This window comes from Halichoeres trimaculatus, unplaced genomic scaffold (genome assembly GCF_033239565.1).
Source record: "Halichoeres trimaculatus isolate MK-OKI-2021-1 unplaced genomic scaffold, fHalTri1.1 fHalTri1_scaffold_17, whole genome shotgun sequence".
NCBI lineage: Eukaryota > Metazoa > Chordata > Actinopteri > Labriformes > Labridae > Halichoeres > Halichoeres trimaculatus.
Window position 1 is genome coordinate 19933191 of NW_027437195.1, and position 129359 is coordinate 20062549.

General features: G+C 40.7%; 1 protein-coding gene across 1 annotated transcript; it reads right to left on the reverse strand.

Moving 5' to 3' along the window:
* Nucleotides 1–1609: 1609 nt before the first annotated feature.
* On the reverse strand, nucleotides 1610–60751 carry cdin1 (CDAN1 interacting nuclease 1). Its single transcript, XM_074692055.1, has 12 exons — nucleotides 60533–60751; nucleotides 60118–60251; nucleotides 50388–50433; nucleotides 49397–49461; nucleotides 48515–48575; nucleotides 45076–45148; nucleotides 35882–35961; nucleotides 35531–35580; nucleotides 34121–34188; nucleotides 32666–32731; nucleotides 32307–32412; nucleotides 1610–2522 (listed from the first exon to the last, which is right to left on the reverse strand). Exons 2-12 carry the CDS (start codon nucleotides 60216–60218, stop codon nucleotides 2366–2368), a joined length of 873 nt encoding a protein of 290 aa, XP_074548156.1. The 5' UTR covers nucleotides 60219–60251; nucleotides 60533–60751; the 3' UTR covers nucleotides 1610–2365.
* Between the last annotated feature and the right edge of the window lie 68608 nt (nucleotides 60752–129359).

Genomic DNA, 129359 nt, shown 5'->3' on the forward strand with positions numbered 1-129359 from the left:
TTGTGCCCCATTGTTGTGACAAGAACAATGAATCTAAAAGAGGTGGGAGACAAGGGCAAGGAAAACACAAAATAAAGATGTCTGGCTCTCAAAAAATCATTGACGGAAGTTTTTTCTTGCACTCACATCATGGAAATAATATCAGCTGACGCCGACGTCTGCAGCCGCCTTTGAAGTGGATTTTAAAAAAAGCTCTATTTAGTTTGCATTGTGTGCAGAACTTAATTTATAGGAGTTGACCCTGGCTCCTCTTTTGTGCGACAGCCATCTTGGAAAACAATGGCAGGAAGGCTTGAAAACTTGGGAGGAACTGAATCTGCTGTTTTCCATTTTTTTTTCTGTTCGTATTCAACAGAGTAAAATAGCTCTGTTTTTGTGCGCAACAGAAGCCATAAACTGATGCCTAAGCATTCCATGGCCAGGCAATAGGGCTGAGTTTAACTGGACACATGGGGACAGTTGTTTTGTACCACATGGAGTGAAGGAGGGGGGGTGAAGAGAGGAAGCCAGGGCCGCCTGGCGACCTCGCAGTGACCCATTGGCCTCCTCATGGAGGGATCAAGGCTTAGATGGGAGCCGGCTGAGGGTTAGAGGTTTAAGGGTAACAAATCATGCAACACTTGAGTGGTATTTAACCCCCACATACCATATCTCTCTAACTGTGTGAGCTGTGCAGAACAAACATAGAAACAAACAGAACTGGAGCAGGAAAAACAAATTCTCTGCTCCAACACAAAAGAAGTCCCAGAAACCAACGCACGTGTGTGAAATGAAATCGGTCGAAAAAGTGACTGCAGGTTCTTCACACTTTCACTTTTCCTCCTCTTATAAGTTTTTGTGCGCCGTAAAGAGGAGGACACGACAGGGACCCCCTATAGGCAGAGCATATCTACCTCTAAAAGCATCACTCAACTTTATGTTCTCTTCTGGTTCCCTCCTCGCTGGGCTGTGTTTCTTCCATTGGTGTCTGCTCATAAAAAGAACTCGAGCTGTAAAGATGTGCAACAGACGACCGCTGGATTGTCACACACACCTTATCGTGGACATCAGGTGTTTGTTTTTTTTTAGAAACCTGTGAGCACTCACATTGCTTAGCTTGGAGCTCACTGTGGAGACATTTAAAAGTGTTGAAAATGATGATGACCCAGTGCATATTTCATATTCCAGATCTTAGTATCCAGAATATTGCCAGGATCTGTATCATACTTTAACATCTGCCAGAAATGATGGTGACCTTGTCTTGTATTGTTTTGCAAAGCAATCCGACCATTTATGGAGGAGTTATATACACATTTGGTGAAAATAGCCCTATCTCACAATGATTAAGAATCCTTAAAAAAAGTCCTGGAATCAGACGGTGATCCGGATCACCTCCAAAATTTAACCACTTCTTCCTTATCCCATTTTGAACATTTCCTGAATATTTCATGAAGATCCATTTGTTACTTTTTGAGTTATGTTGTTCACAGACAAACAGACAAACTCTCCCCAAAATACAACCTCCTTGGCAAAGGTAATAAACTCTATTTCCTGCTTTTTAAATACAAAATAATCAGCCAATTAGTCAAATAAATACACAGAAAATGTTCTTGAAACCAACTTTGGCATGAAATAAACATGCTTGGTTGTGTAATTCCATTTAATTCCATTAAGATAATGACACAAAGAAGAAAACAGAAAGAAAACAGAAAGTGTTGATTCTGAGTAAATTTAGCTTCACACTCTCAGTTTATAACTTGGAGAGAAAAAGGTCAGAGAGAGGGAGAGCAGCTCTAATCTGAAACGATCCTGTTTCCTCTCCCGCAGAGCCAGTGAGAGGGCACTGAGTGACGCAGGTGAGAGCCAGCCGTCCACTCAGCCCTGCGGACCGCACCTCTCTTATCTGCCGACGGAGCGGAGGAGGAAGGAGTGACAAAGGCCAGGGCTTTGGCTGTGATAAGGATGGCCCGAATGTCCTGCTTTGGCCCGGCTCTCACCCTGGCTGTGAGGGGGCCATCCAGGGGCCAGGAGCTGACCACAACCAGGAAAGCCTGCAGGGGTGTTTTTTTTTTTTTTTTTGCACACAGGTATGAATCTGACCCTGTGCTGTCAGATGTACAGAACACTGGTGTGTGTTAGCGTGTGGTAGCTTTGAGGCAGTAAAAGGAGCGAGAGGGAGGAAGACCAGACAGAGACACAGGGTCAGGTGGAGTTCAGGGCAAATTTTTGCCAGGAGTCTCACTCTGCAGGAAAGCCAAATTGCTTCCGGATCTCGGTATCCACCCTTGTTCTTACCCTTCCCTGCCTCCTTGCCTTCCTCTCTCCTTCCTGTCATGCTTTTTCCTTTTTTTAAAGTTCTTTTAAATCTTCTCTCACTCCTTTGTCTTTACTCCTGCTCCTGTGGCACAGAGTCCTGCGGGGCTGCATGACACAAGGTGACAATATCTGTGGGGAAGCAGTCTTTGAGCAGGATGCCTCTGTCTCTCTGGCAGTCCAGCTCCTCTATGAAACCGTACCAGTAGATCACAAGGCCAGGACCAAATCTGCAAAACAAAAGACACAAAGTGGGGTTTACATAAGAACATCTTCACTGTCATACCGGGCAGCTATGAATGAGTTATGTTGTTGCTTGTTAAATTCATATCTGCACGGTGCCTACAGCTGTTGTCTTTGGATTTGGAAGGGATAACAAAAAGCAGGAATAAGTAAGTAAAGAGAGAGAAATATGGGACAGTAGTGTGATTGATCTTTGAGAGATAAGGTCGCTGAGGTATTTTCCTTTGATCACCGTCCAGGAAACATGTAAAGAATCAAAGACAAAAAAAGCCGCCGGGAAGATTAAGATCTGTCTGACAGGGTGATACACACTCGATCACATTACAATGGCAGTGAAATAACAATAATCTGTGAAATAACAAAGCTCTAAACTAAACCAAGGCCCCGGCATCCTGTCATTGGAAGCCTTTGGCACGTCACACGCAGAGTTCAACACGAAGTCTGAGACTAAACACACCGCATCTGGTGGATAACGTTAGCCAATCCTGCGGAGTCCAGCTGTTTCTGTAACTTTGAAAGCCAAAGAAACTTTGCCTCAGTTGGCAGACACTTCAGCTCCTAAAATCTATAAATAATAGAGCGCAAAGAGTGTCTGTTATCCAGTTTAGGCTATTTAAAATATTTTTTCCTGGGTCTTTCTTTTTGTTCTCTCCTTTGGCTCATCTCCCTGCTTTTGTGTTTTATAGACACTGTAGCTACTGTACACCTCAAGGTCTGCTGAAAGGTGCAGAAACAATTAAAAAGCATAGTTCTTCACAGGGGATATGTTAGTCTTTTTTTCTCTACTTTTGCTCACAAAGGCAATAAATCATCTTTCCAGCTATTTATTATGCCCCAAAGAGCCACCGGTGGCCCCTCTCTGCCTCATATAGATCATACCTATTCTTTGAACATTAGCTGCCATGCATAAAGACATGTCACAGTTGAACTCTGAACGAAGAGCACCAAAGCTCCCACATTCAGAGGGGTTTGACGGCGCTCAGCTCCCAGACACTCTATATCCTCGGACAGTTAACAACGTTGTGGGGGCCTCTGGGGACCACAGGCAGGAAGCTGAGCAAAGAGCCGCAGGAAGCTACAGAAATTCAGTGCCAAGGTAATGTACATAAAACCTCAAACGTGTGATCAATCATTACATATTAAAATACAAACACACAGAGGTGTTCTTTAATTATGATGATGGGAATCTTTAGTCTTCTTTACGAGCATAATTTACAAGTTTATATCCAGATTGATGACCTTACAAGTTTGACAAGGTATCTCAACCTCATAAATTATGAAGCGCAAGAATCAGTTGTCGTGACATTGCCGGCTAAATGTGTCGACTGTGCTGTGTTGACTAGGCCTTGAGGCGGTGCATGTTCTGCATTGAGAACCTGTATGGAGACAGACACATGCACAGAATAATTTGACTCTACACGCACACACTCCCTTCGAGAGGCCCTCGCAGCAGTACATGCTTCTGCGCCCCATCCACGCATTCTGCGTTTTACAGTGTGTGATTTACGGTGCTGTATCTGTGAGCAAACAGGCCAAAGCTAACAGCCCTGGAGAAAGCCCACAGATGCACGCTGAAAGTTCACCGCAAAGTCACACACACGGCTCAGTCTTCTTTTCTTGCTCGAGCCCCCACGGTCTGCAGCGGTCCAGCTCTGCACACGACCGCCAACTCTTAATATGGAAATGTTATGGAAACAAAACCTAAACATTTACATTAGATGACTTTGGAAAAGGGGTTATGCTCTTCTTTTTATTCAGCCGCAGAGCTGTATGTATTTCCCGTGAGGCGGATTGAGCCACATGAAAAACTGAAAAAAAAACCAGGAGACTCGTCTGCTCAGAGTGCAGAGAGGCAACCTTCTGAAAAAGGTTAAAACTGTACATCAACAGATAAGGCGGTGGTGCACGATACATCATGTCTCGGGTCTGTCAAGGGACGCCGAGCACAAATTGAAACAAGCAAAATTATAAACACAGGGGGGCCGTGTCACCAAGGCCTTTCCATACAGTAAAGAAAATAAATGGACTTTGAATCCTACTCAGAATTAATACAAGTCAATAGTACGGGGACCTTGAGGTAAAAATCTGAGACTTGGAAGAATAACACTGAAGGGGGAGTGAGCGGTCAGGAGGCAGAGACTGAGCCTGATGGCTACAGTATGAGACTCAAAAGAAAAAGTAAAAACACACAGCGTATAACCCTTTCTTCCCCACAGCACAGTCCCTCTGAAGTTGGAGTTTTAGGAAGTGAGAGGAAGTTCGTTTCAAATTTGTGGGTGAATTTATTATGGTTTATTATACGGGCTGGTGCATCTTAAGCTGGCGTGTGTGCCTATTACACACATCACCTCGCCTAGTCAGAGTCAGCCATCTTCCAATAAACACCTAACAACGTAACGAGTCGGTGAAATTGTTTGTGAAATGTAGCTAATTTCAGCACGGCGGCCACTTGACGAGCCGGGGCGTGGATTGCGGCTGCCAGCCACGCTTTGGTTAGTGTTAATGAGCGGTTGGTGGTTGCGTTTTCAAGCAGGTGCCAAGCAGCTTGCAACGGCAGCTTAATGAGAGCAAGGCACTCAGAGAAACACACACACACAAAAAAAAGCTTGAATAGAGGAGAGGGTTTGTTATTAGTGTCTGCCCGCACACACATGCACACACAGATAGAGTCATGTGACTGAAGCATCCTAAATGTACAGCTCTACAAATACATAGCTGCAAAAAGAAATAAGAATACAACCATTCAGCTCTTCTGTTTCTTATTTTTGCTTTTCTCATCTGTTGAGAAGCCCGAGGTGCAGAAGGTCAGACAGCCCGCCCCACCACCACCACTCATACACAAAAGAAGTCAGCATTTTACCTTTGTACCCAACACACATGTCAAGGCTAATTTAATCTGCCACATTTGGTGAGAAAAAGCTTTAGGAAAAACTGGAGGCTGAGCACCTCTGCCAAAACACATTACACTACATGATGAATTATCAATAAAATCAAGACGAATTTACGCCCCGCTTTAAAACACCGTCACTTCATTTTACATAGCCACGCTGGCCCGTTTTAAACAAACGCTGCAGCAATGATTTAGACAGCGTAAGTCTCTACCTGAGGGTGAACTCTGTGTCTCTGAGGTCCCCCTACAAAGACCTCTTTGTTTCCAGCATCCATACATCAGGTCACAAGGTAGGAACACTAAAGCGCTGCCAACATTTAGCTTAAGTCCGTCTTTTCTCTGCTCCCTGAAATACAGGTATGGAACCTGCTCAAGTTTTTTTTTTAAAGGAAAGTATCCAGAGTGATGGGGGTGAGGGGTGGAGAGGAATAAAAGTTTCTGTGTTGGACGGAGAAAGTATGCAGACAGAGAAAGATGGGGAAAATGTTGTTTTCATAGTCAGTCCATGCTGATTTAGCACATTTTTTTCAATAAAACCTGCTATGCATTTTGTAATGTCTGAGATCTGAAATCTTTAGAGCATATAGAGCTAAGTATTCTGAGTAAGCTCACCAAAAAGTGCCCTGATTTTTTTTTTTTTGTAAAGAAGTGCACATGACAGAAAAATCTCAAAGTACCCTAATCTTTCTGAAGTGTTTTGTGCATTGAGGGGATTGTCCACTTAATAACAAAACTTACAAATGTCACATATGTGCTGATCTGCTCAAGTTAGCTCTTCAGAGAGAATGTGGTTATTTTATTGTAGCAACAAAAGAGTTTTTTCGGATTTTAGTTGACACACCTCAGTACAATGGCACCTAGATGAATAGTCAACAGATGTAAACAAAAAAGGCCAACTAAATCAAACTCAGTAGCTGATGCCAGGACGGAGACCACAGTCAGCTTATAAATCAATGTAGTATGACTGATCATGTCTTCAGCTCTTTAATTTTCCAAATGCTCTGTCTTTTCTTTCTTTTTTGCTTCTTAAAAAATCAAAAATATGTCACTGTCAAGGACACTTTTTAGGGGGGTCAGGTAGAGTACCGCACTGTTATCTGTCATCTCCTTTGACTTGATTAGTGCTGAATTTGAAGCCATCCACTGGGGTAAAAGGCTTGGTAGTGGTCAACTGAGTTGTCTTCTCCTCCATCTATTATATGGAGTACGTCAGATGGTGGCCAACAAAAGAACTATTACTACCCCCTACTATAAACCAACTAGAAATACAGTATAACATACGTTATAGTCTTCCAATTACCTCCGCCAAGGACGTTACGTTTTTGGGAGAGTTTGTCTGTCTGTGAACAACATAACTCAAAAAGTAACAAACGGATCTCGATGGAATTTTCAGAAAATGTTCAAAATGAGATAAGGAATGAGTATTCAAATTTTGGAGGTGATCTGGGTCACTGTCTGGATCCAGGATTTTTTTGAAGGATTCTTTATCATTGTGAGATAGGGCTGTTTTCACCATATGTGTATATAACTCCACCATAAATGGTCGGATTGCTTTGCAAAACAATACAAGACAAGATCACCATAATTTCTGACAGATGTAAAAGTACGATCCAGATCCTGGTAATATTCTGGATACTAAGATCCAGTTTATGAAATATGTACTGGGTCATCATCATTTTCAACACTGTCAGGTAACAAATTATCGTACAAACCTACAACTAACACCAAGTTGTAGCAGACAGTCTGCTGAAAGGGAGTATAACATTAAGGTAGGACTCAAGTGTTGGTGACAATCACAGTATGCTTAGCAGAGGTCTGCGCTCTCTGAGTGGTTTTCCTAGTTTTCAAAGTGATATCAACATTTTATTTTAATAAAGACCAGTCATTATATGGCCCTAGTTCCAAAATATTCTGGTAATGGAGAGCCATTCGATATAATTTAATGCAATGTCAGCCAATCAAATATGATTACATTTGATAACAAAGAAGTGATTTTGAGGGTGCAAATGAAGTGTTATGGTTGTTTAAATTTGTGGAACGTTTCAATGAGCTGATAAAACTGCAAAGACAAGGATTGGTTGAATTTTCTTTGAACTAATTTTTGTAACCTGGTAACTTTCTGGAGGGACTGAAGTAACAGTTGTAAATAAAGATTTATCCTTTTTTTGATGGTTGTGTTGAGTTTATATATTTGGTATTTAAAAGATGGTTGGGCAATGATCTAATGACTGCATGTTGAGTGATACAGTCCTTCTTCTGGTGTCAATACTTCTAGTTTGTGTATTTTGATTCAATAGCAGTCATAACCGTCCTGGTGGAGAAGATGTCTGAATAACACACCTCATACACAAAGAGTATTTCAAGGCTTTAAGGGGTGCCTATCAACATGGAGGTAAATATATTGTGCAAACTACCGTGAAGCTGAATAGAAAAGTTAACCTCTCACAAGTAATCAACAAAAATAGAGCTAAGAAAAGAAGAGCTTCTTCTTTTATTTTGTGGGCCAGTTAAAGTTTGATACTGCATAGGAATGCGAAATTCAAATACAAAGTAGATGCAGCATCATTGTTAGGGTGGTATAGAGGGCAATAAAAATCAAACAACAACTTCCATCTAGTGTAATCCTCAACATTTTTATGTTTTCTGTCACTAACAAGAATGTGACGAGGATGTGGTTCATCTTTGTCCCTGTTGGAGGTACAGAGAATGTTTTATGTGTAGGTATGTCTGTGTATTGTAGAGAGGGGTTTAACATGGAGGTGTGGAGGTGTAATGTGTGAGTATGAAGGGTGTGGGAGGTCAGGTCAAGGCGGTGTGCTGGGAGTCGCATGTTGCACTAGAAGCTAATTTGCGCTCACTGATGCGAGATAACAGATAGCAGAACAGGGACTAAAGGATCCCACTGCTTTATCTGGTAACCACAGCAACCATGGTAACCTTAGTGGCAGGACAAGCCCTCTGCTCCATGACCCACCGGAAAAACACACACAGACACACACAGCACCTGAAATTTAAGCCTGAGGAGAGAGAGGCTGTGCAGTTAATCACAATTTCATCATTCTTAGAATATGAATGCTGATAAATTTAAAGCAACAAAGCAGATTTTTTTCCCTCTGAAATTGTAGCTTTCAGATGGAGGCCCATGGCCAGTCTTTCACACTGTTTTGATTAAAACGGATGAAATTCTGTTTTCAAATAAAACAGCATTTTGCATTTATGTCTAATGTCATCTTCATATCACAAAGACTGCAAAGAAATGTTTCTTAAAAATACCTTTTTTTCCCAAATGTTCATTTTATCAATCACGTAAAAATATTTGGGAAGTCAGTCATTTTAATGTATTGTTATGTAGTTAAAGTTCATAAATGACAAATGGAATTGAACGAATAGGTATTGTTATCACTTTTATATTTATATTTAAATTTCTTTGCTGCTAATGCTAACATTACAATTATTTCTATCCCTTTTTCATGTAATACAACTAAATGTAGTCCAGAAGGACTCAGTTTTTAAAGTTTTTTGACTATGGACGGTAAAATATATAGATGGTTCGTCTGCTGCTATTTTTGTGCAATATTCCATGTCAATATTTATGTCAATAATATTTTTGTTTTTCAATTCATATTGTATTCATTGCCTGACAACACTCAGGAAGCCATGCAATGACATTTCATTCCAAATGTACACCTGTGTAATTTGTGCAATGACAATAAGTCTAAGTAGTCTCTATGACATCACCCATTGGTTTGTGATACAGTGTTTTAAAGCATATTGACAGCAGCAGCTATACTGGAAACTCTAAACTTAATCTAGCTTTGTGTGCATTTGGATGAGGTAAAGGTTTTGGCTTGAAGCTTCTTAGTGGACACAGATAGTCCGTAAATAGAATTTGATTGAGTGGTCGATTGGTCTCCAACATTCTGTGTACTTAGTGAGTAAACACAAACTTTTATCAATATACATGTCCATAGTGATTATTGACCTTATGGAACACAGCAAAAAATGTAGGAAAAAAAAACATTGTAACAACTAAAAGTAAGATTTGAACAAAAGCAGATTTAACCCCTTTTTAATTTTATCAAACCACCACTCTATCTGATCTCATTCCTCCTCACCTCCCACACCTCAACCAACTTCTCACATTAGTCTTATCACTTTACACACTGACACACACAGAGTATCTGAGATACTCCATACCCATCAACTGACTGATAACTTGGCCAACACCTGATTAGGTGAATGAGCCCATGAGCAAATAAACATCTGCTGTAGTCCAATTTTAAAAGCAAAATGTAGAAGATACCAGTGATGCTGGGGGAGAGGAGGGAAATACTGAATCACAACGCCATTTGGTTCTGGTTTGGATGTTTTTGTTCAATATCATGCTTCTCAAACATCTTCCAGACAAAAACAAAAAAGTTAAGTTCCTTAACTAAGCATGTCACACAGCGCATTAGCACCATGTTTCTGAGGGACAAGCGTACGTTCTGTGTGCCGGTCCCCTCTCTTAAATCTATGGCGTCACAGTCTAACACGCTGTGACACAGGATGGTCTGTTTTGGATGTAGAGCTAAAGCAAACAAGGTGTGGTCCGACTTTGTCTGGTTCCTGTTAAGGAGTTGGTTTCAACAGTACTGAGAACCCTGTATGTGACACCACAATACATGATGACAGCTCTATGATGAGAGCCGACGCTAAAGTTGGGTTGGAGTTACCCACACTTAGCATCACTTCTGAATAAGGCCTTTCTAATATAAAGGTAATTACACTCTTTCTCAGTCTGTGTTATTCTCTGGCTGTGTGAGGGTTAACATTCAGACGGTCAGAGCTCACCTGATCTCCTCTCAGATATCGACTCCCCTTCCTCTGTAATGACCCTCTACATCATGAAAATGGCCTGATCTCTTCAGTTATGACACACTGAGTGGGTATTCATTAACACTCCATGCGGATATTATTAAATTCTATTATGGCAATGGCTGCAAATGGTGTCTCCTGGTGCTGTGAAAGTACTGTACTGAAATCATGAGTAGGCAATAATCCTATCAGAGACTCTAGATGTGCGTAAATACATTTTAAATACATGCACTCCTCAGGATTGAGGTAACCTTAGGAACGTGTGATGCATGACTAAAAATATGATTAAAATGTCTGTTTAAAGAAGAAGCATCAGTCTGCAAAACCAAAGATTGACCAAAGCGCTAATTTGGAGACATGTCCAGGGAGTCCCTGTGGCCTTTGATGAGATCTGCTTGGAGACAGGAAGCTCCCTACAGTGGCTGGCGAGCCGGCTGGGGGCTGGGAGTCTGAGCAGATCGAGAAGACCACAGCGTCAAGGGGGTACATGCTCCTTTAACCTGTTATTGTGAACTCCCAGCAGCCCCAGCCGATAATTGCCACCCGTCTCAGGGGAGACACAGTCAAAGGCAGGCAGAGGGACAGCCATTTTGTGTCCTCCATGACTCGTCTCACGTCGCCCTGGTCCTAGTACTACCCTTAACTCCGGCGGCTAATGTGTTTTCAATTTAGGATGAACCCCCTCTCTTACAGGCGAGGCCCTAATCAACAACAGTTTGTACTGTAACCCTATCTGGCCCTGTGAGGGCAGCGTCAGCCTGACCGGGCGCCTGCAAACCTGGTGTGTCCAGCAGAGGAACCGAGGTATGTGTATACGTACGCATGATATCATGTTTATATGTGAGGTCATGGGATGTGAGCTTGTTATTGGACTGTTTGTCTTCATTATCTTGTTTATGGGATTGAACAAAACATGTGAATAAAATTACACATGGTGAGTTAAATACACATCTGGTTCAACCTTAAGTTGCAAAAGGTTGGCAAATTTAAAGTAATTAGCAGATGAACAAATATTTTAAATCCATCTTCTACAGTAAAATGTGCAACTTTAGGAACAACAAACTTTAATGATGCAAAAGAAGAATGGAAATAATCTGTTTGCTTAATGTTTTATTACAAGTTTTATTACAAGTTTTGTTGATGATTTTTGATTAGTCCCTCAGTATTTCTATTTTGCAAAGGGACTTGCATTTCCTTTTTCAAAAAGCCAAAGATCCACTTGATAAGTTTCTCCATCAACCTAATTCTTAAATCCTGCTTCAGTGAAGCTTGAATCAAAAGTAAGCCTTGGAAAGGCAGGTGTGAATGTTTGTTGTCTCGGCCCTCCTGGCCTCTGCATCCACAAACAGAACCCTGCCCCAAAATTAGAGTGTGGCCTCTAATGTCTCCCTGGGAGAAAAAGAGGCCTGGCTTTCGTCCAAGTCAGCACCTTTGGAAGTGCAGTCGTGTTACCACCACTAAATCAACATGTCAGCGCCTGGCCCAGTGAACTTCTTCACCCAGACTCCACCGCTTACAGCAACCCCACACCTAATGAATTGGTGTGAATGCCCATCTGTCTGCTACAATGAAAAGGAGAAAGAAGATACAGAGAGAAGGAAAGAAAATTCCTTTTTTTGAGCTGATGCATAAAACATTTGCAGCTGGACGATTTGAATATGATCACAAGATGCAAAATTCATTAGGTCTGTTACATGAGCAGAGAACTGCTGTGAGAAAAACAGCCAAAGCCAGGTTGAGGTGTTCTCAACATCAACCTTGGCCTCGCAGTCCAAAATGGAACTGTCCCACTTTTTAGGGGCTGAGTTTTGAGACGGACTTGGGAAAAAGGCCACAGAAAGCCGTGTGCTTACTCGGCAGTCTGTTTACATTCCTGAGGGTAATTTTAGCCCTTTTTTGGAGGGGGGGCTGGCAGACCCGGGGGGGCCAACAAGTCGTTGGAGCTTGTCAGTGGTGGAGAGGCCAGCCGGCACAGTGGCGGCACCTGGACATGTGGGTGGTACATAAAAACACTCACAGGCATGGACCTCCAACATGCAAATCCCTGGAACTGTTAACTGAATTCCTGATAATCAATTATTCCCCAGCTTTGGTTGGGGAGATAATAAAAAAGTCAATGAGCATCTTCAAATCATATGAGTAGCTACTTCATCCGAGACTGAACAGAGGCTCAAGGAAGCCCAGAACCACAGCAGAGCGGGTGTAGTCTCGCTAACAGGCCCACCACTGAGAGGCATTAGCTTTGGACAACACAGGATATCCCCAGTGTTTTCACTGATGATCTGGAGTGCAAATCTAATTTCATTGTAGTTTTTAAAAATTTGCAAAGCAAACAAAACAATAATACTCACCCAGGAATTGCCAAAGGGCTCCTGTGCGCGTGTTGGGATTTGTCTTTTTATTACTCCCAGCCTAGAGTGTCCCTTCAAAGGGCAAGAAAGCAAAATGGCCATGTGTGTTTAGCTCTGTGTGTGTGTGTGTAAGAGAGAAGGGGAGAGAAGGATAGAGGATGAAGAAGGGAGGGAGAAAGAGAGACTCCAAGCTTATCGAAACTAATTAGGCGAGGGATCAGGATGGAAGTTAAATACTTGGCTACATGTAATGAAAGAAGCAGAGTGGGGGACATCTAGGGGTCAGGCCCACACCAAACAGTGGTCCTCAGGCAATCTGGTATTGATTTTCACTCGTTTGGGGATGAAGGTGGACGAGGGGGAGGGAGGGAGAGTGAAGGGGAGAGGCAGTAGTGCAAACTCTAAGGGTCTTGTGAGTTGTCAACTTGACAGTTTAACCCCTTTTGGAGGAGAACAAACAAACAGAGGGATCTCCTGGGTTGACAGCGTTGATCTGTCACAGTGATGACAATGCAAAGCCCCACACAATGCCCACACGGGAGAGGAGAGTGGGGAGGAAGAGGAGGGAGGCTGATACAGATATGCAGAGGCACATTCCTTAAGCCTAAGGAGATAGGAGTGGGCTCTGTTTAAGATCTGGTAAGCCTGATCTATGAATACCTGGGACCTTAAAATAAAAAGGAAATCTGTCATTCGACTAAATCTCTAGACTGGAGTTGTTCTGATACCAATGCTATAATCAAAATCACAATTTATCCAATACTGATTCCCCTATCAATACCAGAGCAGTCCAATACAGATATATCAATTACAAAATTCTAGTATCCATACCTGAGTTGTTCCACTACTGCTGTTGAAGGATCATTCTGACTTCAATATTGAAATCAATACCAGTGTTGTTCTGACACCTACACTGATATCAGTGTCAGAGTTTTTTTTGGTACCAAAAGTGATATAAATACCAGAGTTGTTCTGACACCAATTTCAGAGTCCATTCCAAAGATGATCAGACATCATCACTGGTATCAATACCATATATCAATATCAGGGTTTTCTGGACACCAAAATCTGAATCAGTACAAGGGGTTGTCCAAACGTCAAAATCGGTATAAATGTCAGTGTTGTTTGGGCTGCAATGTTGATATCAATTCTAGAAATGTTCTGGCATAAATATCTTGTTACCTCCGCCAAGGAGGTTATGTTTTTTGTTCATCTGTTTGTCTGTGAACAAATAACTCATAAAATAACAAATGGATCTTGATGAAATTTTCAGGAAACGTTCAAAATAGGATAAGGAAGAAGTGATTTAATTTTGGAGGTGATCCGGATCACCGTCTGGATCCAGGGTTTTTTTGAAGGATTCTCTATCATAGTGAGATAGGGCTGTTTTCACCATATGTGTATATAACCCCCCCATAAATGGTTGGATTGTTTTGTAAAACAACACAAGACAAGGTCACAATAATTTCTGACAGATGTAAAAGTACGATCCAGACCCTGGAAATATTCTGGATACCAAGATCCAGAATATGAAATATGTACTGGGTCATCATCATTTTCAACACTGTCAGGTAACAAATTATCGTACAAACCTGCAACTAACACCAAATTGTAGCAGACAGTCTGCTGAAAGGGAGTATAACATTAAAGTAGGACTAAAGTGTTGCGTGACAATTCCAATACACTTGGCAGAGGTCTGCGCTCTCTGAGTGCTTTTCTAGTTCTTTTTACATCAATACTGGTATCTTTTCCAGGGCTGATCTCACACTAATACCTGTATCAGTACCAGGGTTGTACAGCAGGCGTTTTGGTATCAAAAACCAGTGTTGTTAAGACACCAACACCAGTACAGATACCAAGGTTAATGTGACATCTGTATTGGTATCAAGGTTGTCTTGACACCCATGTGGGTACAAATTCCAGAGGTGTTGTGATAGTGTCAACCAGTTTCAGACCTTACTGTACAAAATGGATCTTTGAGTGGGACTTAGTCTGACATTCAATGAATTATTAAGGCTCTGTAGCTTAAATATAGATTATCATGCAACAATGACAAACATCAGTGCGAACAGAAATTGAAATGTTTGACATAAGTTTTGCTTGCCTTTGATGATGCAGTATGGTTGTCTCTCTACACAGACACACAGATGTCAGCACTCCCCTCTTGTCACTCAATCTGTGAAGGTCCACCCCCCTGAGCACCTACCCTTTCATGTCCTTAAACACTTGAAGACCCCCTTTTCACTTTTCCCCTCAGACTGCCTCATCGCTTTGTCACATTGCCAAAGGGGACTCCATTAGCCTGGCCATGCACAGAGCCCTCCAGCTCTCACTTCAACTTCACACTTACACATAGACACACATGGAGGGAGGGAGGCTGATCCCGCTAAGGCTGTCCACATCAAATTAAAGTGGTCCCTATTGTCCCTATTATGGCCTGGGAATGCTCCATCATGACGGATGCTACGGGGTCCCTCACTTGTCAGGAGTTGTCAGACAGATCAGGAGTCTGGATACACACAGCTGACAGGTAATCTTAATGTCTTCAATTAGCCCAATTAGGCCTGTCATAAACAATTCGATAAGTGCTCGACCAACACAAACAGATAAACGCACGCACAGGCACGCACAGACGCACACACAGACGCACACCGTCACGCACACACTCTTACAGTGAGGTCTGCGGGGTATTAATGAGAAGGGTAATGGGTATATCAGCGGATGGTTGACTTGTCTTTTGTTTCAAGCAGGGGTGTGTGTCCCCACCCCTTGCTCTCAGCTGTGCACTGCTGGCTGCTACCTGGTCACTTCAAATTGCACTATCTCCTTTCATTAGTGCATCGCAGGCTGAGAATCTGAAAGGCCGTGACAAAATTCATTTGTGACGAGTGGGAGCAGATTGCCTGAAGCAGGTGCTATAAGGGAGATAAAACAAAAAGCAGCACCTCTGAGAAGCTCTTGGTGTGTATGTATGTGTGTCTTTTCTATCTCTGTGTGTGTGTGTGTGTGCAGTCATGGCTTTTTTCCCTGCTCTTCACATTCTGTTCTTTTCCCTGCTATGGTAAATGGATAATGACACAAAAGTGCTTCAGAAAAAATAAAAAGAAAGACAGAAGGAGACCTGAGAGGACTTGGCCCAGCGCACACTCTGAGCATTTACAAAGCCCTGGTGAAATCTAAATATTGTTTCAAGCATGACTAAACAGGCCAACACCTTTCTGTGCCTAGGATGTGTGCAAGCTAACAATGTTTGATTTGGTCTCTCCTTCATAATATCTTACCGCAAAGCACAGGTGACACCAACGCTACATTCTCTGCTTTTGTCCTCTAACTGTTCTTTAAAATCAGTTGTTTGCATCTATTATCAACTTTCTTTTTCCTACGGTATGTAGGGCACGTTTCTGCTTGGAGCACAAGCTAATGGGTAAAGCAGAGATTGCACAGTTTGCAAACACACCACACACCACAAGACTTAAGCAAGTTAGCATCCGTATTTGAAGTAGAACTTCACCTGAATGCTGCCTTTATCTTTGGCACAGAGGCTCATAAAATCCCTGTATTAAGCAATAATGCAGACACAGTAAATGTAGGGGATTATACACTCGTCTTGGCATTTAGTGCAAGAAAAATTAAATTAGAACAATTTTGTCCAAACAAAAGAAATGTGCTGAGTGGCAAAATCCTCAAGTTTATTTTTGTACAAGGAATCCCCAAATTTGGGAAAAACTGTGTGATATCAGCCTGATCTGTGATGGACATCTCACTCTCCCTCTGATCTTCACCTCAAGTGACGGCTGGAATGCCATCTGAGGAAGAGAAAAAAATGGAAAGACTAGAAAGAAAGAGAAAAGCCGTCACCGGGAAGTTGTAATAGGAAATTGCTTTTGGCAACTATTTGTTCAAGCACCAGATTTTTTTCATCTTTATGCCAACCCAGCGAGCCCCCATTGGAAAACAGGGCAGGTCCCCCTAATGAGTAATCTATTTCAAAGCAGTCGTGTCTGGGCATGACAGTTTACTGAGAGGCTTGAAGAACTGGTAATTACCAGTGTTACGGGGCAATTAATGCATATTACACTGCGGCACTCATGGCGGTGACTGTCAGCTCCCCAATAAAAATGAGCACTCTTCAGCTAAAGGGTGACATTAATTGGGCCCTTAATGACTATGCAGAGGAACCAAGCCAAATAGGAACAAAACAGGGGACTCGCTCCGACTCCAGCAGAGGGCTGGAAATTGGACTAAAAATGAGATTAATTGCTGTTTGGAAAAAAAAGAAGGGAAAAAAACGTGGTGAGGGGAAGGGGGAGAAAGAGGTTAGAATTATAGGGTGCAGAGAGCAAGGGCTGCACATAGAAATGACAATTCAATTAATTATTTCATACTGTATTTTCTATACCTTAAAGAGTGTAGACAGGTCTCAGGGCCACTTTGAGGCTTCATATGTGGCTTGTTGCATAAATAGCAACTCATACACGCTCCCTCTCACACATCTTCACGCTGCATATGCTAATATAACAGATAAATCTAAAGTCTCCATTTAAGTGCAAAGAAGCTTTTCACCATAACGCAAAGGAGGTATATATTAAGCTGTGATGTAAGTAAAGGAGATCAGGTAATTAGGTCTCCATAATGTGCTACAGAGGAAAATCATCATAAGATGCTGTTATTGAGAGTTTCTGGGTTACACACTTTCCCATGAAGCCTAGGGCCTTGAATGTGTCTTATCACTTTAAGAGGCCCATAAAAAAAATTATGTGAAGCTTAAAAGTAAATCTGCCAAACTGCAGGCCTTCCACCCCCAGAAATGTTTGTATACAGGGAGATCAAGGTTGTTGTGAAGATATGAAGTAATTCTGCTTAATGTTGCTAAAGCTAGGCACAAATACCGAACACCACCTGAATATGCAAGCCCCAAATCATAAAAGTATCAGCATGCAAAACATGCCGTCATTTGCATACATTTTTGATTTAGGATTTCCTTCCTATTTAAATATGCAGTTAGAAATAGTCCAGCACTGCCTCTTGCGCTGTCACGCTGCACACTCACACTGTCATTGGGCCTGATAGAACTCTTCCGCTTCAAAGGGAGCTTTGCAATGGAGAGGAGAATGAGCAAATATTTGAATTGCAAAAACACATCATCTTGCGAGGGGGAGAAAATTCGAGACAACTTTTTAGAGTTAAAGACACCCCCTCCCCAACCCCCGTTGAGCCCTCTGCACACAGCACAAAAAAAGTCAACATATTCATAGCAGTAAGCAGGCTCCCCGCTAATTTACCATATCCAAATTTGTGTAATGGGATATGACACATTTTAGAGGGGATTGCGGGAAGAAACTTTAATTTGAAGAGAGAACCATAAAATGTTTAAGCTGCCCCTGTATTTAACTGGAATCCAGCGCACAAATCCAGGTTCTCAGACAACCTGACATGGGTTTGATTACGGACTGAAGTGTAATTAGCTACTTAAGTTATCCTCTGGTAGGCTAGAATGAGCAGCACCACCACTGGAGCAAGCTTTTTCAGCATAACTAAAGAGGCCTTTATATTCTGGAGGAATACCTTTCCCCCCTCAGGATGCAGCGCAGCCAGTTTACAGTCATTTACATGCAATCAATCAGGGAGAATCTCTGACAGCCTCCAACTTCTGCAGGAGTTAGTGAAAAATAAGTGCAATAAATAACCTTCATGACAGATCAATAATATGACTCATAGCATATTTGAAAGTAGGAGCTCCCTCATTTGATGCCAGGATAAATAGAATCCTCAAGCCAAATGTCTAGCCACCAAGGCCATGAACAACATTAAGAGTAATAAATACCCATCTTCAGACATTTGAAAAAATACCACCGCACAAGGGGAAAACTGTGTTTATGATTGTAAATTTATTTACCGCAGGCTGAGAAAGTACCTTGAATTTTAAATGGGGAAAATGTGAGCGCCTCAGACATACTGAACGTTGAGGATATGTGGGGAATTACTGTGATCTGCAAAATAAACAGAGGAAAGACGGGCAATCAGCTACTGGTGGAAAAACAAAAATCAAGGCTTAATTATTCATCGGCATGTCAGAGCTTAAAACATAAGACAAATAGTTTGTGGATTTTGTACTATAATTAGAGGATCAAATGAGGCCTTCTTTTAAATCATTCTTCATAAGAGCAAACCTGTAATAATTGCTTTAAAATGCTCAATACTTGTCATCTCAAAGCACACCGTAAACATCATGAAGCCAGAGTGCTTTAGCGCACCATCCAAGCCTCTTGTGGCCTCTCCTCCATGTGACTCGCCTACGCGTAGACAACTTGGAGACAAGTCGGAGCTGAAATCAAACCTCAGTGATGGATGGCTTTACTGCACAATGACCTCTGTCACTGGGTTCTTGCCCTAAATCAATGCGTGCGATAAGGGGCCCTGCGCCAGCGCTTACCTTGGTATGTTCACCAGCAGACCTTATCTGTGGCAGGAGGAAGTGTGAGTAATAACTAAAGACAAGCCACGACAAAACCACTAACCCCACCTTGTCAAACATAATTTACAATGTATATCCCTCAACCCCCCCATCGCTGCTTTTAAAAAAAGTAATTATGAGAACCAAAGACACTCAGGGACTTTGTGTTTGGAAGATTAACCTGCTGCAGGACTGTGGGAGACTTTTTCACATGGGATTCATATTTTAACAAGGAAATATAAACCCCAGTACGAGACATGAACACATTCGTTCACAAAATCATGAATAGGAACTAAAATTTCACTGCAGAAGAAGCAAATCCTGGGTGATCCAGTATCAGGGATAAAAAAGGAGGTTAAAGTTGAGAGGAAGTAAAGAGCAAAGACTTTCTGAGAACTCTCAGACCTATCAGTAGTTTTTCATTCAAGTGTGTGCTTTTGTGTATTGCACAAGAGACACTAAAGAGTGGAGCTCGAGAGAGCAAGCATGCTTCCAGGCAGTCGCATCAGCCTGAAGAGAGAGACCAAACATGACATCAAACGTTGCAATTAGCTGACCCCTTTCTCCCAGAGTCACAGTTTGCCTTTAAAACCCTGATTAAAATATGTTTGCTTTCTCATTCGAAATGACATTTGACAAGGTTAGTAATATTTCAACTAACTGCGAAAACATTCTTGTGGCCGTAATCCTTTTTTTTTTTCCACCACTTTGCAGGGGCGCAGGTAACCTCGGAGCGAGTTTCCCATGAACTCAGCGCTACAATTTGAAAACAAAACGGCCGAGAGGGAAAAAAAAGGGAGAGTAGTTCAAAGTTTCACTTGAGCGTGTTTAGTTTCACTCAGGCAGCTGAAGCTCAAAGTTTAAGAATCGTTATTCAGAGAATTTATCCAGTTTCTGATTCAAACCACAAGCGATATTTAAAACAGAGGCAGTAGTCTTTTCTCAAACCGCAGCCTGGATCCTTCGCAGGGACTCTGGGGGGCTGAGGACTGTCAGCAGCTCTGCGGATAGAGTTCCTCAAAGTGTTAAACCCCCTCATCACCAAATTAGAGAAGGTGTAGTGTGCAGTCAACTGACCGCCTCAATGGAAAGTATCAAAGAAAGTAAAAGAGGAAGTATTTTTAATAGTGCATGACATTAGAAACGTGTCGTTATCTTGTTTTTAAGTGAACTGGAGTCAAAAGTTTTGACTCAAAACTTTTTTTTTACTTGAGCTGAGCCCAAGTTTTACATAAAAAGGCCTCAAAGAGTCAACAATCTTGAATAAACAAAATCCAAAGGGTGTCTGGGATTCTCTTTGTCAGTGTGCATTCCTGACAAAATAAGCTGCGGATCAGCAATGAACAAGGGGGGGAGATCAGAACTGGTCAGGCCAAAACTCTGTCTTAAAGTTAACAGTTTTCACATCTATTCCCGTCGCAGGAGAAGAGAACGCGACGTGTCGGGCCGGACAGCGAGCCGGCTCAGGCTCAGTCGCAGCTGTGCTCAAATTGAAGTGGCACTTTCTATCAGAGGCCTTTCGCCAGACAGCTCTATCCTGCCCTTTCACTTGTAACACACAAGACACCCATTAGAAAAAATAAGAGTGGTCATTCAAAAACACACAGCCGTCATTGAAGAGACAGACTCCGGGTTTAACATGGGAGGGGAAGATGCATGGTGCGAATGTGCCAGCTGATAGAGATATCACTCAAAATGAAGAGGAGATTTATCTGACGTCGACGTGGCCCATGTTCAAAGGGGGCAGCTCAGAGCACCAAACTCTGTGCAGAGTTTATATTTCACTTGTTCGGAAATGTACGCCGCTGTTATCTCGCATCAATCCAAGGGAAAGGAGCGGGTATCGTGTGTTTCAACTTCCCGCCTGTGATGAAACGAAACATCCACAGCAGACAGAGTGGAATTTGGATCATAGCATTACCCCGCTAACTCTGTGAGAGCTGTCAAAAAGCTGGTTCATGGCACTCATTTAAAAAACATAATAGAGCAAAAAAAAAACATATTAGCATTATTAGCACAAAGGGAGTGGGGAGAATGTATTAGCCGTCACATTGAGTGCACATTTATTCTAAGAAGTTTTAATAGGGTTCACTGACCAAATGTGTTTTTTTTCTTAATCATTTACAGACCTGACAGAGCCAGAGCAGACAAATCTGTTGACCTGATAGATCCTCGTACATTAACCTCCAGAATTGATGAGCAAAATCAGAAGGTCACCGCTTGGACACAGAGCTCCTCATGTGTCTTTGATTACACACTCCTGCTAAGGGATAGGCAGGCCGAGATGTTTAAGCTATCAGGCAATCAGACCGCCGCGAGACGTGAAACTCAAACCAGAGGGAGAGAGGGCGGCCTGGGAACAAAGATGGGGTCCTGACGAGGCTCTTTAACAAATGCCAGGACCGGTGAGGAGAGACTCAAATGTGTTTGTATCCTTCTGTGTTTCTGAAAATGGTGGAATGAAGAGAATTAATAGTGAAATAGAACGCAAAGTTCACAGGAGCAAATGCATCTTCATCTGGTGTTTAACCTGGGTTAATTCTGGAACATCAATCAAAGTGAGCCGCATGAAGTGCAATCAGATACAGGTCTTACATAGGGAAACAAACAATTCAAACCATATATACATCTTAATTGGGAAGATGAATGAGGTCAACTGTTGAAAGGGAAACTCTCCATTCTGAGTAGAAAGTAAAGTAAAGTAGAACGGGTAAAAATGAAGAACAGTGTGGCTGCTTTTGACGTCATTTATTAAATACAGAAGCTAATCGGTGTTTGTGTTACCATGGGCTTCAACTGATCTGTTAAATGAAGTTTTTGTTATGCTTGAATTTAACTTCCAATTGCTGCAAACTTTTTTGTGCTCATAATGTTTTGATTTTCTTTCATTATTAACCCTTTAGGAAGGGGCAGATGCTATAAGATTTTTCTATCTGCTACTTTTCATTCATTTCAGATTTTTTCCTTTATATTTATATTGCAGTAATATATCTTTTTTATTTAACAACTAGGGATGTCCCGATCACGTTGATTTGCTCCCAATCCGATTTTTTTATTTTGAGTATCTGCCGATCCCAATATTTCCTGATCTGATCTTTCCACAATGCATTAGGAAAAAAGAAAAGGAAAAAAAGTTGTCCTTTGAGCTTTTTCAATTTTATTTAAATGAAGGTATTCTTCTATACAACATGGATATAGACTTTTTTTCTTCACTTAGTGCAGCATTGGATCAACAAAATAAAAATATAGCTTCTCAGTGGTGCACCACAAGATAACCTTGTATGTGTGTGACAACAAGGTTGCAATTTCTTGTTTGCAATTTCATTGTACTTGTTATAATGACAAATAAAGTTCTATTCTAAAATAAATAATGATGTGCTATTATACACATTTTAATTAAAAACAAGAACTAAAGCCCCAGGCTTTTTCCGATTCCCCTTCCCTGAACGTTAAACAATTACGTGATCAGCCCCGATTCTTATCAAGTGATCGGATCAGGACATCCCTAATAACAACATGAATAAAAATAAAAATCAACTATAACTTTATGACCTATCATACCAAATCTGTCTAGACAAAGACACTTTTACACACTGCAAGTATAAAACTTAACCATAAAATTTTGCTACCCATCAATACAACCCTTATATCCCAAACATAAATGAAATGTATAGACTTATGTCCAGACTAACTAAATAAATTGCTGAAAAGTACAACCCCCCCATAAAATAGAGAATTTAACACATATTTTTTTCCTAAATACAGAAATTTCGTCATTGAATTCAGGGTATTCAACGTTGGAAGTGATGCAAACACCTGCGGGCTGTATTATAATGTTTTTGTTGTTTACACTTTTATACTGGATTATTGCAAACACATTAGAGGAAGGAAGCAGTGCTCTTGAACATGCTGAAAACTCCTTATGAAAGTGTAACCCCCCAGCTTTTATATGCAAAAAGAATCTGATTTTAAATCTACCACCAATTCAAAGTGAGTATGTTAATGCAGTGCCAGTGCTACACTGGGCTCTAAAGGGTCAAAAATCTTTTGGTCTTTCAATTACACAAAAATTCAGTCCCATAAATGTATGTACAGTGAGTCTTTTGTTTTAGTTTTTACAACTTAATACATAAAATTACTTTGTCAGGAATTACGAGAAAAGAAAAAGCTGTTATTGCGCAAAGACAAGGAACATGAAGGTAAAGTCATAGAGAAAGGAGAGGAAATAACCACGGCCGGTAAAACAACAACAACAACAAGGTTATGTGAGGGACAGTGGGCCTATAAAAAGAAGCCTACTGTCTAGATTATCTATAAGGAACCACTTATCACAAGCGGCCAGCCCCACACAGTGACTGATGGGCCTCCACAGACCATGAGTACCAGCACATTATCTGGTGCACACAGAGCTGCTCTTTAAACACAAAGGCAGAAATATGAAGCATTGTTTCCTCGGCTGTCATTCGGTACAAAATATTCTATTTATTCTCTTTCTGAAATGGAAGTAGCGTGTACGGTTTTTGTGCACAATCGTACGCAAGACAATGCTGACCGACGAGTAAATCAAAGCCAGGATCAATTAGTCTAAATTTGTAGCGTATAAAGAGGCACTGAAGTAGTATCTTCTTAAAGTAAAAGAACATCTCAGAAAATAAAGCCACGAGGAAATGAGTAATTTTATCCTCTATAAAAGTGCATGTAATGAAATGGTATGTCTAGCACAATTATATGTGTTCCTCATCTTTTCATACAAGACCCTCATTCTGATGCAGGTCCTCAGGACAAAATTCTGTAGCTGCATTGGTTGGTATGTGCGGATTCAAAAAAGCAAAGAATATATTCAATTCTTTTTGCTTCAGTGCTCTCCTGAGGCCCTGGAAACAGGACTAAAGGAATCATTGATGACTCCTGGCCTCCTTCATCCCCCTGCTTACAAAGAGGTTAAGACGCAGCTAAGCCTTTTAGCTGGTCAGTGTTCAAGCAGCTGTGGAGGTGCATGAAAAAAAATACTTATGACGGCCTTAAGAATCAAAGGTCCTTGAAAGCATTATGTTTTGTGCTGCTTCTGCTTAAACTGTAGTGTTTATGTTTGATTTAGCAAAATAAAAGAACACAACTTAAGTATGATGATGGACATATAATCGTTTCCCTTCTCTGTAACTTTCTGTAAGATATCCAGAATCAAAATTCTAAGTGATGCAAAGTTATTACCTCCTTCTTTTTCCAAGACCTTTTTGTGTTTAATTTGAAAGGATACAACAGCCAGTTCTGGTTGCAAGAAAGACTTTGAATGTCTCTTTAGGGTTACATAGCAATTACAAGTCTCCATAAAGATTGGATTTAACAAAGAGCTGCTTCAATCTGTGCCCCCTTTTCCCAGTGCTTTTGACAGATGTTGCTAGCTTCTTCCTGGAATCAAACCCAAAAGGTCACAGTGGAGGAAAAAAAAAAACAGCAGAGGAGGAAAAAAAGGCAGCACGACCAAGAAAATGGGGTAAATGAGGAAAAAATGTGCTTCCATGTAAGTCTGACAACATACATCGTGAAAGCTGACAAAAAATGTACGTTAATCTTTTAAAAAGTTCCATGGTGAAACAGGAATTCATTGAGACGACATGCTCGCACCTCGTTTGACTGGAGGCTCTCCTCTCCATCTCACAGTGTCACATGCAAACAGAAAGACAGGAGGAGGGATACGCATCGCTGGGGTGCCGCTTTTTTGTCCCGCTCCTCGTTTATGCGCACAGCGGCTGTGTCAAAGCGGCTCTCACACTCAATGGTAAATGACAAATTTGGATAATGCCCACATACAACCCTACAAAAATAAATAGGAGACATGGAGGCTTAACCGGAGCTAAATCCTGAGGCTGCTGAAGACCTGAGAGTGCGGATTACACCCCAGACGCCTTAAACAATGCACCCAAATGTGCATCCTTAAAAGCATGAAAATCCTTGAAGCATCGAAGACGACTTGTCATTTGCCATTAATATTCCAAGTTGCTCGTGCTTTGGGGGCCTGCATTGCACTCCTGTGTGCTGATGTGCCCTAAAACAAACACTTGCAAAGCCCTGAAGGCACCACTATTGTGGATAGCTGTTTTTTCTAGCTATGGAACATTCTGCAAGAGGATGTCATAACAAAGGAAACAATAAAAGAGGCCACGTTCCTGCACTGCATGGGGTATCCATGACTATAAATAGGAGGAAGGCGATGTCAGAGGCGCTTATGCTTTAGCAGGAAAGCTGTTTTTTCCCCTTTTAAGAAATAAACAGAGGAAATTCAGGTGATTTATTATTTTCCTAACAGATTAAGTTCTTAAAACTCTACACCTGTACAACACTGCAAACCAGAAGCCACTCACTCAACAAGTAAGCAAGTAGCTATTCACATATTGGGTCACTAGAACAATGCAGATACTCTTTTTTTGGTCCCCCTATTTTGTTGTGCACATCTCTGACAGGAAGCTGGGTAAAGTCTGGCAGGGCACAGGTCTTTGAGGTGTCACACTGTCACCCCAGAAGCGTTGGTACCTGTCCTCAGGGATGGCCCTGTAATGTCCAGCCTCATTGGATCATCAGCAGCCACGACCTGTGGGCGCCCTCTCTCAGGTGACATCCCCTATCTGCTCTGGCTCCATGACGGCCCTGCTGCTGCTGCTGCAGCTCATATTACCCAACGGGACACTCAGTGCACTGCACACACAAGCATTTCTTAAACGCCTGTCCTCTTATTTAACCAGTGCAAAGACAACCTATATGCACATCTAAGGAGCTGGATGTAGCACTGAACTTCTTCTAGATAAAGGTATAAGTGGCTAAATCAAGGCCGTCCACAATCTACCATGTCACTATGCCACACTAATTAAGGATTCCTGTCGTCTCCGCTGTGGAAAGTTCAACAAAAATGATGGACATGTCCATTAAAAAGTACAGCAATGTGCAATATCTTGAATTAGGAAATTAATTTCATGTCATAAATGGATTGACGGCTCTGAAAATATAACAGAATTAGAATGCGATTTCAGCTGTAAACTCCACAGCATATTGTTTCAGACATAATTGGAAAAAGTTCACCAAGGCCTCAAGATGTCAGGACTACAGCTGTGTCAACTCAAATAAAACCTCACATAAATCTGATTTTTGGATGTCTTAGTGTAAGCCAACATGTCAGTGAGCTGATAAGTGATCATGTTGGAGGAAGAGTTTGTTCAGTCTGAGAATTATGACTTTCTTATATTTTTTTATGAATTACAACAAAGGACTCGCACTAATCTTGTTAGTGCAAAATTAATTGAAATAAAGCACAATCAGCACTTTTATGTCATGAGAAAATTCTGTTTCTTTCATGTTTACTTGATGAAAACAAAAGACATGTATGCAAGGGGTCAAGCCAAATGATGTATAATAGCAAACCCAAAAGTCTTAACCCCCATTTCATACGAGGGAGAAATGAGGCATACTGTCCTATTATATTGCCATAAATCATTTTTCGTGGACGGCTGACAGCTTTTTATCAGATCTAACCTTTTCAAGCCTCCATTAAGAGAGCTAACATTTTCAACTCTGACACATTTCGCAGTTTACGAATCTCACAGCTGATTTGCTTCGGGAGGGGGCACGCTGGGATCCATGTTCATTTCCACATAGGCTGTGAATTGTGTTGAGTTGTGCTGGACTGGGGGAGGGAAACCAGGGGACGGGGGTCATTTTCAATTTTAATCTGCTCTATTGTATGACAAAGCAGGTCTGAAGCTTGAAATCTGTGTTTTCAGTCAGTATGTTCTGTTTATGCTATGTATTCATGCATGGGAGGAAATAATAAGCCACACAGATACTTCATAATTTACCAACGATGTGTGAATCATGTTGGAGAGGGAATGCAGAGTTTAGACTGGACAAAAACACAACCAAAAAGCAGTTCATCAAGTTTTTTTTTTTTTTTCAAGCCAGTGTTTCCCAAAGTTGGGCTCTATAATGCCTTAAACTCAAAAACTATTTACAAAAACATATTTTATCCATTATTGTAAAAACCTTACCAAAAATAGGGGGATGTATAACAACAAAAACAGAAAATATCTGATCTATTTTCCAGATTATTTTGTTGCTACAAGATCCACAAGATGACTTAGCCTGGATAACAATGGTATCAGTGGCAGCAGATGAAGTTAGCAAAAACCAAGAGACAACATCACCGTTTAGAAAAATGAGGCCTTTGCAGAAGTGCTAAAAGTTGTTGTTCATTGAGAATCCGCATTAGGCCGGCTGCAAAAAATTAGAAACAAAAAACACATATCAAAGTAGCCGTGTCCGCAAATGTATCGGGACCAGATGGGTGACATTGCGGAGACTATGTCCATATATTATATGGTCTATGGGAAAAACAGTAATACGACCCCATAGGTTGTCTAATTTTCTACCAATCTGCTAAATTAAATATATTTTGTGTACTGTTTTGTTCATTTTATCTGTTTTTTTGATAGGCCTTTCATCATTTTTCCCACAGCAGGGGGTCACTTGTCTCTGGCACCGCTTTCTCTGGGGGTAGTGGCTGAAAAGTTTGGTAAGCCCTTTTTTTTTTTATCAATTTAAGTTTCATTATTCTGATCTGTAAGGGCATCTCATAAGACAACAAGGATGTACCATTACACGAAAAATCCTTCGTCCATCAACCAAGTACCAACCATTCTCTGTCTTTTGCACTCCACTATAAGTACAGCCCATCGACTGTATATAGAGTGGACAGCGTGGTTTGCCATATACCACTGTACTGTTTTAAAGCCAAAATTCCCCCATCACAGGCCCAGCCATTGGCAGCAGTCGTGCAGCCAGAGTCTGCGCAGTAGAGACTGTGAGGGATTCTGGGAGAATCTGAATGGAGCAGGGTGACAAAAATAATATATTTTTTTTCTTTCAAGAGTCTTATCACTTCTTGACTCTACCCTCGACATATTTCACAATCCCCGAAAAAAATACACAAGAACAGCAGCTGTCAATCATCGTTAAACATGACGTAAGATCTTGTTTTTAACCTTGTATAACTAATGAAAATGAAACTTGGTATCTTCAAATCACCACAACAATTGGACGAGAGAAACATTTCTACGAAGTGTATTAATTTTTTAAAGTTCAACCACAGCCCATCTGGAATGACTGGAGGGCCAGATTTTTTGACCTATACAGCAGCCAGTCACCAGGGGGAGCAGTTTTCGTGATGACCTCACTTCGAGCCGAGCGAGATGACTTCCATTTTTTGTACAGTCCATGGTACAGCCTATACAAAAGACTTCAAATGTTGACAATCTAAAGTCAACCTTAGTACTAATGGCAAAATCTGCCATAAGTTGTAGCTAACCACTGTATGGTCATTAAACAGCTGTAGAGTGGTTCAACTCTCTCAAATAAAAAAGAAGAACTTTAGTGGCTTCTCAGGGAGTTATAGGAAGAACTTTGCCAACCATAATTGATTTAAGCACACCATAATCAAGGAGGGGCAGTTAAGGTGGCACCACACGAGGATCCATATTTCATTACATGCTGTGTTTAATCTTACCCACTTCTCCTAAAACACACAAGAGGCTCATTATGTGTTTAATATTCACCAGCAGGTGAATAATTTTTATGCAACTCTGATAGTTGGGCGAGATGGATAACTCAATTATGTGAACATCCGTCAGAGCAGAGGGCTCGCTGCCTCTGGAACGCCACCAGCTAAGATTGATGGCTGGAAGACACCAATAGCTGCTGCTTCACCATCTCATCCGGGCACTGGGCCTGAACACGCCGTTTGATTCTGCACAAGACCGTTTTTCTCCCCATTTTTTTCCTCCCTTCTCTCTTTTTTTCTTGGGAGCGTCGTAGGTGAAGCGTCATTACCCCTCACTCCACTGAAGAGGGGTTCATTATGGGGTTAGTGTGTTGGCAAGACTATTGTTTGGATGATAAATGCAGTTGGTGAGGGCTTTGGAGAGAAAATTAGTTATGTTTTTTCTTGCCGTCTACAAAAAACATGTCCCCATAGCTCACTCTGAAATGCCTGAGGGCAAACCGAGAACAATTAACACAAGCAATGGGTGAAGCAGCTCAGTTAAAGCAAAGAGGGAATTCATGAAAAATAAGCAAATCAGTGGAAATGTCAATCAGGGCGATGAAGTAATTACAACCACTGCTGTGAGATTCCAAGGGCGGTCAGAGAGAAACCCAAAGGTTTGGACTCGAGCGCCGAAATGTGAGTTTGAGGAATGAAGGAATGGACAAACATCCTGAAAATCAGCGCTTTAGGGCTCGACTCAGGACTCGACTCCACCTAATGAGAAGTGAAAGCTGAGTGATGTCACCCCATCAGTCTGTTGTCCCCCCGTTCTCTGTTAGTTTATGTTTTTGTGACTATAAAGTGCTGACCCCAGAATCACTCTCTTCATTTAACAGTTACACACAATCACGCTTGTACGCTCATACCTCAGATGCTTCAAAGAAAGGTGAGGTGCATTCTCAAATGTCAGCAGTAAATGTCAATTAAAAATTACAGTGTGCTGGAAAAGGTAGCATCTGAAGGGACTGACATTTTGTCTTTTTTTTTTGACACTACAATATTTATCTGACCGGGCTGCTGGCTGACATGACGGGATCTGCTTTGTCAGTTCCTTAATACACTCGGACAAGGCCGCCCTTAGTGAATATCAATGAAAGACGGCCGTGGGGAGATATGTAAAGCTCAATCTAACCCCCTCTGTCCACTCAGCCTGTTAGTATTCTGATATTCTGACCTACTGTAAACTAATGCCACGAGTACCAAAGAGGAAGACTAATGCTGCTTCCTTCAATCCAAATGAAGAAAGAGCATTGACTAACAGAGTGAAATATTTATGGAGACATCTGATCTTCATGTCCTGCTGCCTGTGGTGAAAGAGAAATGAGCTCTTTCGAAATTATTTCAACTCTGACTGACTGAGACAGCAATCATTTAAGTGCTTCCTCATTAAACATAGTCTAGGAATGTTCTGGAGCTTTAGCAAAGCTTTTTATTGTCTCTAAGAACATTAAATGAGGCCTTTCAAAAATGGTAACCATCAAAGATCGGCCTTTTATACTGAATGACAGCACTTTCTTCTAGAGGCAGGCCCTTTCCAAATAAAACTGTTACTCTGAGAAAATAAAACACACCATTGATTACGACCCTGACCTCATCTCCTGCATTTTAACAGCTCAATGATATTGAAAGAGTCATTTTCCTTGGAAATCAAATGATTGTTCTGCCAGCAGTTTCTGAGTGAAATCAGGAGGTCAGTCGTCTATTAGCAGAGGTAACACTAACTGAATGTGAAACCATTATATTTTGTCATTTAGTGAAAAACAATCTGTCTCTTTTTATTATTCTGAACTTTGCAGAAGTCATTGCCCAAAATACAAACTCATTTGACATGAAACTCAGAGTTGGAGGTTGGAGAAATAAGAAATAATGGAAATTAGTTTTTAAGTTATGACCTTAAAATCGTGATGAAAATAAATATTGTTAGCACAAACAAAATAATACACACAAAAAAAATTATTTCTGTAAAGCAGAAACTACATCCTGATCTGGTACCATACATGCACCCAGATGACAAAAATCAAGGAGGCAAAGAGGGGGGTCTGGCAGTGCCTGGGGGTCTGAAACCTCCTGGCGCTCCGGCATCATGTCACAACACGTCAGCTGGCCGTCACGGCTGAAGAGGGCCGAGGCCAGAGCGAGGCGGAGGTGGAGGAGGCAGTGTGGGCGACTGTTCAAATTGGTGGCTGGAAACTCTTGCCAAGGGAAGCAGGGATGTAAAGACCATGTGTGAGAGACCCCCTGCTTGTCTGTCTGTGTGAGCTGCAGCTCAAAAGTGGCCATGCCAAGTGACGGCAGTTTGAGTTAAGCTTATAGAGAGTGTATGGGCAGAATCCCCACCAACATTTCTGCTTTTAATACAGAAAGACTTCTGTGTCTATTGGAAGATCCATGTGACACTTTCAGTCTTCAGGCTTAGAGGTTGTTTTTTGTGCTATCAGACAGATAAAAACTAACAGTGGTAAGCTAACTAACACATAGACCAGGTCAGAACAGATTCATTCAATCTGGCATGACTGGCATGAAACTCTGAGTTGGAGGTGGTAAGAATAAGAAATAATGTAAATTAGTTTTAAGTTATGGCCTTAAAATCAGAATCAAAACAAAAGTATTGTTAAGCACAAACAAAATAGTATTTTATTTTTCAAAATATTGTTCTTAAATGTGTGCGTTTTAAACTTTATCACTCTTCTGGGACAAATGGTAGCTTAGAAGTTTTAGTGTGAATGTGAATTGCGCATTTATGAAATAGAAAAGGACCACAACTGTATCACAATCACCTGGTATACCCAAGGGGCAACATCAGGTTAGTAAAAATGAATGTTATGCAGAAGTTGCTGTTCATTGAGAATCCGCTTGAGGCTGACTGCAGAAAGACCAAAAGTCACGTACACACCCAGTCATGAAAATGGACTTTTACGGCATTAAAAAAGCATATTTACAGTCTGGTTCGAAAAACAGCTTTGGCCTGAAGCGCTGATTCTACTATCGGCATCCACTGTATGGTGAGTGAATTTTTTTTGTGACTCAGCAGTTTAGAAGTTTAGAAGCGGGCGCCCTGTAGCTGCTTGAAGAAAAACTCACAACGAGCGTCACATTGGCTGCGGTCTGGGGATTGGCGTCATTTCACGGTTTCAGAAACAGATGGGTGACGTCGCGGAGGCTATGTCCATGTTTAATACAGTTTACGGGTACAACAAATAAAATTCTTAAACTAATCATGACAAACTCTCATTCTTTTCCTATTATTTCTAGAATTTCAACTCACACCTCAGTTCTTTGAAGGGGTCAGACCAGGAGGCCTCATATTGGTTCTCATGCTAATCACCCAATCTTATCTGTCTTTCCAAAACAATATTAACTAGTAATGTACAGAAAATATTAACGCTCACAGGCAGATATTAGAGAATGGCAGGAGCGGATGTGGAAGTATTGTGATGTGTGGGTATAGTGAACTGTGGCACAGAGGAAGTAGTTGGACAAAGATATGATGAGATTTTGTAACTGATTAAATGCTGATAAATTGTGGTTTGTGGTCAAAAAGGAGAAGTTAACTATGTGCAAAGTTATTACAGGCTGATATTCAGGCTATGTAAACAAGAAAAAAGCGACAGTTAGGGAAGCAAAACTCACCTGTTCCAGTAGCTCCAGAACTGTTCGTTGAGATAAGTGCGGTGACTGTGGTCATCTCCAAATGACGCCTTGCTCTCGATCCAGTGTACAATGTGTCCTTCTACAGCTGTTTCAGGGAGCACACATCCACACATCCAACACACACATCCACACAGAAAAATCAGTGACAAAAAGGCCACGCTAGCACGATCCAGAAGGGACAAGTGACATTTTCTTTTTTTTTTCTCTGTCAGTCATTGTGAAAATCAAAGACGATCTGGCATTAAAATGACAAGGTTCTGACAACTGGACAATCGTGGCTTAAGTTGAAAGCCAGTCATTTCAGGGGAAATATTGACATTTGCAGTGTAAATACTAACCTATAGGAACCTCCAGGATGATATCAGGTGTTTTGTCATAGCCCATGGCTCTCAGCTGGTTTTCATCTACAGGAGACAAAGTGCAGAATTTTAACACCTGACTTTTGCTTTGCTGTTAGTTTTGCTCTCCCCTGAAGTTCTGCTACAGCGCGTAACCCAACAACCTTCACTAGTGACAGAGCTCTGAGTGTTAGCAAAGCAGAAATAACAGTCGAGGACAGTAAGCTCAGTAAAACTATTAACTCTGCCTGCCACGTATTCGCTGTCGTAGCACAAAACCTGTGAGAGCCCAGTTACAGAGCCGCTCTCCAGTTTGGCAGAGCTTTGTAAAATATACAGCAAAGGGACAAGGTTGGCATTATGGACTGTGTGAGCCTGACCCCTGCCTGCGCAGGCTGCAGCCATTGTCCTTGACTTCTGGTGCGCTTCGGCCATTATCCCTCCAACACCTGATTTCTCCATTAAATCTCAGGCTGACCAGGTCATTCAGTTCCAAGGGCCTGCCTCTTTGTCTCCAGCCAAGCTCAACTAATGGGGCATGGAAGGGAATTGAGGAGAGATGGAGGGTGGTGGTGTCAGTGCTGGAGAGGAGGACGCATCAGCCAAGGGGGGAGATGGAGAGCTGAGGGAGGTCAGTGAGGCTGCCAGAGGCCTGGAACAGAGGGGCATCGTGGGTGTGGTAATGTGCGCCTGAACAGGAGCCTCTATTCATACCTACTGGACTGTTGACATTGTCATGTGGCTCTTTTTTACATCACCTTTGATTAAAATTAATGGGCCATTGCCGCTGTTGGCTAGCTTATTTCCAATCCATTTATCAGATGGGGTGAGACGGCCTCTGTGGCTCTCATGTCGCCTGAACTCTGACAGCTTTAGAACAGCCCTCTGTACGGCACGGAGGAAAGGTCAGCACTCCAGGTCCAAATAAATGATATGGTCTTAATGGCAGAGGGAATGACTTTTATCCTTCATCACTCACCTAACCTAGGGGATGATGATGAGCTGGGGGTTGAGGGTTTGAAAATTTCTGTTTTACAATTTTTCACCTGGGCACTCTACCTTGATTTGATATTGTTAGAAGAAAACAATGTTGTTGGCAAGCAGAAGTTATATATCGTAACAGTTTTATCACTGCTTAAAAAATGAAAACAGTAGTTGCATACACAGATATATTACTGATACCAACATAATACTAGAGATCATTTCATTAGAAAATTAAGTAATTCATTCACATAAAGGTTTTTTTTTATTTTTATTTTTTTTACCTTAAATACCATATGAATCGTGCATTAACTTTCAAGGATATTTGAAAGCTGCTCCTATTTTTAGCAAATCAATACATGTTAACATCCACGGCTTCCGTCACATCCAAGTCTTTCTTTACAGAGCTTACATAAAAGCCACACAGTCGTGATCAGTCGGACTGAATAAATGCAAGGTCATGAGATGGCTTACCAAGAAATGAAAGGTTCCTCTCCTGCAGTTTATCACGAAGCAGCACCTCATGCTCTTGGCCAATAGCGCTGAGAATATAGTTAAGGTTTCCAACATACAGCAAGATATCATACATGTAGTGAAACTCCTTCTTTTTTAATGATAGAACAAGAAAAAAAAAACTTTACTGGTAAAACATGTTGTCATGAATGTGAAAAATTTTCAGTAGAAGCAGACAAGATGATGTAAGCTCAAATGTACACGTGTAACCTAATCTCGCCATTGCAATCTACTTTCCAGATTGTTCTGCCGTCTCACAGTGCAAAGTGAAAGCACTTTCTCGTTTTAGCAGAGTACAATCAGATTTTCCAGGTCAACTTTAATCTGCTTTTACAACAAATCTTGAAAGTGCATTACCTAAATGAAGAACATGAAACAAATGCCAACTTGGAGAAAATGCACAGAGCGTCTGGTCCTGCTGTTTCAGTCATTACCTTGAAAATCAAAGAAGTTGAATACTTTTAGAATAAATGCTTCTTTTTCTAAAATCTCTCCTCTACAAAACTCATCCTCCAAAAACAGATTGCAATTAATTCATAGGGGTGGTTATTATGAACTCTGACTATGAAACTGACTTCAAGTTGACTCAAACAAGAGGATGGTCAAAGAAAGTGAAGAGGAGGGGCTGTGAAGGAGGACAGGGTTGAGCGGTTGGAAACAGAAGGGCCCTGCCCCACTACGTGCATGACAGCTCAGACAAATACAATAAGATGCAGATGAACACATGTAGGCTCATTCAAATAAGTCCCCTCCCATAGGAAAGAGGAGGTCTGCTGCCCAGCTGTTTGACCCTTAAACAGGTCTTAACTTTTGTTTGCGGAAAAGCCCCTCCTTAACAAGTGAGGTAGAGAAAATAAGTGAAATAAATGAGCACGTGGAGTTAAACCAAATCCTGAGCTAATTTAATAAAATCATTGTGCAATTTAAATCAAAACTTCAGATTAGATTGGCATGCTAAGAGCTCTCCATGGTGCTGAACTGCATATTATTTATCACAGTTTTAAAAACCTCATTTTTAATAATAAATCTTTGATTAAGATTTTTTAACAGGCATAAAAATGACAAAGTGTAGAAAAAAGGACAGTTCAACCATAATAAGGCTTATGAGTGATTATTTTCTTCTGTCATAGAACATTTGGTATGATCTGCTGTTTGCACATCAAGATGCATTCAGATCAACCCACCCTCTCCCCCTCCTCTTCCCTCCATCACCTTCCAGCCCCCTTGTATTCGTGATGTTGGATATTCCAGGCAGGATGAAACACTTCCTCTGTGAAGCAGAACTTTTATGTCAGGTGAAGCCAGACACATCTCATCCCCTTCAATAGCTCCTCGTCAATTTCAGGCTTAAAATTTTATGGGATAGGATACTGTTTGATGCAGTCTACCAGCGGTCCATAACAGCAGTCATTTATTGTGCACTGAAAAGAGGGGGAAGAAATATTATGGCGTGTGGAAAAAGGGTGGGTTGGTGGGTGGGAAGGAAGCCCATACGAGGAGAGGAGCGAGGGAAACACAAGAGATGCTGGCAGATTGGCAGGCATGACCGCTTGGCTCTCACGTGACTTTATGACGGTGGTACAAAAACACTTAAAACTTATTCTACTGAGGAAGGAGATTTCTGACATGAAAAAGGGGTAATGGGATTTAAAACTGAAGAGCTACTCTTTGACATCACGCAACTAAATTATTTCTGTTTAGATTTAAAGCAGGAATACTTACCTGGTAGATGTTTTGAGCCAAAATTTGATCTGGAATTAGCGCTGGCTCCTTTAGCATGCTGTTGAGGACTGGTTTAGAGGCTGAGAATAAGACAAACAAATGCATAATCAATTAAATACTGGGATGCAAATCATATTAGACTTCTTTGTCTTATGATAAGTGTGATTACAAATCATGATCACTGCATCAAATTGAGAGCAAAAGATGAAAACAGACAAAAGACAAAGATGACAAGGCATGGTAATTCACCACACCTCTGTTAGTGCAGTATTTCCACATGAATCCATTAGACGGCCATTTGGTGTCTACACAGATTTTCTATAGATAAATGTTTCAGTCCACAGCACAGGAACCCCATGCAGTTTATCTATGTTATGAACGCAGACTATTCTGCATCTCTCATCCCCATTCTGGCTCTACCAACATTATAAATCAGGTAAAAGGAAAAGCCGGCCGGGATTGATTCGCCGCTACTGCAACAGCAACAGCAACAAAATTCCTTAAATCATTTCTTAAAAAGATTTGGATTCAATGGATTGTATCATTGTGTGACGAAATGGTCGAGGCACGCCATTTTAGTGATACATGGCGCTGACAAACTCGCAGCATTGCAGGCAGTACAAAGGAATGTTTCTATTCACATTTCAGGCATGGATGGTGAATGGAGCAACAGAGACACACGGGCTCATCTGGAACAAGTATGACTTAAAATTAACACATCTTAGTTTGAAATGTATCAGGATGATAGTCTTAAAACCCTAAAACAATTAATTAAACAAGACTTGTGTGTATTAAGAAAATACGAGCTCATTAAGCGTTTGCTAAATGTATTTCCTCAACAGAACAGCTCCAGAACATTTTCGTCTTCTCCTTCTCTCTGCACCTTTACAGTTCCTCCTGAGGAATTACTCCTTGACAAAACTATCACAGAGAGGACTAACAGCGCTGTGATCCCTCATCTACCTTATGATGAAATAAAGAGGGAGGAGGGCGGAGAAGAACAAAGCCCATTCAGCACTCCCTCTCCTTTGCTCTCCTCCTTTTCTCCCTCTTTTGTCTCCATCTTTCTTTCCCCTCCATCCTCTCTGTTCCACTCTCTCCCAGCCACAGTGCACTCCCCCAGCTCTCAGCCCTCGCCATAACCTCACACTCCGTGTTAGAGCTGCAAGGCACGGGGCTGTGCTTTATTTCTTTGCTCATTTTTCTCAGAGATTGGTACCTTCACACACACGCAGATCCATACCGTGCTCCTGTGCAGAGCAGTGCGGGTGGCGGTGGTGAAGAAAGAGGGTTATATTTTCCCCTTGAGTTAGGACACCTCATGACAAATGATAATGGATAATCAATAAAGCGGGAAATATGAGGCAGCAAACTTTATGAAGCCCGGAGACATATTACTCCCCAACAACACTGGTTTCCCTTAACAAAGTCACTACTCGACTGTGCCTAATAATCTGAAGGAAAATCAAAGGACCCGCAACCACATCAGCAATATTGGCAACTTATTCCACTTTAATGGCATTTTGATTGATTTTTTTCCCTCTTCCTAATGGTCGTTTTATAGATTTGACGCTGCTTCTGCAAAACAGTAGTGTGTTATAAACCTCCCTGAAGGCAAACAGCAGCCATTAAAGCTCTTGTCTTACTAGCACTCATAATTGGAGGTTGACCACCACCACATTTTGGTCTCTCACATAACACACGCACACACACATTCAGGACTCTTTCTCCTTGTCTCCCCAGACCTTTGATGTGTTTTTTTTTTTTTTGGGTGGATGGCCATAATAAGTGATAGGATCCCTTTCTGCTGCTTCTTTTTGAGCGATGGGGTTAAAAATAGCCATAAAGAGGTGACCTTGGCGCTGACATTGTGGAATTTCAGCCAAGCATTGACCTGATGAAAATGGAAGGCCGGGCTGCTAATAAATCAGGATGCTTTTAAAATGAGTTTACCCTAATGCTCATTCATCACAGGCTGTAATGCCATTTGCAGGCCCGGGATTCGCCGCTGTGCACAAACACAGCAGTAAATAACAACAGGGCCCTTGCATCCCTCGCATGGTTGCAGCCTCCAACATCAGCATACATTTATTAAAGACGCCCCCGCCTTGCACGGCAGCACTCCTCTGTGACACCCTGAGCTCCTCTCTGCAACACACACACACACACCATGCTTTAAAAAAACACACACTGGAGAGCACACACGGGCGCACACATAAAACACATACAGGGAAAATAAAAAGCATAATCTGAGGAACACCAGACACAGGGAACAAAGCCCTGCAGCGCGACTTTGCACCTTGTAAACATTCGCCAAATTTACTGTAATTGTCGCATGTTGGTATAAATTCTGACTAAGGCGCTGTATCACACCGTCAAACATCAGAACAGAAAGAACAGAGAGGAGAAGAAAAGATGTGAAATGCGACGCCTCCGTTGGGGTTCGCTAAAGAAAACAAGCAGTGTAAACAAATCACAAGCCTGTTTCTGAATGCAACCCCAAAAGAAGATAAACCAGACACAGCGAGGTAACAGCAACATAACCTTGGCTTTAGTTCTTATTGCTTACTTCTGTCATTTTGCAACCACTCTTCCTTCCACTAGGGTGAAAAAGTCATTATCTCACACTGAAAAAAATGTTGAGAAACCTCATTAGATAGCAGCATTTGTTGAGGGAGGACCGTAATAAACAATAACGGATGACGATTGTTATTGCGCCTGACACTGATGAGCTCCTCTGCAAGTTTGTTTATTAATTAAAAAACCCCACTTCTTTCCCACGTCGGGGGGGGCGCTTACCCATTTCCTCTGTATGCCTACAACACCCCCCTTGCATCCCACACTCCCCATGCACAAGCCATTGAGCTGTGGAGGGGCACTCGTTCATCAAACTTCATGGAGCAAGGGAGAGACAGGTCCTGATAATGTGCACCGCTAAAGCTGATTTTCCATGATGAATCTCGGAGCATATAAATTGGCTAATATCTGAAAACATTTACAGATACTAGAGGAATTGACTACTTGTGGGACATGATGGATGAGGCTCCGCCACGCTGGCCGACAGCTCTGCAAATCTCTGCGGCTGCCTAAAGCCCTCATTTGATTTTCCAATTTACTCCTTTTAAATTTATCCTCCTGTATTGAAAAAAAAACAGAAGATGGGAAAGGGAGAGAGAATAGGAGAGTAAAGGGAGAGGAGAGGAGAGGAGAGGAGAGGAGAGGAGAGGAGAGGAGGGGAATAAATGTGTTTTTTTTTTAAGTATCTGTGGTGGTGTGTAGGTGCTGGTTGATGATATGAGGTGGTATCTTCCGTGCAGGAGGAGCCCAGTCCCTGAAGAGGTTACTGGGGCAGAACTGATCTGCTTCCACCTGATTCTCCCTGATAGCAGTGAGATGAGACTCCACAATTCTGTGTGTGCGTGTGTGTGTGTGTGTGTAGCAGTAGTAATAGTAGATCTGGGGAGGCTCTGCCATGGAGAGAAGCTTCCCAGGTCAGACCATTAGACTGTGGCAGAGGCTGACTGGAGCTCTTCTGCTGAAAAGGAGTAATTAGTATACTTGTCAAGTGAAGTGCTGCTTACCTCCTTTTGCACCCACTCTTTGCATGCATACACACAGAGAGAAAAAAACACTCCTTTCTTGCTAATGAAGCACCCTTACTCTCATTATTTGAAAAAAGGCTGCTTCAGTGGAGAGGTGAAGGAGCAGAGGAGAGGAGAGGAGCACTTGAAGACAAGAGAGGAGGAACTATAACAATGACAGTAGAAGTTGAGCTTTTACTGGATAGACCAGTAAAACAATATTCAGTTATCAACACGTTTGATCTGCAAAACACTGAAGCTATTATGAATTCTGTCAAGGAACCCAAGGATCATAGTCGACGCTAACATTCTCACAGTGTTAACATCAAACGTGGGACATTTATAACCTCGCGTACAGGGCTTCTGTAAAGGAATGTGACAATAAATCTTAAAGGCGGTCGAATCACATAGTTACAAAACATGGAGCGGCAATCTAATCTGGAGCTGGGCCTTGGGAAAATGGAAAAGGTCAAATAGCTAGCAAAATTGCCTCCTCAAAAAAGTATGTCTAAATCTAGAGGCACATCAAGCCCTGTCAAAAGAGGGATAGAGTAAAAAAGATGAAGAGATAGTAGCAGGAGGGGAAAGAGACAGAGCTGGAGCTCCCCCAGTGTGCCTGTTGTGACGACTGAGAGGTAGTATTTACCCAGACAGAGACAGAGGGACAATACAGCTGTGCAATGGATTGTTGTGTCGCTTACAAAACTCTTAAGTGATCTATATTACATTTTTTAATTAAGACCAATTTTGAATATATTTTCAGTCGAAGTAATGATATTTGCTCAATGTTTCTGTTTGAGGAACTTATTATCTATTGAAATTAATCTGCATGGGTACTCAGAAAAAATGCTTAAGATTTGCTTGTTTCAGCAATTTTAGTCATTATATTGAAGTCAGACCACATGCTGTTTAGTCCAGTTTCGTTTTACCTTTTAAGTCATACAATAAAAGTCCTGTATCATAAATATAGTGTATAAAAATGGCATGATGCCCCTCAGAAGTAGAGCACAGCATTTAAAGTTCCCCCTGATGACAGGTGTCATCACAGTACCCAATCAAGTCAAATATTTTGTTTTTCCCACAAACACAGTCACTGACTTCACAAATAGCTCTTCTTGAGCTGGTTTATGAACACATATTATTTCTTTTCAGAGAATTTTGGTTGGATTTTTTTATTTTTTTTTTAGCTTCCCAATACTAAAAAGAGGGCTTATGATGTTGTGATTGTCAGGTGTATTGTTTCTGCTGTATTCTCAACCAGATAGGCAGAGAAGAGGAGGAACATTGAGAGATAACATAACAAACACCAACAAAAGACTCTTTGGACTTTCCAAAACCAAGAGTAGGATGTGATGTCAATCCCTCTACTACAACTGACAATGAGATGTCACTTATGAGCATCCCTTGGTGCCACAAGCACAATATGAAATAAGATAAGATGTAATTTCTTGTCCTAAAGGGATTGAATTTTATGAGGCAATATTGCAAAAGAAATGCACTAAAAATACTTGAAAGTTAAAAAAAATCCCATAAATATGCCCAATGATGTTAATCCTAAAATACAGTATGAAAGACTAAGGCTACATAGAAAAACAAGTGAAACCAGGGTAGCATACCTAGAATAATCCATCAGGGATGATGGTAGCTGGTTGTTTATTTAACTGTGTAACTGATGTAAGTTGGAAGGACAGCTTAGATCTGTTGCTCCTGTCTCCCAGAAGGTAACACTTTAGGGTACAACAGATGTTAGGGGTGTTTTGTTATTAATGTTAAAGTCTGACCACTAACCCTTCAGAAATGGAGTGGGATGAGTATTTCAAGCAAAAATACTATTCAGTAGTCTTTTCTAACCATAAACTATAATCTAATAAGATCTAGTCCCTCATGTAAAACCAAGAAGAAAGATATTAATTTAATTACTCTGCAAAGTTGTCAAAGTCAAGTTATGTATTAATAAGATCAACATATATATTGTAGTTTTACTTCTGGAAGTTTGCTCTAGACCTAGCGGCAACCTCTGGTCTAAATATACGTGACAATGCGGGAGTGCTAAAATCTGCTGTTTCTCAAGTGTGAGCTTGATCCTATCTCCCTAGGTATTGGAAGTCACTTACACATCAAGCCAGAAACAAGCTGTTTTCACAGCAGAAATTAACCTATTTACAGCCTGGTTCAAAACATGTCTCTTGTCTAAATTGCTAATTTCACTATCGGCACAGGGGATAATTTTTTTCTAACTCTGCAGTTTGGAGGATGTTAAGATCGTGCGTTAGCCCAATTGGAGGCACAGATCAGCTCATGTGACTGGCGGGCGCCCTGTCGCTGTTAGTGCGGAAACTCGAAGTCCGCATCGCCTACAAAATGATCTGCATTTGCTTTAAAAATGCTTTTCAGAAACAGACAGGTGGCATTAGGGAGGCTGTGTACATTAACTACACACTCCATGCTCTTAACCTAATTTCTTGTTTATGCCTTTGTCGTATATTTTTACTGGCATACGCGTTTTCCTCTTATTGATATTTGGAATGGTTTTATGTAAACAATCTGAACAAAGTTTTAACAGTACTGTTTAAATAGCTGTGTAATATGTTAGCACCTGTTATAGGGGTATTCGCTCTTTAAATGCGTTGCCCATATTTATTAATAGGTATTTCTGGGATTCCAATGTGATAACATAGAAGACAGTTCCATCAGAGTGTTATTATTTTCCCTTTTTGAGTAAAAGAAAAAGACATCCTAAAAGATCTTTCTGTAATGATGACTATAAAACTTTTGCTGTCTTATTTGGGTTTCATTATAGTTATGTAAAAGTGCCAGAAAAACTAATTTGCCAGCTTTGATACATGAGACCATCATCAACAACTCTGAAAGGAGCTCTGGTAAACATTAAAGCTGTCTCATCTGGTTAAGATTGCTCTAATTTCCCTTCAAACATATAATGTGTAGCTTTTATGACCTGAAAATAGCAGGTATTAACAGTTCAAAAGAGCACAAGTGACCTTTCCTCCCTTGACTGCCCGGTCTATTTTCATGAGACCAGAAGCATTATGGATGTTGATATCATATTCAATACGTGATAAAACTGCTTTGAATGTATTGATTTATTTACAAGCGCCACCAGATAGTCTTTCATTCTGCCTGACTGAGGCTCTCTCCAATACTTCTACAGCAATGAGAGTGGAGGGGGCCTGCTCGTTGTGTCATCATGCTGAGGTGTGTTAGTGGTGGTGTGTTGCTTGTAGGAAGGAAGGAGAGAAGGAGGGTTGAGGGAGTGAGGGGAAGGGAAGGAGGGAGGGGGAGAGAACAAGCGAGCAAAACAAAACAAGGAAGGGACAGAAAACAATTTAAAACTGTGTATTGATCCAGCACTAGTGATTGTACATATATTCCACAGTCCCAAAGGCCCCATTCCTGTGTCTCTTAAATGCAAAGGGAAGGAGAAGGGGAATAAAAAAACGATGGTGCGAGGCAAAGGCAAGCCACTCACCCAGTTGGGGGTAATGTCCCTTATATAGAAGTCTATTGATCTTTGCAGCTCGCCTGCCTGCCCTCCCTCTAGGGTCCGACAAAACACACAAATACACACACATGCACAGGAGAGCGTGGTGTGGTTGCTGGAGGGGAGCTTGACGGATATGCCTGACAATAGCACTGAACCAACCTGTTAGCTAATTGCCAGCAAAGACAATTATCCTTGCATTGTTTCATAATGGCAGCACATTACTGGAGTCTAATATACACAGAGGGAGATTGGAGGGTTTGACCGTGCAGTCCATGTGGGCAGCAATTCATTTTGAAAAGGCCGGGCAGGTCGCGAGGAGCCTGCAGAGGAGCTCTGTCAAAACAGAAGTGACCCTCAAAACAACTGACTCTACAGATGGCAATACTGGGAAAGTACAATAAAATGACAGAGCCAAAGTCATATAGAAGGTTATGGTAGGGATGCACTTATATGAAAATTATGTTGGATACCGATATCCAATATTAATATTGCTGTTATGGCCAATAACTGATATTACCAAAATTTATATTGGTTCTTAATAAAATCTGAGATTATGTGTCAAGGTAGTTCAGAGAGAAAGAGTGGCGCGATCATGAGAAAAGGCTACCATGGAGAGGATCAAAGGATGGAGCGCCCGAGATGACCATGATCAAAAAAGTATATTTTTTCTTTTTTTTGGATCAAAATTAGGAAAAGACACATAAAAAAGGAGATTCCACTCTTTGTAGGTAGTTTTGGTGTTTACATAGTCATAGAAAACAATATTATTTGGGTCTTGAAAGATCGTTCAAGATGCTCTGAAAATGGCTGGCATATTATTCGATATTCGCAACCTGATATTTATCTGCCCACTTTTACACATGGGCTGACGCCGATATGTTAAAAAAAATACCAACATCAGCCAACAACGATATTGATACCGATATATTGTGAATCCCTAGGTTATAGATTAAACAGTACCTAATATTACAATCACAGGATCTAAAACAATCACAGGAAACACTACAATCAAAAACCTTGTGCAACATTTCCTGCTAGAATGCTAACACTAAACTCTTCTTGTATGGCTGTTTTTAATCTTAAGAAACTGTTTTACAACCATGAAGTTCTATCTCTTTTCAATCTATTTGTAAAAATAATAAAGCACTGTATGGAGATGGAGAGATGCAGGGTGCTATTATCAGATATGGGGGTGCCTCTCCTGGATGAATGCCCTGTTCTACAAGCTGCTCAGACGACTATTTTGACAGCCACTGGATAACGGTGAGGTCCAAAGCAATCACATCTCTGACTTTGACAAATGGCTGTGCAGTGGTGAAGTTGAAAATAACACACATCCACTTTAATCTCTTTCTTGATTAAATTGGAGGCACGTCTTTTTGACACCATGCGATTCACTCTCAAAGCAGTGACTACTGCACCGCTGCACATGCATGTGCACACAAAATCCTCGGGGTAGACCTATGGAAATGATGTAGAATGTGGTGTGCAAGTGATATTGAGCTTGCTCGAAAAATAAAACAAATGATATGTGTCAGATGATCTGACTGCAAACAATGCAAAATGGTCACAAAGCTAAAATTCAGAATAATTCAAGGACGGCTTTTCAAACACTCTCTGGGCAATCTCTGACATTCACATTTTGGGTTTTCTCCCACAGTGTGTCTATCAGTGTTCCACAGGAATGGTTTGCTTTTCCTGCCACTCTTCCCCTCAGCTCAATTCCCCCAATAGGTATGCAATAAAAGAAAGAGATGAAGGAAGAAAAGAGAGGTATGGTGTAAATGGATGCACTTGGGAATGAAGAAGGGCGAGGGAAGAAATCAGGCTTGTTATAAATAACACTCATGAGGTGAGCTAGCATTGATCCACGCTGCGGTTGAGAGGTAGGTGGTCCTCTCGGTGCTTAATTGCCAGTCATGTGCCCTGGGATGCGGCTACTTCTAAATGTGGTCTGTCTCTCATTAGGCTCGGACAGGCTGAAAATACAGCAGCTAGGACTGGAATTGGGAGTCAAAGCAAATGGAATTCAAAAGACAAAGTGCTACGATTAAGACTGATGGGGTGGATGATAGAAAGGACTGAGGGGTAAATGGAAAAGTGGTACTCACGCATTTCGCCCTCAAGGTCTTGGAGGAACCTGTCAAGGATGATGCGAGCCATCAGTGCTGGAGAAAGATCCACCTTTACAGAGATTAAACAAGAGAAAGGATTTGCATTAACAGACTGAAAGTTAACTTCAATCTAAACTTACAGCTGAACTGGGATTCATCTCTGCAGAACCATCAAACTAAATCCTACATTTACAGTTGAATGTGTGAACATATAGCAGGGAGACTCATATTTAAGGAACTAAAATTACCCAGCCATTCTCCTTTTGGCTGATGTCACACAGGTAATAATGGTTGTAATGGCTCTAAATGATATTATTACTTATTCCAAACCTTGACCTAACTTTTGACAATCCCTAAGCAAATTGCTCTTTGAAAGCCTTGCTTTGCAATAACCTTTCCCACAGGTACAAGAGATCGCTTATTATGCAGCCGAAATCCCCGACTGAATTGCCTTCACCTCTGTCAAACGGACAACTGTAGTCTCTCATCTGGTGTGAACAAAAAAAAAATCAGCACATTCTGCGGCCTGGCTCTGAGACAATGGAGAGCTTTAATCATAGGATGATCACCGAGGAAAAACTGTGTGAAACAACAGGACACACTGGAGGGACTGTGGGAATGCAGTCCTTAATAAGAAGCATGGAACCTGTGGCTGCAGCAGTCTTTGAACAGAGAGATGTCTCCGAAGGTGTGAGAGGGTTCTGGTTTGAATGCAGGAAGAAGCCCTGATAGGTAAAGAAAAGGGACGACTGGTTGCCAAGGTGCTTACAGACCAAATTCTTGGACAAGAAATGCCTTCCTGTGCATCAAAATATCATATTGTCGCTGTCAGGTTGTATTGTGTTTGACCCTTATTTTAAAAACAAAACAAAACCCTATCATCGAAATTAATTCCTTCCTTACTAGATCTCCTGACTTTTCCACATGAAGGGAATGAAAACATAGCTTGTAGAATTGCTAGCCCACTCCTTATGAAACACATCATTTGTACAGAAATACTAATTTCTCTTGTTAGCATAATTGGGGAGCAAAAGTTTGCCTTTAGCCTTTAGTGAGGATAGTGTTTCATCTTTCTCTGCTGCTTCCTGCTAACCCTGAGAGCAAAGAGCGTCTTCTTACTCGGTATCAGTATTTGTTCACATCTCCATAATATCGCTCTAAGACGACAGCTTGTTTTAAAGGACAAACATGCCTATAGTAATTAAAAGGCTGTGCTCAAAGTGTGTATCTTCATTAGGACCACTGGTGGTATTTCACAGTTAGCATTTTTAGCTTGCAGCTACAGTTGCTTGCTTTCCTCTTCCACACCCTCCAGATTTTCCCTCCCTTTTATCTCTCCTTTCCTTTCAGTCCTTTCCTCTTTGCGCTTACCATCCTGCTCTACATCCACTCCTCTGGATAACAAGCAAGCATCAGATTCCTGGTAACCTGCATCAGCGCTGACACATGAAAAATGGCAACATTACCAACGCTGGCCCAGCCTGAATAAGAACCACCTGATTAGTTCAGGTACTTGCATCTCCTTAATTTTCATATTAATCATGACTCCATCTCCGCTCTTAAGTCAGCATTTCCCAAGTTAAGCTAAGAGCCACAGACGCTTGAAAACAATTATTGTTCAGAATACGCTGGTGTTAGCTACAAGGCTTAAAGGTTTTACATACAGATCAGGATACCACATCTTGCATAAAACGCCACATAAAGCATTAAATAAAAAGTAAAACAACGTCGAGATTAGAGCCCTCATTCATGAAACACTTCTGGGGGCAAAAAAAAAGTCCATGAATACTTTTCATCATTGTTAATCTTTTCCCTCTGTTGGAGATATAGTGTCTCATAAAGAGATGAGACTACATCAATTAGCGCACTGGGAGACCACGAGTGCTTGGTTTAAATGTTAAGTAGCATATTAAAATGACAGTTAAATGGTTCATAGACAGTTATCTCTGAGCTGGGTTTAATCCTTTGAAAGGGGGAAAAAAAATCATGTGTCAATTAAATGGAGAATGAATAATGGCAGTTAGCTTTGAGGTGCCACAGATGCATGTGACCTACTCTGATTTCAGATTAAGAAACCCTCAAATCTGGTGGCCTGGATTAAAGTAAGGGGTAAAATTCAAATGTGCATTTAAATGATTCAAAAGGTTAGACAGCAGATTCTTTCAACGGGTGAAGAAGAAACCCCAAAATCCAAATAATTCAAACTAAAGGAGAAGGAATAAAACATCCATCTTCACAAAATATGCAGAAATGTTGTAAGAAATACTGTAAAACTCCAATTAATTTTCAATTAAATACACACAACTAGTCTTATTAGCTGCTAGTGATGTATTTCAGCAAGCAAAAATAATGATTGATCTATCTAATCTGGTTTCAAATCTAATGCCAACTAAAAATTAACATGTAAATCATAGCACAGGAACCACATTGGGCTCTATAGGGTTAGCCAACAATGTGCAATATGTAAGAAATACTGGAGCCAGTTTTTACTAGTTTAAAATAGTAAACCTAGACATGCACTGATCGATCAGTTGGCCGATCGATCAGTGCCGATTTACTTAATTTTTCGGTGATCAGCTCATCCTTACTTATGAAACTGATCTTATATACCTCCAGGAAGGTCTGACAGCCAGCCATTGTTGCTTATTGCTCTGAGACCTAAATATCAGGACACTTTATTGGTTGTTTAAATAAAAACATAAAGTTTTTTTTGTTTTGCATGTATTGTGCAATGATTTTAAATAAAACAAGATTGGAACATTAAAGGTATGTGCTGTCACTTATCCAAATCCAAATCCAAATCCACTTTATTTATATAGCACATTTTAAAAACAGACCAACGTCTCCAAAGTGCTGTACAAAAGCAAAAACCATAAAATAAATAAAACATTACAAAAAAATAAATAAAAACATGAATTAAAATGATAAATAAGATAAAATAAATTAAAATACACAGGGGCTTATAAAAAAATAAAAATCGGTATCGGCCCAAATCCGTACCGGCAGGCCAGGCTTTTTAAAGATCAGTGATGGATGATCAGCCAGAAAATTGTGATCATTGCACCCCTAGTTAAAACCTGTTCATAGAAAATCCTATCAGATAACAGCACTGGGAAGTTCAAATCCTGCACTGGCCTCCTAAAGTCAACGAGTGATGAACAAACACTGGCCCTGCCCTCACCTGTCCGCAGTTTGCCACCACCCTGCTTGAAGTGCAATTTGGAAAATGACATAATAAAACACAAAAAGTATTTTCACATCTGCTTAATTGAGGCGAGAGCTAATTACATTCAATAATTGATAATGGAGGAGACCATTTTACCAATTTTGATAATGACTAACAGACAAGAGAGAAAATCTTGAAAAAAAAAGAACACCAGTTGAAGAGTTTTTACCACAAGTATAAAAGAGTAAAAAAAAAAAGGGTGATCATTACCTCTATGGCTAGCTCCAGCAGGACAGGAGCAGTGGGATGTGCCTTGGCCTTACTCAGATACCTTCATCACAACAAAGAACAACAGCAGCAGTTAAGAAAAAAACACGACCCACAAAGGCAGACAGAAGGGTAGAGGGGACTAGACCAGGCCAGCCAAGACATGCTAATGTCCCTGATGACTTTGCCCTCCCTCAGTGGCATATGGCAAGCTTGGTGTGGTTAGAGCAGCACTGCTTGAAGGGCTTCAAATTTCCTTAAAGCCAGACAAGCACATGATAGTTAGTCAACCCTGCCGCCCAAAAAGCCTTTTTCCCTCGCCAGCTAAAACTGCAGCTCCCCACAGATCTCTCCAGATCATCTCTGAGGTTTGTCGTTGTAATTGGATTAGAAGTGCATTATCCAGCCTTGTTTTCCTCCTGAACAATGGCCTAATAAGTTAGATCAAGGCTAATTGCAATATGCAAAGAGGCTTTCCCCCCTTTGCCTGTTTTTCTTTTTTAATTCATACTTTTTATTGAATTACAGATAATCATCCCATCATAAGCCTGTGAAAGGCAAATGTCCAATACCTGTTTTTTTTTGTATTTCATTTTTCTGTGTTAGATTTGACATGGAGAACAGAGCTTTAGCTTGGCAGGTGCAAGCGGAGGTCTGGAATGAATCCTGAGGGTGGTGATTTGTTCTGAGAAGATTATATCTGCCATGGTGGCCCACCTACTCTCTGACGGAAGAAGAGACTTGAGCAAAAGGGAGAACAGGGAGAGACAAAGAGAGCACACAAGAGTGGGAGACAGCGTAAAAACAAATAAGAAGCAACAGAGAGAGATGAAAGGAAGATATACAGAGTGTATAGGACAGAGGAGTAATAAAGTGATACAGCACCTCTGGTAGTGGCTTTCAATAACATCTGGTGCATGGTGTCTGGAGATTGTTCTTTTGGTCCTTTTCTGTTTCAAAGACAGCACAAACGTCATCATTATAATCAGGAATACAAATTAAGCGGAGTCATTTTAATAAAAAAAACAATTTGCCCCAGATTCCAGCTGTGGGTGCAGTTTCTTTTCCCCCGTTTCTATCAAAGAGCAAAAGGATTCTTGCTTTGTAGTAATTCAATTTTAATAAGTTTGCTCAGGGTCAAAGTGTGCCAAGGCAACCTTGTTCAAACCCCCCACTCCCCTCACTCAAACCATGTATCCATTTCCCCTTCTTCGATCAAACAATGACCCTATTCCTCATTCCACTTCCCCGACATTTCCGTGTAATCCAATTGCCATCTTTCCCGAAAAGGAGGATAGGCGATAAAAAAGGAAGCATTGGTTAAAAACAACTTATTTAAAAACTACTACACAGAAAAAAATGTAATTCCACCGAGACAGGCAGTGTGACTGACACCTGTCAGGGGGATGATAAATGACTCCATTTTCTGCCTGTGCTGCCTTCTGCCACTGGCGGCAGCGGCCATTTATCATCATCCGCTGTCAGCCGTGGAAAGCAGCAGTGACAGTGCGAGTCAGCAAACATTTAGCACATGCAGCCGCACTACACGGGGAAATTATTATTGTCAGAATAATAATGGTTTAGCATAATTTATTACAGGTCCACCAAATAAGCAGGGGCTAGATGTTATTAGACAGATGGATGGGAAGGCTTGGCAGACATCCACTGAGGCTCAGGCAGGCAAGGACCCTCAACGTGAACGTGAGGAGGAGGAGGGGTGGAATAAACGGGGGGTGGAGGTGGTGGTAGTGGTGGTGGTGGGGGGGCATCCTCCAAACCAATCAGAGAGCTGGCAGTTCAATTACAAAGAAATAAAGGGACATTCATCATTCAATTAGGCACCTGTCAGGGCTCACAAAGGAAGAAAACTTCTAACCTGGTACTCCAGGGAGAAGATGCTCAGAAGAGTGGACTGCGAGTGACTGGAACAAATAAAAGAAGGACAAAGTTAATTACCAGAGTGCATTGCACAGAGACAAAGGGAGAGGGGGAGCTTCAAAGCTGGGGCCAGCTGCCCTGTAATCTAAAAGAACATGAAAACAAGTGTGGCAAAGTTGTTCCAGATGAACACCTCTGACAAAGGATTCCTTCCAGGATGGCGTGGGGGTGGAAGGAAAGGGGAGGATGTGTGTGGTATGAGAGATGGGAAATTTATAGCCTGATATTTTTTTCAATCATTAATGCATACATATCATTCTCTTCTATCCTTTTTCTTCTAAGGAAGACTGAAGAAAGTTGTTTTACCTTTACTGAAGTGTGGCATAATGACTTTTAGTAAAACATTCAACCATAGAACAAAACTAAACAAACATAAAATGGAGAGAAAGAGTGAAAATCAATTCAAATAATTAATATGACTTACGACAAAGCACTGAAACCACTCCCTGGTTTGGTTTATCTGGAAACAAAGGCTGACCGCTGTGTGTGCGTGTTTGTTTGTGTGAGATATGAACACGGATGGGAGAAACTTCTCCTGCCTCACTGTCAGTGCTGGCATATGGGCCGTCCTGGAGCTCTCCCACTGCAACTGATGGGCTTTGAAAATGGAAACTTTCACTGTAGGAAGCTCGGACTCCCAGGAGTCAGCGGATTCCATGGGCTGCCATAAGTTACATTCATCTCCAGCTCCATTCAATGTCAAACACCTGGCAGAGAGGCAAACCTGGAAAACAGGCAGCTCCAAGGGGGGCTCCCAGGCCCCCTTTCGATACCCCTCCCCAACCCCCACAGCATCCTTGGAGTTGATATTTAGAGCAATGACAGATTTTATTCTAATTGGATCATACATACCTCCACCCTGCGTATCAAGGAAAGAAACCACATATGCAACACAACCTTGCACCAGTGGAGATCCCAATAGAAAGTGCTCTGTGCCGTCTCTGGTGGTTTTATTTCTTTTCATACTGCTTTCACTGCATTTGATTTGTAGATTTAATGGGCTACTCTTCACTAGTCACCTGAGATTGGTATGTAAATACTGAAATATCACGTCCACACAGGCCCTGGACATAAATCACATCAAACCATGAAATAACCATGTGACATGTAAACAAAACCAAAGGAATCTCAAACATTGATTTGTGTCTGGAGTGTGTGTGACCATATTTTAATGAAAAGAATTTAACCACTGGAGCGGTTTCCACTTTATGACGACTTACCCCACCAAAGACGTCATCTTGGGTTCTTCAGATGCCACTTAAAAACAGTTTAACTGCACTGTCCATGTGAGGGGGGGGGGGGTTCATTTCTCAACTTTTTAAAACCTCTTAGGATTGACTCATCACACAGAAGAGTCTGCTTCACCACAACGTTACAAGAGTGAAGGAGCAAATGTTCGAGAAGAAGAGTGGAGAAGTCTGAAAAAACACTGCCACCTCAGCATTAATTTACAACGATGCTCGGGGATAAAGGGGCCACTGCAATTAAGTGGGCCATTAAATGGTCAACTGTCAACATGTGGACACTTAAGGGAGAGGAAAAAAAATTCCTCCTCACTTCAACCTTGCACCTGAACATTTCAACATTACAGCCTTATTGTTGGCATGGGACCATCATGGTCGTCCTGTAGGAACAGACATCTGTTAGGTTTTAAATGGATTACTCTCTATAATGAGCATGATTACTGCTTAATTGCTTAATCTATACCCTGTTAACTTTAAAGGGACATAAACTGCTCTTAATAACTGAGAAAACATATCGGTTTCAAAAACATTAAAAGCTTTTATTTTTCTTTTCTACCTCCATTTTTTTCAGCACATCAACTCTGGACAACACACAAAGAAATATAAAAACTAATGTGGAGCAGGTAAAAAATGAGAGGCGATACCTGGATTGAAACCAAGACTTGTCCACGTTTTATAGAGTATGTCAAGTTTTACACTGCACTCATATTGTATAATGCCTTTTCTCCATTTAACAGACATTAATAGTAAGTTATAGCAGGGTTTACATTAATGTATATCCAGCCTGTGCTCTCCTGGGCACTGTATGCTCACTTTATGCTAATATATGGAGCCAAGTGCAGTCTTACAATGGAGATCACATCTGCCTCCTGCACAGTAGCAATACATTTTTACTGCGATACACGGGGCCTGTGCATCATAACGGAAACGTCTGAGGAGAAGAAGTTATTAAACGGATAAATACACAGGAAAATATTCTGCAGCGATTCAAACAAAAAAATCTGTCTGTCTCAGATTTGCTCTCATTTATGTTTTTGTTTTTTAAACTGTTATTAGAATTGAGAATCAACCCCCACACACACATTAAAGAAAGCCATGTATTCAACTAAGTTCAATAATTAATGTCCCTTAAGTTAATTTTATTTAAAAATATGAGAGAGATCTCAAGTACTTGTTTTCCATCAGATCAAGATTAATTTCCTGAATTTATTTGAGCTAGCTCCGAACACATCCGAACACTTTCAAAAGACTCTCTGATGTAGAGCATCCATACATTGACCTTTATAGGAGAAGAAAAAATAAAAATCCCTCCATCTTGGATATAATTTAGAAACATGGGGAAACAGAAGGTTGGGAGACAGAAGAGTGGTTAGGGAATCATTCACTCTCAACCTAATTACCCTTCCTTACAACACAAGACAGAGCATTAATATGCACTGGCACCCAAAATAGTAAAGCAGCAGATTAAATTAAAAACAATTAGGGACTTTCACTTTGTCATCGAGCTGGTATGCCTGTCTGGTCAGAGCTTTAGGCTCTATTAAGTCAGGCTATCCACTGGTTATGAATCTGACAAATCCACGTTTGGGTGTTGAATTGCCTTATCTTCTTGTGCATTCAGAGTGTATCAGCGTCTTTGGCTTAACCGCAGCGAAAAAGCAGAGAAAATCCCATCAAGCTAATTAATAGGAGATGGGGGGGAATTCAAGCTATCAATTATATTCAGAATCTTCCTATTTACAAATAATTAATTATAAACAATAGCTGTAATTTAGGTAATGAAAGCCACCTGGCTAATGGCATTGGTATCATATGCTGCGACAGTATTTAGCATTTGGTGGATCTGCATGCAGAGCGTGTTGCATGGTGCGACTCTTCAGGGCATGGATCTGGCTGATTGAGGCACAGTGCATATTCTAACAAATGGATACGGAGCTATTTTGAAATGAGAATGACATGAATAAAATGATTCGCTGCTGTAAAGTGTCTGGACGTATTTTCATAGCTTTTGCTCTTTTGTTGTGATGATTCAAAATGTTCATCTTAGCTACAATGGGATGAAGCATTTTGATCTTATCTAAAATGCTTTCATTACAGCTAGAGGATAATTGCTGACAATAACATATTGAGCTTCTACTTTCCTATGGATCAATATTTTATAAAGTGAAAAACAGCTGAATGAACGCCCTGGATATGCAAATGTGGCTAATTACACATGCTGATAGGCAAAATGCTAACATCTGTTTCTCAGCTAAGCCTACCGTCATCAGCAGCAAAACAAATGTGTGCAAAAAAAATACTTTATGCGTTAATGTATAAATGTGATATATTTTGACAAGAGAATAGAAACAAACACAAATCTCAGTGTGGCACGCAGCTTCGAACAAATACTTGCACAACGTGTTTGTGGAGTGAATTAGCGCTACTTGTGTTTCCTTATCTCCTTTCTTCTCTCTTAACCTTCTTATTATGAGTATCACTGCAGAATTGTTTTTGATTTTATTTATTTTTATTTTTGCGTAATAACAGAGGCAATCTGTTGGTCTTACGTTTTTTTCCCCCATAACTGAAGAAAGTCTCACCAAAAGCCTGACTTCAAGCCTGCAGGGGATCGTGGACAAGAAATGGCTTTAGCAGAAGCACAACGGGGCATCTCACTGCCTACTGTTGTCCTAATAGACACAAAATATGACCCCTGCGCAGTTCCCTTCACTTTATTACAATCTTTTACATTTCTGTCCGCTGAGGTGCCCTGAGATGTCAGAACTGTTATATAACCATGGCCTAAAGAGCAGGAGAGCTCTCACCCGTCACCCCCTTAATTGTGATTCCTCCTGAAAGCTTCGAGTCTTCATGACTCTGTGTGTGACAAAACATGTTAGAACCATTACACTGCATTGCCATTGTTATAGTGTAATTATTGTCTTGCTGCTTCCACAAACTCTCTGGGAAATTGAAAATGAGGTCCGTGCTATCTGTCAAGTGGCAAGCGTCCACTGGTCTGGCAAAGAAACACATTACGCTGACCAATTGCCTACTCTCCCCTTGAGCCTGGCTGCGGAACTTGTACCATTCTGGGCAATTTGTTACATTCTTCTTCTGCAATTGATCCCAGTATGCAGAGAGATCCTGGGGCAAAGGACTCAACGCTGCCCTGCTGAACTGTGGTGCTCTTTGCTTTTCCTCTGTGTGTGGAAGGACAATACTGATGCATCCACTGAGCATTTGTGTTACTCTGGCTCAAATTTCTCAAAATATGCAGTTTTACCATTAAAGAAAGTGTCCCCACCGTTTACTACACTTCACTTTAGCAACAGGCTGCTTACCTCAGTGTTTTTAGCCCAATGAGTCGAAAAGCTTTACAATCTATCGAGTGGGATTGGACAACATCCCTAAGATATGAAGAGGAAGTAGTCATCCCCGTGCTTCCTAATCAAGTAATTGATTGCATCTATTATTCATGAACTCCTTACCCTGACATGAAGTTGTAAAGTCAGCACAGCTTCTCTTCTTTCTCCATCTCCCCCTCTCTGCTTACACTTCATTCATCCCTTCACCCTTCCAGTGCTCATCTAACCACATAAAGCCATGGAATTAGTTTGCCAGCCTCGCAGCCTTGAAGAGCTGTACCCCAAAGCCCCAACTGCCAGTTCCTGTTTTGTTCAATACGGGGGCAGCCAGAAGTGCAAGGCAGTGCACCGGGGCTGCCCCCACAGGCTCTGTGCTAGATCAGTCTGCGGGTAATGTCATTGCCACTTCTAGGATACAAACTAAAGCAGTGAAATTCTACCTTTAAGAGCTACTATAGAGCAAAAAAAGTTGATTCCACAGAGATAATTCACTGTGGTGAAACATTGAAGGTAGGGTAACATTGTTTGGGAATCCTATCACAGCAAAATTTACAGCAGCAGTCAGCACAAATGGTTGACTGATATGATTTGCGTTTACAGTAAGTATAAAAATCTTTCTGGCAAAATTTGAATGTTAACCTGTTGTAAAAAAAACTAGACTACTTAATTACTGAATTTTAAAGATGAACTTGATAAGGTTAAAACAAAAACCTGTCCCTAAAATTAAATAAGAAGCTGTTATTGAACCCCCTGGAGTACACACCACGGCTTGGTCACAAGGAAAGATGATGGTATGAAATCGAAACTTAAATAAGAGTATGCATGGGTCACGCTCTGGAACGCTGTTGACTCTGGAGAGACCATAGATCGCCCTGGCTCCAATGTTGAAACTGTAGTATTGAGATTTGAAACACATCACAGAATCCACAAGGCTCTGTGTTCTGAATCAAAGTTGTGACTTTTTGGACAAACTTCCAAAATCAAAAACTATTGACAATTGTGTATTTCATCCGAGGGCTCAGTTGTTGATGGAACATTTGATGATGAGGAGTGGAAACAGACGTAGAGGGGAGGACACACCTGCAGCAGAGCCAAAGTTACACTTTTATTTAGTATATTGTATCTTAACATCTTCCAAACCCCCAATAATCAGCCAGCTGATATTCAGTCAACCCCTAGTAAGTTTGTCTGTCAATCACATCACATCAAATAAAAATGCATCTTTATCCTTTGATATTCTAATACAACTTTGTTAAATTATAAATCTAAATGGAAATTTTTAGGTGGCTAAGGTGAAACGTTAACCATAAAGATGGTTATCGTAGATTGTAATAAAACTTGGTAGATGTTTCCATATCCTGAAGTTTACACCAAAATGCTCTAAATTTTCTGTTAAAAGTGCTTAAGAAATCTTAATTATACTTTCTCTCATACTGTATAATAGTATGAGAGATAAGTATCTAAAACTCTGTCGTTAGTAACAGAATGATAGAGAAAAGTTTTTAATGTTACTGAAAAAATCTCTTAAGTTTTCCAGTAATCCCATGACAAACCATTCTTTTCATAAGGCAAATTTTCTCAATTTCCTGTTTGTTGTTTTGCATTTGAAATGACAAAAAAAAATCATCAGTCATTTGAAAAGCCCATAACGACAAATATCTATTTTTTTCTATGACTCAAACAAATTCAACTGACTGTCATTACAGAAAAAGGACTAGAAAAAAAATCAAGAATTTTCCTATTTTTATTTTTAAAAAGACTTAAATCAAATTTTTATCCTCCAAATATGGAATGTTTATCTCATTGTTAACAACCAACTAAATAATTTTTAAGCTCCACTATTGAGTTAACAAAAGGGATTTCTAGTTTAATGCATCTTGCCTGTTACCAAAGCCTTAGTTTTAACTGGCTTGTAAAAAAAACAGATGAACAATACACTCACAATAAATAATCAATGACTGAGTCCCTAAGCTTCATTCTGAGCCGAGATATTACCATCAAAAACGAAGTGTCTGCAGCCAAGAAATCAGCATATCAATGGCACATGCCACAACAACCCTGTCCCTCGCTTTTCCTCCAAAGATCATGCCAGATAAACCCCAAATAACAGAGAAATTAACAAATGCTTGACATTTGCTCAACATCCATTATTCTGACACTTCTTCAGAATTTCAAAGGGCTGAACGCATGCTTAATCAACATTCATATTCCCAGAGCGAGCCCCGGCACCATATTGCAGCCCGCCTCAGTGCTGATGAAAACGGCACATTAGGGCCCGATTCGAAAAACGTTCAGGGTCCCTCACCAGGGAGCTCAGTGCAAGTGTGTGTGTGTATGTGTGAATGTGTGTGAGTGTGTGTCTAGAGGGGAGGGATGCTTCACACTTTACTTTTTAAGCATTTTCAAAACAGAGGCATCTCCCCCTTTCTGAACACCCTCCCACTCTCAGGGCAGTGAAAGGCATATGAGTGAGTGAGCTGAATGGCATTTTAAAGAGGGAGGGGGTAATCATTACATCCAAATTCATTCATAATACAGCACAGAAGGACACAGAGGACTCTCACTTTCCCTCCCACTTTTTCCTCGCTCCTCTTACACAGACTCTCTCTGGGGACAAAGGGTGGAAGGACTGGGGTCCCCTCCAGACCCAGGGGAAGCCAGGCAAGGCCTCAGAGAGCAGCCCATCATTTCCAATTCTAATACATGGCAAGAGAAGGACGTGATGGGACTGATGTCACATTTCCCCCCAGCAGCGGCCTGCGATGAGCCCTCTCAACCCCCCTCTCCTCGCCGCGGTCCAGATACAAGGTAGGACAGCACGGCTGGCTAAGAGGAGGGCAAGGAAGAGAGGGCAAGAATGGGGGTTGATATTTGCATGTCCCTCCATTGTGAGTGGGGGTAAAAAGTGACAGCACCGTGTCCAATTCTTTTCCCCCCAGAGCAGCTCGGGCCCGGCGAGAGAGGGCCAGGCTGACAGATGACTCCCAACATCTGTGTTATGCAGCCGTTACAGATGAGGGACTCCACATCGCAATCGCTCTCTTTCTGTCTGTCTATGGGACACTCCCCCTCTCCTCCCACTACTCATACTACAACAGAGAGACTGACAGACCCTCCATGGAAATTACCTTGAAATGGCCTATAACAATCTTTTTGTTCAAAGTTTAAATTTTCCTCCCTTTAGGTCCATAATTAAAGCCATGATTTTAAATGAGATCTGAACCAAATGAAGCATTTAGAGTTCTCGGAAGATGGCTTTGCCTACGCTTTATTAATCTATAAAAAATATTAAAATGTTGATTTACAAAAGAAGAGGACTGTGAAATCTGTGATAGTTTTTTTTTTATTTAAACATATGTTGTGGCACAGAAGACTTCATATAAAAAATCAATGTGACTTTAATTTTTTTTTCACATATATTGCACAAGACTATAAATGTAGTCAGCAAAATTTTGCACGACAGCTCTAATAAGTTAAATAGATTACAATTCAACACTTCACTGGCTATAAATAAGAGATTAAAACATTACAGTTCAACACTTATTGCAACAAAATGCGTGCATGCATTTCCTGAAATATTTCGACACGTCAATCTGATGGATGCATCTCTTCAAAAGTTATAACAATCAGAAAACACTGTCAAATTAACTATTAATGTATGACAGACATGTCCTCTTCAAGAAAATACTTCTTATTTTCTCATAAACAACACAAAAATTAGCTAACTCTACTTTCTTTATTGGAGAAATCCCTTGTGTGATTTCAAATCCAGATACCTGTCTTTTCTATCTGTCTCACTATCATAACACAGCCAGTCTTTTGCCCACCCCCTCAGTGAAAGCTTGTCCACAACAAACCCCCAGTCCCCCCCACCCCAGCCTGCCAGCCCCAGCCTGGCCAATATTTACGCAGTGGCAGGGCTCCCACACAGTCCAAGGGGACAGGAGGGGTGTGGAGCGGGGAGGGGGTGGCTGACTGCCGTGCCTGAGCGCATGCTAAGAGATGATGGATGGCCTAGTCGATATGTTATGTCTTAAGAGCCTGATTTCCTGCCAGTCCAATCACTAACCCTCCAGAGCCCAGCTCAGCTGATTGGACAACCAGAATAATTTCGCAGGCTGTGAAAACACTGCTGCCGTGCCTGTCTGTCAGGCCCAGTGACGAGACTCTGGGATTTTAAAGAGCAAGGGCCTCCCCAAGATTGGTTATGGTGAACGAAATAATAACAATAACCAGCAAGACTAAACAAAAGAGCCAGCACCTCTGGGAGAGGCAGATCAGGCAGAATTATTGGAATGAAAAACCCCAAATGTTTTCCTTTAATTATTACACCCTCAAGTACAACTTTTAGAAAAACTGGCAGTCTGACTGTTTGTTAAAGATGGTTTAGAGTTTCTTTTCCTTTGGAAGGAAACTCAGAATAAACACAAGAAGGACCTCCTAGTGTTGGTACCTAAACATACAGGATATTGGATGAACTTCATACGCATGACATAGTCTGTATAATGCTGACAGTGAGAACAAAGGCTCAAGCTCAAGCTTCGCTATGTTCCCTTTGGGGACCTGATACCTTCTCCTAGATTGGTGATTAGGGCACAATGGGAGTAGGAAGCTCCAAATACATACGACTTTGTAAGTGACCTCGTCGGGATCAGCCATGGTGTCCTGGTGGCCTTGGGGGATTACACATGTTACGTTCAATAAAGTGAGGGCCCTCAGTGTCAAGGAGAAAGGCAAACACAACCATTAACCTCTCTCTTCGATTTCTGGATGTTCAGGCGATGCATGGCAAAACATTGGCTAATGCTTTGCATGGTGGAAGCCTTTACAGGACCCATGTAGAATGAATGAGTGAATGAAAAACAGGTTTACTACATTCAATATTGTAAGATTTAACAAGTACCAATGGGACAAATGATGATGCTAAAGGGGGACAGAATTCTAAATTTATCAAAACACGCTCTTGTGCTTGTGCACTTTAAATTAACACATTTCTTTTTGTGCAATGCAAAAGAGATTAAAGATGCAAAAGACAATTGAAGTCCGGCGTGTGTATGTATGTGTAGGCTCTTACTTTGGGAATCTTTCTTTCAGCATCTTCATACACTGGCGGGTGGGTCTGAGTTGCTCTGTCCACTTTACTACTTCTTTATATTCAGCTCGGGATAGCCTCATTTTCCTTTTTTAAAGTTGCAGTTTCTGTCAACACTCCAAAGAGAAAGAGAAAGGCAGCATTATAAATACTGCAAACGGTTACAGTTGGTGTCGTATTATGGAAAGACAAACAGCGTGAGCGAACGAACAGCTGTGTAAAACAGCTGTATCTGTATTGCTAACCAGAAAGTAAATTGCTAACGCTTCACACAATGCGCAAATCACAGATTGAAACGCTTTGGCCTCGATTCAATATCTTGACGAATGATAACTTAATGCTACGAACTGTTTAGTACGACTTTGGAACAATAATATCACATCAAAGGGTTGTTTACCAGTGATTCCGGGTGCCTGTGCTGAGTTCCCGTTAGCTGCTTCCCGCTAGGAAGTTGAAGTACTGGCTTATGTGAGAGCAGCGTGTTGATTGGTCGATCCATCCACAGCTCTGAGTATACAAAAATATGATTGGTCCCGTCACTCCACGAGGGCGGTGCGAGGCTGAGGCATGCTTGTATTGCCTGTTCTGCCTCTCTTCAGAGAGGGTTGTCGTCGAATGAAGGCGGTAGAAAGCCAAGTACTCGGCATGCAACGTCTAGAAAAGCTCTCATAACACAGAGAGACAGTCCCACAGTCTTACAAAACAAAGAAAGAGATGAATTTGGAGAAAACTGTACGGGCGGTGAGCGACGTAAGTCACAGATGAAGTTAAAGTGACAGAGAAAAATATAAGGCACAGGGAGGGAAGGGGGAGAGAGGTGGGGAGAAACGCTTTCACAGGTATGAGTAAGGAGCCAAACGTCAAAACAACCAGATTTCTTCAAATGTTTCTATTTTTGACAACAGTATTTCTGTTAGCATCTATTTCATACGAACTAACTGTGGAGACATGCATTTGCATTGTAAAGTCTGTTCGGAGAAATTATACCCCCCTTAAAATGAGCCCTTATTTCGCTTTAATTTCGGTGAACTAGGGGTTTATTCGTTGTTTCAGCCTATGGTTGACAATTTCACCTTAGTTAAAGACAGAGTCCAGGTAATTTAGATTTTTTTTTCAATAATTAATTTGAAAAGACTGCTATTTAGGAGTGTATTCCAGTTGCACGAGTCCTTTTGCATTAGTATTAGTATTTTTAAATTCCCCCATATGATACCCCCACCAACACCACCACCACCTTTTATAGTATAGAATAACGTTGAAGCTGATATTTCAAATTTCTCATTAAGTGCTGTCATAACTCTCTTTTTCAGAAAGCCATGAGTCTAAAACTGTACTGCAGTGCATAATCTAAATAGACTTTATCTCTCTACCTTTTGCTGTGCTTGAATCAGGGGCGCAGACAGGAATTCCACGCCCCTGGGAGAACCATGGTCAAGGCTTTTCTTAGTTATTTCCCACAACCTACAGGAATTTTGAAGGGCCATCCTGAGCTGCGGGCCCCCAGAATCATCAACACCTCTCACCTCAGCAGTAAAGGTAGTGCTTTGAAAGCCTCCGGCAGAATTATGTAAATTAGGCAAAGACGATGATGTACTGCTGAGCACTGTAGTCAAAAAAAGACTTGAAAGATTTGTAAAACACACAAGAATGATGTTGAGCAAAAAGTATTAATGTTTGCTTTGACTACTGATCTCGTGTGTGCTTGCTTAAACAGCTTATATTCAGTATAAACAGTGATCAAACAGGTTTTATATGACTTAATAGGTATTTAAATTACAATATTAAATAGCTGATTAATTTTTTTTAACTTAATTACCATTTGAACCAGATGATTTCTCCTGTCCAGTGATGATTGAAGGAAACATGAAGATAGGACTAAAATCTTTAAGACCTAATTTGTCAAATCCATCCCTTGAGATCAATATAATTTTACAATGGTATTGTTGTGTAATTAGTCTCTGAACAGTGCTAAACCCCAACCCTAATAGATTTTTTCTTTAACCTTCTCTCTTTACAGACGAGGGAAGTGAAGTCACAAAGACATTTTATGGTGAGTTATACATTTTTCTGCTCTTTCTTTTCTATTTCTAACTAAAACGCAAACATCCTAACCTATAATTGGTGTCACTGCCTGCAAGCCTATGACAGAATAATTCTGCAGTCTATTCTTTTGACAAACACACTGCTTGTGTCCTCTGTTGTGGATGAACAATGCACTTCTGAACAGACAGGCTCTATCTGACCTGTGGTGCATCAGAAAATAGAGCTCATTGTTGTTGGGCAGTGTAGTATGATGTCTGAGATGAGCTGAGGTCTCGGGCTGTGTGTGTGTGCTCACCGCCACAGTCCCTAGCTCTGAAAGGGCTCGGTGCTCTGTGGTGGCTACAAAAGGGAGCTGTGTAGTGGGATTGGTATGGTCAAGATAAGATCGGGGCCTCTGAGGAAGTCTGGTCTGATTGCTACAAAGGGCTGAGGTCAGGGGCAGGAGGAGCAGTTTACTCATCGAGGTATCAGAGGATCAGGAGGGGTTTTGGCAGGGAGCTGCGTGTGTAATAGGTATAAAAGGATCAGTGTAATGTGATGGTATAAAATGATAAAAATCAGAGGAGGGGTTGGAAGGCGGTGTACTGTAATAGCCCCAAAATTGAAAGGATTAGCGATTTTATAACGTGTGTAGGTGGCTCATGTGTTTGTGTGCATCTTTGAGCGCTGGAGTAAAGAGGTTGAGGGGATGCAGGGAGAACGATGAGTGCTTTAGAGGCTACGTGTAAACAGGGCAGTGGTACACACAGTGCTGTTAACCAGCTGTGAAGCCTGCTCACAGTGGGGGATAAATTTACAAAGGATGTCTCCCTCTGATATCCATGAGATGCTGCACTGATCCTTGCTCCACTGCTCTCAGCACACCATTGTAGTGCTAAGCACCGTTCCACTAATGGCACTTATACACCTTAATGCCTGGAAAACATTTACATTTTGCTTGCAGCAGACGGAAAGTGGCTGTTTGTGCAGGAAAAAAAAAACTTTTTATCGACAGCATCTTTGGACAATGAATCTTAGATTTGTGAGGTTGTGTAATTTCCTCTACTCATTGCACAGTTTAGGAAATTGCAAGTCCTCCCATGTCTCTCACATTAGTCCCCCCTTACCATATCCAGTGATATTACTCACCGTACAGAGAGAGCATTTTGTTACACTAGACTGTCAGCATTACTGTCATAATGTTTCTTTTTTTCCCATTTCTAAAGCCAGTGACTTCACTCCTCTGCACCACAGAATTGCTCTCCAATCTTCTGGGAGTCTGGGATCTCTGCTCTAAAATTCACAGTTTAAACATGAGGCAAGCCATAACCAGGAAATGCCTGTAGTATTAGCAAGGTATCGGATTCATGCGTTCCCCCCTGAACAGCATGACTGCCCCTGAAAATCCCACATCCATATTTTACATCACGGCAGACAAGGCACATGTGTTTCGGCACAGCTTTCAAAGCTGTTTCTTCCATTTATTTTATTATCCTTTAATGAATTTAATTAGAGGACATGTAATTAAATGCAATTGTGCTCACCCCTCTAAACATACACACCCATGCTCATGAACACATTTGGCTGTGGATTGTCCAAAACAGCATGTGCGATGTGAACAAATGTACAGGATTAATAGGGGATTGATAATATTTTGGGATTGTATTTCACTCTAAACGGCTGCACGCGGAAACAAAGGCTGCAGCCCAGGCTCATTAATCATAGTCAACGGGCTGCCCGGGTGCAATTTGCATGTCCGAGGTTGCTGCACATGCTGCCGTTCGGACTGGGTTGCTGGATCTGCCTCGATTTGGCCGGGCTGTTAACGCTGTGTCAATCAAGGATAACCTAATAAGAGTATGACAGAGGAAGAGGAGAAAAAAATATCCTCATTACCAGACAATCCTTCCCCTCCCTCCTTTATCCCCCTGTCTGTGCAACTTCTTATTTTAGTTAAGACTAATTACAGACAGGCACAGTTAAAAATGAATCTTTCCAGCTACATTTATTATTGAAAGTGCTTTTTTTTCAAGAAGACTAAATATTTTAATTGTAAATATATCCTTTTCTTAAATAGTTATCCTTTTTTAGATGTATTTACATAATACTAATATAGGAAAAAAATGATTTTTACGATACATCAAAAATCATTCTAGCCTTCCAGCCTCTGAGACAGTTTAGGAAAATTATCACTTTTATCTATAAAGGAAACTTTTCTAGTTGCTCTGCATTTTTGTCAGTCTCTATTCGTAGCCTCACTTAGCCATTTTAACTACAGATAATTGGGTTGAGGCGTGATGCAGTGAAGTTCAAAATGTAGCGCTATTTCACAAAGCTGTAATCTCACCACTGGCTCCATACACTGAATTCTAATTATCTCATCATGAACTTAAAAAAAAAAAAGAAAAGAGGCAGCATTTTTAATGGCTTTTTAACTCCATAAGAGGCATGTGAGATGCATGTGCAGCTTTTTGTGTGTCTGTCTCACACACACACACACACACACACACACATAGACGCAGACACCCAACAACGCCACACACAGACATGTGAATGCGCCTTGTGTCTGGTCTGGCCTCTCTACCTAGCTGTGCTGCCGAGGCTCACGCTGTGCACTCCCTCCCCTCATCCCCTAATATCCTGGAGGCATTTTTCTCATTATCAAATATTGTTTGATGTCTTTGTTTCTTGATGATTAACCATGGTCACCAAACACTGGTCTGGATTGTTTAAAATTTAATTTTGGGGCTCTGAAGTACCTGCAGAGGGGCTGACTGGTGGGGACACGCGTATTTTATGTATGCTATTTTTCACGCTGAAATGCAAGAGGACACACACTGAAAAACACAATAAATCCTGGAGGAGAATCATTAGTGGAATACTAGTGCTTTTTATGACCATTGTTATTCAACGCTGTATTGAGATGCAGTAAATTATTCTGTTTATTACGGCTCTATGGATTCACTCCCATTTTCAGAATAATTATGTTGTTTCTTATTCAACACAGATAAACCTTCTCCCTATATACATTTCTATGTGTTTTAATAGAAATGTACTGCTAGAAAAATACACTGTGAATATTTTTTTTTCATTTACAGCAATTTTATCCTGCTCCTTTTATACATTTTGCAATATCTCTGACCGTGTATATATTTTTGTGGTAATTTCAACATCATAAGATAAACCTCTTGCTTAAGGAATCCAAGATTTATGACTGAATCGACACTGTAAGCAAACAAATAGGGAAACAACACTCTCCCCTAATGTCAGCATGTCAAAACTATATTGAATACTTGAAATATCTGTGTATCTGAGGCTGAATAGCAGCCATTGTATCGGTCTAATGATATTATCCTCTGAAATTTGGAGAGAAAGAAAAATGGCAGAAATGAGCAGCACTATTGTCTGCCCCGTTTTTATTTAAACAAATTGCACGAGCAGAGAGACAGAGAGTGAGGGGAAGAACGCCAGAGAGGAAGACAGACAGAGAGAGGGAGAGTGCTCTGTAAATGAAAGGTTATGCGTCGTCCCATGTGTTTGTATTGTCAATAACTGAAGAAGGCTGTCAAGAAAGTGGGGAGATAAAGGTCAATAACTCAGGCAAATGTGTTTGTATTTGTACACTCCTGCTGATAGCACAGCAAACGTCAGGGCCCGTGTGTGTCTGACACCCCACAACAATAACACAAACAGTGGGGCTACAGAGCTGGAATAGTCATTATTATTGTTGGTGCTGAAAATGAGAGGGAACCTCGGCACATGGCTGTGACAGGCGGCAAAGTGTCACTCAAACGTCACTCTGTAATGAAACACACCAGAGATCAGAAAAAGGCGATGAGAAAGAGTAAACACAAAGAGATAATGCTGCTGGATGATTTGGATATTTGCCTTATTTTACATGTCTCTAAATAAAGAGGATCATTTTCATGTTGATTTGGAAACACTTAAAACAAAGTAAATATTAGTTTAAGTTCTCTTTTAAAAATAAGATTAAAATGCAATTATAATTTAAAAATTTGACTCAAATCTGGCATTAAAATTTTGATTTTCTGCGTAAATTAAAATATGAAATTATAAAGTTTTTCGTCCTCATTTAAATTAACAATTTTATATTTGCTGCTGTAAGGGAAAAAAAACAAATAAACAAAATAAATTGACTTTTTCCCCACACAGGGTTAAGCTGTAACCTGTGTGATTTATATTTCATGATTCCTATACTGCTTGCGTTCAAGTGTTATTTTATTCTGCAGCCATTTAGTGCATCTCTCCGTGGCCTGGAGTGTAATAAACGTGCAATTAACGGACTTAACTAATTCATGAGGAACATTGTGAAACTAACGAAGGGCATAACTACTGTACAGACGCCGCTGTCATTGCTGGATATTGTTATTGTTCTGTTTTTAATTGCTGTAAGAGCAGGAGGAGGAGAAGGAGGAGGAGGAGGCATGTTTTGAATATACGTCCTCGGTTTCCATAGCAGAATAAAAAAAAAAGAAAGGGAAGAAACATCGACTCCCTCCTGACACTTAAAAGTAACGTCAGAGGTACGTGGAGGTGTTAACTTCTCTGGTTTAACCAGTTACCAAACAAATGACCTGTTTTAACGTACATCACAAAGAGAACATATAGAAGAAGTATGCCTGAGGTGAGAGTGTGAAATCTTTGGCCCATTTTATGTTGATATGTGCTCAAAGTAAAGCTTCCTGTATATTTGTGTCTCATTAACACGTAGGCTTCTTTTTTTATACAACATATCATTTCTGCTGCTTTGGAATCAGCATAAAATAGTGTTTTTCTCTCCTTTGGAGAATGCATTTATTAAAGCTATAAATCACTGCTACTAAATAAAGAAAGAGCTTTTAAAAAATCAGGTTTTTGCTTCCAGTAATTGAGGTGAGAATCCATGAAGCGTGTCTTCTTTTGAATCACCACCACACAAGCTGATAAAAATGTGCAAACATTGTCCTATTGTTGTGAGCACAAGCAGCAAAATGTACTTTTAGTGTAAGTATATAAAGTCCATAGGGGGACTCTTTTCCTCTCCCCCCTGTCGGTTTGTTTGTTGCTTGTGCAGCGTCGCACGGGTTTGCATTACATATGATTATGGAAATGCAGAGCTGTTCCTGTGCATTATGGGCCATCGCATTGTCGAGATCCTTTCTAAAGCAGTCAAGTAGCTATTTCTGAATTCTTTTATTATCTGAGAGTGCAACAAAGAAAGTCTTTTGTTCACTGTTTTGCCGCACACACACTCAATTGCATTCACAAACACACACACACACACACACACACACACACACACACACACACACACACACACACAGTCCCATACACATACACGCGCACAGCTCAGCCTGCTGTCCATGACTTACTACTGTCCCCTAGTGGCGCTCTCCTCCGCAGCTTTTCTCTACTCTCCATTTCCATCAACTTTCCCCTCTCCCATTCACCTGACTCCCCCCTGTCTCCCCCCTTGTCTTTGCCCTCCGCCCCCCCTCTGTGTGCCCTCCTCTCTGCCTTATCATGCTCAAACATTTAAAGGCCTGATTTGTCGTATTGTATGACAGAGAGCTCCAATTATGCATTGCTGTGTCCACAGTGGCTTTGGCTTCAATGGAGGGCTCAAACAGTGTCAACAAAAACAGGAACCCTGATGTTTTGTGCCTATTGTGAGGCCAAAGCTCGTGTCAATAAGGTATTGTTGGGTCGAAGTGCCACACCGAAACTGGAGTAAGAATGTTATCAGACCTGTGGAAAAAGGGTGTGTGTGTGTGTAATGGTTCTAAAACTCAAGTATGATTGTTGAACAAGCCGACAGAAATGCACTCAGGGAACAGATTTGGAGCACTTCTTCACATTAGAAAACTTTTTTTTTTTTACTTACTTTTTAAATCTCAGTCTATAATTAATCCTTGTTTGTCTTTTTAGGTGTATTTTTAGAAAAGTCAAAGGATTATTCTTTTATCCGCACCAGCACTGAGAGAAGCCTCTGCTCCCTCAGCTAATAGTATGCATTATTATATTTTCGTCTGTCCAGCCCTGATCACTGTTATCACAGCCCTAATTGCTGTGATAACCTCGAACAGTGCAAATAAACAATAGGGTAAAAGGGTCAGTCCCCCTCCTGGCGGTTGCACGGACACACACAGTCAAGTCAGTCATGTCAAATGACCAATTACGCAGGTTATAGAAGATGGCACCTCCGTCTCCCGTGCCCTGTCCCTCCTGGGATCGCTCCACAATGAGAGGGCTATCACTCAAACCCAAACCACATTCATTCATTAGCCTGTTAAGACAGGCATCAATTATTCATTACGAAGGTGGCCAGTGGATTATATCTGTCAGCACATGGCTTATTGTATCAAAGGTTGATTATGGCCTTGTTGATTTAAGATGCACTGTAGTCTAAATGGTGTAATCAACTATTTTGCATAAAACAAGTTTAAATTTAAAGTTTTCTTCCCTGTCCAGCTAATTTTTCTTATTTTCACATTAATCACTGAAACTTCTGCATTAACTTTTCCTAAACTTCTGCATCGATCTGATTTTCAACATTGTTTTGCCATTACCCAGCTCCATCCAGACTCCTCACCCAACGTGATGTCTTCTTCTTGATTTATGAGAAATTCATGCTCACCATCTTGCCTTTATATTCCTGTCCATCTCTAACAATCTTGCGCTCACCTCCTTTCTGTCTCTCTTTTTTTTTCATGGCATCATCCTGAAAAATTCACACTCACTCCACTCTGTAAAATCTTTTTATTAGAATGTTAAAAAGTCCTGTGGGGATTTTTCTTTTGGAGAAACTCTCTGAGAGAGGAACTAGTAAAATAGAGTTGCCTTACTGCCTTGGCTGGGACTACAAGTGTGGATATAGATATACAGACCTTTGTTTCCTGTGTGTAATTTCCCATGAACAGCAGACATAAACATAAGGAAAGGATCAGTAATTATTTATCAACTGTTTTCTTTTTTCACCTACATCAATGAAATAAATACATGAATGAATAAATAAAAACAACCCAAAAAAACAGCTGATTATGAAAAATGTATACTTTTAGTCATTCCATGATTGTTATACATAGTCTTATTTTTGCGCAGTCCTTGATTAATGCATGCATGCCCTCATTTTTGCAATTATATGCAAAAAAGAAGCTTGTCTATGAAACAGGTACAAAGTAACATAAGCAATATCCACAGTAAAAACAAAACTCTTGCACCCAGAAATCTAACTTCCTGATTCATTTTTTTTGGATTGCATTGTATATGAATGATTGAGTTTATTCCTTGTTTGTCTTTTTTGTTCTCTGTCTGTAAAACTTTTTCTAGATATAAAAAAATGTTTTATTGTTATATTAAAAAAACAGAATTAGGTTTACACCTACCAAAACACAGAAGTAGAAATTATATGTAAGACAAAGGTCATTGAACAAGTAAAATGCTGCTGTCAAAAGTTTCAATAGAGAGCTGTGTATTTGTGCAGAAAGTTGCCAGATGATGGACAGTGGACAGACATAACCAGGGCTCAATGTGTGTTAATTAATTCATAATTCCAACATCACTTGAATCTTAAGTAGGGATGCACCGATTGGATACTGGTATCGGGTTTTGGCCCTGACCCAGCCCATTAAAGCTGGGTCGGGTATCGGTGGGAAAGGATCGATTCAAACTTTACACTAAGGCTAAACTATGATTTAGTCTACAAGGTATAAAATTTACAATTGAATAGTCGTTTCTGTAAGTTCTAAAGCTTTGTTTTAACCAAACTGCTGTTTATCATGTAAACACTTATAGTCCTAATAAACATCAACCTCAGTAATTCCATATCTACCCATTTTATATCTTTTACTCAAAACATTACCTGTCTTATCTCACAGTAGAGCATGCAGCTTATTATTTAACACTTGTATCGGATCGGTATCGGTCGATACCCAAAGCCCAGGTATCTGTATCTGTATCGGGACTGGGGCTCAACAATTAATTGATTTTAAACAGATATCGCAATGTCATAGAATGCAATTTTTAAATTGCAAAGGCAGCAATTAGAAAAAAAAGTTTCATGTACACAGAGCTGGAGGGAATATAGAAACTTGTACTTATTCTCCCTTTAAACCAGCAAAAGTCAAAATGTTGTTTTTTTTTCTGGCAAAAAAAAAAAACTCCTGTGGGCTACAAAGATCCATCCAGTAGATCATAGAGCCATACCCCTTGGTCACTTTTTTCTGTATGGTTTGTTACTCTTGCTGACAACTGAAGGTAAGTAAAATTTCACTGTGTCCCTTTTTCTTTTTCTTTTAAGAAATGCAAAAAATACTTGTTTAAATGCTAACAGTATCTTTTGTTGGTTAGTCGTACTATAAAATGACTTAAAAGTCGTGTTAAGTGAACAATTCAGAAGATAAATGCCCCCCCAAAAACCGCTTGCTATGTCGCAATCGCAGTATTGGTTTTAAAAAAATTGCAATTACATTATTTTCCAAAATGGTTCAAACCTAATCGAGACCAGAAAAGTTGGATTGGTGCATCTCTGATCTTAAGTGACTCTGAGGCTGCAATATTAGGCTGCAATATCTGCACATTCACAGACCTTTCTCCTCCTTTTTGACCTACAGGATACCTCTCTTTAGGGGGAAAAAAAGAGATTTAAAAGTTGTTTGAGCAAACAGGTTGTGAGTGAGGGAGTGTTTTAGCAAACAACAAGGGAGTGTGTAAGAGATTAGCATCCTGTTAAAACACCTAGCGTCACACTTAACGGCAAATCTGAGCTCAGACTTCAGAAAAGTTGTTCAGATCAACAGATTACAATCAGGAGAGCAAATACAGCAGTGAAAATTGTACTTCCTGTTTTTTTAAGTAACACGTGAGAAATTATGTTTGTATTTTTAACTGCAAGCTGATTCTACTTTTTTTTGCACACACAATAAAAACTTAATGTACGTGTTTCCCTTCCTTTAACTTTTCCTCCTTTCACCAACCACAGCAAGTGTTAGAACAATATTCAAGTGTCATGTTGTCGCACAATGTCACCACTTCATAGGTTAAAGAAATTCATCAAAAGGAAAAAGAAAAAATCAGGGGTGTGTCGATGTTTGCAGAGTCGTAGTGAAGGATAAACATTGTGATGAGGTGAAAGAGCGCAGACCTCGGACTTTGAGACACAGCAGACACTTTCACATGATGCAATGACAGCTCTGTGGGACGGTGGGAAAATTAGTTCTCGCTCAGTGTAAAGAAACTATTCATAACTGTTTTTTTGAGATGGTGCATTAACAATTTTTCATATGGATCAAAGTGGCCATCTGGTTAAATTCATAGAGGCTATACCTTATTCCTGCACCTCCTTTAGTGCTCTCTAAGGGTTTGTTTAATTTTCTGTCTCCCCGTTTTTCCCCTCAGGTTTGTGCAGCACTTGCAGACTGAGTCTCTCTCAAGAATGTGTCTAATTTAGTGGCTAAGAGGCAGATTTATACCTGTGCTAGTTATGGAGAAGGTTGCTCCCCGGAGAAGCCCAATGACTGTTTACGGGCAGGCCGACAATGCCTTAGCAGATGATGAAGCACCTGCCAGACTTCCCCCATGTCTGCTTCATCCTTTTCTTTTCTGTCTGTCTGCTCGCTCCCTTTCTTCCTCCTCTCCTCCTCAGCTTCACTCCTTCCTGTCTCCCGCCCTTTTTCTTGCTTTGTTTCTTGCCTCAGCCAAGCCGCATCTCCCTCAGTTTCCATGGAGTTGTGCATTTCTTTTTTTTTTTAAAACAACCATTCCTGCTGCTCTCCCCAGAGTCAACCCATCTACTTACGCCGTCAAGCTCTGAGAATAAGAGTTTTAAGCCCCCCTTGTGCACACACACACACACCCACACACACACACACACACACACACACATTCCAATGGACAAAACCGTGGTCCGGCTTTGTTTACGACAAGGAAAGGCAATATCGAGATTATTTCAGAGTGGTGTCATCACGTGAAATGTATCGCTGTCAGGAGTGTGTTTTATATGTCAGGGCCCTTGGCTGAAGCCATTTTGGGAACAGAAATATCATATCATATGACCTGCCGTGGTATAAAAGTAAACTATCAGTTGTAAATCCGATACACAACTACAGCAGTGTGTGAGGAGGAAAGGATGCGTGTTCTTTATGATATAGGGCTGGATCTTATGACAAAGGTCAACTGTTTCTCACTGTGAAATTCTAATTCAGAAGTGAGACATTGAATTTTAGTATAAGAGTGACAAATAGGAATGAAGACGTGTAAAAGGGTCCAACCTTTATACAGGTTTTTAAAAAAAAAAACTTTAGGGAGAGTGAAGAAATTGATGAAGAATTAAACTTTTTTTACATATCACTTAAATTCCTGCTGTATCTGCATTTCAATCATATGAAGATCAATTTGCCCAAAGCTACAGCTAAAATGGAAAAGCTATCAATGCCATTCCTTTGACAGTTAGTGAAAAGTTTCTTGCACCAAAGACACAACAGAAATATTTCTAAAGCAAATTCCCATATTTCAACTTTCAAACAAAAATGGAGTCCTATTTTAACAAAATCAAAATGTCTTTTACTTTGACTTTAGGACAAGTTTAATAGATCTACAAACACGTTTTTAACTTCATTTCTTTCTTATTTATAAATCTAAAACACTTCTTTTTTTGCAACCACTACCCAAGTGTGCCAATACTTCAAACTAAAATTTGAGATAAAGGGGGGAAAAGCCAAAGATATGGTCAGATATGCATATGAAAGCTTTATTTGTGTCTTAAGCAATCAAACAAACAAAAAAAACTATACAGCAAAGTAGAGAAGAAGAAAAAGAACATAGGCAAACAGAAAAATTCATTTGTCAATTACATACCTTACTGTATTTTGCGTCTTGCAGGAGGTTAAGATCCAGGTTAAGGGCTAACAACCACACATACCCACACCTAGCCATGCCTACCTACTGCAAATTAGAGTCACTGATTTTTCTGACAAGCATACAGAGCTGGGACGATATACTATTTTCACGATTCAATTTATTACAATTTTTGGGGTGCCGATTCTATTTAAATTGTGGTTCTTCGATATTTACGATTTTTGTGATTTTTAGTTTGCTTTAACACCAGACCATGTAAAAATGTTAAATGATGATGATTCTGTCTACAGACTACGTCAGGAGCCATATTTTCCCATAAAATGTGGATCACAAGAGTCAGAGAGAACCATTTCACCCTCTGTTAGAGAAAAGTGGTCCAATCCATTTTATAAACAAAGAGTGAAATGAAGAATTGGGAAGAAAAAAAATAGATTTTTTTGACAAAGACTCCCAATTTCGATAACGTCAAACAAAAAATCCTGATGTATTGGTTTCCTTCATTTTCTCCCACCCCTATTATATTTTGACTATTTGGGACGGTTTTCACAAGGAAAACCTGCAAACACCACACAGGAAGGCCTTGTTGTGAATTGATAAGGAACCTTCATGCTGTTAGGTGATAGCACAGATAAAAACTGAAAAGTAAGGTATAAATCCAAATAGCAGTGATAAACTAAAAGTTTCTTCTACAGGATTAAAACAACTAGTCTGTCATTAATTGATAGTTTTCTTAAGTCAGGATACTCCCATCTCTCCACGCTCACATCTTCTCTCCATTTTTAACTGGTTTCTGAGTTTGGATTTAGTTTTTTTTTCTTAACACATAGCATAAGTATTTCTCAACCAGGCCCCCATTCTAGAAAATTCCCTACGAGCATTTTGCTTTCAGAATTCACTCATTTATAGCCCAAAATGTTCTTTTCTCCTTCTTTTCCTTCTTCATCCTGATGCCAATTGAGTGTTAAATCATTGTTGACTTCTTCTCGGTCACAGAGCTGTTATCCCACTTCTCCCTTCCCTTAAATATCCAGGCTGCATTATACTCAATGGGCCGTGTCTCATTAATGTATGTGGTATGATTCTGCACCTGTAATTAACTGTCACTTTATAAACACACAAACACTAATAACACCCTGAGCTTTTCTGGGAGAGCCTGGTGGTGGAAATAGCCCATCCATCAATGTCCCTAATGAGCCTCCATACGGACAAGTCAGTGGAGGCTTCCTGGGCCTATCAGTCCTATATTTCACGCTCACTATGATAACCACCCAAATCCCTGTTAACATGATATCAGCCCAGATAGGGGAGGTGATGTGTGTTTGTGTGCGTACTTTCAGCAGCTTGTGTATTAAGAGTCCTGAGAAAAGTTCCCATTAACCTCACTGTCATTTTAGCGTTGTAGATGTTAATCAAAACCAACACCATTAAGTGTGAGGTGCTTAAATGGCGTCTGCTCTTAATGTCGCCATTAATAATATGATGCAGGGAGAGGCCAACACAAGGAGCTAATGAGGTGTCACAGGTCATTTAGGCCAATCAGAAGCCACCTCCGGATGTTACTCAAACAAAGGCCCCGGCTCTGCTGCAGTTTTATTCATCAATAGAGGAAAATTCAGAGGCCTTGTTTATTTATGTTCTTAGCAAGCCCAACGCTGAAGCTTTGCCGCAGCTTATGAGTGATAATCCTCTTCCTGTTTGTTTGAATTCAACATCTCACTTTGTCTCTTTTTCTCTCCCTTGCTGTGCTTCGGGCTGCAGCACAGAATGTGGTCGACATGTTTAGATAACAGACGGATCTACAGTTTCAGGAGCTGAGGCCCTCTCGCTGCAGGGACGGATTTCATGCTCTGGGTTGTCACCAAGACAGGACTGAGGCATAGTTTGGACTGGGACTGGGGTCCTGCTGGGATGGGAAGGGGGTTTCTGAAAATATTTAGACTATCATTGGAAGCGCTGAGGACATTTGATGGCCTTGTTATAGCAGAAGTCGGTCCATAAACAGTACTTCTGGCAGGGCTTAATATGTATCTGGCACATTGAAGCAAAGTCAGTCTGCAAATACTTTCACAACTTTCAGACAAATGGGAAAGTTAAGGCTTAGTTGTCATTTCGGCAAATTTTTATTGTTTGCTATGTCAGTGAATCTTAAAGTATTTCCACCACATTTTTGACTTTTTTAACTGTCAGAGAAAACTTATAAAGTTTGTTGTAACTTCCAAAAGTGTGAGGTTATGTTCAAATCCAAAGGAAGCACACTCAACAGGAAGAAAAAAACAAGAACAAGAAAAATTCATAGATTAGATTTAAAGTAGGAACAATATATTTGTTAAAGATTACTGTCCATTAAGTTAAGATGTAGTGTTTTAGTCTTAATTTGCTTGATTTGGAAATAACCTCAACCTCTCTCTGTGTGAAACGTTCCATATCTTCAAGCCCAAAACTCTCACATCTCTCTGGTGATTAGTGTAAGTGTAATAATAATAACAGACTGCTCTTGAAATACTTTCAAACTCTGTGATATTCCTGCGTGTCAGTCTGAAAGCAGCAGCGGCAGTCAGCGTGTCGGCGGCTAATGACAGAGGAAGTGACGTCTGACAGCTCCAGTTCGCCGCTGTGGTCGGTCCTTTAAGAGCAAAAGGAGGTGGCCGCGTTTCAAAGCTAATGGTGGAGGAGAAAATGGCCGTGTCAGTCTTGTCAACGTATTATGTTTTAAACCTAGACAGTTGTTGTCGCTCTAGCAGGCCCATAATTTTATGCCATTAAAAGTGCCAAGGGGGAAAGAGTGAGGGAGGAAGGAAGCAAAGCAGGGAGGGAGGGAGGATTTTTCTACCTCTTGTTCCCTTCATGCCTGATTCCCTGCCACTTTTGTGTTGGAAACTTTTGGCATTTCTTGAGGACATAAAGACTGGTTGGGGCTTTAAAGTGATCATAAAGTCAATCATGTTGGCTCGAATTACCCGGCAATCTCTGTCAGCTAGTCCCTCTTTCAGACGCTACGCCATAAGATGCGCGTGGGAGTGGGGTGTAGACGTGTGTAAATGTGTGTGTGATGCCCCTGTGTACATTAATGTACAGACTGTAAGTGTGTATGAGAGAGAAGTGATGGCAGAAGAGACTTCTTTTCTTTCCTGATCTGACATAAGCCAGATAAAATTGTTTGCACATCTGTCACTTTAAAAAAAGAGACTAAATTAGGTAAAAACTTGATTTTTCAACACTTAGAGGCAACTATTTGAATAGAATACTTCTGAAACCAGAGATTTAAAACAAATTATAATGCCCTGCAGGTCCGAGCAACTCTGACACTTCTTTATGAATTGCCACTAATCGAAAAATGTTGGCGGGAATTACTGTCACTTGTTCTGATTTGTATGCATGACAACCTTTTTTCATCAGAAAAGAATACCAGACCCCACAAGGTCTTTCCGTTATGGGCAAACATTTGCAATTATGATGAACTCCAGCAGCTTATCTCAAAAGGAACAGGTCCTTACTGATGGACAAGTAGACGTTTTAATGAAATAAACTGCTTTGAGCTGATGAAATAAAGATTGCTCCACCTCAGGGCACACTCATATTAAATTATCAAGATGGTTACATGCATGCCGCTCCCATTAACTCAGGTGCAGACTTATCAAACTGCGCTTGTTTAACAGAGTTTTTGTGCTGAAACTACTGTTTAAAGTAGATTCTTTTGTCTTTGTTTCCCAGCTCTCCCCTGTGGCAGCTAAAGGCCTCGCAGATTCTCTTTGAGTCCATTCAGAGGGATGAACTAATGGTAAAACCATGTGTTGTCCCCAGAGGCCGAGCGAGTAGACACTGTGATGCGTGCAGTTTTATGCGCGCAGATAAACATTGAACCGATGGCTTGTCAGAAAGCCTGTGGAAGGAGCCCAGAGTCCTCTGCCTTAAAACAATGTTGGTGTTGGTGCGAGAGGGACTGACTGGCAATGGGAAACACCTGTGCTGGGGTGAGCAGCCGGGCAGTGTGCTGAGGGGGGTGTTGGTGACGGGGGTTACCACTGTGTAAAAGAGGAAGGGGAGTCAATAGGGAGGAATAAAGGCCACAACTTCCTCAGCATTTGCAGCCGAGAAGTGAGGTCCTCAGGAAATTAGTTACAGTAACGTCTTGACTGTTGTGCCTTGAATTCTTCCACACATGCCAAACCTTTGGCTAAATATGTTGAGGGATACACACATACATTGGCTGATACAATCATAAATATAGCAGCTGGAATGGATGAGAAAATGCGGAGAACTGAATTCAGAAATACGACTTCAATATTCAACAATGTCTCCCAACGGTACTTTTTCTGCTGATTTGATCTATCCTGTGACATTTTCTGATGTCAGACATTTACTTGAAGGCATTCTCTTCCCATATCATAAAATCTGAGTAAAGGTTTGGCTCAGCTGTGACAATTGTAGGACTTATTTTTGGATTTCTTCCCCCTCTGTCTGTCTGTTCGCTGCAGCAGGCTCAGTGTGTAACCACAGCCTCATCGAAGAGCTTCAATTCTTTTGGCATCCTGCGGCAGCATATGAGATGACCTTGGCGAGGAGAAATGTTGTTTTTATTCTGACTTTTTGTTGGCCTGCATGGTTTGAAGGTATTTTGATTAAAAACATTAAAAACTCATTGTTTTGGGTTAAGAGATCTTTTCACTACATGTGTTTTTAAAAGTTATCCTGCATGTCAAAATGCTCTTCAGTATCAATGAAGGACTCACTCAATTCATTTAGTTTATCTACAAAAGGACTTTCCCATGCAGGCATGTCAGTTTACTGTTTTTAAAACTACATTCAGCTGTAAAAAAAAAAAAAAAAAAAAAAAAAGAAGTGCATCCACAGTAAAAAAAAACAAAAAAAAAAAACATGCAAACCCCAACAGAGACAGAGAACACACAGCACAGCACAGCACACATTTTTATAGCCACATATCATACCCCGCTGTACATCCATCAGCTGCTCCTCAGCGGCCCAGCCCTCCACCCTCCAGTCAGGTTGATCATTCCATCTCCTGCTTCTCTATCCTGAGGTGCCTGCTGTCAATTTATCTGACTTCTCCTTTAATTTCATACTTTCCACAGTGTAAACATCCATCTTCGCTGTGCCGCAGCGGTGTTAGAGGGTTCAGGAGAGGCTCATGTGTAGCCCACAACTGACAGGAAAAGCTGGTTTACAATGGAGTAATGATGTAGAGAAAGAAAGAAATGTGCACTTATTTTGAAGTCGTCAGTAGACGTTTTTAGGTATTCTAATCCATGGAGAGTGATTAAAATTGTAAAGTCCTCTTCTGTTTTGGATAACCTGCTGCAGAAAAGAGCATTAATCTTATAACAAGTACACTTGTTGCTCCACGTTGCTACATGAAACTGCAGTGTTTAGAAAGTGTCCACTTGAGGCTAGCTCCAAAAACCATGAGATCCCGGTCAAACTAAATGTCAAAACAGTCATCTTTCTGTCTGAAATGTTTTTGTGGCACTTCTTTATACATATATTATACATTTCGATAATATTAAGGCTAGGGATGGGTACCGAATTAGGTACTTTTATAGGTACTGACCGAATTCTGTCAAAAGTACCGGATACTGATTCAGATAAAACCAAAAGGTACCATTTTTAGGTACCTAAATGTATCCTTGTGAATGTGAGGGGGTGGAAGAGTAGGTGATTTTCCATGCTGGACATGAACACAGCATTGCAAGGTTATATACTGAAGAATAAATATGTTAAATCCAAGTATTTTTATATTCTATTATTAAACAAATTGATATTTTTTACCACATAAACACAAAAAAGTACCAAAAATTGGTACCGTTAAGTACCGGTACCGATTGCTAGGTACCGGGCATCGGAACCGTATCTTTTCACATGTGAAAGGTACCCATCCCTAATTAAGGCTAAGAGATTAGAATCAATTGACACTAGCATCAATTGAGAACCTTGTTCATGCCTTCATCTCCTCCAGACTAGTTTCACTGTAATACCCTCTTTATTGGGAGCTCTTCCAAAAGTCTCCACGAGCTCCAACTAGGCCTTGGCCGATAATAAATTTTGCTGAATGATATATTGTCCCAAAATTATTGATGATAAATTATATTATTGACAATATTATTTTGAGAACAAATTAACCACTAATATAAAAATTATGTATCATAAAAATACAATACACCCTTTCAAATGTGATAAATGTGTCTTTTTTACCAATGTATTTGGAATATCAAAAACATTCAACCCCCCCCCCCCCCCCCCCCCCCCCCCCCCAAAAAAAAAAACCATTAAAAAAAAAAAGAAATCTTAGTCAAAAATTGCACTTGAATATAAAACTGAGTTGAAAAGCAGAATTTCTTTTGCAGTCTATGTCCATGTAAATTGTAAATGCTCCAAACCAAGGCAGCTAGACTGTTCAGGGTTTAAACACACATGCACATGGGGATATATTAAGGCTGGCAAAATTATTGAGTTCATTTCATTTATTGAATGATTTATTGATTTATTGACTATCGACTCGGAGTCAGAAAATACAAACACTTAACTCCAGTACTCTGCGCACTTCGCTGGCCTCCCATCACTGCAAGAATAAACTACAAGGTCACTCTCGGTGATACCCCGCAATACCTCAGAAAACTCCTCATTTAGCAATCCCCGAAATTTAAAAGATGATGTCATTAAGACTATTTGGTCCCAAAAGACTTTATTTAGCCATGATGCTAGCCCTTGGGTGGGTGGCCTGAGTTCCAGTCCAACCTTTATTCACCGTGCTGTCCTCTCTGAATAAAGGCTCTCCTCTGCTCATCTATCTTATGCAGGCCTCAAAAGTAATGAAAAAATGAATGAATAAATAAATAAATACATTAATTAAAATTAGGTAGGCCTCTCCAAGATTTTAACTACACTGCTATGAAACTAAACTCATCGTACAGTAACCTTAGACCTTGGATGTGGATTTATGATAATGGATGTAAAAGTGTCTGTTATCTGGTCTGATGCCTAAAGTATCTTCATCTTAATCTGACATTTTATCCCAGTTACATAACCTTATATGGGAATTCAGATGTATCCTAGGAATCATATGTGTAATCAGCAGATAATACTCATGTTAAACTCTATAAGCTTCATGTCTTTTCCTCTGACACGTCTGAAATTCAAAATAAATTCCCCAAGCTGTAACTCTCAAAATATCATGAAGTTTAATCTTAATTTAGGACTCCCAGACCTACTTCCCATAGTCCTCCTCCATCCCCTCTTCCTCCTCCATCTCTCTCTTTCTCTTTATGTCTCGCAAAATTAATTACTGTATGTTTTATTTTATGAAGGTGTCAGGCAGAAATGATGAATGGCTTGTAATATCAAAAGATTAAAGACACAATGCAATGAAGGACGCCACTGCTTACACTGTGGTAGCACTTACATGCAGACACATGTACACACACAGCATGTACACACAGTCTCTGGGGCCACTGATATCTGGTTTCATATTTGATATTAACTTACTGGGGGGAGCAAGTATGGCCACAATATCATTACCAGTGGTAGAGGGGCATAATAGAAGTGAACTTTTCAGAAAAAGGTCCTTATAATTGCAGCTCTGGCTTTCTTGATAAAATTCCATATTGATATGAACACTGGTCCCCCTCATTACGGCTGCAGATGAAAAAGAGCATTTCAGTGTTCTTTAATGAGCGCTGTACCAGTGAAGGTCATCTTAATGGGGTTCAACTTGCTGTTGGGAGCCAGAGGTAATATTCTAATGAGAAAGAGCCACTACACCACTCCAGTAATTCTGTAATTGCACCCATGGATGCCATTTTATTGCTGCCTGTGCAGTTGTATTGAAGTCCTTTGTTGTCATTTGCAACATTTGCTTGTCCTCTCTGGTCTGACTTGGTGGTCCAGCTGAAACTCAATACACACACATGCATGCACTTACATTACCATATTTCAAATCCACTTCACACACCATGCAGTGTTTATTGGGAACTACACTTAATTCATTGCTTACTTATGGGTGGAGAGGCATCAGCACAGAGTAGAAAGAGGGAGTTTTAACTTCGCAACGCAGCAGTGTGGCAGAGCAAGGACAGAGGCATGTTTGTGTGCATGTGTGCATGTGTTGGTGTCGAGTTTGCCTGAATGCATTTGAGTGCCAAATGAGTATCTTATAATGCCTGAGGCTGTGTATCCTAGCCTATGCCTTAGAAAAACATGTACTTTAGCCTGCTACAGATGTAAAGCATATTTTCTATGGACTGTATTTATTATTGTCATTAATAACTTTTCAATTTGCAGGAAACCAAAAGTTGAAACTCCTACCAAAACAGCACAAAACATATCTTTTTTCATATTTTCCATGAAATTTAGCTCTTTCTGGGATCTTAGATAGTGTGAGCCATGGTTCTATAAAGCCTTTGCTTTCTAGCATAGCATCTGTTCGGCGTTGAATCAAAATGAGATTTATGTTGTAAAAAGATCCTCAGTTACATCGCCAAAACTGAAATTTAGGCATTGTGTTTATGTCTTATTTAAGTAATATTCGTTTAACCCTGTAACCTTACCCCCAAAATGTCAAATACACTTGTAAAAGGCATACCCAGATTAAATTAGAAGCTGTTCTTCAACCCCTCTGGAGTACATACAAAAGCTTGGTCTCTCTGTAAAGGTGACGCTCTGAAATTTTAACCTCAGTGGTCAGACTTGTTGTAATTGTAACTATTATGTAGTTCTTGACTTAAGAACTCATAGAAATTGAGGATGGCTGTATGAAATCAAAACTTAAACAAGAATACCCAGGTGCCTGTTCACACCATGTCACGCTTAGGGATATTATTGACACTGGAGAGACCATAGATCAACCCAGTTGGTCAAATGAGGTGTCAATCAAAAGAACTAGAACGTTCAAACTGTAACACTGAAACACCCGCAGAATCTACAAGACTTTGTTTTCAAATCCGACTCAAAACAGACAGTGCGCAGGCCACATTCACCTGACAGGAGCAGGAATTAAAAGATAAAAAATGCTACATGAATTGCTTCTAAAGACTATGAAATATAGCCCAAATAACAAATTACCACAATTAAAAACGTGCACAGGTTAGTATCTCAAATCAGCCACTCGGTGAAGTTGTTGGCCCTGCTGCCAAAAAACCCAGCAGTAACTCTACAATATGAAATGTTGTAGCTTCTTCCTGCTTGAGTTTGGACTATGACATAATGAAAGGAAAATGAGCCCTAATAAAGGAGGAAGTGACAGGTAAACAGTGGTGTAGTGGATAAGATTGGTGTCCCTAAAGGAGATGGTTGCTAGTTTCAATCCTTGGCAAGGGTTTAATTAACTTTTAACCAAAGAGTCAGAATGACAAATGGACCTTGATTACATGTAATCTGAGTTCACAAAAGTACTCTAATTTTATTACAACCACTGAATAAAGAATACTCTATGATTTCTTGTAATCTGACTAAAATTGGAAAAAATAAGATTTTATGAAAACTCACTTGATGATTTTTTTGGTAACTTTCCTTTAGAAAAAGTAGCCTGAGCAATGCAATCTGATTATAATATCCATAATTAGTACTCTAATATAACTGTTATTCTTATAAATCATAGTTATTGTATTAGTGTTAACTTTTCACTGCTTTGATGCTATGAACATTACTTTTGTGCATACAAGTTTGATTTTGGTCCTTTTGGTGATTTTGTTCTTTCATTCGGATCATTTTGGACAGCTGAAAGGGTTTGTGACTACTTTTGCAGAGACAGCATTTTGAGATTTCCATGAAGCAAGTTTGGAAGGTTGAAAATTGTACCTCTCAGCTGGACTTTTTTTTTTTTTTTTAAAGACAAATGGACGGACAGACTACATGTGGCCACCATGTGCAGCTGCAAGGTGGCCTTGTCTCCACGACAACCCTCACATTTGTGTCTACACTTAGATAAGAAACAGATCAGAGTGAACTGTACCTCTGGTACCACACGTATAAAGTTGTACAGAAGCTTTTGGTCTAACTGTGACGTCAAATGCACTGCATATTGAACCTGCTTTGTCATTGTTTTTCCTAGTTAGTATTATGAGTTGGCAGAGTTTTCAGTTGAGTCTCAAAAAAAAAAAAATGTAGAACCACATGTTAAATGTGACCAAAGGCCTAATATTTCCTCTCTATGTAGATCCTCTAATTCAAAACAAAAATTTTCACCATGACTTGTGTGCACACTGGAGATAACAACACCAGAGGTTAAGGTTATCCTTCTTTTCCCCAAAAATAATCCTCAAAGACAGGAATCATCAATATTCGTCTTCCCATCCAAAATTATTTCAGTGCAAGACAGTGATGAAAAAGATGTCACCTACATTACTGAGTGAAAGCTTTGGGGCATGTGCTCTTTCGGGAATTAAAATGAGCAATTTGTCAAATTTCTTTCAAAGTGGAGTGAAGATGAATTTCACCCTGACTCCTCAATCCTTGACTGACTGAAGAGAACCTGCGCTGTATGAGAGTGTGAGAGAGTTTTAAAGGTGATAAAAAAAAAACAGGAAGACAGTGAATATCATCTTGTAGATAAGACAGCCACCCTGCTTTCCACAGGCTACATCCGTTTTATCGCATCTGGCAGCGAATTAAGGCACGTGTGGTGGGGAGAAAAAAAAGGGGCGATTGAAAATGAAACCCGGGGCTAAGACCGCATTCAGCCTGACTGCTTTCTTCCCTCAACGTCGACATTAGGCTTTGATTCTCACATGAGATCCTCTGATGATGATGATGAACCATAAAAAATGATATTGCTCAATAAAAGTACAAAAAGGCGCGAGTTCATAAAGAGGACCTGAGGGCCGTGTTAGGTTTGGTCCGTGCCAGTGCATTCCTTTTCCCTCTGCTGGCTTTTAGAGATGATTACCTTGGATATTTATGGGTGAAACATTTTTTTGATTTGAGGGGAGTTAGTGTGGCGGGATGTTTGTGTGTATGAGGCTGCGTGTATCTAGTACAGTGGGCTTTCTCTGGAAGGATCTATGACTTATTATGTGTTAAAAACTGGGATAACATAGTATTGTTGTCATCACTGTCGTTGTAAATACCTACAGCAATATATGAGCACTAACTGAATTGGAAAACCGACTGATATTGACACGCAACTTTAAAGGACAAATGAGAAGATTGCTGAAGTTTTCTTGGTCACCTTGAAAGACCAAAATCAAAAACATACAAATGGCCCACATGACTTCATATATCATAATGAGACCATGCCAATACATTGAGTTCTGTGTCAATACATTGCAGAAAAATAAGCAGCACTCTGCAGCCAAGAAATGTCAGCAACATATCGGACCTCTCTTCTCCCCTCCCTTCTTCTCCTCATTGATTCTTTCATCCTCTCCCTATTGAAGGAGTGCACAGTGGAGAAGGCAGGCTCCACCGAGCAGCAGCTCCCTCCTCTTCAGGCGGCGTGTGATGTGACTTGAGCCGTGTGATCTCCACCAGAGAAAACCCTGATGCATACAGGAAATAATCAGGGCAACACAGGCAAGGTTCAGAGGAATGCAAATATTTTCAGAGTGCTTAAAAAACAATACCACACACACACACACACACTGCCGCCAAATACTCGCCCACCCCCCAATACACTTACACACATACACACACATTAAACCACAGTATATACCCACACATACATCACACAACAGAGGAACAAAAAACAACAACCAGCCCCCTGACAAAACTCTCCCCAAGTGCATTTGCATAAAACATTAAGCTTAACAAAATGATTACACCTGACAAGTTGAGTTGGAGGAAGAACATCGCCGGTGGCAGCCAGTTACTTGCAGATCCTGCAATCATTCTCTCGTCAAGCAACTGTTTCATGGCCGCCTTTGTAGGCACTGTCACGCCGCTGCATCGTGATTAATCCTCCCCTTTTGTTTTCCTTTTCTCCCTTCCACCCCTCTCAGTCCCTCCCACAAATCCAATAAGTTGCCCTTAAATCAGGTTACCCTGCACCTTGCAGATAGGAGCATTGTGATGGATATGCCAAAATGCATGCCAGGCAGCGTGTTTTTGTGCGAGAGCACTGTGAAATCGTACTGCTGTGATTCTGCATTATGGTGCTAAGTGTTTGTCTTGTAATGCAATTAAATGTGCATGTAAGCCGCCCCCACACTCCCCGAACTATTGTGTGCTGTATTTAATAATTTTATATACGCTCTTTTGTGACATTGCCATTTAACCTGAGGTGAAATAGAATAATTTAGAGGAGTATTAAAAGAATAACTTTAGAGTGTTTGCCATGGAGAACACAAGCCAGATCATTTCAGAAAAAAAGATGACTATCAAAACATTAATATCCTTCTCACTCACATAAGCCTGCTGAAAATTCCTAGCTATGAATACTTTGCTGAAGGATAGCTCGCAGATAAAGAAAGAGAGAGATTATTGCCTCTTTTCATTTCTGCCCCCCTGGCAGCGGTAGGTAGGTAGGTAGGTATGGTAATATGGTTTTTGAATATTTGCAAGCATAAACTTAAGAAATGAGTACTGATAAGGAGTGACAGCAACAGAGGCAGCAGAGATCTTCAGCATGACAGGCGATGTCAAAAACCCCGGTGACGCTGTCACTGTGACAAACTTTTCAAAAGAACAATGCACACACACACCGTTATTGAAGTGAGCTGCTGCAAGCCGCCGACAGTGTTGTCCCAGCAGTTAAAAAATGGAAACATCACCTAATTATGCACGCTGTAGTGTTTTTTTCCCTCTGAATACTTAAGTCTACAAACTTTCAACGTATGTCAATATACCTGCAGAGCGCCAGGTGCATGGAAACATGGGATAGAAGCTGGAAAAAAGAGCCAGAAATCCTACTATGAAAAGAAGATAAAATAAAATATTTGAATATTTGCAGTCTTGTATGTTTACATAAGTAAAGTAAAATATTTGATTGCAAATAAGTGTAATATTTTATCTTTGATTCTGTACAAAGCGCGTAAAGTTTCTGGTGTCATATTCTTTGTATCTGACTTTTTTTCAAGAATGGACAAAAAAATTCCACTTGTATCCTGAACCTGAACCTTACATCACCTTTCACAAAAGCAGGTGTCATTTTAACACTCTGTTTCTGTTTTTAAGCTTTTCCCCTTTTTTAATCCTCCTAGTCCTTTTATTAGCAACTCTGCAGACCTGTCTCCAAGAAGCCGTGAGGATCATTACTTTCAAAAAGAACCAGCTGGCCCATTGTTTAGGCTCTGCCAGCTGTGTCTATTTTCATACCCCGTTTTCCTTTTGTTCTGCTACACCTCGCTATAAAAGTAGAGAAAGGAAGGCTGAGTTGTATTTCACCATTTTCATGAATTTTTACCCTTATGATTGCCAAATGCTCAGCGCTGTGCCGCTGGTGTGTGCGCCTGCATGCATGTGCGAGTCAGCATGTGTGTCGGCATGCATGTCAGAGTGACTGTAAAGAGGAAGGCAGCGTCTGTAATCACCTAATCCAAACATACACTCAGGGAATCTCATTACTGGACCTAACGGTTCCATTTGAACCTTATCTGGTTTCAATCAGCCGCCCTTCATTTGGAGCAAGGTGCAGAAACTTGATTCCCTTTGTCTAGAAGTCTGCACTATCAGAGCTCCCCTGTTTGTCTTGTCTATCAACATCTTTTACAGCGAACAGTATTTCAAATTCTCCAAGAGAGAAGGGTTAAAAAAAGAAAAGCTGCTTCTCGTCACCAAGCTAGCGAGTAGTGCCATGTGACATCAGGGGGTTTGAATGTTCAGAATGGACGGCTGCCATGGGGAACTCCCGCTCACCCCACACCCTTCCACGCTAACCCCAGTTCTTCCCCAGTACGCCCCCCATCCACATGCAAACGGACATTAAAACGAAACCTGACCCCAGCCCTGGAATCTGTAAGGTACTGTTTTTTTTCTCTTTTCTTTTTCCCTAAACTGGGAATCCTGCAGCTTTCACATACGTGTGTGTGTGTGTGTGTGTCTGTGTGTCTGTGTGTGTGTGTATGGGGGAGAGTCGAAAGTAGGGTCATTGAAAGGTAACCAAGAAGCAACATCAACGTCAAGCACTATGAAGTGAACTGTCTCAGGAATCCCCAGATTAAAAAAACCCCAGAAGGTTAAGAGAGTCGGAGATAATCACAGGATCTGGAATTCACAATAACAAACTGGCCATATATCTACCTGTCTCCGGCCTTCCTCCCTGAGTCGGCCACAGGGTCAACCAAATGGCTGCATTCCATCAGCAGCTCTTTTTTTCCTCTTGCTGGGCTCCCAATGAAGTGTCTGGGAGGATCAAATATGTCCTCTGAAGCTGAACTTTTCTCTCTCCTGTCTTTGAAAGCCTCCCAAGCTAGCATTTTTCCATCTGACGTTTATTTATCCCAATTAGTCCGCTGATTTTTATTTGCATAGCACCATCAGAATCTGAGTTTTCTCACGACCCCTTTCACACAGAGCAGGTCTAGATGTAGCTCTTGAAATACAACTTCCAGACACGCAACGCAAATCCACTCCGAAAAAGACAGACAGAGCATAGACTTATTTTTTGTTCCAGGCAAATTTAGTTTCATGGATATTTTCATCACCCTTAATGGTCGGCACAAGTTTACCAGATAGTCAAAGAAACTATTAATATTTTGATCATTTTGGGCCTGAAATGCAGATCATAGGTGTCTAAGCAGTAGCACAGCCACCTGCCACTAGCCAAAGCTGTACCTCCTGTTAATGGCTATTGCTGTAATGCTTCAATGCTTTACTACCCTGATGTAAATAAGTACAGATGAAGTTGTATGTAAAGGCTGGCATACATTACATGATTTTTCAAACTGTCACACATTCGGAAACCACAATTTTGATGATAACAAAAGACAGATCGCACAAGATCTCTTTTCTTATCTAACAGTATGTAGCGTGCACTTCGGAGCAAACCACACACTTACCGATTCTTCAGCTGAGTATTAGCTTCTTCACACTCAGTGTTCCAAATCTTGCATAGTAAAACTTCCTTTTCAGTCAGTCAGCTGAGTTAGTGCTCAGCTTCTCTTGGAGCGCCTCACGCACTCCAGAATTTCTAGTTGCAAATATTAAACATGTTCATTATCTACGATCTCTCAGTAAGAGGCTTTTCAAGTGGCTCCAACCGGACCAAAATCACAGGAAAATCAAACACAATGTCATTTGCAAACATCAGACAATCGGCCCTTTGCTGGCCTTTGCTTGTTGATTGTAAAGGGGAGATCAGGACAAAAATCACCTTGATTATCCTGCTTTGTGTACCCATCTTAAGCTGTGTCTGCACAACCATGCAGAAGGTTGGTGGTGCTAGCTCTGCTAATGTTAGCCACATTTAGCTAACCAATTTGACATTGTTTACAATTTACTTTTTTTTTTTTTTTAACAACTTACAACTTACAGTTAGCAGATGTTTTTATCCAGTCTTGGTCCATGCCAGGACTTAAACTAGCAACCCTCTGGTCACAAACCCAAGTCTGCCGCCCCTTGTTTACCCACAGACTTTGTGATCTTGTGTTTAGCTGTGTTGAATGAATTATGCTTTCTGGGTGTTTTCATACCTTAAAACAAAACTCAACCAGCTTTGATTTAGAGTTTCCGTTTAAACGACTTGGAAAACGGTTGCTTAAAAACATCCCAAGTTAATAGGACAGGGCCACTCAACCATGCTGGGCTTTAAGTTCTGAGAAGCCAAAACTGAGACTGAAGGCCAGGATCTGGGAACCATGATTAATGTTAGACATTTAGGTAAATGCTCCTTCAACAGCCTTGCAACTGTGACTCCAAAGCTGGGGGCCACAGCGTAGGAGCTGAGGTTAGAGGTCTGCAGCTTTGTGGCTGGGGTTAGCGCTTCCTTTGAGACTTACTACGGAGCCACGGGCTCTGTGGCTGCAGCCATTTCTGGGTTGAATTAACAGTTGAGCAGGGGAACTGTGAGTAGCGTCTGAAGGGGGCCGTTGGGGTCTGGCGGAGGGTCTAGTAGGGCAGGTATGATTTACATAGCTGTGAGAGAGTCCAGGATCTCAGTCTGCCCAGACCTCTCCCTGGGGAGTTCTTGTAGAAGGAGGTGCTGCATTGTGATACTTGTGTGATTTATGTTCCCTGTGTACTCTTCCTTCCATTTTTTGACAACTTCATTATTTATTTCTGCTTGTTGTGATTATTTGCTTTAGCGCGGTGCCAGATACTGTATATTGCGTACACTTTGTGTAAACCTTGAACGCAGCCTGGAGATTTGACTGTGTGCCTGTCTTTGCTTTAGATCTGCTCTCTGCAGAGGTTAGCCTTTGTTGTTGCCCGTGTACCCGTCTAGACACTGAGGATAATTTGTCCCTTTGCTTCCTCCCCTGGTTGCTCCGTTTTCAGCAAGGGAAATTACCTTACAAAGAGGGCAAGGGTTGCCGATTGAAAGTAAGTTATTTCGTCAGTGCAAAGTGTTGTAAATAGCCCGAGGTTAGGTGAAAATAATGATATACAGTCCTGTCCAGAGGGAGAGTACAGCATGAGACACAATCAGACCCATGCAGAAAACTTTCTGAAATGCTTTCCGAGGATGTATTTCATCATGTTAGATTACCACTGTGGATAGCAGCACTACAGGATGGTTATATCATATTCATATCCTGGTGCGGAGCTCACGGCGTTGTGGCGCAGCATTCCTAGAGCGCAGTGCACTGGATTTAGGACCGCAGGGTATATCTAAATTCAGCTATTGATTAATGCTGCTGCAGAAAAAACAAAAAGCAAAGCCCCTGTAAAGACATCAGCATCTGCAGTTACACAGCAGACTGTTTAATTCCCCCCTCACTGCTGCATTCAAATTATTTGCTTTCACAGTCGAAAATCGAATGGTTGTAAAAATTGACTTCCTGTATGGCTGGAGAGAAATAAATTTCAGCGGTATTGACAGCAGCAAAACAGAAAAGCTATTGCCCAGCATTTAATTATTGAAGACATTGATCAACAAAGTGATTTATTCGCTGTGGTTCGGTTAAAAGGCCTAATTGAGTCGCAGTGTTCTGTAAAAGGCTTTTATTTGTTCATTTGGTCCAGATCAGATTGCGTGGTAACCTGGAGTCAGAGAGGGGGAACACTGTTTAGTTTGGATGATTGCATTTAATGAAATCTTTGTAAAGCATGAATTTAATTTAGGTGGGTTAACAGCAGAGGTAAAAATGGTTGGCTGGTTGTTAAAGAGGCAGCAATATGACAAGGTGCCTTAAAAGGTACTGAAATAGGGAAAAAACTTTTTTTTTCTTTCAACTTTGTTAACTTTTTTTATTTCAGGAGTGGGAAGAGGTTATTGTGATGACAGTCATTTTCCAGCAGACATTTAAAAATATACTTTTTACTAAGTTTCAGTGTCTTTCCATGATGGCTATAAACTTCTATATCACATCTTTTAATGGGAAAATGTCACTTGGTTAAGTCACGTTCATCTATTTCAGTGGTTGCCAAAAGGAGGATCAGGGCCCCGTAGGGAAGTAGCGAAATGTCCTCCAAGATCACTAACAATTTACTGTTGCATATTTTGTCCATTAATGTGAAAACATAAAAAATGGGGTTAAAAAGACCTGCAGGGTGACCAAGCCAGGATAACAATGATATCACAGCAATTTAGGTAACACAGCAGTATGTGCACAGCAGTAGTCTAACTTTCCTCAAATTAGATTGTTTAAGTATTTGCACTACAAAATCTGAAATCTAAGCACGGGATAATGTCTTATTTCCAGTAAAAGAACATTTTCAGACTCAATATGACCCATGTTCACCTGACAAGTCCAGAAAAATGTCCTAATCAAAAGTCAAAAATGAGGCCTGAATTGCTTTTAAAAAGTGTCTGCCAACGGGAGTGGAAAAAATTACTTGTCAAGCTTCTGGAAATAAGAATAATGTCTCAATCCAAGAGGGTAATTTGTTTTACCCATTTGCAATTCTTTTTACTCACTTCAAGCAATCAAGGCATCATTTTTTTCTTGTAATAACTTGACTGCAGGCATTTCTCTGCACTTCACACTTTCTTTCAGTTCAAGTTTTTGAAGTGAGCACCTTTTTTAATCATGTTTGTCTATTCTTTCTTTTCTTTTTGTTCTATCTTGTACTAGCCAGTCTCTGGCCCCACTGTTTTTGTGGTTGAGGGCTGATAAGTCTGGGAATCCTTAAACTATTAGACGTGTGTTACCCTGGTTTTTGCATGGGTGCAGAAGTAGCTGTTGGAAGAAGCTGTAGAGATGGCTTCACACCAATGAGTCTGGTGCTGTTCAAGGTTTCCCCCAGTGGAAGTCTTTCTTCTTCATTCTTTCTAAAGTGCTTGCTCAGTTTGCTTAAATTTTTGTCGAGTGTCACGACAAACGAGACAGTTTTGTTGTGATGGTGCTTTTCTGTGTGTGATGTGAGAAATAGATGGTGAACGAAAGTATGATGACTGAGACACTGAAGGGACAAATAGAATAGGATAGATGAGAACAGCACTTTATTGTTGCAAGGTATGGAAGACAGTTTAGTGTTTCTTTACATCAGCTGTAATTAGAAATGATCTATAAGTAGGAAAATATTGCATTTTAAGATTGAACAGCATCATCATTAGGGATGGGTACCTTACACATTTGAAACAATATGGCACTGATACCTGGTACTTCGCAATCGGTTCCGGGCCTCACCGGTACCAATTTTCGGTACTTCTCTGTGTTTATGTGGTAAAAAATATCAATTTGTTTAATAATAAAATGTTTTTTTTTTATTCAATATATTTATTCTTCAATATATAACCTTGAAATGCTGTGTTCATGTCCAGTATGGAAAATCTCCTCCTCTTCCACTCCCTCACAGTCACTAGGATGCATTTAGGTACCTTAACATGGTACCTTTTGATTTTATGTGAATAGGTACCCGGTACTTTTGATAGAATTCAGTCGGTACCTATAAAAATACCTAATTCAGTACTCATCCCTAATCATCATGCTTCAACTTGATTGTTCATTTTGTGTTGACAGTGATTTGGTAACAAACTTGCAGAGGAATTGGAGCTTTTTTCATTTTGCACTTTTAGTAGGAGTATCTTTTGCAGCAGATGTTTGAGGAATATCAAAAAAAGGTATCATTCACCCTAAACCTCTGGCTCACACCAAAGACATAAGGAGGGAGGAGAAAGGGGGGAGCAGGCAGCAGGATGTTTTCATCAGAATATGTCTCTTAACTCCACAGCCGGTGAGCGGTCTAATGATCTCACTTTAGACGGAGATGGGAATGTCGGGATTAATGGCATTCCAAGAGGAAGGCTGCAGCTCCAGGTTGTGTCCCCGGCGCAGTTTGAGACTGGAGGGAAGAGTCAGACGGCGGGACTGGAAGAAATTATGAGATAAAGAGAACTGAAAGGGAGCGGGAGTGGAAGGGGAAGGAAAGGTGAAAGAGGGGTGGTGTCAGAGAAAAAAACCACAGGGGACAAAAAGTGGGTTGTTCATTTTCTGGATAGATAGATCAGATGGGATGGAACCATGCGTCAGAATGGAGGCAGCTGCGCTTTTGGCAAGGACTTTCTTGGTGCTCATGAACACACACATGCACTGCACTGCACACATGGAGGTAGAGGGATCCTCATGGACAGGTGAGGGTTAGCTTTAGTATTAGCTCTGTGCTGCAGGCCTGGATGAGCTCAGCCACTGATTTCTCCTTCATTCTGCCTCTCGGGGGCTGTAGCTGAGGGAGCAGTGTTTAGCAGGCCCTCAAGGCATGGAGTCATCTAAGCAGCACTAAGACCTGGAACTGCTTCGTAATCCCTGCTGTGTTTTCTGCCAGATAGTGCCTTGTGTGTGTGTGTGTGTGTGTACTTGAGTAAGGTTGTCTAGCTTTATCTTTACTGCAGGTTTGCTGCAACTGATGGCAATAACAGATAAGTTAAAACTGCACAGAATTTCAGGCAAATGATGTGTTTCAGTAATGCGAAGACAAACAGTTTGTTGCACAAGACTGTTGCATTTAGGGATGGATACCTTTCACATTTGAAACGATGTGGTACTTTTTTGTGTTTATGTGATAATAAATATCATTTTTTAATAATATAATGAATTTTTTTCAATTTAACATATTCTACAATATATAGCCCTGCAATGTTGTGTTCATGTCCAGCATGGAAAATCTTCTATTCTCCCACTTCCTCGAAGTCACAAGGTTGTATTTAGGTACCTGAACATGGGGCCTTTTGATTTTATGTGAATTGGTACCTGGCACTTTTGACTGAATTCATTCGGTACCTAATTTGGTACCCATCCCTTGTTGCAGTTGATACCAAAAAGTCCCACAACCTGTTATGATTCTTCACTTTGCATAAATAAAACGAACTGGGAAAGCGTTCAGGGACTCATCATTTTTTTATAGATTCTGAATTTAGCAGGAGCCAGTGTTGCAGTAATTTATCAAACCTATGATCTGAGTCAAGTCTCAAAACCAAGTTGAGTCCAGTCCCCAAAAGAAAAACACGAGAGCAGCCCAAGTCTTTTCCTTTATCTTTCCAATCTGAAGTCAGTCAGTGCTCTAGTCTGATGGTGCATTCCATCTTTGCTCGGAACTGGGAAGTCGGGAGTGGGAATGAGTTCATCTCAAAGTTCAGCGTTCCAGTTACCAAGTTGGAAAAACTTGCAGTAACAGCAGTATATCTGTATAGAAACATCGAATAACTATATATAAGGCTGATTTATTGCAAAAAACACCAGTCAGGAATTCCAAAATAAAAACAAAATAACTGGAGCTTAATCGCTGTTTACCTCTGAAGTCGGAATTTCCGACTGGGAACTCAAGGTTGATGTGGGTGCTCCGATTTTGAAGTCGGAAATTCTGACCTTGGGGGAGGGGGTGCGTTCCAGTTGGGCGTTCCCATTCGGAACTCAAAAATTCTGACTTCCGTGTACAAATGGAACGCACCATGAGTCCAAGTCATCAGCGCTCCAGTCCAGACTCACACCACAATCACACCAGATCTATGTCCATTCTGTCTCCACGACCCAATGAGTTGCTGCTCCTATGAAGAGCCTTTACTCGTTCATGATGGGCTTCAAAACCTCAAACCTGTTGACTCCCGGCCTGGCTCCCCCAGCATCGAGCTGAATTAGGAGGCTTGTGTATCTGATCTGGAGGGCTCCAACCTGCCAGAGCTGAGCCAGTGCGAGTTGACACGTTGACTTTGATTAAAACCTACCTGGTGCAATTTTGATGAAAAGCAGGACACAAGACTGAGCCCCAGACTTGATCTCTGCAACACCAGCTGCAGTCGTCTCAGGTTTGGAAAAAGCTTCTCTAGTGTACTGGGCATACGGTGGATATCTTAAAACAGCTGCATAAACCTTAGTGAATGATAACAATATGACATATTTCTGTAATTTTTCCAACCTCACTTTTAACTTCACACCTTAAAAGGACTTTATGTGGAGTGGAAAAAGATGCACAAGAATCGTCTACCTCCTGCATTTCATAAATCAGCTGGATTTTTCCTCCGTGTTGCAAAGCGCACAGCACAGTCCAGCCTGTCCTGCAGTGAAAATAAACTGTTATCCTTGGAAGTGTCTTTGCTGTACTTAGTCACACATGCATTTATCATGAGGTTATAAATCTTTATGAGTGAAGCCTGTTAATGACTCTGAGAGACAGTGGTGGAAGCAGCTCTGTCTCCTCTGTTAGAAGGCTTGTGAATCTAGTCGCACAAGACAGAGCCGTGGCTGGGATAGTACTTTGCCTGGCCTCAGGACTCCCCTGGGCTCACTATACTGGAGCGCTGCGCAGACTGAAGGCCCTGGCCTCATGCTGAGCCTGTCTGCATGCAGCAGTTTATGGAGACACCACATATAGACTGACACTGACAGTTTGATGTCCGCTCGCCGCCTCTTGTGTCTTCCTGTTTCACCGAGCAGCTTTCTTTATTTGTTTAACTTTTCCTCATAGCCTCTTACCCTCCTTTTCTTTATCCCTCTCTATTTCTCTGTGTCATTTTGTATAAATAGAGACTTAAAAGAGCTGGATGTGCACCTTTGGGTTGAAGTTTGCTTCCTGGGTCTGCAGGGTTTCAGCCAGGAAACTCTCTTCACAGAAATATCAATGCGTGGAGGAGTTGTTTAATGTTTCCTTTCCTCTGCAGATATGGACATGAGGGAAATATCCATCTCCTGGGATCCTGACCCCATAGGAACTATCTGTACTCCAGACGGAACTCAAACAATGACGTTTAGACGAGGCAGGGGGGCTATTTGTAGTGCCGGATCACCACTAAGGCACCAGCCCCAGCCTTTCAGGGCCTGGGTCCATTTTTAGTGGGGAGTGCAGTGAAAATAAGCACGAGCAGCAGTTTGTCTTTTACTGCCTTGCATCATATCCTGCCTTCCCTTCGCTTTGATCATCTGCTCTACCTCCATTCTGCTCTAACACACACTTATACGCAAACAAACAAGCATCATCCTCTGACTCCTCTGTCTTTCCTCTGTCCTCGCTGCCCTAATGAGCCTTTCAGCCGGCCAATGATGGACTTTTATTTATTCTACAGAGCGATGATTTTTTATTTTTTTAGGGAGTGTATATCTCCTCTCTAGGTGCCTGGGGCCCATGCCAGGGATGGATCAGGCCCAGCCTCAAGCACTGAGAGGGAAAGGGAAATTGTTTTTCTTCCACAAACATATCTTTCCTTTCCAATTTTTCTTTACAGTTGATACACACACCACACACACATCTGTATTACTTCACTCTCCCACCGGCATTGTCACCACTTGGATTTTTTCCAAAACAACATACCCTCCAATGCAAACAAACACACAGCTAATCCTTTTAGCTCCTACCACACTGACAACGGACTTACTCCGAGCAAAACCCTGAGGCTACTACTTCCGACCTCCCAGCTCAGCAAACAAGGAAAAGACTGACAAAAATATCTCATAAATGTTTCCGCCTGTCACAGAGTCCACTTCAAGTACCCCAGTAGTTGTTTTTTTTCTTGTATAAACTCCACAGTCATCAGCGTATGGCTGTACGTTGAGGTGGAAGACCCTTCACATGATAAAGAGCACCAGGCTGGGGAGACGGAGCAGCTCTGTGAGATAAATCTTGAACGCAGCCTAATAATTCAACATTTGGGAACGTGTGGATGAGACAGGGAGGGCCTATCCAAACACAGTCCGTCAGCAGCGGGGCTCTGAGCGCTCTGACGCACTCTCTATTTACTGTAGGCCTGTGTTTGGGCTTGTGCCATGTAACTCTTTGACCCAGAGAGAGGGGATTGTTGAGACTTGTATTCGAGGAGGGAAACAGTGAGGTATTGTGAGTCTCAGCACAGCAGGGTTTGGTTTTGGTGGGCTTCATCATTTTCTCAGCTTACTGACACGTGTGATTGGTAGTCTCTGTAAATCTTTCGTCTGTTTTCCCACATGAACCTCCTGCATTATTCAACAAGTTACACTGAAACTTTATACACTTGTTTTCAAAATCTAGAAATATAAAACTTAAAAATGTAATATGATGAATTAGGGCTGTAAAACCTGAAATATTACAAAGTGGAGCATTTCAGCTTGAAAAATCTGACCCCTGTAAAACAAGTAATTTTACAGGCCTGCTGACAGCGTACTTTTCTTTAATTTCTGCCGTTGCATTTTGCTATAAACAACCTTTGTGACATGAAAAAAAGATAGAATATCTTTTAGTTATTAGAGAAGAAAACCTTATCCCAGGTCAGTCCACCCAAACCCTGCCATTTCTTGCTCCCCCGCCCCATACCTCTGACTCAATACTTAAGATTCCACCGTTGCTCCCAAACATCCCCTTGGTGTTGACATTAGATCCAGAGGATCAGTGTCTCCCCGGGCAGATGGTCTTCAGGGAGGGGAAGCACGGCTCCCGTGGATGCTTGGATTTGTGCTGGAACATGCAGGACGAATCAGAGCACCTGTGTTCGTTTGGACATAGCACTGCACATCACATGATCTGTCGGGGAGCAGAGGGGGGCCACAGCGAGGGCTCATGGAAGTCCAGAACTGCTCAAACTGACCTTAAGTCAACAAAGGGAAATACAAATCCACTCCTGTCTCTCCTTACCTTCAAAATACATCCCCTGTAAAAGAAGATATTTTCTATTTTATCACTTGCAAATTGTTATTAGCTGCATTCTCTCCATTTAGTTGTTAAATTTATAGCTCAAAAATCTGAGTCAGACCACCTCATTTTGATGTAAGTTTAAATTCAGGAGTCATGAATTCTGTGTAGCTCATTAGGAGGTAAACAGGCAGAGCCTCATAGTTCTTACACCTTCATAATCCTCCACAGAATGAGATTCAGATCCAAAACAGGATTAATTATTGCAAAATAAAGCACAGCAGGGAACAGAATAGCGCAGTGCTGAACTATTGCGTATTAACCATCAGTTTAGGGACAAATTCCTGTAGAGAAAGATTGGAGGGGCACATGTCTCGCCTGAATCTTTATTTTTTATTTCTTGTTTAATAACACATCTATTTCTCCCAGTCAAGTTTCCTTGAAGGGATATATTTTCATTCATCTGCTACTTAGATTTCCTGGTGTTTCTATTTTTTTGCCAAAACACCCTAATCATTCTTTGTTTTCTTGCTTTAGTAAATGTAAAATTTGATATATAATAAGTGTTAAGGTACCCTAATAATAAAGCAGTGCAACCAATCTACCTGTTTAAAATGCAGAGGTGTATTTTATTGGGTCTAAAATAAGCAAGCAACTGCTGCACTGAGCAAAGCACACAGGGCTACATAGCCAGGCAGACTAGGCTGCCAGCACCACTTTTGAACTGTTTGTCATGTAGTGCACTGTTTAGTGCAGGGGTAGGCAACCTAGGGCACGGGTGCCATAGATTTTTATGTTGGCACGCAAAGAATAATTTTAATGAGGCAGAGGACAAAATAGATAAATAATAACAAAACTATTATATTGTATTCTAATTAAAACTTCTCACAAAATGATCAGACTATAAATGTTCTTTTGTGAAAATTTTACAAATAACTCTAAATGATAAATCTAAATCATAACACTACAAGTGCAGGACTGTGAGTTGCAAGTGCGTCACCACAAATCCCTTATTAGTCTGTTAGCTTGCAGTCGCAGCCATTTATTGGTGTTATCATGGTAACCAAACCAAGTTCAAGTCTATCTTTCCAACATAGTTGGACAAGGGATTAAGGATTTATTGCCAGAGATTGACAGAGATCAGGCAAAAAGCACCCTTTGCTGTGAAAGTGTGGTATGTAGGACATCAATCGTGCAGCTATGTTGGGGACCAAACAGGAAAACAGTGCTAGCTAAGTATGCTAAACAGAGCAACACATTCAAAACTTTCTCACTGCATAGTGAAGCATGAAAATCCATTTACTGACAGGGAATACATAAAGGAGACTTTCTTATACGCTTTCAGTGATTTTATGAAAGAACTAAGTACTGGCACTTTGGACATGAGTGTGTTTTAAGTGGCACAAGTCATGAAAGAGGTTGCCTATCCCTGGTTTAATGGATCCACTATATGGGTTGCTAGCAGTTAAACATAAAGACTTCTCAATTTGGCAAAAACATTGAGATGAGATTGAGGGAGGGGTAACCACAGCCTGTATAACACATGCAGTCTGCATGTAGAGTATGTGAGGTCACCTATTTGATTCTGGTACGTAGTTTCATTGTTTTGAAGCCTATCGTCATCGGGAGCCATACTAGAAATGCTGAACTCAATCTCGCTTTGTTGGAGTTAGCTATAGCCCCCTTGTTAGTCAATTTAGCCATGTTCAGAAATGGTCAAAAATTGTTAAATGACTTCAAAAAATAATGATTTATGCAAGAATTCACTTTGGACTCTCTTTGAACAACTCTCAAAGCTACTGTAGGCTTAGCTAAACTACCAGATCGATGGTCGTCCAAAGAGCTGTGCAGTTACAGTCAATAATTGTCAAGAAGTCCAACAAATTTTAAAACGTTGCAAATTGGCAGAAATATCTTTCAAAAGACATTTGATTCTGCCTATGGTTGCATACGAAAGTAAGTTAAGTACACAGAATTTAAGCAGTAGGTAGGTTTGAACTTTTGATAAACCCCAGCCTCTCGAAGTCTTTAAAACTAAACTGTCCAGCAGACGTTATGTGTATTCGTCCACCTTGTTCATCCCCACTGTCACAATAGATGACAGGTAAATGACCTCCGAAAGTGCAAATGCTGTCACTCCACTGTCATAAATGCCCCTCCAAAGCTCAAAGCAACATGCATATTTATGATGTCGCATAAACACTGCCCTTACGTCACACTGACAGGCAAATGTGTACCTCCTCACGCCACTCATCTCCCACCCTCCAGAGCACTGATGGCACCGAGCGCCAAATGAAGAGATGTCAAAAAGAGTGCCAGCCTTTGTCAAACTCTACATGGTGATTTCCATCAAGGCATGAAACTGAAAAACACCCTTTAATCTGCCCATGGGGGATAATTCCCAAACAGTCTGGTGTTAGGAGTGTGCCCATTTCATCCTGTTTTGATTTGGAGGCTTCTGATGGGATCCAAAGAGCATGTCGAGGCAGTGGGGCCTGCTGCTGTGAGGTATCAGTCATCCTAACCTGTCAGAGGTGAGGAACTTTTATAAACTCTGATGAGTAGTGGAAGAGGAGTCCAGACATGTCGCTGACTGACAGCTTCACCGCTCTGCCAAAGCTGTAATCCAGGAGTGGAACGGTAAGCAGTGATTAATCCTCTGAGTGTTTCATGACAACACAAATGCCATTCAGCGGTTTTACAAAAGCATCCAAGGCAATTATGATTTTCTTTAAAGTATTAGCCTCATATTACAGTAAATAGAGTAGTAAAACTTTGCCTTTTGTGCTTTTTGTGCTTTTCTTTGTGCCAAGTTATTAAAAACAGCAGCTTGGTTTTGACCCAACACATCAAACGATAACTCCTCCGGTGATTCTCTAATGTCATGTCTGGACACTGTTCTCCATATTTCCATTGTTCATTCATCAAACAAGAAGTGTTTGTGTTCTCAGACATACATGCAGAAAGAGTCACATAGAATTTACATTCATTTAGATAAGTAACTTTTTATATCAGGGTTTATTTGAACCTAAACCACAATTTTTTTTCCCTAACCCCAAAAAAGTAGTTTTCATGCCCTAACATAACCACACTCCAACTTTTTTGCAATTTTAAAAATATCTTGGATGAGAAATGCAGAAAGCACATTTTTCAGTATCTTTTCCATCAAATCCACTCGAAAGACTACTTTTTAAATCCTTATAGTGGTGTTAATGACATTAGTCCTGCACTTTTACTTGTAAAGTTTGTTTTTCTATTTTTCAGTTTATCAGACGAGCTTCGTTGTATTACTGTCTTGAAAAATCAGTCATTAAAGAATAATGAGACTACCTTCAATTGTTTTCCACTGTTAGCCGTAAAACTAACTGTACCTCAAGGATTACTAAGGTGTCTTGGTATTTTTTATTTTGTTTGGTGTCTTATCACAATATATCTCACTTTTTCATTTCTCACCGAATAACCTATCGTATCATAACTTGTAGATTTGTGTTGCTTGATTTATCTTACTGGATATAGACTTTATCATATCATATTTTCTTATTTTGTCTCTTTCAGCTGCTAAAATTAAACAGCATTAATGAGAAACTTGTATCAACCGAGGGCTGTGGAGAAAAAAACAAGGGACAGCTACTGCTGCTTGTCGTGATGCCTTTAATGACCACTCAGGACAAAAGCACATCGAACCAACCTCTACATCAGGATCAAAACAACACCATCCAGCAAAAGTAAAATAAATCTTATCTTACATACTTCCCCCACTTCGAATGAAATGTCCTCATTTCAAAAGATGTGAAAAATAAATCTGAACTTACAGTATCTCATATAACAGGTGGTACTCAATTAAAAAAGTCATCTAATTAATCAGAAGCTTAGTAATTAATTTACACAAGAAACAATATTTGTCGAATCAAATGCATTATTTTAGATGACTGAATCATAAAGTGAACATATACATAAGCTAAAACAACAATCTTATGTTTATTTCTAATCCTATTCACTTTTAAAATAAGCATGCCTGCATTTTGAGCAGGCTCAACTTATATTTTTTATTATTATTATTATTTTTGTGTGTGTAAACTTGTAAAACAGTAGATTTCTGAAGGGTGCAAACAATAAAAACATGGTAAGCAAAACATCCTTGACCAAATATAAATGGACTACCAGTTCAGCATTAAGTGCCACCTCTACCATCCAAAATGGTTAAAACTAGAAAAGCACAGACCTCCTCCAAGCATATTGTGATTTTCACCAACACCTTAGCCCTACTTTAATGTTAAGCTGCGTTTCCACCAAGCAGTTCGGGTCGGTTCAGTACGGTTTGGGACGGTTTGGTACAGTGAAGCCTGATCCCATTTGCGTTTCCACCGCAAACTGTGCCCTCTAGTGGTGGGCCGGATGCCGGAAGCCGCAGCTGTTAAACAATAGCGTGATGCCGTAGCATCCCCTGCTATTAAATCCAACGAAGAAGAAAAACGCGACACAGTAAACAAAGATCACGGATGGAAGACATGCAGTATTTTGTCCACTCTGTGATTGTCATGTAGCTCTCTGTTACAAAGTGCAATCAAGCTTCGTTTCAAAGAAGGCTGTGTGCTGCCAGGAGAAATCCAGCCGCTGTCGGGGTAAGTGACGTTTCTTTTGACCAATCAACAGTCTGCAGTGTGTTGCTCCACCTTCTGAGAGCGGATCGGTTCAGTCTGGCACCCATATGAAAGGGTCCCAAAAAAGTAGGTCGGCTCGTCTCAGTTTTTAGGGATCCATCCTGGGATGAGTCAGTGGAAACGCCGCAAAAAACGCGCCGTACCGAGACGAACCGAACCAGTCTGCTGGGTGGAAACGCAGCTTTATACTCCCTTTCAGCAGACTGTCTGCTACAATTTGGTGTTAGTTGCAAGTTTGTACAATGATTTCTTAGCTGACAGTGTAGAAAATTATGATGACCCAGTACATATTTCATATGCCAGATCTTAGTGTCCAGAATATTGCCAGGATCTGGATCGTACTTTTACATCTGTCAGAAATTATGGTGACCTTGTCTTGTATTGTTTTGCAAAGAAATCTGACTGTTTATGGTGGAGTCGTATACACATATAGTGAAAACAGCCCTATCTCACAATGATAAAGAATCCTTTAAAAAAAATCCTTGATCCAGACAGTGATCTAGATCACCTCCAAAATTTAATCACTTCTTCCTTATCCCATTTTGAACATTTTCTGAAAACTTCATGAAGATCCATTAGTTAGGGTTTTTTTTTGGCAACACTTTGTACTCACACTCTTTCTAACTATGGCCATACTAGCCATAGTTTGATAAAGTGTTCTAACATGTTATATTATTATATGTTAAACCATGTTCAGTTACACACAGATCTCACCCCTGTTCTAAAGCTTGGAGAGTCATTGTATCCGTTGAATTGAGAGTGAGAATGTGTTGTACTCTACCCATGAGGTGGTGTTGTTGATAACTCTTGTAAATTCTGGGAGAAGCCAAAACATTCAGCCACAACTGGTGTGAAATCCTCTCTGGTCCCTGGTGAGGTGCTCTGGCTACTCCACCTCATTTTGGCCCATCTTTCCTCTCAGTGTGTCGCCCTTAAACCGCCTCCAGTTTCCCCTGGCAAAGCAGACAGACTTCCTGTATTTCTCATGTAGAGCATTGTTGAAAGGAAAATAGTTTAGTTAAAAAAACTGCAATAAATTTAAACAAACTGTCAATAGCTTTATGTCCTTTTTGTTTCCTTTTGGCTACTGTAGCTAGTCTGACTTAACATCCTGAGTGTCTGGAAGGAGAGCAAAAGACAGTAACAGAAAATAATGTCATTTTATTGGCTTACACACTTTAAAACACACATACAGTCAAAGGATAAATGGCATGGGGTGATAAAAGCTGGTTTTACAAAAAGTGAGTGCCCTCCTGACCTGCGCCCTTCCTAAACACTGCTATCCTACCTTGAACGCTGGGTGAAACTCATTCAACCTCTTTCCAAAGGTCAGCTAATAACGGAGACGTTTGTGAAAGATACTTCCCGAAATTTAATCTATTGAAAAATGTGTTTCCTCCCTCCTTCACATTTCACATAACCTCTGCAGTGCAGCAGTACGGACGGAGCTCTGACACAGAACAGGCGTGCTGGAGTGAGAACACACCTGTATGAGGAGACGGTGGCGAAGAAGAGATAGACGTGCCAACATCCGCTGCAGCTGGCTGAAGCTCCTCAAAGTCCACAATGAGAGAAAGAAACCCCAAGGGCAAACGGAAGACTTCATTCCCTCCAATCTGCAAAAGTCTTCCATGGCGCTGAAACTCAATCCCTGAAGACAACTGTGTGGGTCAATTCATCAGATATGTTAACTTTTTGCACGCCACAATGCCAGCTGTGATGCAAGAGCACAAAAAAACAATGTTTCAAAACATATTCCTGATGTAACTTGAGCCAAACTCATTGTGCTTCTTTAAAACTCTACTACGGAGATGAGCATTTACCCTTGTAGGTGTGAGTTGATTGACAGGTGCTTTGGAATGTTGCGTGAAGCCGTTTCACAGTTCAGTGTCAAGGTTATGGTGCATCACACAAATCCGCGCTAATCGTAGCCCCTAGTAAGCTCCACCTGACAGCGAGAAAACTCCGCAGACGATGAATTGTTGACATGTTTTCCGAAACCAGCATGCCCAGCACATTATTTTCCCCCTTAAGCCTGTTCACAGTTATGAGGAGTGCTGAAAGGATTTTGATTGTCTGCTAAAGTATTTAATGCACAGCAAATATTTTAGACACTGCTCATGGTGCGGAAACAATACACACAATTTCCAGCGTTCTCGGTTAATCAAGCAGAACTAGACAAACCAAGCCAGTGGGGAAAAAGGGGGAAAAAATGTGGGGGTGACCTGATTCTTAAGAAACTTCTAACTTTTGTCAGGAAACAAATCACTGTGTGACTCCTAATTTTGATTGTGAACTTTAATAGCTCTGGCTCTTAATACATAAATGATAACAATATTCGTCTTTCTTTAATAAACTTTACAGCATTCTCTGAAATAAACCGTACGTCTCTGCCCTGCAGTTATTAAAAGGATTACTGGAAAAAGAAAAAAAACACAATATCTTCTTTGTCAGCACTTAAGGTCTATATAGCCATGCCTCAGGATATCCCTTTCCCGAAAGGAAGGATTGCCCCATTTTTTATTTTTTATTTATTTTTTTACACCTCTCAAGCTGCTCATCACATTAACACCTCGGCTAAGCAGAAACTCCCTCTTATAATGGGATTAGTCTGAGCAAAGTTGCTAATGGACCGTGAAGTGCCTTTAAGACATGATAAAAATGGACATTTTGTCTTTTTTGATCATGTTGAATGAGGGCAAAAAGGACGCAAAAAGACACATTCTGCTAGTTTCGCTTGAGCTCACTATTACAAGACTCGTCTTCTACAGCGCTAACCCCCTGTCTGTCCTGACACAGTTGTAGCAAGATTTGTGTATTCCTTACACACACCCTTCTCCAGATGTTCCCTTTTTCTGACTTCCTTTCCATCTGCCATTCTCTCTCTGACAAAATCAATAGTAAGTCCATTTGCCGTATCATACAGTAGCGTCTCTCCAAACTCCGGATGGTAATGATGCGATGATAACCTGGGGGTGAGGGCGTAGGGGAGAATTTTAGCCTGATCAATACAGCTGGTGTACAGTATGACATGGTTGCTTCATCATTCTGCAATACAACGCCTTTAAGAGCATGATTTTTTTTTCTTTCATATCATTTAAATGTGGGGGAAATTAAAGGTGTACAGTAAAACAAGTAATTTTGCCCTTGGTGATTTTTGTCCTTCATCCTTGCCTGACTCTAGGGTCAGATGGAGGGTCACAGGCTTGAATTCTCTCCCCCCTCCACCTGTCCCTGGACAGTAGCAGTGATACGAGCCACCATGACATCACTCCATTAATGTACTCCACAGCCAGAGAGCCAGAGAGCACTCCTTCCTTGGGGGAGTTTCAGGGGGCGAGGGTCTTTTTGGTGTTATGAGCTGCTCCAGCAAACCCCACTTAAAGCCGGCCTCCTGCTTCCTAAACATGGATTTAATACCCTCATTAATGATATATGACAGGGAAGATCAATGAAGACCACGAGTTAGAGGCCTGGATCTGTGTGTGTTTGTATCCGTGTGTGTTTGTGTGTGTGTGCACCATCTCATGCACTGCCTTTAATGGGTACATGCTGTTGAACATCATAGAGAGTGGACCGCCTCTGGATATGTTACACCTCATGGACAAGAGTATTGGAAGAGCAGGTTGTGATGCCTTCAGAGGTCACAGCAGCTTAGTCTACCAGGTTTTTGTGGTATATAGTCTAAATTATCACAGAGTCTGCTTTGAGCTCCAGACTCAAACCTACTTCTGGTTGTCTCTTAAAATCCTTAGTAAAAGTTTTTTAAAAAGTTTTGAAATTTTTTTTTAAAGGAAAACATATTTCAGCGCACTTACTAAAACCTTTATGAAAAAAGTTGCCAAAAATGCCCAATTTTTTTAAAAAAAATATATATCATTAAGAAAATGTTTTTAAAATATTTTATTTTATTTTTTAATTTGATTTGGTTTTATATTCTTCTTCTTTTGGATTTTTTTTAAAAGGCTTAATAAACATCTCAGTTCCAAAAAAAATAAATAAATAAATAAAAAGGACGAATTTCTACATTTTTTTTTGGTGGGCCAGGTTTAACATGGTTAAAGGGACTATATATATATATATATATATATATATATATATATATATATATATATATTAATAGTTATGTTTCAAAGCCTTTGTTAATGCAAAATCATATAAAAATTTATTTTTTGATGTCTTATTCTTTTTTCATCCCCCTTCTCAAATAATTATTCTACACTAAACCTAAAAAATCTTTTTCCCTTTTTTTTGAAATAAAGAATTTAAATGAATCTCAAGCGTATTGTAACAACACATTTTTTTGAATATAGCACTATGTAAATATTCAGCAAAAAGACTAGGGGTTTTAAAATGCATGTAAATTTTGGAGAAGAGCTCTTTTCTTTGAGAGATATCTCTTTGAAAAATGCTTACGGTCTTTTTATTTTGCCTTTTCTTCTTTGCATTCAATTGGTGCAATGTTGTTGTGCCTTTCTCTGGTATTGTGTTTTGAAATGGGATATACAGTGTTGATATATCCTTGGCGTAGCTCCATGACAGTCTGATACTTTATTCTGGCTCTGGATACAATGTACAGTTCACTGTGGGGGCACTCTGCCAGAAACATCCAAATAATCTTTAACACTGGGATTGAATTTTTACAGTTTACAGAGCATCAAGGTTAAAGCTGGAGTTTTAAAAAGCAAAACTGAAGCACCATATACTTGACCCTGTGACATTCTATTTGAAGAGACCCATCGCTGAGGTGATAGCTTGTAATAAAGCCCCAAGATCAAAGTTTGGATTTGATTTCCAGCCAGCACGGCCCGCTGAACAAGCCCATCCAACAGCCGTATAGCAACCATCCAGCGCTTTATTTTCTTATTAGATTGCTCTCCCAGAATTCCATTTTTATCCACACAGATCTGGCCAGTGAATCACCATTAAAGGGCCCATCAAGCTGTCAGGCCATCCGGAGTGCAGGTGCAGCGGGCCCGCTCCACTGTAAACAAGCAGCACAGAGCCCTGAATAATGGAAGCCCGGGCTGTTTTATGTTGTTCAAGGGGACTTAAAGAGATTCATCTCATGCTGCTTTTCACCAAGTTTGCTTCTCTACTCCAGGCTCAGCTTGTGAACGTTACAGCCTCATATGAGGATAAAAAAGGTTAGAAAAAGGAGGAGGAAAAATGGAAATCTTTCCCCACTTTCTGTAGCCTGAACCAGGGAGCTTTGTTTCTGGGAAAAGGGGTCTAAATGGAGCATTTTATGCCTGGCTGAGCAGTGACACTAAAAAGCTGAGTCTTCTTCATATCTGACAGATTCTCTTTCATTATCTTTTCTCCATAATTTCTCCAGTAGTTAGAGGGGGCTGCAGTTCTTTGTAGAGCAGTGAAATGTCTGACTTAACTGTTCGAGACACCAGATAATTGCCCGCCGGTCGTTCTTCCCCCCAAGGTCAGAGACAGAGAATGGAAGAGCCCAAGAAAAACAAATGCAGACCATAGTGTAGTTGTCACACGCTCCACTAACACATGTGAAGGCTGGCTCCATTTTTTTTTGTTCTCAAATAAATTGCCCTGAAGAAGTGCTCACACATAAATGTGTCCCACATAAACTGAGGTAGGAGAGGCATTTTTCATGATTTGAGAAAATAGTGCTCAGAGTTTATCTCATGTCGTTGAGTTTGAGTGACATCAGCCCTCCATTAGATTATTACACACTCGAGATGTGCGCTGTTTTCAAGAAATTGACTTCTTCCAAAGCCTAACATAGTAAGTAGAGCTTCTTTACTTATAGGAAAAAGGAAAATCTGCCTGTTAATATCCTGTTCAAAAGTTGAATCTCCAAATGTGAGCTTCATATAGCTCTGCGGGGTAGTTAGCACCTCAGTGCCCTGTCTTTGAGCATGTCTGGTTGTCATTAGGCGTGATGGCCAACAGTGCAGGCAGGTGGGGCTTTGCACTTTAGGTTCGCTGACAGTTTTGCGAAACTGTAAAAGATATTATCCAAGGGGAATGAAAACAGCACTCAGCGGGTCTGTCAGAGAGGACAGACAAGCTGAAACAGATGATGCATGTCCTGGTGACTGCCCCATCCTTTAAGTGCCCTCTCTACACATGCAGCTGCAAAGAACCCTGGGTAGACACATCTGGCTGGGCTCACCTCAAGGCTGAAGGGTACGGCTCAGAGAGACAGAGAGTGGAGACAACAGGAGACATGGCAGGACTATAGACAGTAAAACAAAACAGGGGTGTAATAGCCAGTAATATCAGTGATGTCACCCATTTCTTTCTAAAGAGGGAAACTCCAGCTATCGGCTAATTAGATGCTAATGAAGGATGGTCAAGAGCTTTCAACATGCACACCTGTCAGGTCCCCAATTATAAATAATTTTGCACAACTCTCAAATGTATGTTATATAATCAAAACAGTGTATTGAAAAATCAACACCTGTATATGGAGACTATTTTTGCTAGCCGTGAAATGCCAACCAATGTAGAGGTAGAAAAACACCTAGAAAACAGTCAAAATAGAGGAAAATTTTGATAGAATGGCCTGAAAACAGTGTTAAATAATATTCCGACTTTTTGCAACTGCTCTAAAGCATTTTGATTTTTATTTGATTTGTATTTAAATTTGAATTTATTTATTTGATAGGGATGATGCAGTTAACATAGTTCACAACAAAGCATGAATCCGGTGTGCTGCACAGAGAGATTATAGCGAGTGCAAATTTCCAGCTCTTGTCCCTATTGCCTGTAAAAAATAGAGCATAAAATGTGCATTTACCAGCTATAAAATGGAAAGAAAAATTACAGGATAACAGTAAATTTACAAGGACAACATCAACCTAAAAAAAAAAAAAATTCCCAGTTCAAAACAGGAAATTAAAAACATTACAGACTAAAACTGATTACAGCTCTGTTTTGCTTTCAGCTAGCACTTGACAGTGAGGTTTTTTAAATCTGTGTTCAGTTTGATTTTAGTTGGTTATGAATTCCAAAGTCTCCCCCCTTTATCAGAGAAGGCTGACTGTTCAAATGTTGATCTACGTTTTTAAATGATACAGTTTCCATTCACTATGCTTCTTATAATTCTGGTGCTGCTGCTGCTATGCCTTTGAACAAATTTGGAGAGAGGCTCAGGGGCCATTTTATTTCATTTTGGGATAGGTTTTGTACACCATTGTGTCTGGCCTTTAAGCCCTGTCTCTTCATTCTCCCTCTTCCTAATTTTCTACTAGATCCACTGTCCAGTCTCAAAATCAGGGCTTAAAGCCCAAAATTGAAAACTTTTCTAGAGTCCACAAATCATTCTTTAGTTTTTGGAGCCTCAAGTGGAAATTCAAGCAACTGCAGCTACGCGCCTACCCATTAGCTTAAATTTCTAAACATAAGAGGTTGCTACTTACAACAAAAAAGAAAGTCTGCTGTAGAAAGGGTGAACACACAGAGAAGCCCAAAGATGGGCACTTTTATCATCTGAGTTTTTCCCCATCAGCCCCTCAAAGTGACATCTCACAGGGAAGTGGGTGGCTTTAATTTCACTGTTTACAGAACGTGGATAGCTTCTGTGCAGTAGCTGGGGGAATTTAAGCGATGATGCCTCTGAGATACCCAAAGGGGAGTACACATATTTTTCACATATGATGTAATAATATGAAATATGTAACGCTAACTTTTGCTTTCCGAAGATAAGAGTTTAAATACATTTCAGAGTAAACTTGTCTGACATTTGGTCTTGATACGGAACTGAAACAAACAACCTACAACAGGATAATAATATCAAAACATGATAAAAGCCTTTGGAATTTGCCAGACGCTAATTCCCCACAAAAGCTCATAATTGTAATACTGCTGAGAGTTACACATCATTGAGATTACATAAACAGCACATTTGTTGGAGAGTGATGTTTCCAGTCAAACTGCTGGATTCTCTCCCTCACGCTGCAGAGGTCCAGGCTTGTGGCCTCCGGCACTGAGGGCTTCAGAGGAGAAGAGGCCCAGGCCAGAGAGGGCGCAGGGCAACACGGGGTGACTGAAGGACACAGCGCGGGGTCACGCTGGGGCTCTTCCTGCTCTGTGTGCTGCATGCCCCAGCGCTCTAAAAGGCCAGAGCCTGATTACTGCACTGGGATCCAGCCGCAGAGCTTTTTCATTAGGGAGAGGGCCAAGATCATCCAGGAAGGTTCCGGCCCATTAATACATTTGAAACGGCGAATGAAAGGGAGGGGTGAAAAGGGGGAGGTTGGGTGATTTTGAAAGGGGAGAACCCTGTGGAACGACCATGAGAGCCTTAGTGAATAAATGCCCAGTGGATCATCTTAACCTCATTCTCCTTTTTTTTCCTGCGCAGACTTCTCTCTAAGATCTGCAGCCAATTTTCCTGCAATTTAGGAGAAATTGTTTGTGAAATCCATGTCGATCCTTCCACTGGGAATCCATTCACAAAAGTTAGAGAAAGGCTGCAGTGAGAATGGGAACGATATCTGGAGAATCTGGTTAATGACATCATCTGCTTCCTGTTTGAGACTTATGCTTTTCATACACGGCATACAGGAACAGATTTTGCATTCAGTCTTGGGGAAGCTTGAAGTGATCAAAGCAACTTTATTCTTGTGATACTATACGATATGACACTGACAGATGTTAGCACAAAGTGGTGATACTTCTGATTTGTTTTTGAGGTCTTTGGGTTGATAGTAACCTACAATTTCATTCAATACATTTTCCAGGATTATTTAATGTCCAACAATGCTTTCTGCTCAGACACTTTTGTCTCTTTGTATCCAGCTGACGTATCATTCAAAAAACCTTTATTTTTTTGTAATTACACTTAAACTCCTCATTGGTGAACGTGATATTTCCCCTGCTAGTACTTGCACTGCTGTAGGTGTTTATTACCAATAATCATATCAAGTCTTCATCACGAGAGGAAAAAAATCTCCTCAGGTCAGTTTTCAAACTAGTTAATATTTTATCCCGCCTAGTGGTGTAATGACTGCTATTGATTTTTCATCATCTCTTATTAATGCAGTCTGGTACCACAGCTAAATGCTAATCATATGTTACACCCACTCTCTGCATTTTTTATGTTAACTTCTTCAATTACCGTTTCTAAAAGTATGACTCTGTTCAAGGTCTTCAAAACCCGACAGCGGTATTTCACAAGCCCAGATGGATGTTTATTTTTTATCTACTTTTTTTTTTTTTTTTTTTTTTTTTTTACTTCTTAATTTCCTCTCAACATGTTGAGTTTTAAAGTACCATCAAGTGCTCAGAAACATATCACAGGAAAGCATGTCTTTGATGGCACTCCAATGGTTTTCTGCATCCTTTTAATTTCATACTGAAGATCAGGAATAAACAGTGCCATATGCCGCTAACTTAGAGGAGGAAAATAAGCACATTAAAGCTCCTATGAGGAGTTCTGACTGTTATGAAACAGATTAAAATTAGCAGTAATGCATCTTTGAGACTTAGAAAAAGAAAAAGAGACCATCAATGAGAAAAGATTTTTTTCTGTGATGTAATATTGAATGCCTGTTAATACTGTAAGGGGGTAGGTGTCACACAAGGCTATTTAAAGCACACTAAAGAAGCAGAGGGTATACAGTTTTTAGGATTCAGGAAATTGTCCTTACATACGCTCAAGACAAGACCAGAAAATTTTCAAGTGGTACCTCTGTGTCCAAAGGGGGCACCAGAATCAACACAAACACAGTTCCTAAAGGCCCATTTATTATCATCATTACATACGGATATGGATGGAGCCTTCTGTCCGTGCTCTTTTTGTACATTTGTACATATTTCTGCATGTGTCCATGAAGCTTACGGATACAGACCAAACAGAGCAGTACCACTGGAAACTGTGGGGGCAGTGTTGCTGTTAATACCCAATACAAGGCTTTAGTGAGAAGAAGAAATAACAATGGCGGAACTTTTGCATGGTATTTAATTGCCTCACCGACCACTGCCTGCTACAATGCCACCTCTTTTTTGTCTTTTATGCAAGTGGTAGATTTATTGGTCAACTGCAATGATATTGTAAAGGGCGTACAGAAGAATGTAGGCAGTGACGGTAACATTGTTTGAAATGGACAAGTACACTTTCGTACATAAAGGGAGTTTAAATGGACCTTTAAGTTAATTTGGCCAAGTGGTAAAAAGAGATGGATAAGCTAAAATTTAAAAAAAAAAAAAAAAAAAAAACAGTTTTATGTTTTGATTAGGTTAAAGATAAAACAATAAAATATTACTAGAAGTAAATGCTAAAATAACAACTGGATTTTTCCTGTGCTCTTTTTGTTTTGAAACAAAATATTTAAACTCCCCACATCTGTATTCATGCAGGCTTTCTGATTCATTTATTAAGTTTGATAACCAAGAGACCAAATACAACCCTTCTTGCTCCAGTACCTCAGCGCACACCAGATTCTGACCCTGCCAACATCACAAAAAGCCAGAGTGGGGCCCGCCAAGCTGGTGCAAAGTGAGCTGTTAGAGCCTGACGTGTGTTTTGTCATTGAAGCACGACAGGGAAGAGGCTGACTGTAAGCACTGAGCAGTGCTTGGGGAGCGGCGGGGTAGAAGAGGCTCTGCGACTTGGCAGCAAGGAGCTCAGCCTGTGCCAGCACAGCTGTCCGGCAGGCGTCTCGATCAGGGCCGCTCTCCCAACGTGAGAGCGACGACCAATCTATCAGTACAGCAGCCGGGCACACAAGGACACAAAGGTGTGAACGTGGCCTGCAGGGTGGTGTGCTGACAGAGCTTTACACATCATGATCTGTCCTCACAGACTTTGGCTGAAGTGATTAAACTGTCTCGTCTATCTCAGGTGTACTGTCAGAATATTGTGATGCTTTAATTAAATACGTGGATCAGTTTGTGGATGATTTTTGGACAGATTCCAAACACTATGTCTTTGTATGTCTTCTATTCAGCCCTTACTTGAGCTAAGTTTTAATACTTAAGTGTGTAATCCAGTCAGCTGTTAATAACTTGCAGGGCGCCAGACCTGTGGAATCTCTCCTGTGAGAAGACAATAGTAAGAAGGGAGAGATTTTATGAGCAGGCGCTCCTCTCTTGTGCCAGGTTTTTGTTTACGCCTTCATTATATCTCCACTACATTATCTGATGCCTGCATCCTGAGTCCAATCTCGCGCTGAGGTTTTAATCTCCTGACGCACTCGGCTCACTCCGCTCATACCGCTCACTGTCCTGTGCCACACAGGGAATCGAAGAGGGGTTATATTACAGCACATGAATCAAGGCAAAATGAAATGCACTCCAGACGCTTTCAGATGGTTTTAATTTATGGCCGGGGCCTGCGGATACAAAAAAATGCATTAAATGTAATCTGATCACTTTATTCGATGGTGAATTTATGAGCAATCGGACGTTGGATGTCTGCCTGAGTGACTGGATTTTAAAAATAGACTGAGATGCATTACAGATCCGTTACTCTAAAATATGTTGATAATAGCATTAGCAGTAAGAAGAATTATAATTTTATTCATCGGAAGATTTGAAGAGGGAGGTGCAGTTTCCAATAGCTACACTTCACAAAAAGGAAACTTGGCCCAAATAACTCAGCACAGCCTCAAAAATCATGCGCTAGTCCAGGAGTATTAAATTTATTCACAAGTCTGCAACTGACTTAAAGTAAAAAGGTTTCAGAGTCACTTCAGTTACACGTCTGATTTTCCAGTGCCAGCTAAGCAGGGATTGACTTTCTCCATCCCTTCTGTTGTGGTCTAGATTCCATTGATGTCTCAATTGTAAAAATCATCTCTCATTCTGCGTCCTCGGAGATCAAATCAATTTATGAGTGCTGGATATCTGTCGTTGCACCAAATCCATTACGGTCAATCCAACCCAGCAGGGCATTTGGCATGCACATTAAGAGGTCCGCAGGCGTTTACAGTGAAGTGAGGAGACGCATCAAGTTTTAATGCTCAAAGCCACAGAAACCAAGGAGGAATTAGTCTGACTTATTACTTGACAGTAATGCCTCGTGGCATTCAGAGAGAAGTGCGAAATGCTGTCGAACAAATATTTTTTCTTCAAAACACAAGTGATTGGAGGTTGTTTTTAATCTTTTGCTCTGCTGAGCAGATAATGCATGGCCACAAGGAAGAACATTAGCATACAATCACACCATTTGTTCCAGCTTATGTGTGAGTGTGGATGCAAAGACAGAGGAAGTGCATCCATCAGCAGTTTCAGGCCTGTGCTGAAAAACAAAATTGTCTCTTCCTTCCTTCGACTCTGACCCCGGTGCAGCCAGTGACACCTGGTAAGCGAGGATGTTCCACTGAAGGCAGAAGGATGTGTCTCCCTCTGTGTATTTGAAAAAAGCACTGCGTGTGCTAACGTGGTGTTCTCAGGCTTGGACAGAGTGTATTCGTTAAGAAGAGATGTTGATGCTCCTCTGACAGCAGCTTGTGAACATCTGTGTTGAAGCTTTTCTCGCTTTTCCCGCCACCCACCGCTGTGAAATCCAGATCAACTTCAAACCCATTTGTTGTGTCCATCTGCCTGCTCCCTTGCTGTGCTTCATGGATGCATTCCTTCCTCCTTTCACAAGAGTCCTTTATCTAAAACATTAAATAAGTGATATGGGTATAGCGATGAAATTGTTTTAGTCAGCTTTTTGGTCCAGGATGAGACTGACTCATTTCGGATGAATTGAAATAAAACTGTGCACAGACTTTCATTGTCCCCAGAGGTCCAGCCACACTGACTGATTTAGTTTTGCTTTTTGTAGTGTTTCAACATGTTTGGATGGATATCACTGTGCTCAGGGGGTCAGTCATTACCATACCACTCTCCTCATTGTGCAACCACAAATGTGACATCATAGCTGTCAAAACAAAATTTCCACAAATTTTCAGCCGAATTACCAAAACTTATTAAACAATATTTTTATACACGCATTGCTGCTATGTCCATCTCAAAACAGGCCATTTTAATCATCTTTTACTTGGTGTGTAGTGCCAATTTGCAAATGTTAGCATGCTAATATGTCAAAGTACAATGAAAATAATATAGCTGCTACTAGCATGAAAGCATTATCCTTGTGAGCAACTTATCAAGTGTTAGCATTTCGATCATATCCCCTCTGTGCCTCAAATGGCTACAGAGGTTAGCATGTCTGTTGGTGGTCATAAAGCTCATCCTTATATTTTTTATTAAAGCTCCAGTGAGTAAATTTAGGTTAGTGGCAAGTTTGGCGCCCCCTGTTGCATAAGCAGTACCCTTTTCTGTAAACTCATTCACCATCTTTGAAACAAACAAAAAAAGAAAAAGTGCTGTTCAAATCTTTATCAGACACCTACCCGACAGAAGCTGCAGTGTTTTGTACTGATGGTCTGATTTGCTTTTGTAGCTCATTACAAAAACTTGGTACTAATCTGAGCTTGTTTCCCAACCAGAAAAACAATCCTCACTGTAGCTTTAAATTTCATCCCATAGTCTTTGTGAGTGTTTTTTTTTTGAAGTCCCATAGCATATACTTGTATGCATTTTTTATTAAAGCTCCTGTGCATAACTTTCAGTAAGTGTTGAGTTTGGTGCCCCCTGTGATGTTATACTGATTGCCTCATTTGCTTTTGTTGCTAATGACGTCAACTCAGAGTTAAATTTAGACTGTTTCATAACCAGCAAAAAAGTCCATACAGTAGCTTTAAATCTATCGCTGTATAAATGACCTTCATTTTGATGGCTTTAAGAAGACTCTGCACTTTGAAATTCTAACTAGAAAAGCACTCAGAGCTAGCAGACTTCCACCAAGCATATTGTGATTGTCACACAACACTTTAGTTCTACTTAAATGTTATACTCCCTTTCTGCAGACTGTCTGCTACGATTTGGTGTTAGTTGCAGGTTTGTACGATAATTTTTTACCTGACAGTGTTGAAAATTATGATGACCCAGTTCATATTTCATATTCCAGATCTTAGTATCCAGAATATTGTCAGGATCTGGATCGTACTTTTACATCTGTCAGAAATGATGGTGACCTTGTCTTGTATTGTTTTGCAAAGCAATCTGACCATTTATTGTGGAGTTATATACACATATGGTGAAAACGGCCCTATCTCACAATGATAAGAATCCTTTAAAAAAAATCCTGGATCCAGACTGTGGTCTGGATCACCTCGAAAATTAAATCACTTCTTCCTTATCCCATTTTGAACACTTTCTGAAAATTTCATCAAGATCCGTTTGCTACTTTTGAGGTATGTTGATCACAGACAAACAAACTCTCCCAAAAACATAACCTCTTTGGCAGAGGTAACAATCCCTTTGTCATATCGAGTATAGATGCTTCTGAAGTTTACGTTATAACAAGCACCACCATCTCCACCATAGGCCCCCTGACTAACAGCTTTGGAGACACTAACTATTAAACAACAGTTCCTGTTTTCATCTAGCGCCACAGTGGAAAAAGTGCATATCTGTAAATCTTTGAACCAAGATGATGCACATAGCCTGAATATAAAGTCAAAGAATGAGGCAACAGAATTGTAAAGAATGTATGTGAAAGATCTCTTCAGACTTGTTTCTCCAGCTGTCCAGCACCTAACAGGGAGTAATTGCTACAATTGTTCTCTCAAACTGGAATTATAAAAGGCCTGTCTGAATGTAAACAAACTGCAGCGAACAGCAGAGTGAAATCACAGGCAGCCATGTTTTGACAAGTGCATGATGAGTGTCCACACACTTGTGCGTTCGTTTACAATTAGATAAGCTTACTCTTACCCACAATCCCTTTCAGCGTATTCCACTCTGGCTCTTTCTTTCTGTCTGCCTGAGTGCTCACACAAGCCCCTCTTTGAATGTCAAGTTCTGAGCCCAGTTTTGCAAACTTTCTTCAGTTAAACAAAGACAGACTACTACTGTATTCCATCTCTTTGCTTTTTCCACTGCAAGTGTTGAAATAGTTACAAGGACTTGATGGTTGGTTCTGTAAAGATAGTCTGAGGAGAAAAAAAAAAAGACTTTTGGATCTTGAAGAAATTATTCACGGCTGTAGTTCAGAGGAGCGCTGGTATGATGGGCTGTGACAAGTGTACCGCTCTAAGCACGTCCCTGCCAGCCTGAAAGTCGCTGCTGCATGCCTTCCACAGACACCATTAGTGCTCAGCAGTGGGAGAGCGGCTCGTCATCACGCTCTCACAGAGGAACAGGGGAGCCGTATAACGTTTCTGAGATTTGGCGGCAGTGAAGTTTGTTTTGAAGCCTCGCCGAAGTGCTACATATGATCTGAGATTTGCTTTTAGTCTGGGATATCTTGTCAAAATCGTCTCAATATTATTTCGCCTGTTTGAAGCAAAGGGCGCAAATAAACAGTTTTTATCTGGTTGTTTTCACCAAGATTTTGTTCAACTATCACCTCAAGATCCCTTGATTTTCATTTTCTAACAAAAAAAATCCTAAATTGACTGTCCTTTTTACCATAAATTTATTCCACCTAATTCTCATCTTTGCTTTGAAGAGACTCTGAAACTAAAAATGAGCAAAAGCATTCTTTCAAATGACTTCAAGACACCCTGGTGTTTTGTCTGTAATTGCCCTGTCCTCTGTTTTGAGGTCCAGACAAGAGAGTTTTATGCATTCAGTGACTGTAACAAAGGAGCTTTGCTTGAGGCCGGGCGTGAGGACAATGACATGTCACCCTTGTACACACACATCAGAGAAAGTGATGGGGCCGAGGCTATCCGCGGCTACCATAACGACCCTGCTCTTTCCTCCCATGCATGTATTGAGATATGTGTTCCTTTGTACCTTTGGTCTATTATCTGTCTGGGACTTGGCCTGCAGCTATCAAGATGAGTCGAGGAGCTGAAGTTGCATGCGGCTGCAGACCTAGCGCTGTCTGATGGAGAGAGAAAGGGTTCAAACAAACTGAGCCTGTGAATTATGGAGTAAAGCTTGCTCTGAGCGCTGTGTAAATTAGCCTGGTTACATATGCACAGGCCCGAGGTCATACACCAACCTAAAGACAATGGTGACATCTCTCAGACAGCCTACTTTTGCTCGGACAATGGAATTAATAGAAATATAACCAAAGAGGGTGTAGTTTGATTTATTCATGTATTCCTTATTTTCCGTTTCACACCAAAGAGGTCAAAATCTTCCATCAACGGCTTTGTCCAGTTACTTTTCCTTGTTTCCCTCCTCGTTTATCCTTGTGCAACTTATCAAACTCTCCTCTATCACTAAATAAGGGGGAATGTCGGCCTCCCTCTGACAGGTTACTATTGATCCCTTTTTAGTGTGCTGTCAAGAGTTAGATCTGCCAAATTGCAGGGTCGGTCTTAGCATGTTTTCCAAGAGCCATGAGGCGAGTCACCGGATGACCAGTCAAACGTCTGCCTCTAAAGGGCATTTCATTTCTGACAGTGACAGCATTAGGGGAGGTCAGCCAGGGTCAAACATAAGCAGATTTGTCTGTCTGGAGCGTTACAAGATTGGGATCTTTTCTCACTTGATTGTCCATCAACAAGGCAGATGTTTTTTCTTTAATGATTTCTATAGAAATGACTGAGTATGCTTCATTTTCAAATGCCAGGCAGTGTCATTGCAGCTCATCACATTCCTGTCAGACTTCAGATGCTGTTATGCTTAAAGAACACTTAGATATTCTGGTAAAGACACTTGATTTGCCAAGAGTATGATGAAAAGATATCTCAAAGACTCTTCCAAATCGAAAAACCCAACTTGTTTTAAAAAAAATAGAGGTATGTGCGACTTTAAGGTGTACTTTATAAGCGTACAAAGTTTTCTAAGCCCTCTGCAGCTCCAGAAGCAACTGCCTAAAGTCTTCCTTTAGTGTCATCAGAGTCTTGGCCGGTTTGGGATGATGACTTTCCGTTTGGAAGAAAATAAAATATAAATATCAAGGGGTTGGTGTTGGGAAGACGTAAGCTTCCAAGATTTGTAGAGTCTGCTCCACTTCTCTGCTTGAGGCTAGCAGCCCGGGGCTACGTTAGCCGCTTTCTGGCTGACACACCTGAGTCTGTAACATAAGTGTCTTTGGCACCAGATTTTGACACGATTGAAGACCACTTGTAAAAAAATAACTTTTAGAGCCAGTATGAGTGCCTCTTTCAAAGAAAATCTGTTTTTTTAATATGGTAGGTGCTAAATCCAAGTAATTGGAGACTTTCCTTCCTTTTAGATTGTCCACTCACATTGTTCTTGCTGCATTCATCTGCATACCTCGAAATCAAAAGTCAAGATTTTAAGATATTTCTAAATCTAGTATAGTTTCTAGTATAGTTTAAAAATCTGCATTATGTGTTGTACATTTTGAATGGTGCTGCGCATGTTTTACTGACCTTTTGTTTTTAAGAGAGACTCATCAAGACGGGCTTCAGACAAGCAGCAAGCGTTGTCTGCCCGTGCAGAACCTCGTGAACCGTTGAACCTGCAAACCTTGAAATGCAGATCTGAGGCCTGCTGAGGAGTGATGACAGCTGTCATAGCTCTGTGCTAAAGTCAAACAAAAGAACGCGCCGATAGAGAGGGGAGAAAGAAAAGAGAAGAAGCAGCAACTTCAACACTTTTGTGCTGAAGACACAGGAGGATTGTTTTTAAGCAGGGGGAGGCGTTGCGCTCAGAATTCTGCTACTCAGCATAAAAAGTGTTGGATTGAGAAATAAATAAAGGCTGTGAGTGACCACTTGAAACGCTGCTGCGCTGCAGGGGATTCTGCTTCCTTTGTTTAGATGCTAATATGCTGCTGTGATAGCAATATAGAATGAAGGGGTCCTCTTCTGCCTTTGATACACATTATCCCTCTGCATGTTTTTTACTCGCCTGGCACAACAAGAGTAGCATCCCTTGGAGAGTAAATGAGGCCCTTTTGTTGCAGGCTGACCTGCAGGCACCGAGCGACCATTAACATAAGCATATGGGTAATATCTAACATCGCTGCCTTCTGCTTTTGTGTACAAGGAATAATGATGCTTCAATAACATGGCTTTGTTGTATGTACAGTATTGTGCAGGACTCAGGGGGATAGGAGTGTGGCCTTAGATGGGCAAAGAATGCTTCAGTCTCTTCATATACTCATATATAACGTCACATAGATACTATACTCACAGACTCAGACTATTTGTGACCTGGGTCGTGTCCTTAGTTTTCTTTGTAAAATGAGCCCGCCTGCCACACACAGGGTCATTGCACTGGATCACTTTGTTAGCAGCTCCATTAAGAGTGTGCGTGTGTGTGTGTGTGTGTGTGTGTGTGTGTGTGTGTGTGTGTGTGTGTGTGTGTGTGTGTGTGTGTGTGTGTGTGTGGGCAAACTTAAGTGAGACCCTGAGCAGGAAATGGACAGGAGGGGATCAAAATGAGTGATGGAGAGCCAGAGCTCAACTGGGGAAAAAGAAAAAACACCAAACTAGGAGCAGGGACCTTCTCAAGTTTCATTTTAATAGCACAGGGTCATTTTTCTCCCTTTACGCTAAGCACAGGCCTGGCCATTAGGGCCTCTCTGTAGAATGTGTAAACCTCCTGCTATTAAAACCACAATTTGCACTGTCAGCTCCTATGAGCCAAATCTATGACCACACTACAACCCCCTCCCCCTTCCCAGAACGACTCAAACCCCTTTTTCCCCCTTTTTGTAGCAACTTTTAGGCCACAATAACCATCATCAGTTAAAGGCGGCGGGTCCATTACACTTTCCCTGTTCACACAGCCTTGCATTAAGCTAATATTATCTATTTCCCGAGTGGCTCAGCCCTTCACACACCCCATCAATTATTTATCTCCTTGCTCACAGCTAATGTTTGTCCTGAATTATTTAAACCTATCTTCATTTATCAATAAACATAAATGTTAAACAAAGAATGCTGATGAGCGTGAATTACACTGTAAAAAGTTTATGAGATTATTTGGATGGGTGGTGATTTATGGGTGTGATATTCTCTGGTAATGTTGCAAAGGAAGGTCAGAGTATTGTAAATGCAAGGAGAGAAAAGGGGAGAGCATTTCATATAGAGCTGGTCATTCTGTTAGTGGTGAATATTATTAAACACAAATGGAATACACTATTTCAAAAAGCTCTCTTGGTCTATTTTCCTGTAATTTTCAGAAGTTTTTGGAAATATTGCAATCATATTTGAGAGTCTCATTTGGCATCCAAACTATCTGACAGGGCTCTGAACAGCAGCACAGCTGATTCCAGTTCCTGAACCTGATTGTGAACCAGTCCGCATGTCCAGAACTAAAAAAGCACTCAGAGCTAGCAGACTTCCATCAAGCATATTGTGATTCTCACGCAACACAGTCCTACTTAAATGTTATACTCCCTTTCAGCAGACTGTCTGCTACAATTTGGTGTTAGTTGCAGGTTTGTACGATAATTTGTTACCTGACAGTGTTGAAAATTATGATGACCCAGTACATATTTCATATTCTGGATCTTAGTATCCAGAATACTGCTGGGACCTGGATCGTACTTTTACATCTGTCAGAAATTATGGTGACCTTGTCTTGAATTGTTTTGCAAAACAATCCGACCATTTATAGTGGAGTTATATACACTTATGGTAAAAATGGTTCTATCTCACATTAATAAAGAATCCTTTTAAAAAAATCCAGGATCCAAATGATGATTCAGATCACCTCCAAAACTTAATCACTGCTTCCTTATCCCATTTTGAACATTTCCTAAAAAATTCATTAAGATATGTTGGTATCTTTTTGAGGTATGTTGTTCACAGACAAACACAGAAGCCACGCAGACCCCGTGGGTGCATCAAGCATAAATCAGCCTCAATGCAAACACAGGCTCTAAAAATCAGTGCACGGAGAAAATCAATCACTTGGCTTATGACCTAAAATCAAAGGAAGAAAGAAGTCAGTCAGTGATGTAAGTGATGAATACACAAGTGTTACCCCAAGACAGTAACATTTGACGGTACCTGATAACAATAAGTAAGTTCTTCTTTTGAAAAGTTGATACAGTTAGCCAGCGTTTTCAGTGGAAACGCTGACACTGCATACAGCAGTTCATCAGTACCTTTGTTACGGTTGTCATGGACTACCGTGCTGTTCTTGTGCTGCTGAATCTGCTGACTGTCTTTCTACAAAATGTGCATCTGTTGCTCCACTTATGTACTTAGTATTTCCCAATACACCAGATGATCATCTCAACTCTACTTCGGTGGAGATCTCCCAAAAGTGGCTTCTGTAAAAGACAACTATAGTGCCACCTAAAGGCCTGGCATGCTTACTACAGTGTTTTCAGTCCCCCAGTATTTCTGTGCAAATGCAATTTTTTTTTTTACTGCGTTTTTGTGTTTTCAGATGAAATGTCGTGTAAACGGGGCCTGAGTGGACTAAGGAATTAAGTTAATCCAAATTTTGTGCCAATACTGGTCAATACTTTGGCAGCAAGAACAGAATAAACCTGTGAAAGCAAAGTGAGACCCATCGTGCTGTAGCATTTTAACTTACGTGGGAAAGTAGGCAGAGGATGCATCTGGGCTATGGATAACCTGTGGTGGCTGGGATCACATAAGCACTACAATGAATGAAGGAGCTCAAGGGGTGGTAGATGTCACCCAAGACGTGGAAGATGTGCCATCTTCACTGTGGGATGCTGGGAATTCTTTGCCACGTTGCCCTGCAGCAGAAAGGTTGACGTGGAGGAATAAATTCAGCCCTCACATATATCTCTTTATTATGTTAGACAAAGAGGGAGACGTCACAGTGTACATGTGCTCACAGAGGATATCTGTAGAGTGGGTGGTATTGGTTCATTTCCAAAATACCCAAGACCCCCATACCCAATCCACCTGTTCTTATTCAAACAGACTGAATCGACAGATTACGTTTCTCAGAGGACAAAGAATCACGGTCTGCAATCACAGAGATAGGAGAAAGAGCAGTCTCACATTTATAGTGACACCCAGGGGTGTAATTCTTCGAGTGATTTCGGATCACTCACTGACATTTTCCTCCTTATCCTCACAGTCCAAATTTGATGGCCCCCCGTGTGGTGCCACACCGCGGCACCTAAATCCACCCGCCCTCCCCACCGCCATGCCGCTGTCTCCGGTGTTGGGTAAACAAGGCGGAACCCTCGTCAGCGTGGTTAAGCTGGCGGCTCGTGACAGAACGCTGAATGAGTGATTTAAGGTTTCAAGTGAGCAGCTTTCACAGTTAATTAACCTGCTGATGGCTGTGCATGTGTGGAGACGAGAGAGGGATTCGGGGGAGAGGAAAGCCCTCTTCACTTGCTTCGCCATTTCAAGTTAAGACAGCCATGTGCATTACTGTGACACCAAGGCTAAAGTGTTCCAGCGGAGCAATCACTCATTTGTTTTTGTGGAAGGTGCTGGTTCTGCAGGTTCAGCTTTGTCTCCTGTCTTCACCTTTGAACATAAGAAAAAGGTTTTTGGGGAGGAATGTGGGCTCTTGGCTCTGAGACTTTAGGGTGTGGATGGACAAATAGGAAAATCACAGATTCTCAGACCATGGAGGGTTTTTCTGCTAGCTGCATGGACAGTATTTTAAAGCTGGAAGACATTTGGAGCTAAGTTTTATGTATCTGTCTTTGAACTCTTACACAGTTCTTAGGTTCTCTTGATCTCAGCTACTTGCTCAGGAAAGCTTGCTACCACTGGGGTGTCGAGATACAAGCTATGACCTTACTCGTGTGATATTTTCTGGAAGCTGGCTGTTAAGCAGCATTTAAATATGAGCTAATCATCCCGACTGTAAAATCCCACAACCGTTCATGCTGGGAGGTCAGGAACTCTGGGGGTAGACGTGATCTGCTCGAGGCCATTGCAACTGGAGAAAAACACGTCGGCTCACACACGTAAGCAGGCTTGCACACTTTGAACTTGCAACATTAACAGTCATCAGCGCTCTTGCGCTCTTGCCAGGTTTCTCCAGAAACTCGATCTGTGGCGTGCTGAAAGCTGGTTCTTCACCTGTTAGCAGAACACCCACCAGTCTCCGGAGGTCACTGTGTGTTTTTCTCTGGTTTTGCCACCCAGGCAGGAATGCACGGCAATGGGAGGATAGTGTGTGATTCATGCCCTGATAATTACAGTGTGTGTCCTCTCATTTTTAGCAGCTGACTATTCAAACAGATGCTTTCGAGATATGCCCTGACAGGGGATTTGAGCATTTCTTTAGATGTACTCTACAATTTAACTGACGCATAAATATTTCAAGAAGATAAGTGTGGTATTTTAATGACATTTTATAGAATAATACTTGTAAAGATAATCTTCGTTTCCATCAACAATTCATTCTAAACTTTGCTATAACCAATTAATCTGAGGGTAAACGGGCACTGTGATGACAATTTACATAAAGAGAATAATTGTCCTCAAAGACAGAGCGCTCACATATTCATCTGCATGGCAGTAATGTGAAATCTTGGCTAATTTACATCATCCTTGAGGCAGTGCAGCAAAACAATTTCCCAGAGAGGGCGAAGGCATTGACAAAAAGCAAATAAGAACATGTAAGTCATTATTGACTCTTAGCCTCTTTTAACTACTCTCCTAAGGATGCTATAATTGTCTCTCCATGTATATGAGTAGCTCCAGGTTGTTTTGGATTGCTCTTTGATGAGTTCATGTATGTAGTCTTGGTAAACTGTACAATCAGAGTGTTGTACTGGTATGGATTATAGGGTAAACACAAGATTTCGACATTTTAAGTTGAGCCTTGCTTGGTTGATTTTTTTGAACCAGTTTATATCTATTGCACAGAAGTGTATTGCTGCCTCGGCAGAAAATCAAACAAACAAACAAACAAAAAACGGATGATTAACACATCACCTACATGATACTAAATTGTAATGCTATTTCATGATACTGAATCATCACATTATTAGACAATTTGTGATACGTAATTGTCACGTTATTTCACGACAGTAAATTATGACATCACATGACACTAAATTAGGAGGTGATATTAAATAATTACATGATGAATTTTTTTATTCGTCGACCTTGCCTCTCTAGCTAGTAGATGATTATTGAAGCTACCTTCAGAGAGGAACTAATTCTTTTTTCCATAGAATCCAATGCGCTTCAAAATCCATTTCATTATATCATCCACGGTGCTTAATAACAGTGAAATCTCCCCGTCTTAGCCTAAGCATGAAGTAAAATCGAACCAAATCATCTGCGTGAGCCTTGTTCATCATGTTCTCCATTCTCTGTACAGTTTCCCCATTCAAAAATCAAAAATCAGTTTAACAATAAAAGTAATCCAAGTTATAACATGATTATTCAGTGTATTGTTATATAGTAATAGGTCATCATCAAGTTAGAAAGTGTTACTGATATGTTCTGTTTTTTTATTATTATTATTTTTATCCATTTTTGTATTCATTTTTAATTTATTTTTATTTTTTATTTTTTCTGGCATGGCAGCAACATACTTCTGTACTTTTCTAGTATCGGTATCAGTGGGAAGGGGCCAATTCAGCTTTTTCCCTTTTTTTTTTTTTTTACTGGTGTTCTTGGATACTTCATTTGGAATGTTTACTTTGATGCACTTTCTTTGTTTTTTGCTGAATTACCAGTCTACAGGGTAAAAAATATTACAACTGAATATTAATTTTTGCACATTCTGAAGCATGGTTTTTACCAAACTGACGGTAAACATTTAAATAGTTTATGGTTTACATAAATATAGTACAGTACTACAGTAACTACATGTACTATTTTTTTTGCCTTTTACCTAAAACATTACAGTCTTATCCCACAGTAGGACATGCAGGTTGTTATAAAACACTGGTATTTGATTGGTATCGGTATCAGTCTATACCCAAAGCCCAGATATTGATCTCTGAACCAGAAAAGTTGGATCGGTGCATCCCTATCAAATGAAAGCCATATGCACATTTTAAAAAAAAATAAAATAAATAACTTTAAAAAAAAAGGATGTTCTTCCATAATGATGCACTGTGGATAAAATGATGAGCTACAAACTGTTGTTAAAGTTCAACCAAAACTTAATGTTGAAATTCAGAAGAACATTTTTGTTGTTGTTGTTAAACTGTCAAAATGTCCAGTGCACAATATGTGAATGCAAAAATGCTTCATTTCTCTGTAGGGAAATGGGAGTGCAAAAAGTATGCCTGCACCACTGATCTATGGGATGCAATGATGCAGTGCTCTCCCAAGGCACTCTGGGATGCATTTAGGACATGCATGGAGAAAACAATGGCGGGTGTAATACCAGAAAAGATAAATCTATCTCATTAATCCTTTCTTCTCCCGGGCTGGGAGGCACATCTAAGGGAACATGTAGAAGCAGTATTGTACGCTAGGATCTTTCACACAGATGGGCAGAGAAGAGGAGAGGAGGAGGGGCCACGATGTCAATCTGTGCATCATTAGACAGTGCAGTGATGGCAAAGGAAGAGAGGGATTACTAAAATGTGGCTTTCAAAACAAAATGATTGATGACAGCTTTGTCTTGTCAAGAAAAGATTCTCTTCCTCTGAAGCACTGTATTATATATTTTTAAGATTAAATTATGCAGAAGCTGTGGAATTAAAACAAAAACTTGAAACAAATAATATCTCTCAACATCCATGCCAGTTTTATAGGTTAAACCCACGTATTTATTGACAGTGCAGAAATCTCTCAGTAAGTGGTTTCCAGTCCACAATTCCTCCGTCCTGTTATTGGTCAGCACGTTTAAATTACCACCAGTAAATTCCATTGATTTCAGTCAAAAAAAGACATTGATTTTTACCCATCTGAAATGGCCAGGGACTCCATAAAACAGATAAATAGGTCATAACCACTTTATCAGCCTGTAGAATCCCACAGAAAGATTTAAGGGGTCATGAAAGTCTGATGGTTAAAAATCAGGCCTGTAGAGCTTTGAAAGGCCAACAAAATGTACCAAGAAAGCAACGTCACACAAAGCTTTGTCCATAAATAAAAAAGTGTTGATAGCTGAACTGAAAGTCTTGAAACCAGATGTAAGAAAAAAAAAAGTTCATCTTCAGCCCAAGAAGTCGTGACTTTTTACCACTTAAGGCACCAGCCAAGAGTAATATTTCCCAATGAACATGGACACATTTGTTTCTTTTGATAGTGCTACAGAGTACACCAGTGTAGGTAGACTTTCAAGGCTGAAACCTGAGTTGATTGCAAATTCAATTAGACAAATTCCTTTGCTAATTTCAGAGGATGGTTGATATGTGATACACCTGAAGCTGGGAGATTTTCCAGTGGATAAGATCTCTAAATGTAAAGCCCTTCAGTCAAAACCGTGGTGTGCCATTTGTACCGTTCCTCTGTGCAACTGTGGTTTGAAATGGTCATCTTTTACATCCTGCTTTTATTGCCAAACAACTACTTCAACCAAGATATAGATGTTTCTTTTCAAATATATGACATTGCATTGTTACAATGAGGAGTACAGTTGAACTAGCATGAGATATGCTAATGCTAATTTAGGCAGGGCTCAGTAAAGCGTTATAGACTGTTCACAAGTGATACCACTATGTCTTACAGCAGTTACTGATGAAAAAGTTGACTATGCAAAAACCAAGAATTTGCAGTTTATTTTGAATGAACAAATCTTGTGAGCTGGTGAAAATTTGCGCCGTTGGGTAAAACACAACCGCTGAAGTACAGAAACTGGTTGGCGAAGGAACCAGCAGAGCCATTTCTTTACATAACGCCAAGTTTGTTTGTCACTTTAAGGCGACTTACTTTGTATAAAAAAAAGTCAGTAACATTTTTGTTTAGTCTGTGTTATATATTTCACTGTCTGTAACTTCAATGGCTCCCAAATACACTCTGGACATAACTATGGTAACGTAACTGCACTGCTACCTCTGCTGTTTGCTTTAGTGAGTGAAGTCACAGTAACCATATAGTCAAGTCATCAATAGCTACCAATTAATATAACCAATAGAAAATCACGAAATAAGTACTTGTGGAGGGATAAATTATCTACAAGTCAGTCATACAGTTGGCTAGCTAAAGCAGCTTAAACAGCACATTGTGAACAGCCTGCATGCTAACGAGCTAGCTAACACATATGCACCACTGCTATGAGGACATTCTAGCATGTTGAAGTTATAGTACTCCACCCAAGACTTGTTTCTATGACACTGACTTAAGTACAGCTCATGTTGAGTCCATAAGGTCTCCGTAAAGACCTTCATACTCAGAAATTGTACTTACTGTAGCAGCTGCTGCAGGTGCGTTTGAGCCACAAAAAAGTTACATCTCGAATCACAGGAAGAAGGATGAAACGTGCATTTAACATTTTAACTCAAAGTATTCTCAAATCTTAGAATGATAATCAGGTCCAGGCAATTTGTTGTATTGAGTTTGAGTATTTGATAAATCAAAGCAGCTCCAAAGCAGACACTGTAGTATCACCACTGTTCATCTTTCCCCTGCCTCCATACGGATCCTTCCTCCCTTCCTCTGAACCTCTCCTTGAGTGCATTGCTTACTTTTAGACTGAAGCTAAATGTGTTTGAGCTCCACTCTCCGAGCACAACAGTGGGTCGATAGCCAGTATTGCTGTGCTGTTGACAGGTGAAGCACTATTACTAATTTATTTCTCACCTTTCCTTGTCCGGACTAAGAACTGAGGATCTTCTGTCTGGGGGAGCCAAGGTAGATTTCAGTCCTGTCAACCTTTTTTTTTTTTTTTTTTTTTTCTTTTGTTGCACCTGTCAGAGCAGTGATGGACATACAAGTGCTTGTTTTCCCCCAATGTCATCTTCAGCTTCATTGGCAGTGATGGAGGAAATAGGTGTTTAAATATCAAGGACCACACATGTGTCTGTGGTACAGATTCAGTGGGAATGTGTTGTTTACTTCTGTGGTTGGTAGAGGTAGGTTTGAGGGATGGGCTTGTTCCAAAAACAGAATGCACAACAATCTCATAGGATCCTTGAAATTAGCTGGACATGTTAAGTCCCCAGTGAAAAGAGATGAAATGCAAAATATCAACTGAGATTCATGATGATCACTTAGAAATTACAGATCTTTGCAGATCCACTGGCCCTGAGAGAAGAAATGTCATTCCTTTTTTGTTCTTTATTCTGAAACTATAGTGATTCCTCTCAAATGCAGACGCTCAGTTCAGCCAAATCCACATAATGACATCAGATTATACCTCTCCAACCATAAAATAAATACGTCTTTCTGCAGCCTTGGCTTTGAGGTTTGTGAGGTTGAAGGCTGCTGCTTTTTGAATACCCATGAAAGGGTTTGTCTTTATTTCCCTGATTTATCTGGAAGTAGTATGGCTTCCTCTCTGCAAACCGCTGAAGTTTTAATGATAGAGTTGTAGAACATGGAAGAAGCAGCTCACGGCAAGGCTGTAACAATCTTATGTGGTGAGGTGTGATACAGACCGAGTTTAAACTCAGAGAGGTATGAAAACAACAGTCCAGTTTCCTCAAAACAGTCATGAAAGCCAAAAGAACTGATACTTAAAGAGTGGGTATCGTTCTTTAACATATTTTTAAACATACTAGTGATGTTTTTACATCCAAATATCCAGAAGACTCAGATACGAGAAGCACTTTGTAGCCTGTGAAGTGTCCACAAGAAGAAATGCGCTCTGGCTGATGGGTGGAGCCCACGTCTCTTC

Bases quoted from the DNA above. Each gene is read 5' to 3' on its own strand.
- cdin1 (XM_074692055.1), bottom strand. From the start codon at position 60,218: ATGAGGCTATCCCGAGCTGAATATAAAGAAGTAGTAAAGTGGACAGAG. The intron at 32,732-34,120 runs GTAAGCCATCTC...TGTCTCCTGTAG, and splicing joins GAGGAACCTTTCATTTCTTG to ATGAAAACCAGCTGAGAGCC. The intron at 2,523-32,306 runs GTGAGTTTTGCT...TTTGTTTTGCAG, and splicing joins TTCTGGAGCTACTGGAACAG to ATTTGGTCCTGGCCTTGTGA.